We start from the raw sequence: 117,865 nt of genomic DNA on the forward strand, positions 1-117,865 counted from the left end.
TTCTGGGAATGCTGTTGAGGGAACACGCTACAGAGTCTACAACATGTTCCACAATATGACATGATAACAAGGGAAGAACGTTCTCAATGCAGCATTCAAAAAACGTTTTAAGCACATTGTCTTTTATGAATAACTTTCTGGGAACTAAAAAAAAACTTCCCACTGAGAACACGACTGGAACTTTGCAGAATTTCCTCAGAACATTTTTAAAACAAAAAAAATCTACCTAGAACTTCCCTGTACTGTGATATAATAGCAAAGGTGGAGCATTCTAGTTGCAAAGTTCTGAGGATGTTTTGGGGATGTTGTTGAGGGAACACATTACAGATCACTTGTCTATAAAGCATTCTAACAATGTTCTGTGATATCAGAGAAAGAACATTTCAAACCAACATTTACATTTTTTTCAGATGTGTAATATATTAAAAGCAGCACATTTAGAGAGTCTACAAAATATTCCCACAATGTTCCACAATGTTACATGATAACAAAAACAGAGCATTCTCAGTGCTACATACAATTTTGAGAACGTAAATGGTCTAACAATTAATGGTCCAAAATATCGCGAAACATTTTTATAATATCTTGAGTTTTCATATCTTAAAGAACATTCTGGGAATTAAAATGAAACTTTCCACTGAAAACATTGCTAGAACTTTGTAGAACTCCCTCAGAACGTTTTTGCAACAAAAAAGTTCTTGCTGGGATGTTCATGTGCAACAAAGGTGGAACATTCTGGCTGCAACATTAGGGATATTCTTCTACAAAATATTCTCACAATGTTCTATGATAACAAAGGAAGAACATCCTCACACCAATATTTAATTTTTTTTCCCTAGACATTATTGAGGCCTCAGATAACAGAATGTTTTTTATACAGTTTTAGAATGTTCTCCTAATTTAATATAATAAAGGCAGAACATTTAGAAAGTCTACAAAGCGTTCTCACAATGTTCCACGATGTTACATGATAACAAAGAAAGAACATTCTTAATGCAATATACAGTTTTGAGAACATAAACAGTCTAACAATGTTATCATGAAGCATTTTTAGAACATCTTAAATTATCATGCTTTTACGAAGAACATTTTGGGAACTAAAAGAAAACTTCTTGCTGAAAATATTAGTAGAACGCTGTCAGAACATTGTTTGAACAAAAATATTCTAGCTGGGATGTTCCTGTCCTGCAATATAATAATAAAAGTGAAACATTCTGGCTGCAATGTTCCGAGGATGTTTTAGGGATGTTGTTGAGGGAACACATTATAGAGTGTTCTTCCATAAAACATTCTCACAGTGTTCTATGATAACAGAGACAAAATGTTCTCGAACCAAAAAAAACCTTTCCAGATAATTGAGAGAAATGCTTTTTATCCAGAAAGTTTTGTAATTAAATATATTGATGGCAGAACATTTAGAGAGTCTGCAAAATGTTCCCACAATGTTACATGATAACAAAGAAAGAACAATTTCAACTCAACATACAGTTTTGAGAAAATTAAAGGTCAGACCAATTTTAAAGCATCTTTTGTTATCTTTCCTTGAAGAATAAATATCTGGAAACTAAGAAAATTTCCCCTTGAAAATATTGGTAGAACTTTCTCGGAATGTTATTTGAACAAAAAAATTCTAGCTGGGAACGACATCAGCACCATGAATGAACCTTTCCTAACTTGCATCAACATGAGATGCAGCTTTAATCCACTCACCAGACGCTTATTTAGTGATACACAGGAAATTTTAATTGGGGCCATTTCAGGGTTCTGTGACATTGTGTAAGCAAATATTTACACCTGTGTGTGTCCACGCACTTGTTGTGGCTCTCGTTTCATTATCTCAAGACAAACCTCATTAATAAAATGTGCCCAAAATACACAACGAGTACAATAGACACAAAGAGACGAGATGTGTGCACGAGAAACACTGAGGCGAGACGTAATCCACAACTCAAAGCCTCTGGAAACAGTATGGAAATATTCATCTACACGGGATCATTATGCAAAGGCAACAATAAACTGGTTCTGATGATAAACAGACTGTCATATCTCTATACCCGAGCCAGAGGGCAACACATTCTGTGACATCCATCTTCTTTAAGTAACGCTGCTCATAATGGCACTGCGCATGGTGGGAGCGAAACACACACAAACACACACACACCCAAGACAACGTACCATCGTAAACACACACAAGTTGGCAAGCACACAGTATTAATATTCTCGGTTGCTTCTCTCTTTCTCTGCCTGTCGCACACAGAGCAAAGGCTCTCCCAGTATTTAATACAACTGGGTAACGCCAGGGGCGAGGCAGAAGTCATAATCATGAGTGTGTTTAACAGCAGTGTGACAGGCGGATGCTGCTTCAGTGTAAGTAAAGAACATGTAAATAAGCAGGCTGAATTATTCAAGACCAGCTCGCACATGCCGGCTGCCCTCACCCGCCCACATCCAGGCGTGCTGGGATAATCTCTGGCAAAAAAAATTTTAAAAATGCTTTCTGTCAAGGGGCAAACGTTCCTAACTAAGACTGAGCTCACCGGGAATTTTATAATGTGTCAAATGTGGTTGACTCACATGACATGGTTGTAAATCAAGGATTTTCAGACGCACATGTGGCGTCCCTGAAGCTGTAATGAGGAGATGTGGTGGGATGACGGAGGAGCTCAGGGTTGGGTGTGCCCAGATGTGGAAGAAACTGATAAAATAAGCACTTAATTTAAGACAGTTGACATTTTCAGGCCAAGGGAATGGGTTAACATTGACATCAGAATGTTTGTACTTGAGCGGCATCTCTCAGGGACATATGTCAGTATGCAATGGGTTACATTATTCACATATGTATATATACTGTTGGACTTCTTCCTATATTTTGCTCATTGATCATAAGGCAGCCTTCAGGTAAAGGTCAATGGCTCCATACAGGTTGTTTCAATGATAATTCCAGTGCAGTTGGAGGGTTTTTCTGCTGCCACATCCATGTGATGGCTTTCTCACTGGCAGCCAAAGGTGCTGTAAGGAGAATGAATAATAAGCTGATAGTCTTCCCTGTAAATCTTACACCAAGTCCAGCTTTTAAATGTAAAATTCATTGTGTTTTGTTGTCTTATGAGAAATGGTTTTAATAAGCCAAAATGATCATTAAAGGGCGAAAGGCCAACTAACTTGTGTTGCTTCGTCGAAAATGGTGAAAAAAGTCCACTTCATGTTCCTCAGATCCAAAGAAGTTAAACTGTTAAATGGCTTTACAGAGAAAAACAATAAATCCTTGCATATGAAAAGCTGGACTAGAAGAAGTGTAATTTTACACACATGCAGTGTGTTAAATGCAGGTGAAAAGCTACTGGAAAGCACCGCTGATAAAAAGAGGAATGCTTGGACACGCGCTCTAAACCACAGATTTTAGTTAAATAGACAGATTTTTTGATCTGAGTCACATCTTCCTTAAGCAAAGCAAGAAATCTGTGGTTTGACGACTGTGTTCTTGGTTTCCTGTTTTCTGAGAATGTTGGCACAGCAAATATCAGCATCGTGGGCCAATAATAGAAGTAATTAAACTACTTTGCTGTTTTCTGTTTAGTTGCCTTTTTCATAGCTTTATTAGCAGTTATTAAATCATGTATTTATGCTGTATAGATCAGTTTAAAGTCATTAATAATGATGCCTGATTGTGAAAAATTCCTCTGATTGTTTATCCTTCAACATGACACTAGCCTTTAACTCTTATTTGACCCTCCAACTTACCACATATCCTCTTCAACAACATACAGACAGAATTTAGATCAACACCTTAACATTCATGACTGCTGACTTAATGGCTCATTAGTTTTTGTTAAACCCAGTGTTGAGGGTAACATATTACAAAGTGGAGCTGAGCGATTTGCAGAAAATGTCTGCTTTGCAATTTTTGACAGATGTTGCAATTTGTGAAACATGTGATGGAGCTTTACCACCTGAGATGCCATCGCAAGCTCGACTGTCACACAAGAGGAGACATGAATTTGTAGAATCATTTACAAAACAGTTTAAACCCTTGATCTGACATACTGCATAGCATACACCCTGAATTGCCGCTTTTGCATTTTTTGTAATGGCATTGTTTCATATTGTTCTTTGAGCACAATACTGAAATCACATTACTGATTCTAAACTCAGAAATCACATTAGAGTTACTAATCAGTTACAGCTTTTATTTTGAAACCTCTTCTGTCAATGCACTGTGAATCTCTCTGACATGCAACTTTTTTGCCATATTTTTCCGTTAACAACTCTTTGGGTTGGTTTTCTCCAAGTTTGCTTTTGACTTTTGGGGAACACTTTATCAAAGAGCATAATACAAAAGACCTTGTGTATGTCCGTGTTATCAGGATGGGGATTTGTGCTGATATCTGGGCATATATAAGGTTTATTGATATATTGTTCAGTAATAATAATATGGCCATGCATCTCGGGAGATGTTGCCCAAAAGTAATGCAACAAGTAGCGTAACAAGTTATTATTACAGGGAGAAAATAAGTAATGAATTGCTTTGTTTCCTTTTAAAATCTAATTCAATTCAAAAAAAACTTTATTTGTCCCCTGGGGGCAATTCAAGGCACGAAGAGCAATTGGACACAGAACAGTAGCAACAGCTGTACAGTAGTAGTAGCAGCCATGTGGTAGTTAAAATAGGATAAACAAAATTTAAAAATTAAACATGTGGAGATAAGAAACTGACTGTGCATGACTTTAGCAGCATAGTTAAATAAGGAATATAACTACCTTATGGTGTTTGTAACATCAGAAGAATAAACAGATGTATCTTAAATTACTAGCTAAATGGTCATCAGTCAATTAGTAAAGTTGTTAATTAGAGCTTATATACTCTCAGGTGGCACTCACAATTTGTTTTCTATTATCTTTTTTAGTTTTCTGTAAAGTTTTAGCCTCAAAAGCACTGAAAAGTGAAGAAATGACAGGCTGTTTCTCCCCTCCACAACTACAGATTTTCAAAGTGTGGCTGAAGTATTGGTGTATCTGAAAACTGCAAACACCTGGCCCTGTTTAAAATCCACCTTACATAAATTATAAGATGACAGGTTTCAAGAAGAGGATGAGCGCAGGCCTTCTGAGATCCCCGTCCAACTGGGAAATCATGGGAGCCGAAACTGTGGATAAGCACACAGGCAATTACAGCCTGACTAAACACACATCACATCATCAACCCGAGCCACTCAAAGTGAAAATATACCCTCATCCCTTGCTAACCTCGTTTGCCATCAACCACAGCACAACTGCTGTTTTCACACCCCGGAGCCAGCTGATTGGGCTGATCTCGCTGATTGAGCCTCATTTAAGAAACGTGGGAATGAGGCCTTTTTTTAAAATTATTATTATTTTTGCAAGATTGCACACACACAGTCATTTTTTTCTGTGTCCTATTACCACAATAAACATCTGCAATAACAAATGTCTGAGAAATTGCAGCTTAAACCTCAGGGGCACAGACACACACACTGTCAGCTGCAGCACTGCCTTATCTGAACCGCACCCAGCAGTTTAAACGTGCCTCTCTCTTGCACTGGTTGATGTGATTAGTCAAAACATGTTCAACAGTAATCGCCCCAGGGAATCATATAAATATGCCCGACAAGTTGGTCGGCTGCGCTGAAGGAGGAGGAGGAAGGAGGAGGAGGAGAAGAGGAGCAGCAGCAGGGCTCTTTGCTGACCACCAGCGGGAGCAACGCGAGAGGCAACGTGAACCACCGGGTTGGTTGATCTCATGGTTGTCGGGCATGTTTTGTTTCTTTTTAAATTTGAGGCTTTCTAGTAAAGGAGTTGGTGTTATTCTTGTTATCTTATTGCTTTTTTGAGATAAGGAAGTTGTACTGGGGGAAAAAAATGAGAAGAAAAGTGAGTCTGTAAATCACTGGTTTCATAATAATGACTCAATTTGTATCACTTCTGGTTTCGCTTCTTATATTAATCCAAGCAGACTGCATTTTGTTCCTCATTTTGTTTAGGAAGAGAGCAATTGCACAATCGAGCTTTGTTCACTGACATCATTCTTACTTTAGGCGACTTAGTTTGGCTTTTATATCTATTATATGTCTGTGTGGTTCTGCATAATCGTTTCTCTTTAATGAGGCCTACCATTGTGAGTCTATAAGTCAATGATTTCATAATAATGAATCCCATTGTGTCACTTTTGGTATTTTTTTGCTAGAAAAACCAAGAAGATTAAATGTTCTTCCTAATTTTGTTCAATTACCTAATCAGATTTAGGTTTGTTTACTGCTCTCTTAATTTAGGCCACAGATTTTGAGTTTTTCCACCATGATTACCTTGTAATTATTGATTTTTTTTGACTGATTTTATTTACTGTTTTTACTGATTTGTCTCATACTGATGGTCTTTTGAGTTTTGTATTGTTTTATGTACTCTATTTATTGCTTTGTAGTGGTTCACCTTCTCCATATCTGTCCAGGAACAACAGATGCAAATTAGCTGCTAGGTGACTCTGGTGCAATTACTTTTATTTGTGTGCTGTCCCTGCAAAATAAGCCAATAAACTAAAACTAAATAGCCATGGTGTGTCTGTGTGGTTCTGCAAAATCTTTATTTTTCACAATGCCTGCCATCTTTTAAAACTTATTTATACATGTGTCTGTGTTTGTTTTTCTATCTACTGTGCCGGAAAATGTCATCTACATGTGTGTTTCCAGTTACGAGCAGTAATTGTTGGTGTAGTTAATCATACTTGTTTCTGTATAACTAACTTGTGCGTTTCATACATTCCATATAACATCTGTGTAACAAAATAAAAACATTTTTTATTTAAAAAAATTCAGTTACTTCGCTCTGCAAAGATGACTGACTCAGATCTTTTCATTCCACAATAAAGAAAGATGTTTTTAATGTCTCTTCTCTGAGTTTTGTTGAGTTCTCTGAGCTTCACCTACGACACTACATGTATAGAGAAAAAAAAATGCATATAAAGAAGTGCTAATTATTTTTTCCCACCCAGATGAACCCTTTCACAATTTGAAATCACCTTGGAAAATGAACTGAGATGACACCTGGTCTGTCTGGATATGACATTAAACAAGAAAGCTGACAAATACATTTTATCAACAAGCACAGGATTTATAAATTAAAAATGGATTTTTATAGCCTATATGTGGGCTCTTTATTGATTTAGTGGTTAAAAAAAAAAAAAAGAAGCTCAAATCTGATCTCCGGCTTACCATTCCACATTCCACAAACCTATAAAATCTATTTTTCCCAATAAACATCATTTGTCTTTTTATCAGATATTCTATTCTGTTGCTTTTGACACAGAGATTTGGGTAAAAATGCAGGAGCCACTTAGACATTTCAGCTCTTATTGTGCTTTAGTGGAGGATACTACCAAACAATTTTAAAATAATCAAATTACCACAAAGTAAATGCCACACAGACTCCCTGGAGCCACCCCAAAGGCCCTGAGGCCACAGGGTAATCCGGCCCTGCCTTCAATGGCCATTCATTGCATTTTATGGGCTCAGCATAGGCTTTGCATAACATCACCTGCAAATTAACCAGTGGAATCAGCTGATAAATAAATATAATGGGGTAAAAAAGAAATCCTTTGGCAATTTAATGGAAGCAGGGATATAAAGTGGCTTTAAATAAAATGCTCAAATAAAGCACAAGTACCTCTGAATTGCACTAACAGTGAGCCATTTTTGTTTTTACTGCGGCTACAAGTGCTACTTATAGGATAATAGCCACAAGCACTTTATTAAAACACTGAAATGCTTTTTTTTTTTAGAGCAATATGGTGCAACAGCAGTGTAAATAGAGAAAAACATAAAATCTGCAAACTGACAAAGTACTGTACTAACTACAGTTTGCTAACATTAGCCCCAGAGCCGCAGCAATGCAGACACAGTTGATAAATTGTTAAAATGATCTAATATGACTGCAATAGTTTACACTGACAAGAACAGTTAAAGCAGGAGAAATAAAATTACAATTGTAGGTGTGTTATTAGGAAGTAGTGTTGTAGTGTTGAAGTAGATGGACTCAAGACAAGGAGAAAAGTATGTGAATTTTTGATTTCGGCGTAGACTGGGTGATCTGCCATGAGGTCACTGATAGGTTTCTAAACAGGGTTTGAAGTTCAGTGTGAAGCTCATCTTGACAGATCCTGACTTCTTCCAGCTCCCAGCTAATGCAAAAATGAGCAAAGAAGAAGAATGAATGAAGTCTTTCACTCAAAGTGGCCTCAATAATGCATCACTTTAGGCCTTAGTAGTATTTCAAAGGGTGAGTTATATGAAAATTCACCACCTGTGCAGTTTTCATGACTGGAAAAATTAGCTATAGAGACCAAAATGTTTTTTGCACCAGGCTGTTAACAAGTTTATTTCTGCCATAAAGTTGGACATTTTAACATAAGAGTCTACAAGGACTGACTTACTTTCGGAGTCAGCCTCAAGTGGTCATATGAGGAACTGCAGTTTTTAACACTTCAGCGGTGGCTGTATTTTCTAGCGCTTGCTTCATTTTGCCACTTGGTTTTTCCAAACTCACGCTGGATGTAAGTGCTATTGATCTCAATCCAGACTAATCATGTGCAGCACCTGAAAATGGACAAGACGAATGAATGGAGCTCAAAATAGAAGGACGAGGATTTGCTCTCATAAGCTGCTTGTCATCAGCAGCAGCAAAAACACCTCAATATATTTCCCTGAGCAAAAATGTTTCATTACTAATTAATTCATCTTTTTGTTTGTAAAACAAAACAAAAAATCACAAAGCACAGCATCCCAGTAAAACAGATATACTATACTATACTATATTTTTTAATTGCCCTCTTGGGACAAATAAAATTTTCTGAATCTGAATCTGAATACAACACAGTGTTCTTCTAAGCTTACCAAAAAAAATAGAAAAACTAATATTAGCTGCATGTTTCCAAGTTATTTTGCAATGGGATATGATTATGTATCAAAACCCCAAAGAATCAATTCTGCTCTCCTTTTGTGTTTTAAAAAATTATAATTTTGTTTGTTAGTATCCCAGTTTGCCAATTGTGCAACAGTCTGATACTGTCAAAATAGCTCACTGCTCTCAGTAATTTTGATTGGAAAAAATGTTTTTGGGAATCATAAAATACACTGTCTTTAAAGAAATTGCATTTCTGCATTGGATCAGATATAATATTTCTTAGATATGTTATTAGATTGGTTGCCAGAACAAAACTACATTTTTGGAGTGAATAATAAGTCAGCCCATTTTGAAAGTCCTACTTGAATTAAAAAATGCAAACAATGAACAAAAGTTGCACGAACAATATTGCCAAATCGAACTGAGCAAAATGTCTTTTATTACTTATGAATGAAATTTTTCATTCATAAAACAAAGTTTAAAAAAAAATACATAGAACAGCACCCCAGTAAAATGTGTGTACTAAAGCTGGATTTCAGCATTTGCAATTTCCAATTATCTATCTGTAAACTTATTGGGGACACATATTACATAATGGGTTATTTTAAAACTGAAGTTTAACCATATTGATTTGTTACTTTTTAGGCCGTGCATTATTATTTTGAAGCTTTGCACAACTGAGTGTTTCATATGATTGATTATTTTCTTACCAGTTACAGCGCTTAATTATTTCACATGCATATTCATATGTATAGGATTTGAGTAGCTTTTGCAACCCACATTTACAACCCACTCAACTGAGAGAAATTTTGGATATGTCAGCTGCATTGAGGCATATAAATGTGCCTCCTGACTGTCAAAAAAAACCAACAACATATCCACAGGAAAAATGGAAAAACTAGAGAAAGCTCAGTGTTTTTAACAACTCATCAGTAGTGGACCATTGATTAATGACATTTAATCTAGTTTAAGGATCACCTTTACAATAAAAACAAAGAAATAGGACTGTGTTGTTTTATTGTTTATTTGTTTTAACTTGGCAAAAATATAGCAGAAAACATCAAATGAATCAATCGACAGTTTAAAACCCAAATATTCAATTTGCTTTAACAGAATGCAAGAAAAAAGAGATCTATCTATCTATCTATCTATCTATCTATCTATCTATCTATCTATCTATCTATCTATCTATCTATCTATCTATCTATCTATCTATCTATCTATCTATCTATCATGAAACACTGAGACCTCAATAACATCTGGAAAACATTTTTTGAATGTTGATTTGAGAACATTCTTCCTTTGTTATTGTGGAACATTGCAGGCAGAATATTCCACCTTTGTTAATACATAACATTACAGGAACATTTTTTAAAAAATCATCTGAGGCCTTAATAACATTTTATAAACATATTTTAAATTGGTAGTTTGAGAACATTCTTTCTTTTTATTATGAAAACATTGTGAGAATGTTTTACAGGAGATGTTTACTCTGAATGTTGACATTAAAGCATTGCATTAGCTTTATAGGAACATTACTTGGAATTTTTTTCAGAATTTTTTTAAAAAATCTGAAAACATTTTATCAAAACTATCTATCTATCTATCTATCTATCTATCTATCTATCTATCTATCTATCTATCTATCTATCTATCTATCTATCTATGGATGCTGGAACGTTCTTCCTTTGTTTTCATGGAACACTGCAGGCAGAATATTCCACCTTTTTTCATATATAACATTGCATGAACCTTTTTAAAATAATCATCTGAGGCCTTGATAACATTTGAAAAACATGTTTTAAATTGTTAGTTTGAGAACATTCTTTCTTTGTTATCATGAAAACATTGTGAGAATTTTTTACAGATGTTGACATTAAAACATTACATTAACTTTATAGGAACATTACTGGGAATTTTTTTCTGATTTTTTTTTAAGAAATTTTCCTGAAAACACTTAATTAAAACTTTTTTCTATCTATCTATTTATCTATCTATGGCTGCTGGCTATTGGCTGGCGGCGGCTGACGTGGTCGTTACGTGTGAACCAACAAATTAAAGCGACTCTCCCTTTCGCTGTGTGTTGGTGGAGAGAGAGCGAGCGGGCAGAGCGAGCTAGAAAAGGTAGGCAGCGCGCTGCATCCTGGGTACATAGCTCCACTGTGATGCAGCGAGCCTGTTGTGTTGACTGGAAACCCGAGTAAAGTAAACGGGGGAGGGTCGGCTACCAGGGGGCAGCTCTCGGCGAGTTACAATGCGTCTTTCACGGTGCTGAACGGGTCCTCGGAGAACCATGAGCCAACTTCGCCGGTCGCCTCGAAGCGGAGCGAGTCACTCTTGAGCCCCGAGAACGTGTCGCTGTAGGCAGCGGGAGAAGAACATGAAGAAGCCGAGCGCCCTGCTCCCTGTTGTCGGCTTGACTGGGAAATGGTAGCGTGCTGTGGGAACCGCACTGGGAAGGATCATGGTCGAGAGGAGCAGCAAATTCTTGTTGATCGTCGTCGGATCCGTGTGTTTTATGCTGATTCTCTATCAGTACGTGGCCCCCGGGGTGATCAATTTCGGCTCTCCGCACGGTTATTTCACGGAAGAAGACGAGGGGGACATCTTCCCCACTCCGGACCCCCACTACGTGAAGAAATACTACTTCCCCGTCAGGGACCTGGAGAGGACGATCGATTTCCAAATTAAAGGCGAGGACGTGATCGTGTTTTTGCACATCCAGAAGACCGGGGGGACTACCTTCGGCCGGCACCTGGTCCAGAATGTCCGCCTGGAGGTCCCCTGCGACTGCAGACCGGGCCAGAAGAAGTGTACCTGCTACCGGCCGAACCGCAAGGAGACCTGGCTCTTCTCCCGGTTCTCCACCGGCTGGAGCTGCGGCTTGCACGCCGACTGGACCGAGCTCACCAACTGTGTGCCGGGGGTCCTCAACAAGAAGGAGAACAAGCAGAAAACCCTGAGGTAAAACTGAGAGATGTTTGCTTTATTCACTGTACATTGTACAGAAGTCCAACTGTGTGTTTAATGGTGTAACCTGTAGCCTAAAATCTGGACTCTGCACTAACTCTTTGCAATATTTTCCAAGAATATGTCTCACAAACTTTTAAACTAGATGCACTTTTAGCCAGCTCTATACAAAAAGTCACTATAAGGTCACTAAGTTCTTCCTTCAGATTAACACAAATAGTCTAAATTAACCATACTGAACATACAAATGTGTAAAATATCAACATATTCTGTCTACTTTTGCATGTCTTTGTCTTATTCCTCCAGAGGCCATCATAATAGGCCTAATGTAACGCTAAATTTACAAGCATTTCCTCGCATAAAAATATCAAAACTCCCACACGGAGCTGGTTTTTGGTCCATCTTCTGCCACAAAAATGTAATTGTCGCACCGCAGAAGAAGAAACACAACGCAGGCTATTATAATGGTGTTATAGCCTCATAACTGAATACCACAGACATGTTAAAATCCCCATAGACTCCTAATGGACGCAACTCTTAAATCCCACGTTTCTTTCTTCACTGCCTGGGATTGTGAGTGGTTTTAAATGAGGGGAAAAGAATGACAAGGATCGTGGGCATCATCCCAAAATAGTGGGTTGATAATAGATACCGAGAGACAAATGCTGATTGACATTTCAACGCAGCGCTGTCACTAATGCCACAGGAGCTCAGCGGTGCCTCTGACAATTGTTGATAGGTGCCAATATCAGGGTGGCCTCCCACTGAATCACATACTGGGAATTGGCTGAATTTACTCCAGGAGATTGTAATACACCCAGACAACACTTCCACTCTGTATTAATCCCTTGCGTTTGCCTGCGAGGTATTCCAGACATGATGCACGTTCTTAGTAAGTTATAACCCATTCCTTTCTCCTCGCCTCCCCATTGTTGTTGCCCATATATTGCCTCCCTCGCACAGACATATTGACGGCTGTATCAACTTCCATTTCACTGCACCCTTGTGGTTAAAGGGGTGTTGAATGTGTCTTTGTGTAGCCTAAGGTTGCTCGATATTTTATTTGGGCTTCGCGTGATAAATAGGACAAAGAGGGTTTTTGGAAATACGTGGAAATTGGTGTGTCTGGCGCAGTGGAGATGTCAGGCCGGCTGCTCTGCTTCCCATGGCTGCCTCAAACTGGGGGATCAGTGCTGCAGGCTGGGCAGGGCTGGGCCGGGCCACTATAAGAGGGGGGGAAAGAGGGGGAGACCCTGCGGGGGTTTGGCTCCGCTCTAATCCGGGTGATTATTACCGCTGGGACACACACACATACACACACACTGGCGCTGGTATTTGCTGCTGGCGTCAGTCCTGACTCCTGTGGTTTCCCCCGGTCAGAGGTGATAACGTGCTCGGCCATTCTGCATGGCGAGCTGAGATATCACAGTGGACGCAGGATAAACGGCCTTTCATCACTTTGTGAGCACTGTTTCAAAGCTTAAACTTGTGTGTGTGCATTTGTGCGATTGTGTGCACCTGAAGAGGCCACGGGAGCAGAAAGAGGCAGGAAGGCAGAGATGATGGGAGGTTTTAGGTGCATATGCATGACTGTGAGCGCAGCAACGAGACGATCTCTTGCCTCAGGTGTGATCCAGTATCCGATCGCTCCTGACAGGAGAAACGAGGAACTGTATTCTTAATAACACCCCGAAGAAAAACAACGCTGCTGCTTATTACAAACAGCAACACTTTAACAAGGATGAGAAGTAAATCGCTGCAATGAGGAGCTCGAAAAAGAAACTCTCTGCTTCCCTCTCTGTCATAGTTTGTTCTGTTTTCTCTTTCTGTCTAGTCGCCTCTTTTTCTCTGTGTGTGCTTTTGTCCTCTGTCCTTATTGTTTGGTCCTCTTGTGTCATTGTGCTAATGCTTGGAACATTTGTCTCGAGGGCAGTGGCAGTGTGGTTGAAGAGGCCGGCGAAAGTGTGATAAAAGATCATCTGTGAGAGATTTTCTTGGCGCAGTGTCGTTGCTGCATAGGTTCCAGATCAGCTGTGCATATTGTCAGCGTGGTGGAAGTAAACAGTGCGTGACATGCTACGTATCTGCTCACTTTCTGGAGGAAGTGGTTCAGAGCAGAGTCTGTGAGAAAGAGGAGGATGCTTATCCAGAAATGTTTGACCATGCAGCAGCAGCAGCAGTAGTCCTGGTGTTGAGATCCAGCATCTCTCTGTGCAGCTGTGTTCCCATCCGGCTGTCAAGTGGATTTTACACAAACGTTTCAAACGCTTGCAAAAATAAAATGTGAATTAGGACCATTTCCATCAGCTGGATTGCGGCACATAAATACGCCTCCTGACTGTCAAAAACACACATATCCACAGGGAGAAATAAAAAAAAATCAAGAAGAGATGAATATATTAAATAATTGATCAGTTGTGGATAAGTTACCAATGACAATTGGTGTATTTTATGCCCTAACTTGATGATGAAAACAAAGAAAAGGGCCTGTGTTGTTTTAAAAATTAAACTTGAAAGAAAAATACCAGAAAACAAGTCTCTGGACACCAGGTTGACACATTCATGTTACTTGTTTCATCCAACCAACAAACAAAAACCTTAAAATATTCAGCTTGCAGACACAAAATGCAAATTAATTAACAAATATTCTTATTTGAGAACTCGTGAGCTGTGTTTTTTTTTTTGGTAGAATAACTGATTTACATAATTAATCTATTATTAAATATCTTTCTTATTAATATTTTACCATTGTTTTATTGATTAACCGACAAATTCCTTATGCTTCTAATAGAAAACACAGTGTAACAGCTATTTAATCTCACCAGAGGCCATCTCACTTTTGATATTTGTGAGATTTTAAAAGCACTTTTGAATGTAAAAAACAAAATCCTCATTGAACTGTTTTGTATCGACACTAACATTTTTCAAGCCCAACTGTTATGGCTGGATTAGTTATTGATTCTGCACATGGGTCTATTGCACAGTTACTTTACAGTGTTTCTACTTCAAGGGAGCATAACAAAAAAATTCTTGAGACCTTGAAGAAATTGGATTGAATGTGGTGTTTTTTCCTTTTTTTTCATATTGAGTGCATCCTGAATTGTGAGAGAAAAACGCTGCAATGGATTATGCTCAGCTTGGTCTGGTGACAAATATGTCAGCTTTAGAGGAAGGAGCATTAAGAAGGAGGCAGGCAGCGGCGAGATGAGTATTTGGTAATAGGAGAGACAGGTCTGCCTTTGATCGGTGATTAGATGAGATCCAGATGAACAGTGGCATTGTGGGATAAGACAACTCGCGCATTCAACAGAGCGCCAGACTGGATTTGTCATTTCCCACCTCTTATATCAGTTTTAATGTTCTTCACTGATCCCATGGGAAACGCTAATACGCACACACGCACATATTAGTACACACACTAATGAGAGAGTGAAACAAACAGACTTTAATGCAAGGCCTAAGATATGGGGCTTCTAATTGGTTAAGGAGGTTCCTATCACTTTACTCAAATTAAAACCACACTTTCAGATGGGGGATACCATCTGTCCTGTGCAAGTGTGCACATCTCATCATGGTGTGTGTATCTGTTTTTAATCCTAGTGTGTCATAGAGCATCTTAGTAACCAAAGTGATGGGGCTAATTTTACTGCCTCTATCTCAGTCCTCTCTCAAATCACTGCCTGTGTGTTTCTCTCCCGCCTCCTCGTCATCCCCTCTGCTTTTTTTTTTGCCTCTAAAACACTTTCCCTCCCTCTCCTTCCATCCTTTTCCTCCCTCCATCCGTCCATGATGGTGTCACTCTCTAATCAAACAGCAGGCTTGCTTTCCGCTTGGTGGCTTTATGGCCGGGGGGGGGGGGACTCTTTCTCTCTCCCCCTGTCTCGCCCCCCTTTTTCTCACTTTTTCTCACTCTCCTCTTTTTCTTCCTCCTCTCCATCTCTGCCCCCTTGTCTTTCTTTCCCTCCTTTGCCATCTTTCTCTCCCCTCTTCTCCCTCCGAGCGTGACTACCGCATTAGAGGAAATGTCTTTTCATGGAAGATTTGCTGCAATTTCCAAAATGGCTGCTTTGCCTAATGGACAACTGCCTTGGTTCTAATGAATGATTACATGTATGGGTATGAAGGCGGGGGGTGAGGACGGCGAGGGCAAGGGGGGGTGGGGGTGGAGGCGATGAAGGCGATGAAGAGTAATATGAAGGAAGAGGATGGGGATGAATGTGGGACAAGAGAAGAGCTGTCAGGGAATGATTGCTAAGATAAAAGATGGAGGGGTGAAAATGTTTAGTTTCATTGGTGGGGAGGGGGCTAGTCAATTAGCACGGTTGTCAAGCAGTGGGCATTACTCTTCTTTCAATAGGTCTGTTTCAGATTCACAGCACAAATCACTGCACTCTAAGATGGCTCCGTGTGTGTGTGTGTGTGTGTGTGTGTGTGCGTGCGTGCGTGCGTGCGTGCGTGCGTGCGTGCGTGCGTGCGTGCGTGCGTGCGTGCGTGCGTGTGTGTGTTGCTTGAGAGCGGATGCGTATGCATGTGGTAGCCCAGCATGATGCCATCAGCCAGCCAGCACAACCCAGAATCCAGATGAACTCCAGGAAGCTGCAGAGGCTGCCCCGACTGATTGGCATATAGTGCAAATGTGTGTGTGTGTGTGTGTGTGTGTACATGCGTGCGCTCATGTCTATGCAAGTGCGTGCACGCAGACGTTCATGTGTAGTCGGGCAGGTCGGTGTTAATCCAATCAGATTAGCCGGGTTTAAGCGCTGGTGGCCAGGCGCTCCAAAGCCGGTTACGTCCGCTCATCCCGTGGCTGTGGCTGCTCTATGAGCTCACATTCCCAACAAACATTCCCACATCCCTGAAGCCAGTTATTCCCCTCTGGTTTATTGGGCTCAGACCAGCTTCTCTATTGGATAACAACTGGGTTTACCGCTGGTCACTTTATCCCTGCACCTGCCTAACTTCACCTGGATGTGAGGAGTGGACATACAGGCAGTGGCACATGACATGATGCATTTTTACTCTTATCTAGTGCTGAAAACATTAGTAGCCTAAATGACTTTTTCAAGGCCATAACATGAATCAATCACAATTTTTATGATCTAGTAACAACTATGTGTAATTCCGTGAAATGCCAAACACTGGAAGGAGTCTTATCCATCATTATAACAGATTTTAAATTTTTGCTTATTTTTGAACTGGTGAATATGGTTGTCAGTTGGAATTAGCAGCTTATAGATGTAATTTGGTCTCTGGTAATTAGTAGCAAGCATTTGCTTTCAAGTCTCCTTGTTACAGGTTGTGTACAAGTCAAGCAATCCAGAGTTGCTTCTTCTCACACTGATTTACTTTAATACTTTTCGGGGTTTGAATTGGTCACATAATCCATAAATTAGCAAGAACAAAGCAAAGATTTGATCAAATTTTGAGGAACATTTTTCAATCTTGAGTGTCCTGTGAGTCTGAAGATAGGTAACCACTGCTCTCAATTCATTCATAGAAGGAAAACAAGTAGTTTAATAAATAATGAGAGCCTTTAGTTTCAAGTTACATGGGGTTTCGCAATACAGTCCACAACAGGAAGTGTATTTTATCACTTAAGTTGTAGGTTTCGAAGTTTTCTTGTCTGTGAAGCAATTTCTGAAATTGCTTGCTCCATTAATAAAATAGATGCTTATCTATGGGTGTATCACTAACTCAAATTTTAGCTTTAAATTCACTCGTGATCACATGGCAGATAATGCAGTGGAGCAGCTGACTCTTTAGGTCCCATTCTGTGACACTTCACAATACAGTGAAAGGATGGCCGACTTACTCGAAATCTCACTCATAAAAGGGTGAGATATGGCCCCTATGTGTTTTCCTCTTCAGTAGCTTGAGGCAAGTGTTGACAGGTCACTCTCAGAAACACCGCCGCTTCCTCTCGACTACAGGAGTTCAACTCAGGTTCATCCTCCAGTCACCGTAATGTATAACCCAGGCTCAAAATTCAGAGTTTAGCTCATGAGAATATGCGGATACCTCTTGTTGGGCCCCTTTTGCTACACATTCGGGGCTTTAGTTTGACTCCGTGCAGACATTTTGCAGCAGACAGCAGTTTGGCTGTGGTTTACCGGTGATGTGAAATGGTCTGATAAAAACCAAACAGCATCATAGTTGGGACTTTTATACAGCAGAAGCAACATTAAACTGAAACTGTCCATAGTGCAAACCAGTGCGGTCAAGTCGAGATAAGCCTGTTGCCGGCATTGATTGGCCCCAGCTGTTTCCCCTCAGTGCACTGTAAAGACGGGACAAAAAGAGGGATCCACTTGACCGCTGATGATTGTCTCCATTGGTGGTCTGTGAAGGGTTATCGTTGCTCTGCCTGCAAGCCTTCATTATTGATTCGCTGCTGTGGATCGCAGAGGGTCCTTTCATTGATTGATAAAACCTGAATGACACTAACATAGGGCAGAGCCTCGCTGGGCCGATCAGGATTTATGCCCAACAGAAAGACTGGGCAGGGAGAGGAGAGAGAGAGTGGCAAAGAAAAGCAAGAGTGATGTTTCTTAATCATTACACAGCCTCTGTTACTCAGTGTGTCACTCTTTCTCTTCCACCCTCTGCTCCCAACTGTCATCTGTCAACCCCCACTGCCGCCACCAAAGTGATTCTGCGGCCCCGTGGACAAATAACCGTGCGGTGAATGATTAGCAGACATTTCTATGGCTGGTAATGAGGGGCGCTACGCTGCAGCAGCTCCGCCAACAGGATTACTGCCTATTGATTATCCCAACCTAGCATTAGCTTGGCTAGCTAAAAGCGACCGACTGATTAGTGGGCATTTCTATAGTGTTTAATGAGTGGTGCTGCGGAATGCTATGGTATGCTATCCATGAGAATGGGATTACAGTCTATTAATCAGACAAGAGGCTTGCTGAAGTCATTAGCAGGCCCCACGGCAAAGTCAGTGCATCTGTGGCTGTGGCTCTTCCTGGTTTCTAAATTGGGTTTGGCCTTGTCTCCGTCGTCTGGTCTCCTGCTACATATCGACCCTGAGTGTCTGTCTTTCTTTTAACACCCTCACCCCGTAATGCCCTGCTCTTTGATGGCACTCCTCATCTTTTTTTTTCCACCACCCCCCCATTCCTCCATCATTCTTCCTCCCTTCTTCTGAGATAGAGAAGGACAAAGAGAAAGACATCCTCGGGGACTGCTCTCTGCATCCATTAACAGGGTTGTCTTTTTCATGTCCCTGGATCTGACGAGTCCAGACAGGATGTGACCCGGGAGCTTCTCCTCATCTCGTAGCCTCGCCTCCTCTTGTTTATTTGTAAACAAACAAATAAATGCATCCATTTTCTGCATGCGTTGTGTTTATGAATAAATGAGTCTATTCATGAAGCCGCTGTGTGCGTCTGTGGGAAGCGTGTTTGGATGTGTGTGAGCGAGAGATGGCCAAAGGAGGCATGTGAACGGAGAAGAGAGGCTGACAAGCGTGTTAATTGAATTGTGGGAAAAATGCAAATCCCGTACTGCCTCTTTGAATTAGGAGGAGGAGTTTCAGCTGATTGGGACTGTCTCCTCTTTGGGCACACACAAACACACACACAGAGGGCTAACTTTTTACCAAATCCCAAAAAGAGAATGAACGGTATCGTTGTGTCTGTCTCCTTCCACGCTTCACCCTGTCTTTTCCACCCCATTATGCCTCCATTTTTCTGCCCATCATGGCATCCCAGGACCTCTTTTTGTTTATTGGCATGTGCAGCTGTGCATGTGAAAGTCCCACCAGAGGAACTAAAGTGCTGATGCCATTCATAGAAAGACGGAGTGGAGAGCGATTCCTCCTTCTGCTATCCTTGGTTTGTCTGCTTCGCTCTAGGGCAGAGCTGTAGATCAGCAGAGTTGCTCCTTCTTGAAACTGCACACGTTCTCTGAAAGAAAGTATGTGTGCGTCTGCGTGTCCTCTGCCTTCATTTGTGCATTCAGGCAGTGATTGCATGTGTCCCTCTGTGTGCCGTGTGACTACCATATTTTCGCGACCATAAGGCGCGCCGTATTAAAAGGCGCAGTCTCAGTTACAGGTGCTATTTCTGTATTTAACACATACATAAGGCGCACCGGATTATAGAGCGCGTGCAGGTAAAACATACCTGTACTAGCTTAAAACATGCATGCTAGCGTGTGTTTTAAAAAAGGCAGCGGAAGCAAAACTGAGTTCAGTTGTACTTTATTGAAGTATTTAGCAATGTTTTCACGTTGTTTTTTGATCAATCCTCATTCACAAATCCATCAAAGTCCTCATCTTCTGTATCCGAAATGAACAGCTGGGCTAGTTCTCCATGGAACACGCCAGGTTCCCGCTCGTCATTGTCAGAGTCAGTCTCGTTGCCGTGCGGCTCCTCATAAATGATGCCGGCTTTTGCGAGAGCTCGAACAACAGTGCAAGCAGACACGTTAGCCCAAGCATCCGCAATCTATTCACAAATTGTGGCGTAACTCGCCCGGCGCTGCCTCCCAGTCTTAGTAAAACTGTGTTCGCCATCTGTCATCCATCGCTCCCACACCGTTCGCAACTTCACTTTGAACGCCCTGTTTACACCGATGTCCAGCGGTTGGAGTTCCTTCGTCAAGCCTCCCGGAATGATAGCAAGCTCCGAGTTCATTTGCTGCACTTGGTTTTTCACAGCGGCTGTGAAAAGGGATGCACTTGGAGTCACAGATCAACAGGGACGGTGACGCGTAGAAAAAACCATCTGGTCTCTTTACGTACACCTCACTCAGCCACTCTTTCATTTTCTCCTCGTCCATCCAGCCCTTTTGATTGGCCCTAACGATGACTCCGCTCTGTCAGTCAAGTGGAGCGCTCATCAAAGTCACACAACAACATTTACAGATTTTGGAACTCGGTGCACACATAAGGCGCACCACATTATAAGGTGCTCCGTCCATTTTGGAGAAAATGTAAGACTTTTAAGTGCGCCTTATGGTCGCAAAAATACGGTATGTGGTCTGTGTGATCTGAGTTCACAAGACTGTACATCGATTTAATTTGTGTGTATGTGTGTTTAGTAAATCACAGATGAAATGTGTCACTGTTGCCTACATTGCTGTTCTGTTCTGCCTTTTATCATTTCTGAATGGTGTGAGGAAAACACACTTTTTGCTCTGACTAATATGATTATTTTCTGTAGTCCTGTGTTTCCAGGCCGTAATTAGAACAATCAAACATGTTTCACTCAAAAAGCTTTAGGTAAAATGGCAGGATTTGGACAACAAGCTCATTTTTTACCGTGCAAACTGTAGTTGGACAAAAACGTCTTTCCTCAAAGCCCACTTATTTTGTGGTGCTTTTAGCTGCACTTCACTTCTAAAGAACATTACCTTCAGAAGAAAGGTGAAGAAAAAGCTGTTAAGTCGACTTTCAGTTAATACATAGAAGAAGTGTAATTTTGTGTTTGAGTTGCTTCTATGGTTATTTAAAAAAAAAACAATCAGTTGCAGAAAAGTCAACCTACAAGTGAACTTTGGTAAGACGGTTGATTAAACAGACTGCTGTTATGTAACAGTTTTCCAATCTTATCATGACTTTCTACGGCAGCATTCTGTTTGCTGATAACAGTTGTCTTTTTATTAGACAACTTGAAAAATAAGAGCACATTTCCCAACAACACTACTGTCTTTCCAAATATAAATAAAGAGCCAAAGTCACGACATTGTATCTGGTTGGCCTTGCTCTGCTGGTTTTTGTAACTCAATGCCATGTCTCATTAAGTGTTCCTGTCACCGTGAGGTTTACTGCTCAAGGCAAATCGAGGTTTACCTGCTGTGATCTAAGGCTTATGAAAGGGTGTTGGGTTTTTTTGTTGCTGTATTTGTTTTCTATCCCTATTTAAACTGGGTTTTCCTGCATAGACTAATCATTTGCGCTATTACCTCAAGCATAAGACTTTTTTCGTTCATGAAAAGGTCAGAAATGGCAGGAAAATGCATAGATTCCTGCCAAATAGCGCATCAGAGACTCATTGCCTTCATTGTACGTTAACGGATCTTAATGTGGTATGTAGTCAACCCCCAAAGGCAAATTCTGAGTCAGAAATGTCCCTGTTAAACATATGCTGTGAACAGCGCAACATGCAGAACAGAGAGGTCCTCTATTAGTTGTTTAGTCATTTACATTACACATATCAGTTCCTGTTTCTGCTTCTAAAACTAAACCCTCAAAGTGGTTTTACTTCAGCTCTCTTTATGATAAGGAGCTGTCCTTCCTTGTGGGGAAAACCATCTTTAGCTGAGCGTAAATAGAACAGACTTCATCATGCGGAGAGCAGACTAAGCGGAGGTGTACGTTTCGTAGTCAGGGAATTAATTATACAGCCGGCTGAATATGCCACAGCTGTCAAATTACAATTACAATATAAAAATCTGTCATTCCTCACACATTCGAGCAACAGATCTGGTGGAGCAAGGGCTAAATACATGTCTCGCCTCACCTTGAACTACGGAGCCCCGGAAGGGACATGGAGAAGAAAAAAAAACAGGAAAACTCCCGAGAAACTTTCTCGGGATTCTTCCTGTTTTTTTTTTCCTCCATGTCCCTTCCGGGTCTCCGTATTGAACTGTTGTTGATGTGAGCTGAAGAGTTAAAAACTCGGACAGCCCTCTGCTGTAACGGCAGTAAAGAGCAATTGAGAGACCGAGGGAGTGTCATCGTGTTGAATAAAGGTCAGTGTTAAAGCTAATCCAGTTATACTATTCTTAGTGTCTCTTCACCTCTTTGTCTCTTGCTGCTCTGCCACCTCCTCTTCACCCCATTCGACTCTGTGGATCTGGGCCGCGAGTATTTAGGTTTCACCTTTCTTCCTCTGCACATTTATTTCCCCCAACCCCCTTTCACCTCTGCTTTCCCCTTCTTTCCCTTCCTCTCAGTTCACTTCTCTCTTTCGCTCTGTCAGAAAAAGTTTTCCTTCCTCGTTGTCCCCGCCACCACACTGTCATTTTGGGTCCCCAGCGCGTGTCAGCTTCCTCCAGAGAGAGGAAGTGATGTGTCAGGATATGCCTTTATCCGCCAGTGATCTGATCTGATGTGAGATTGAGATAAACATGGGAGGAGTGTAGTGTTCTCTCTCTCACCCAGGGGAACTGTACGGCGGAGAAGCCCTCATTTTTTCTGTCTGCGACTGCTTTTTTCCCCCTTAGGTTCATAGACAGAAAAATCTGGTGGTCTTGGAGTGATTGCCAAATTACAAAAGGAATTCTAGGGAGCCGCTCTTTCAAACCTGCTAAGCCCGTCAATTCCTGGAAAAAAATCGACTTTGATACCTAATACGAGAAGCCTAACAAGTAGTCTTGCAACTGCGAAATCACCAGTTTGATCCCTTATGATATGTAATATGCCTGCCGACAGCCTTGTGTTGTCTGTCAGAGTGTCTTTGAGAAAGACGCTAAACTTCCACCTGCAACTGGTTTTATACTTTCTGCTAGGCTGTCAGATAAATGCAAAAAACCTGCTGGATCATTTTCAGGAGCTCCTCCGCATGCAAAGTATGCTGTTGTGACATTCTCAGGCCTGGTGCATGAAAAGGATACAAAACATATCAATATTTCAGATTTTGCCTTGGGTTGTCCTAACAAGCGCATAGATTGGCTGTTTATAGTTTAATAGGCAGGGAGAAGTCAGTCCCATAGAGACGAGACTGTTTTCAGGAGTCAGTGTAGTGTCTCAAATCCAAAAAAGCCTCTGCGTTCTATAGTAGATACAGATAGGCGTGGCTAATACACATTCATCAACCACTCATAAATTTCAAATCAAGGCAAATATTTTTAGATAATTTGTCAACAAAGTCTGAACATCTATTTGAAGTTTATTTTCCATATTGAGTCAACAGTCAGCAATGAGACCATTCTCTGCTCAAGTCCTCTTGAACAATTCCCACCAACCGCAGCCTAAATGCTAATTTGGGGTAAAATCTCATGCTAATTGGAAGGAAAATCAAGCGTTAGATGGAGAAATCAAAGTTTTGGACAAGTAAAATATTTTAACATAATAATTGCACTAAATTAAAAGTAAGGGGATCAGCAAAGTTCACAAAGAGAATGGATGACTTGCACCAAATTATATGCTAATCCATCCAACAGTTGCAGACACATTTCTGTTGGAACCACAAATGTCAACCTCAGTGTGGTGTCGGAGAAAAAGTCCAGGGTTTTTCCTGGCTCAGAATGGGCCTGTAAGTGTGATTGATCCACATACAGTAAAGACACTGAGTCTGTCTTAGTTTATTGGACAGAAATCGATACATTGTTCTGTTTTGTTCCTATTTCAAAATCGGTCAGAAATACTTTATTGATGCCAGAGGGGAAATTGCTTATGTTCCAGTTGCTTTCAATCAAAGTCTTAGAATTATTAACAGAACAAAATATGTACAGGAACTTAAGTAGAAAAATGTGTCCTAAAAATATAAACATAAGTAGAAACTGTAGCAATATAAATGTAAAATGTGCATTTTCTGAGAAAAAAATCTAAGTGTACAGTGTAGTAAACAGTGTATTATTGCACAGAGGTAAGAAATGTTGCGTTAGTGCACAGATATTTTAATCAACAATGTTGAATATTTAGTGTTTTTGAGTAAATTAACATGTCAGTTGACAAAACTGGTTGCAAAATTGATTTGGAGGAAGGAACCTGAAGCTAGAGGTTCACCCTCTGGGACTATGAATGTTAGTAGTAAATTGTATTGTTATCCAATCAGTAGTTCTGCTGATATTTCAATAAATGTAAACATTTTAAAGTGCCTGTGATGCAAAAACAAGTCAGATGATCTCCGAAGTCGCAAACATCCAACGTCTATACAAAATGTAAACCACCTAATAACCGTCATAGAAACTCTAAGTAGTAACTGGCTGTGTTCCCAATATGAGTTTTGAAGTATCGCATGGGAAAAAGCAAATTAAAATGGTGACATTTGAAAAAACTTACCGCCTGAGATGTTTTTTTGAAAATGAGTTGACGCACACAGATGATTCACCTGACCAATCAGCTGTTTCTGCTCCTTTCATTATCTTTAGCCAATAATAGCTGATCTAATGGAGTAACAACAGCTTTCCTGATTCAAGCAATTCCTGAAGACTCTTTTTTCTCATACATGGCCAAAGTTTTGTTTGTTTCTTCCATTTCTTCATGTCTTTTAGCCTGTGGCCAACTACTGGTTTTGTTTCTGGCTGTTTCTCCTCTGTGTATTATAGCCATGCATAATGTAGCGTGTACCTCCAGCTTCTGACAACATTATCTAATCTAGTTTATCCACTCCAAAGCAGTTAATAGAAATAATTGATTACTTGCAACATTTCAAATGTATGCTTAAAATTCACTTGATAGTCATATGGATACACCGCTTTTACAGATAATATGTAAGTCTAGAGGTGGGCCTACAACTATCCAGGCTAAAACATGCTAACCATGGCCTTCACAAGCCTCACAAGGTATCAGATGGCGTAACTTAATATTAAAGTTTTCCAATATGCAGCTGCCGCAATCTGGCAACAACTAGTCACTTTTATTTTTTCTGATTAGAGAAATGAAAGCACGGAGTTGTTTTCTACTTTGCCCAGCAATTTGAAACCAAATGGAAGAAAAGCATCACGGCTGATGAACACATCACTTGGGAATACTTAGGAGTAGTTTGTCATGTGCTAATATAGTGGCAACGGCAGAAAGTAACAGCCCAATTAGAGCAGAGTATGTAAATTACATGCTTATGAGAGACGAGAGATATCCTGCTTCTACGAGGCGAGCGCTGGATTATGTGTGCTCCTCTCTCGTTGAGTCTTCTCCCAGTGGTGGAAGGAAAACATGATCCAAAATACGAGAGCCCAAATGCTGAGAAGACGTGTCTTTGGTGGATAAATTAGGAGGTAGCAGCTACTACACTGGCTATTAACAGTCCGAGATGCACTTAATTCATCCAGTCTTTGGTTGTTTTCTTGTCAAAATTAGTCTTGGCTGAGAATCGAATCTTGGACAGATCAAGCCAAAACAATGACTATCAAACAGCCTTCTGAGCAGCCGCTTGTCACACTGCTGCCAAATTTTCATATTTTCTGCTGGGGAAAACCAGGTAGCGAATGTTTCTCCACCACATATGAGCCGAGCACCACGAAGCTTTCACAGGTGAATGTGACATATTGTGAGGAAAATACGCCTCGACAGTGGTCTGTGAGTAAAATGTAAAATATATTTCAGTTTAATTTAACCAGAGAAATCAGTTCAGATCAGATCTTTGTGTGAACTAAAGAGGCAGCGAGGGATTGAAGAGAAAAGTGATGAAAATTAGGTGGCTAATATTTATAAAAAGCAACATATAAACAAGAGAAAAACACCAAGGTTGTAAGACTACGAGGCTAATTATTTGCAGAAGGCGAACGAAAACCAGAAAACAATGCCTGCAAAACAACAAGAAAACCACTCAAAGCAATTAAAGTGGAGTAGCAGTGTTTAGAGTATTGTTTTGAAAAATCCTCTCTAAGAAATCTATTATTTCTGAGTGTCCATAGCAATGAAGGAAAGAGAGCTGAGGTATTCGAGGCACATAAAGACCCCCGGGGAGTCCCTTAAGTCCAGGAAGATGTCACTCCACCATGACTTGGTTGCTTCCCGGTTGCGTGATGTTGGCCTTTTTTGCATTTTGAGCGCCACAATGTAAATACTCGGAGGCACTCATGCAAAAAGGCAGCCCCAATGCTCTCCCTTTCCGCCAGACACATTCTGCCTCCGTCTCTTTTTACAGACTTTTTATGGATGTTCGCTGTTTGACGTTTTCTCTTGTTGAATATACCCCCCTCCTGCGTGTTTTTTCTCTTCCTCCCTTCCTTCCTTTTTCTCCCCTTCGCTCTCGGCCCGTCTTTTGTCCGGCATCTCTTCACGCTTGACCAGCCTTGCTGTGACTCTTGACTTCAAAGAGCTACTTCATTCATCAGTCACTCATCAGGCAGAGAGGGCCATTCAGCGCTGCGCTAAAAGAGAGGGAGGGGACGAGGAGTGAGTGTATTAAAAAAAAAAGAAAAAGAGTGGGAACGAGTGTATGAAAAGAGGGCACGAGAGAGAAAGAGGATCTGCTCTTGACCGCGGGGGACCTCTGGAGTCACAAAAGCGAATTTAAAAAAAAGGGGGACACACTCCTGCACATCCACACAAGCCACACAGTCAACTCTTAAACACACCATCACTTGTTTTTTCTGTGCCTCATATATGATCCCTTCTTTCTTTTTCCGTCTATCTGTCCATTCTTTTCACTCGAGCCGGCAGTACAAAGGGGCGTCGGGGCCTGTTCCTTCCCGTAATCCCTCACTGCACCTGGATGTGTGCGTACCGGTGTGTCTGTTTTTTTTTTTTTTTTCAAATCTTTTCTGCACAGCCAATATTTCTAAATCTCACCTTCTGTATTTTCATTCCCTTTCCTGCTCACTGACATTCTCCCTCTTTTTTTTCCTCTTTCCCCCCAATTCCTCTGTATTTTGAGATGGCTGGCAAGCTAGTTTTCAGGTCAGTGGGAATTGCTATTGCCTCCCCTCTCAGCTGGAGTCTTGCTCACACTCAAACACACACACACCCAGATAAGCACACTTATTGTTCATCTTTTTGCGCGAGTGGTTTATATGGACATGTGGTTGTGTGGTCTTGTCTGCAGCGTCTGCCTTTCTTGTAAAAATGCATCTCTTCTAGGTGTGACAGGCTTCTCTTGATCCCTCTTTTATCTCTTCATCATTCCATCTTTTGTTTGTGTTTTTCCCCCAAGTAATAAGTCATAACTGAAAGTCTGTCACGCTCTTTGTTCTGCTCGCCTTGGTCTGTTTTTGTGGTTGTTCGCTTTCTTTATGAAGGAGACGAGGTTTCTCTTATGACTCACCTTGTTTGTGTGTGGGCACATATATATGTAACCTCTTACCCAAATTAACCTCTCTCTGCTCAACAATTGGGATTTGGATGTTTATTTCGAGATGAAAATCTGGCTTTATGTAAAAATGCTGTTTCATTTCCACAACTAAAGATGTTTATCTTCCAGAAGATAAAAGCATATGTTTACCTGGTTTCACTTAGCGCTGCAACAAGTGAGTGCTGAGTGATTATTTGCATTCTGCATTTATTTTGTATTAAGTCTAAAATACAGAAAGTCTTCAATCCTCAACCCAAAACACTTTAACTTCTTTCTTTCTATGACAACCAGTCCAGCAAATCATAGCTAATTTGCAAAAAATAGCTACACTGAGAGGTTAGAACTTGGAAAACGATTGGCAGTGTAGTATGTAATTCATTAATTGACTTCATGATTTACTCTGTACCAAGATATCATTTAGTATTAGTGGCAATTATTATAGTTTGGAATTGATTTCTCCTTGAATTTGCATTCTATGGGGCCAAAAAGAGGATATAAATGAGATGAGAGGCAAAAAACGCAGCCAACGCTAATGCCAAATTCCCACTTTGTCAGATACACCAGTACTAGGGCTGCACAATTAAGCTAATATTCACCATGATCATGATTTTGGCTTCTTACAGCTAAATGAATATAATCAACTGTGATATTGATGTTTAAAATGTGTGCTCTGCTCATTGAAAAGTCCACTAAGAAAAAACAACCCATGCAGATGAAATCATTTGGTTTCAGTTGGGTAAATGTGACATTAAAACACCTTATTTCACTGTTGTCAAAGTACTGTTTGGTCACTCGCCTGTCTGAGCTGCTGCGGTAAATGAGTGGCATCTATCGTAGCCTTCACGTTAGGCGTTTAGGGAACTTGTAGTGTCAGTTAATTAGCACATGCTTAGCAAATGAGGCATTCTATGCACACTTTTATGTACATTTTGCCTCTAGGAGATGCTCTGAATTCAGATGGCGACGAACCTTCTTTGAAGCCGTATTTGATGCAAAGATCTGTACATTAGTTAAAGGTAAAAGTTCAATAAAAATCCCAACACAGATCAAATATATTCATAATTATCATATTGTGCAAATCTAAACAGTACAAACTAATGCTAAAGCTCTATAATAAGCTCTACCTGTTATAAGCTTTATGGTGTTCAGTTTGTGTTGACACTGAAATCACCGAGTGTTAATGAAGTTCTTGCAGTATTTGAGCTGTATTTAGCGATGGTGATGTATTGGACTATATTTGAAGGCGTTTCTAATATTCTCTCACCCTTCCTGTGCAAACGGGGACTGACAAAACACAGATTTGTTGCTCAGAGCAACGTAGAACCCTGTTAAACTCATTCAGCTAATTAACCGCCTGAATGCGTCTTAGGAGCGTCAAAACTATTGACATGTTGTTTTCGCCACTGCATTTTAAGAAGTGCGGGAGCGACAGCAAAGAAGAGAAATTGCACCTGCCGAGGATCCATCACAAGCTGGCGTAGGAATCGACGCGTCTGCAAACCACAATGTTTGGATTTGGAGAGTCAAAAAACCATGTCCATGCGTGCAAAGTTCCACCGTGCACAAAACACACACACAAGCTGTCATGTGCCACTGCACACCAACGTCTACAAAAAGCTTCGAGAGAGCAGGTGTGGACACGTATGACTCACAGGTCTTAATAAAGCAGAGGAGGTGTGGAATAGTTAATGAAACACCTAGTCATTTGCTTGTTTTTGCTACTCCAATTACCAAAACACATGCATATCTGCATATGTGTATGCAGCTGCACATGCAGCGAAAGAAGCAGGTTGGCATGTTTTGATTGGTTGAAGTCAGTGTGTGAATTATGTGCATACGCTTGGTCGCATGTGGTGAGTCAGTCAAGTTCTTGTAGGTCTGCGAGCTGAGTAACGGACCAGCCATGACATGCCTGAACAAAACACACACTCACGCATACTTGCACGGACACATTAACACAACCACGGGAGAAGAAAAAAGGATATTAAGGTAGAAAGACGGAGAAAGAGCTTTAGAAAAGCGCCGCACACGAGGAAATTGGAAGGGCAGGATAATTGCGCTCAAGTAGGCATACTGAAATAAAAAGCTGGGAAGAAGGAGGAGACGAAGTGAACAGTTGGAGGTAAAGAGACGGTGTGAAAAGAGAGGAAAACGGGGCAAGAAGGTGAGGGAAAGTATCTCTTCGTTTCCCCCTCCTCCCATGATGGAATGTTAATCAGCGTAAAGAGGTCAACCCTTTTGGCGTTTCAGTGTGTGTGTGTGTGTGTGTGTGTGTGTGTGTGTGTGTGTGTGTGTGTGTGTGTGTGTGTGTGTGTGTGGGTGTGTGTGGGTGTGTGTGGGTGTGGTGGGGTGAAAAGGTCGGACATAGTGTTCTGGCCTTTTGGAGTCTTGTCTCAAGTGCTTGAAGTGAACAACTGCACACCGGGGTCCATTAAAATGTCCTTTACAACTTTCTTCACAACACACTCCCAGCCACAAAAACGTAGATAAACAGTTCTTTGATTCGTCATGTTAGTAGAATATCGCATTAAACATTCACTTCCAAGACATCAAGTATCTAGTTGTGGAGCGGACAAAAAGAAACCCATTGATCATGTTTTCATCTATAAAATATTAATCAGGTGCTTTCTTTTGTTTCCAAGCTCCCTTCCATCTGTCACTATTTAGTAAACGTGGCTGTCAGCCTGAGTAAGCACGGATTTATCGCTTTAAATCCAAACCTCTCAACAGCCATACCTGTCGGCTTTTTCCACACGTCTCCGGGATGCGTTGCCAGTTGGTTGGCTTTGGCAGGTGGGCACAGTGGGTTGTGGGTAAGTAAACAGCTAAAAGCATCAAAATGTGCCATCCATGGAGGAGGTTTAAAACATGTTGCGCGTTTCATATTTTCATTAAAGAAGTCTGTGTAGGATTATTTCAGGGCAGCGATAGCCTCAGGGTGAGAGAAAAGGCTTTTGCAGTATTGACAAAAACATCATAGTTTTTTTTCCCCCCTCATCTGAATTGTGCACTTTGCCATTTCGACCCAGCCTTTTCCACACTAAATTAAATTTCCACTGCCGAAAAATAATGCACAATGTATAAATAACAATGCATTTGTGAGATGGAGTTCTTTAGGATTTGCTTGGTGTGAATAAACAGAAGGATTTTCTCTGCCATATATCTCCTGCTGGTCAGTAGATTCTTCACAGCACCAAATTTAGTTGTATAGGAAACTATATGAAATAGTCTTTGCCTTGAAAAAAAGAAGAATACAACCTCAGGTGATTTGAAATAGCAGGAGTCAGTATTGAATTGCCTTTTCTTTATATGATTCATCCTGCAGACCCAATACATAGGCAGACTCCAGACTTGAAGGTTGAAATTATGAGAAAATATAAACTAAAGTTATCTTCCTAAGGTTGTCTGTCCAGTTCTGTATTAAACATGGTGGGAAGTGTTGAAGAAAAACAGCAACTTACTCAAAATGTATGACATAAAGTACCTATTGAAGCTGCAAGATCTAGTGTTTTGTTTTAGCAATGTATTCGCAAATCATCAGTTAATGCACACAACAGATGGGCAGAAAGTGACTGTAAAGCCTGTTGTTATGTTTCTATTGTAATGCAAAGTGGGTATTGGTGAGTTGAAACACTGGAAGTGGTTTTGCCAAATGCAAAAGAGCTACTTTGTGCTGTTTTATTTTGGAGGCTGTATTTACTCGGCTTAGTCTTCTCTCACAGACTTTTTCTTTTACACATTTCCCACTGATTGCAACATTTCTTGGGTCACTAGTCCAGTACAGAGCGCCAGTTTGCATCGCTCTGCTTAGCTGGGGTCATTTTTACAACTAAATCAGTCGAAGTAGCTTTTTCAAACTGAAAGTGCTTTTCAGTTTAGTGGGCCATATAAGAAATTGGGCCATGCAATTTCACTTGGGACTGAAACAATCAGACCAGGACCTTGTTGAGGGGGCATGCTCAGTACGTCTCGCTGCGCCTCTGAAGTGGGAATCGTTTGGAGTGAGCTTCAGATCTCACTGCCATCCATCTCCGAGCCGCGTGGATGAAACCGAAGCGCTTCCAGAAAATGTTCATGATGGTTCAATTAGCGCTTGAACGAACCGTATTGTACAAACCGAGAAATTGAATAAAATAGGATGAGTTAATTATTCAAAATCTCATTTCAAATAGTGGGCTAATCCTTTGTTGTACATTAAGACCACACCAGGCTACATTTTCTGAGGGGAGTGTGGTAATCAGTGCAATGATCCACATCTGCAGCAGATGCTAAAGCTTCATGTTTGTTTAGCTGCTAAGGAAGTCTTTTCCAGCTACAAATATCGACTAAAAAGGATCACAGGGGTCAAATCTGTTCCTCTCAGTCATTGAAAAGAACCACCCAGATTGTACACTGTAACTTCTCCCATTTTCAATCAGAAACATCCTATTATTACTTCAGAAATGCCTCACGAGTGTCTGTATTTTCTTGGTGTACGTGTAGAAAAACATCAATTGTAGTTTGCAGATCAGCTTTCTCCTTTCAACAACCAGTGAAATGAGGAATTATTACCAACATTTTGTTTCTCTTTGATTTTAGATAATCTGGTCAAGCTGTTGGCTTGTTTACAACAGTATTCAATCAATCACTCAATCAGACTTTGTCACCTTTCATACAGCTTAGTACAGCACAAGGTCTTCGCAGATGACTGATAATCTGATAATAAGACATTAAAGAAGGGAGTCAAATAAAGCAAGATTAAAAAGGAACTGATTGACTATTGTGTTGTATTGTTCTGTTGCTGTGTTCCCAGATTTGGACAATTATGAGTTCAGACCTCAACCTTTGGACGGCCGCTATGAAACAAATAGTTGAACTGTTCTTGATGAACTGTGACTCTGTCTGAAGTGATTCAAAGTACAAAATGTGCCTTGCTTTTAGGTTCTGCTGCTGTCTGATGCCGTAGGTATTTATACTCCTAAATAACTCAGAGGAAAGACTCTTACAAACAGCTGGAAGCGACAAACTCACATTCAGCTCTTCTCAGTGTGTTGCCAGAAAAGGAATGCATTAATCGTGTTTCATTAATCTTAGCTGTTTTCATAAAAAACATTAAATTTTTTTTTATCATCATTTCAGTTTGTAACAGATGTAAAACTGTTGAGTAAAATGAAACAGAACAGTGATTTTGGCACACATACTGTGTCCTTTGTGCTTTCTGTGATGTTTTTGCACCAATATTGGTCCTGAAATGAGGAGAAAGTCTTCCCCAAATCGCTTCACACAACTCATAGTCCTGTCACTTGCCTGTCTGTTAGCGTGACAGCAGGAAATTTCAACTTGTGCCATGTTGAAAGTGCTACAGGAGCGTTACCGGGTTTGACCTAGTAAGATTGCCGTTGCTACTTATATTGAAAAGTGAGCAGGGCGCTCACTCAGACATGAAGCCTGCACGTTCAACTGCCGTCAGATCAACGGAAAGGAGTGCATGTCTGAGAGTGGCTTTTGACTTCTGGGGGTTGCAACATGTCGTTCATTCCTCACTCTTGTATCCGCCAGTGTTTGCGCTTGAATTTTGAGCGTGTTAGCTTGATAGTAGCATTGCATTTTAATACGTTAATACATATGTATGACCATACACGCGTTAGCTCCGCCACATCTCCTTTTGATTAATTAAACTTTGAGGTGAAAGTGACTCCGCTGCACGCTCACCTACCGCTGAAAACACACCGTGTTGACTGCTGTCGATATGTAGAATGGGGATGTGGTCCCTGTGGAATAGCAGATGCTATCGCTACCTCCTTGTATCTCTCTCTCTCTATAGCAGTGTTTGTCAGTGTCTCTCCATTTCTTACCTGTGCTCACTCTGTCATCTCTTCATCTCGCTGTGTCCCTCTCTGCATCTCTCTTTCCAGCTATCCTTCTCCCTTCCATCAGATTGAAGTCGACAGCTGCCATCAGGCTTATTTCAGGCACTGGCACACACACACACACACACACACACACACACACACACACACAAACAAACACACATATACACATACACACATCCGCCTGCTCTATCGCTTCCCTTTTCACATTTTCTCTCCATTTGTCGTCATCTCTCGTAATTTCTCCGTCCTTCTGTTTGACTCCATCTGAACGTATCTGCTCATGAGTGTCCAACTTGGACAGCCCTCTGAAGCGTTGGCCTTCACCGGCAGAAGATCTGGAGGGAGACCAAAGCAATCCAGGATTCGCTCCTCTGCGGCTTCTTCCTGCTTTCTCCCTCCCCGCCGTCCCTACCTGTCCATCTGGTTGCCTACTCCAGGGAGGGGATTTCTCACAGTGTGTTTGTGTTTCTCCCCTGAGCGTCAGCCTCTTTGAGCACGCATCTCTCATTCATTTATAATGAGGTGTCAAGCCTTCCTGTCCTCATGGCTGTGCAAATTCCCTGCTTTTGGCATGCTGTCTCTGTCAGTTCCAACATGTCTGCACGTCTGCTTGTCCATCTCTCCCTCTCTCTTTTCCCAATTTAAACATCTGTCTACCTGTCTGTTTGCCGGACTACCTGTCACTCCTTTTGTCAAATAAATAGGTCATCCACCTATCAATTTGTCCTTCTGACTGGCCGTCCTTCCTTCCCGTCTCCCCGTCTCTCTGCCTCGCAGCTTTTCCCACTCCTCAGCGAGTCAGATTAATTCTTCTGCATCCCATAAATGAGCCAAGGAGTGGCATTTTGAACTATTGATTTCTGACTATGTGATTGTTTTGGGATTTTATGTGGTTGCCTAATGTTTACACAGTGTCACTGTTTTTCAGACAGGCTGTGCCACCTCTATGTCAGTGCAAACCATTATTTACCTTCTCTTGTTTTTTCCTCTTCTCTTTCATGGCGGTTCCATTCTTCCCCCTTTCCTCAACTCGGGCCTCTTCTGGAGCAGGTAAGCCCCTTTTTATCTGACCTCTTTTGTGTGTTTGTGTAAATCAGTTCAGTTGTCACAAGACTCCAAGTTGTGTGGCGTGGGCTTGTTAATCAAACAATTTGCTCTCCTCTTGCGGCTTTACACACACACACACACACACACACACACACACACACACACACACACACACACACACACACACACACACACACACACACAAATACAATGTCTTGTCCCCGAGCGACACACACGCCCACTTCGTTAGTCTCATATGTACTTGCAATCTCAGGTCACACACTCAAGCTCCATGTGTGTTGATTTACTGAACTAGTTAAATGTTAACTCGACTTTGAAGGGGCTGAAGGTCTTTGTTTGCGTTTGTTCTTCTACACAGTGTGTGTGTGTGTGTGTGTGTGTGTGTGTGTGTGTGTGTGTGTGTGTGTGTGTGTGTGTGTGTGTGTGTGTGTGTGTGTGTGTGTGTGTGTGTGTGTGTGTTATCCCCCTGTTGGAACATTTCGGCTATCCCAGATGGGATTGGCCTCTTCCTTCCTTCCATTCATGCAGCCTGTGGGACCAGTTTGTATTTGTGCGATTTCTTTATAAGTGTGAACATTGTGTAGTCCGTGCGTGCACGCTCGTGTGCATGTGTCTCATCACCTGCAGGATGCTGTTTTCCCTGAGCTGTCTGTTGTGATCTCTCTTGCCTCTGAAGCACCTCTTCTCTAATTTCCCATCATTCCGTATTCTCTCCATCCCTTCTTGTTCTGTGTTTTTCTTCCATTCCTCTCCCTCCAGTGCCTTATCTCTTCTTTGCAGCGAAGCCAAGACCAAAAACAGCACCTGTGCGAACTTGTGTGTGTGTGTGTGTGTGTGTGTGTGTGTATGTGTGTGTATATATAAATGTCTGTGTAATGCTTTGTGATGCACTCTGGTGTAGTCTGGGAAGGTGTTTCTCCACGTTCCACCGCCCACTTGTCTGCTTTGTCCAATTCATTTTTTTTATCTTCCATTTACTTTCATCCTCTCCTCCTGCCTTTCTCTGTATTTTTCTCTCTTTCTACCTCACCCCTCCTCTCTTTTCTCCCCTGGTTGTCGGTTTTACAATCTGTTGCAAATCCAGCTGAACACCCCGGTTCCCCCTGCACACCTAACTGTGTGTATATTCATCTGTGTGGAGACAGTGTGTGTTTCTCTGGTCACTGGTGCATCAGGCAGCCCTGCAGTGTTTTCTTTGTTTGGTCCACTAATGGTGAAACTGCCAAGCTCGCTTTTTCTTCCCCCTTCCTCCCCTTTTTTTTCTTTAACTCACCAGAAGGCCAACAAAAACAGCCAAAACAATCACTACCGCTATGCCAGCCAGAGTCTGTTGCTCCATTCCCCCCCGGCTGGCAACCAGACCACAGCCTCAGAGATATTTAATTGTCCCGGCATGTGGAGTTGGTAAAAGAACAGTCGGCGATGGTAGCAGTGGAGACTTGACAGTGGCTGGACTGTCTTCCACGGATATTTTATCAGAAGCTCTTCTTTTCTCCCAGTCCCGTTTTTCTTAAAAATTTTTTCCTTTTCCTCTCGCCTCGTTCTGTACCTACTGTACCCCTGTAGGGAGACAGAAGAAAGGATGACCCAGATAGGGGGGGAGAACGAATGAGGGAGGAACAGAGGGGGTGCCAAGGTAAAAAAAAAAAAAGGGGGGGGGGAGGAAAAAAGTGGAATTGAGAGAAAGGGAGAAGGAGGAGGAGGGATGGCAGTCGAGAAATTTACTGACGACACCTGCTTCATGTCAGCGCTCTGTAGAAACAGACGCATTCTTTCCTCTCCCTCGCCTCTCTCCTCAATCTGTTTTTTCTTCTGTGTTTTCCTCGTTTCTCTTTTTTTTTTTCCCTCCGCCTGTGAAGCGAAAGGACGAGGGAATAGGAGGGGACAGACAAGAACATGTCATGCAGGGAGGGAGCGAGGCAGCGTCCCATGTGTGCATGCTTGTGTGTGTCTGTGTGCGTGCGCGTGTGCACAAGCATGTCTGTGTTACTGTGTGTGTGTGTGTGTGTGTGTGTGAGTGTTTGAAGAGGGATTCTCAAACAGCATTATTAACTCATCTGGGTTTTGCATGAGTCGCCTCCCATTCTCAGACAATGCGTGCACACAAACACACATTCCAAACACACACACGCGCACAACACACTCAAAAAGCCGTGCATCCTGACAGCTCCCTAGGCTCCTATCCTGGAAAGGCGAGACAGGAGAGCAGCAGAGCATGCTGGGATAGTAGAAGACCCGGACGTTCATCTCTGAGCCCCCCAGCTCAGTTAATACTTAATGTCCCAGCAAACACACACACACACACACACACACACACACACACACACACACACACACACACACACACACTCTCTCTGAGACACAGGCAGTTGCAGTATGGGAAGCTGCAGAGTCATAAACACACATGTGCACACCCATACACAAAGACGCAATGTAGGCATGCTTACACACACACACACACACACACACACACACACACACACACTCACAGTATATAAAATATTCAGGAGTCCATGAAATAATGATGAACATTGATGGAATGAAACTTGCTAATTTAACTGGGACTGTCTCTTTCCTTTGTTAGAGAATGACGACACAGTGACTTGAGACTTGGATGCGCACTCAGTCACTCACACACACCTTCACAGAATTAATCGCAGCAGGAGAACAGAAGTGACAGCTTATGTGCACCACTGGGACAGTTTCCCAACCAAAGTGTGTTTTTTATTTTTTCCTTCCTCAACATCTGTCCCATTAAGCTTGAATCACACTGATCTTCTGTGTGCGGGCGCGCACGCTCTCGCTTAGTACATATCATAGTAGGAGCATTTGAATTTTACAGTGGCTTGATTGTAAGCACACATATGCATGGAGTGTGTAAGTAGGGCAGCTGTCCTGTTTCCTTCCGTGCAACAGCTTCAGCGGCCAGTGAAAAGTGCAGCAGTATTGCTATAAAGATTAATAATGCTGGCTGCCGTTTGTAGCATTGAGATAGAAGTTTGGTAATCAGTTAATTAAATCAGCTAATTAAATCAGTGTTTGGAGGCGAGCGTGTTTTTCACATTTTGCTTTTCTGAATGGTTGCAAACAGTGGGAGGGACGTAGAGGGGGAAAGCGCCGGCAACTAAGAGGGAATATGAGGGCCCATTGAAAGCTGGACATCTTGAACGATAAGGGCACAGGACGTAATGAGTCTGTGTCGGCGACAGCTAGTTTGTGTGTGCATGTGTCCCTGCACGTGTGTTTGTTGTAAGGAGTTCAAGTGTGTGTGTGGTCATGTGTGATTGTGTGTGAGTACATCCCCCCTCACTCACGCACATGTGCATATATTCAAAGAGCATTATTAGCTCATCTAGGTCTCTTTCTCTCTTGTGTGTTTTAACCTAAACAGTTTCCAACAGCAACAACCTCACATTCCCCAAGTGGCAAATCGTAAGTGTGTGCAGTGCACATTTTCCACTGATGTCAGCATTTGGACGGAGAATCACCTTATAGTGAAAGTTGTTACACCGAAAATGCTTTCCCCCTATAACTACCGGCATTAACGGCGTGTTATCCGGCGCTGATTGTGCTCTTTGCAGCGCTAAGCTGTCAGATAGCAGCGGAGGTGAAATAGAATGTTTCCTCTCATATTCATGAATTCCAATTTAGACAATTACTTGAGCAGCAAGACTTGAATTACAGTAAACTTCACATTTATGGCCATATTCAAAACATAGTTGAGAGCTTTGCAAAACAGTGAGGAAGGAAAAGCCATTAAGATTAATAGTATAATGAGATGAAACTGCTAGACATGAATTAAAAGCATGACTGCGGGAAAATAATATGCGAGAACAAAGCCAGAATCAAACCAAAAAAACTAAATAATGTGAAAGCCTGCCTGAGAAGCGTTTTAACAAGTGAATCCAGAGGTGGCTCTAATTTTCTCAGCCTAAGCTCCTCAGGCAGTGTGCTCAAAAGCCTCCAAGCCCAGACACCACATCTAGGCCCCAAGGCTTATTACTTGCTGCAGTGCCTTCAAACTACAGCGCATTAAAGCTAAGATAGCAGAATTTGTATCAGCATTACTCGGTGATTCTATCCGTCATGACTCAGGGCTGTTTGGAGTGGTAACCGGCTTGGACATAGCAGAGGAGGAGGGGTTCAAATTAAATTACGTGCAGCAGAAAGGCATTCGTTTGAGCATGTGCCTGATTGTGTATACATGACTGTTGCAGTTCATGAGCTCATGCACGTCGATCGCTTCTCATCCACTGTTGCTTCTAAAAGTGTGGGATCCCCTACCGCTCGGCAGATTGGCACTCCAGATCTCTGTTTGTGTCAACCTTTAATCTGTCCCCCCATCCCGCCTCGTAATCCCTCCCCTGCCGACCGGCGCTGACAGGTGGAGGTTGCACTGGGGTGTCCTTGACCTCCACTGCACGGTGGGGTCGGCATGGGACTGGATCAGACCGGATCAGACCCGACTCACTCTCCGGCTCTGTGTGTCTGGGAGCCAGAAAAAAGCTCCAGGTATCAGAAAGGCTTTTTGGGGGGGATTTTTATTTTTCCAGTGGCGAGAACAATGAATCTCACCACACCTTGTTTGATGTCCAAACATTTTCAGGTCTCAACTGAAGTATATTTTTCTGCAGGAATATGCTAACACTGTTAAAAAATACAAGCCGAGCTGAATTTCATCCCCTGCTCTGGTTAAAATGACAGCCTGCAGTGGGTTTTTATATTTACCCTGGCTAACATGCAATCCTATAAGAAAACAAAGATCTGATAGTTTGCAAGTCCTGTCGTGTTTTGTCAGGATTCTTTCCTGGCAGAGTCCTCTGTCTTCCTGTCAGTGTCACTCAATTGACAGTAAGCAGAATAATGTAATGCAGCAGTCATCTGAAAACACTGAGCCCAAGCGCAGTGAAATAACAGTAACACGGCAGCACAGGCAGAACTGAATTAAGACTTCATGTTTACCCTCACAGACCATCTCACCGAGACAAGTCTGTGGAAGCAGTTTTTCATCCTGTGTGAAAGTGAATGGCAGCTGACGGATTCTCATGGCACCGGATTTCTGTGGAGTTCTGTTCAGTGCGGCAGAGTTGGAGTCATTTTATGGATATTAGAAGTTCTGTGAGACTAAATTTCAATGACCTCTCAAACTCTTCTACTTCTGTTGGTGGTACTTTTGGGGTACAGGAAGGTCCATGTGGGTTCTGCCACATCAGAAGTGGCCAACCATATGAAGAATAGTGCCTGCCTTGATTTTCGCCCTTGAAATGTCAGAAACCAGGTCAATTTACGAGAGCGGAATTTAACTTCGAAAGCAGAGTTCACCTGTGAGAGCATGTACGCCCTCCAGCACTCGCAAAGCAGAAATGGTGCCAAGGAAAGTCTGTAAATCATACAGATTGTACTCAATTTAAATTGCTTACATGGAATCACACATATTATTAACAACATTAACATCAACATATGTGTGGTAAAAGTGCAGTCAGGTGGTCTGTTACAGTAGGAAATCAGCAGATGGTGTTGTGTTATGAAGTTGCAAAGCGTATCTTCAGCTCTCGAGTGTCTTCAGCATTTGTTTGGGCATCAGAATGGGAATCTCATTTTGCGTCAGACATACATTGGATGCTGCTGCCTTGGTGTTTCATATACAGACTGTGCAATGTGTATTTTTTTCTTTGCCAGTATTTTGTTCTAATATCTACCGTAATACATTTTTGCATTTATACATCCTGTGGATTTTGCAGATTCTTCCATCGGTGACATCTGAAGGGTTTACCATGCCCTGTGTTCCATTTCTCACTTGCAGCTGCCTGTACAAATCTCTTGAATTTGTGCAGGAGGACTTTAATCATGCAAGTGGCAGTTATTATCTGCACGTGTGACATGATATAAAACATGGCAAAATAAACACGCGAGCGAGTTTTATTCTGCTGGCGGCGTATGACATCGGCTTGACAATCTTGTTCCTTCTAAAGGTAGGGAAATGAGCCCAGATATTTTCATTCATGTTGACTGCGTTTAGATGCCAGCATAGTAATATAAAAGAGGGAACATGATGGTAAATGGATAAACACCAGTGTTACACTTCAGCTGAGCGCTTGGCAGGTCAGAGCAGATAAATCTGTTAGCCTGAGGTGTTCTACGTGTAGTCAGAGTCACTCATATTGTGTGGTTCCTGTGAGTCCTGGAAAAGATGATTTAAACAGATGTCCTGTTACCCGAGTGTATTTCAGGCACTGGTCATCTTCTCATAGAAATTTCCTGTTACTCTAGGGATCTGCCTAACATGAAATTTGATTAACATTTCCTGCCCCAAAGAATGACCAGCGAAGCACAGAAAGGAAGCGCTGACTTTGTTTCTTATGCATGTGGGAGTGTAGCTTCAGGGTGGGACGCAGCCAAAATAATAAACAACACAGAATTACAACATCTTGGACTTATCTGTCAATTAAATCAAACAGAAATGGCCACCACCCCCTCATCTCCTCGGCCCGGAGAGTCCGCTGGGGTATTTTCAGTTCAGTTAGACAGAAAAGGACAGTACACACAATGCACAAGAACAAAATGAATGTGATTAAACATTGGGTCACAGAGCTCCATTCTCTTTTTGTTTATCCGACAACAATGCGACACCACTGCTGCAGCACACCACCACCTTCTTCCTAATATATGTAATTATTAAACTACCGTAGTGTGGAATAGCTTGTTGTGGGTTTGCAACTAGAAATCATTTTCATTATTAATCTGCCAGTTATTTTCTCCAACAATTAATTTCTCTGGCTGGTATGAGAATGCGGAGGGGAAAAGTCCTTCACACATTACAAATCTCGATAGGCAAAGAAACAAAGCAAGTTCTTACCAAAGAACTTGGAAATGATTGGTATATGTGCTTTAAAAAGAGTTAAAAATCCTCAACTGTGACTCTGAAAAGCCATATATACAAAGCTAAGTCAGTGGAGTGCTTTCTCTGCATTGACTAACAAATTAATTGCCTAATAGGTTCAGCTGTAGTGTGTAGAACTGCTGATAAAGGTTTGTATTGGCTACATCAGTTTGTTTAGCTGTTACAAAGAATGACCCTTATTTTGCAGTTTCTATACACTAAACGTGAATGACCACATATAAAAAGGATGAATAAATCCAGCCCTGTCAAGCACAGAAGCGATCCAGTAAAGCATAAATGCCCGCACACATAATAAATGAGCAGACTGTCCTTCAGCTGGAAGGCTTGTGCTTGTATTCCCTGAGGAAAGCTTGCATTCACGTGACTGAGGTGTCCTTGTGCAAAGCACTTTCTGACCCTCGGGATACTTGTAGGTATCACACATCACGAAATATCTATCTCAAGGCCTTGGGCCATACCTGGCAGCCTCAGAGACAGACCCACCGTTACCCCTGGAGATCTGTGAATACCCTAATAATCACATAATGTATGCCGGTGGCTCAAAGGCTCTGGGCTGCATGATACTTTAGAGCTTTTTAAATGTCTCCTGCAGGGGTGATTAGTGATGTGGTCACCCAGCCTGAATTCTCAGACTAAATGTCTGCTGCTAGAGCCGAGGTGTCCTTGCAGCTTAGTGATCGATTCGTATTTGAGTTATGTTGCTCCCCATCTGAGTCCCCGCTGTCCTCTCAGCTGTACATTAATGAAGCAAAAGTACACGACAAAATTAATCTTCCAACAGCTATTTCTTAATTTCCTCTTGCCTGACTGTTTTTGCCTAAATGCTGTTCATTAACTTTTTTTCTAAGACGAAGGAAAGATCCAATTCATTCTGTTTTATTCAGTTTAAGTAGAGGCTTTTGCACATCTTGTTTTTAAATTTAGCCGCATATGAGCTGAGGTGGGAAATATTTAGACTGCAGTCAAACTGGGACACTCGTGTCTGTTACAGCCTCTTTGTCTCTGCCTTTACATTTATCATATTTGTCATTTGATTCTTACTGTGTCTCGATATTCTCTTTGTTCACGCTCACCCAGAAACTCACACCCTTTGGCCTCCTTTTAAAAACGTGACTTTGAGACTTCTGCTCCGTGTCAAAGTGGGGAAACCCTGTAAAATCCATTATGATCATCATCATCATCACCACCGAAGCCCCCTGGCGCCTGGAAGATGCTTTACATCACAGTCCCCAATCTATTTTTCCAGCTGGCCCTTTTCCCTACAGGCTAGTTCCAGTCTGATAGCTATGGATCTGTAGTCAATAGCATCCTGTAGTTTTGTATCTGTGGTCACTTCTTTTTCAACCCTGCGGTCACAGCGTCCACCACACGGAGCTCTCGCTATCACATGTGTTGACTGGAGGCTGAATCAGTTCCATCTGTGGGAGATTTTTTTGATGAGAAATCCATGTCTATGAGTTTTATCCTACCTCCACAGTGGCCACTGGTTGTAGCTAAACCCTATTCTGCATTAGAAATGACTAGATATGCAGTCAGTAGCATCTCTATTCAATTTTGCATTAAATTAAATCATTTAATCATGAATTTCCATGATTAAAAAGCATTCCTTTTGGTGATATTGTAGAAATTCTATTAGCTGAGTTCTGTTATTCAGAGTTCTGTACTCAAGCGTCAATTTATTTCGGCACAATGAATATTTATTCGAAAGTCTTTTAATGAAAACACCTTCAGTATTGGCAAAACAATCCCAGTTTCTATTCAGTAGCTGTTCTGGACTTGTTAACCAAATTACTTCATGTATTTTTGGACCGCTTCTGTTGTGTAAATTAATTTCCTCTTTTAGATGATAAAGTTTAATTCATTTTATTAACACATCACATGAAATTCATGAGTAGGCAGAATTTCTTTCCCACTTTTTTTATGATGAGTTCTCACCCGTCTTGGCTGAAAAGTTTTCACCTTGGAAGCAAATCAAAGCAACAAAAAAAAGAAGATCAAATGATACGCTCAAACGCTTCAAAACGACCAAATGCGCCTTGAGGTGACATTGTTTTGTCAACAGCTGTCTCCTCAACCTAAAATCATATTTCATTCCTGCAAGCGCCACAGCTTCAAGATTATACAGTTAGCTATGATGTGGTGCTGTTTGATATTTGACGCAAGTACAAGAGTTTTTGCTTCGTGTTACCAATCCTAAATGGCGCTTGTGTATCTGTCTTTAAGTTCTTAATGGATCTCTTGTATTTTCTTTCTTCTGCTGCCAAGTGCTGATTGAACATGGGAGCAGAGTGGAATGGAACAGATTAGAAACCTACAGTAGAATTCTAATTCTCCTCATCTAATGGCCTACAGTAGAGTCAGAGTAATGTGAAAAGGATTAATGCTGGGATGAATGCACGAGAGGAGGGAGAGAGCTTGAGATTACAATGAGAGCTTTGTTTCTCCAACTATCGAGCTGAGGTTTCTGCAAGGAGCCATTATTCTTGCTTTGATGCTGCTGTCTCAATGAAAAGTAGTTGGCGGCGATGCATTGTTTCAACAGCAAAGGGGGGATATCACTGCAGTGCTATTCAGCATAATTTAGCCTACCTTCCCCCGCTTCTTCTCCTTCCCAGCACACACACACACACCCCTAACTCACTCCCTGCCTGCTTCGTTGTGACTCTGTGCAATTACCTGTGGTGCTAAATCAGAGTTTGACAGCGGTGGCTAAATATGGAGCTTCATGCCCACCTTCACCTTATCAAACTTTCAGTGGTTTGCCAAGCAGAAACCACTCCAAAAGGGGGATGGAGGCCCCTGATAAACGTCCCGGTTACCCAGGACGACGGTTGTCGAGGGCACCGTTTGTCAGTTATATGGGCTGGTTGTCAAGGAGCAGATTGTCAGAGACCAAGGAAGTCGGGGACAATTAGAAGATGGGTGATTTATGACACATGATAAAAAAAAAAAAAAAAGGGAAGCCAGCCGCCGTGTTTGGTCGACGTGTCTGAGCACCGCAATCCCGAACCGTGCGTGCTTGTGCGGACGCATTGATATGTCAGAGTGTGACAGATATTCCTGGCTCGCCGCTTGCAACATCATTTCCCATCGCTCCTCTCAGCACAGATGTTCGCCTGTGCACGCCTGATCTGACACACACACACACACACACACACACACACACACACACACACACACACACACACACACACACACACACACACACACACATAGCGGGCAGCACTCCGCTCGCATCCCAGCTCCAGCTGTTCCAGCAGTTAGTGGGACATGGTAGATGCCTCTATTAGAGAGCCGCAAATCCCCGCAGAGATAGAGGGAAAAGAGATGGAGTGAGCGATGGATAAGGAATGAACAGAGAGGGATGAACAATGACCCTGGTGCTGCAGGGAGGGAGGGAGGGAGCCAGGGAGGGATTGTGCTCCGGCTCTGGCAAGTCTCACAGCAGACATTCTGGACATTTCTGGATCTAGCCTCAGAGATCTGGAAGAAGAGGGGGAGAGAGATGCAAGCAGCAGGGGCGTGTTTTTGAGGAGAGGTCTTGGAGCGGGCGATGAATGCTGGCGAAATGCTCCAGGAATGTCGGACGGGGCTTTTTTAGAGGCGGCCTGCTCAACGAGGGCAGATGTGGCCCCGGGGGGAAATCACAGGATCATCATTCCAACCACTGCTTACCTTTTTCTTTCCAACACAAACACTGAAAAAAACATCCACACACACACACATTCCAGTGGAACATTCTCGGCTGCACGACCGTCAACGGGGAGGAAAGTTTAAGGGGGAATTTAACCCCCAGCTGTGGAGGGGTGGTTACCTCCAACCTTTACAGATGGTTTTATTTACTTTTTACGAGGATTTATGTTTGTGAGTTTTGAAGCTCCTGCCAGCTGCTGGAGCAGACTGGAGGTTAAATGCTACAAAATAAAGCACATGGGTTGGTAGAATCCCTCCGCAACAGCACCATCTCTTCGGTACACGTTCTCAGCGCCGAGCCACGTCTGACCTCCACAGAAGTCTATGTTTCACTCCTCCAGTCCCTCCTTATCCCTCTGTGCCGTCACCACTCCCCTGAGGACAGGCTGCGAACCCGCGGGGTCGCTGTCCAAAGCATTGTGTAGGTAGATCGACCCCGCTGTCAGGCACGACGACACGGTGTAGGCTAGACGAGCAGACTTGTCCTGCAGGCTTTCTGGACCGATTAGTTTTCCCTGCGCGTCTCGAGGTCGATCTTTTTTTTCAGCAGTTAGTAATGTTTCCTGTTACACTAGGATGAACCAGTGTGGGTGGATTAACAGATAATAGGCAGTGGGAAGACATGGGAAAAAGACACGGTGAGCTTTCAGCATGGTGACCCAGTGTGGGAGGTTTGCAGGCAGGCTCTGATAAGGGCCAGACTGCTAACTGTTTCCTCCAGTTCCTACTGAATGCTAATCAGGAGGAGCAGAAGACAAGATTGGCTGGTTTTCTCTTATTTTCTGTATTGAGCGTCTGCCTCTTCCCTCCCTATCCATCTCTTGTCCTCTCATTCTGTTTTCCTCTCGTCTCTTTCCCTTTTTCTCCGTCGCAGACTGAGCTGTTACAAGGCTTTACAGATTTAGCATGAAAATTAGGGAAAGCACTTGGCTCTTCAGCGCGGACATGTTTCTGTGTGTGTTGAGTGCTCAGTTGACTCACCATATGGAAGAGCTTCATTTGCATAGTATATTGTTCCCCCGGCGCAAGGCCTCTTGTGAGTTTTAGCGCTAATATACTCTCTCCTAACCAGCGTGTGAGCATCTTAGCCGTGACCCCAACACACCGCTCGAGCCTCTTTCCTTGTTGCACCCCCTACCACAGCATCTGATCCCAAGGATTTGTTTGGGATTCTCTTGGATTCGCCCCTGATTCTCCCATTTTATCAGCGTACTCGTGTGCTCGTCTGTACGTGTTTCTTCTGGCTGGGCACATGAATATAATTACATAGCAGCCTCCACCCACACGGTCTTTGATATCTTCCAAGGAGACAAAATCTTGTATTGTTGGTTTGCTGAGGGTAGGATGTGCTGCCACACATTCACGCTGCACAGGCACACACTGATACTATTACTGTCACGTAGACATTCCATTGACTAATATCCGCTCCAAGGCACAGGACTTAGCCATTATGATTAAATGCCTATCCCTTCGTACAAAGCAGCCTTGAGCATGTTATGCTTTGTGTGCCAAATTGAAACGGAGTGGAAACCACACCTACACGGTTCAAAACCAGTCGGTTTGTTTTAGGGAGGGGCCACACGCTATGAAGTTTTAAAAAGTTTACTATTTTCCTTTATTTTTTTCCCAAAGAAAACTGGCCAACCTGGGAGTTTGTTTCAAACCTGACTGCTTGTGTTTCTTGGCGAGTCCTCCTCGCCAGGTTCCCAAAACTCAGTAGGTAGCTTGATTGGAGTGATATTGTTGTTAGTACCAACAGGAAAGAAGACTTAAAGACAACTATGAGAACTGGGGATTTATATTAAACTGTAAATATCCTCTTTACTTTGTTTTTAAGTGAGGCAAAATGTTCCTTCTTGGTCTTGGAGTTTAATTTACCTCCATTACATCACACAAACACGTTACACCCTTTTCCATTCCTCTCTGTTCACCTGGTCTTAAAAAAGCAAGTTTCATTTCTGTACAGAGGGTTATTCTGACCATTTAAGAGAGTATTTATGCACTTTATTTGCATTTTTTTTGCCTCTCTTGAGAGAGCACTCTAGCTTTGACCCCTTGGCCTATGTTTACTTTCATTCTAGAGGCTTACATAAACCCGTCAGCTGTGATGTATATATTTTTTCCATCAGCCTCTCACTTGTTATTTTTCCATTTCATTCGTCTTCCGTCCCAAAGCTCGGGCTCACTTTGCAACGGAAGAACAGCAGCCTTATGCCAGTTTACTTTCTATAAGGCAAACGAGCGGATTTCTTGCCAAACCAACCAGGTGGCATAAATTGTGAAAGGCGGAGTAGATACCCGATTGAGGCTGCCAGGCTGGAAATTAATTTAGCTCTGATTTATTGATGTTTTTAAAAATGCTTGACATTACAACATTTGCATTTTCTTGCTGCTTTTAATTTCTGACTATTTTTTTTCTGGGTGGGGTCTTCAGCTGAATGTCTAATGGTTCCTGACAACATGAGTTTTTCTTAAAACTGAAACACACACACCCTACTACATGTACCCTGTGTTGTTTTGAATGTCGTGGTGTTGATGCTTGGTAAGTTTCTATCCCGCTTGGTTGATGAGGAGCATTGCCAGGCCGACAGCTGCTCCAACTCCACATTCCCCCGCATGTGATCCGCGATTGGAAACTCGGGGGAGCGTCTGCCTGGAATGGACACACACATGCAGGGAAAAAGACACATGTACTCAGAGCCACACATGCACCAGCTTACAGTCGCATACACACACACACACGCACGCACACACACACACACACACACACACACACACACACACACACACACACACGCACACACACACACACACACACACATATGCAGGGTGAAAGAGCTGGAGAGGCTAGATGTCACAGGCCTTATAATAGAGGGATGCCCTCTTAAGCTGCTTCACACCAAAGCCCAGAAAATCAAACTGTCATATCAATGAGCAGCTCAGGCAACAAAAAAGAGAAAAAATCTCCCTTCTCCTCCTCACTTTTCTTTCTCAGACTCTCTTCTATCTGTCTCCCTCCCTTTTCCCATGCCTCTCTTGAAAAGCAGGTTTGAAGTTTTGTGGCGGACAGAGCAGGCTTTTCAATTATTTTCGGTGTCATTCGTAATGGTATAAGATGGGGGGAGAAGAAGGGAGAGATGAGAGAAAAAGGGAAGACAGAGCTGAGTGTAGAGGAGAACATGGGTGCTGGCAGAGCAGAGCTGTTTTGTGGCAGCCTAAATGGAGATCTAATTCAATTTTTGCTATGACCAAAGGTCAGGTTCCTTTACTAAAAGCCTGCTTGCATCAAATGCAAACACGGCTTCTGTTTTTAAAATCCCTTTCTTCGTCTCAGCCAGAGACAGGAACATCAAAAGGGCATGGACTTTCATCCCTCCCCTGTCTCTCATCTTCTTTTTCTAATTTCTGCTAAAAGGTTATTTGATAACAGCATTTCCGGGTCCTTTCTGCTGCCCCGCATGTTGGATTCTGTGCAGATTTTAAGACCTTCTGAATATCCGAATGCGCAGTCAACATGCACCCAACAGATGGTGCGTGGCTCTGCTGCTTTTCCTCTTCCTCTTTATTTTCATTTTTTTTTCCCTCTCCACTAGCCAGTAACAATTTGCCGCTCAGTGTATGTTAGCTGCACGTTGCTCTGCGTTTATTTGTTCTGCTCTCTTTCTCTCTTTGTCACAGATGTAGCCTGAAATCACGTCTGTCACACTGGCCTTAATCTCGGGGTTAGCAGCTGCCAGTTGATTGGGAGTGTGTGTGTGTGTGTGTGTGTGTGTGTGTGTGTGTGTGTGTGTGTGTGTGTGTGTGTGTGTGTGTGTGTGTGTGTGTGTGTGTGTGTGTGTGTGTGTGGAGTGCAGGCGTATTTGTGTACATTGTGTGATCTTGTGTGAAGAATCAAATAAGCAATTAAAATCCCCTCACTGCTCTGGTCACCTGGATGCATGAACGTTAGTTTAAAGCCACTGGTCAGTTGATAATCAGAGGTATGTTTTGATATTGTGCTGTATTCGTTATCTTCGTGTGTTATGAGAAGCGGCTATCTAATATTTGTATAACAAAAGTAAGGCTTCAGGCAGCATCCAGATTGCAGAGCCTGACTCTGGGCATCCGTATCTTCAAAGCTCAAACATTTTATCTTTTTTGTTTGAGGAGTATAAAAACCAAAGTTTAAAAGCGATAAGTTGTGGTTTTGTGGGTGAGATATGTGGCAGAATGTTTTGTGACTGTGACGAATAACATCCTGAAGTGCCCTCTGTTTGGGAACATCGCGGTCCCAACAAGACATAACCGCCGTAAAGCCACAGTTTGTTGGAAATGCATTTATTTTGAAATTAATCTGCACCATCGGCATATTGCTGCGATTCTCTGCCTCTTGAATATTCACATTTCAAGACATTACGCATTTTTAAGTGCTTAAAGAGCTAATCATCATTAAATCATATGTCGTGCATTAGAGAGTTAAGAAAGAAAATGAAATGGTCAAAGTTTACTGACATGGAGTTCATATTGATTGGTTCACATTGTCAACTCATGCATTGAGTAACACACACAAAAACATTCCACCTGGAAATATTCCAGTAGCAATTAATTTTTTTCTACATAGCTAACATTATTTTGTAAAGATGAAAAGGCAGCACTGCATACTTTCATAATTACTCCACCAAGGAACGTGGCAGAGTTATGTGACGATAGGCGTTGGTTTGTCCGTTTGTCTGTCTGTTTGCAACATTACTCAAAAACAGATTAATGGATTTGGATGAAATTTTCAGGGAAGGTCAGAAATGACACAAGGACCACCATTAGATTTTGGCCGTGATGCGGCTTACAGTCTGGATCCATGGATTTGTCAAAGATTTCTGAAAGCGGCATGGTGTCACTGTAAATTTGACAAGACGTGAACACTAGAAAAATGCTGCATTTATGACAAAGCCATATCGGGGAATGAACAGCCTTGGTGCAGTACTGCATTTTCGGAGTACTTTTCTAGCTCACTTTTCCAGCAAAAGCTTTCACTTTATTTCTTATACATTTGCAAAGAAACATTACAAAGCCTTGCTTGTTAAATTTCGAAAGCTTGTGCTGCATCCACAGTGCCTGCGGGAGATGAAAGCCTGAGTCCCATGTTTTCATAGCCCAGACTGTTAGATGAGCTTGACCTCTGAATGCACTGCAACTTCATCTCAGAGTGGATGTTTCCAATGTGGCTTCATTTATTCGGCAAAAGCAAGTAAATTAAATCATTCAAGACACGCAGTACTTGTGGTTATTTGGTCAAATTGCTCAATGCTATGCTAATTGCAACCTACTGCATCAATGCTATTGTTTAAAACTACTTATCCTCAGCATGGTAAAACTATTCTTAAAACAATAATGACATTTTGATTGTGTGGTTGGTCATAGCTGACTAATGTATGTTAAAAAAAACACTGCTAACATAACCTGGAAAACAAGCCAGAACTAGCACTACATCCTAGGCTGCAATACTTCACTATTTATGATCAGTAAATGGTTTGTAATGCACTTTCATGTAGTTAATGTAGTGCTAAATAGGGAGACTTTAAAGTCTTACAAATTAAGCGAATCAGATGCAATATGTGATCTTAAGAGGCGCTGGTATACAGACTATGTGGTCACCAGACAGGACTGAACTCGCTGTTCACTTTCTTACCAGGCTTTAAGCTGAGCTAAACTAACACTCTGGTAACTCTAACTCTACATTTACCGAGAGTGGTGTCATCTTCTCATTTAACTCTGAGCAAGAAAGTGAACACGGGTGCTCGTGTTTCCCCCAAACTGTTCCTATAGATTGGGTCTGGTTGCGTACACTGAAAGAGAGTAAATAAGGACAAAGGGAAGGAAAGAAGGAAGGATGCCACAGCCTCGCAGCTCGTTCGAGGCAAAGCTGGAGCTGTAAGCTTGAGTTACACCGCTAGACAATGGGCTTCTTTCACCCAAACTCACACACACTTAGGCACACACACACTCACACACACGACACAACACAGAGGCATTCTGTCTTGCAAACTGTTGTTGCTCCCGTTGCACAATATTTGGCTCTTATTATTTCATTATGCCCCCTTCTTCTTCTTCCTGCCCTCCTGCCGCTCCTCTCCAGCCATTTCTGGTTTTAATTTTCTTGGCTGCTTGTCTTTTTTGCCTGACTGATTGGAGACTCGGCATGTGTGTGTGTGTGTGTGTGTGTGTGTGTGTGTGTGTGTGTGTGTGTGTGTGTGTGTGTGTTATTTGCTTGCATTTGCCCTGTCACATGTATCAAGCCTGTAACGTATGATTGCGTATGGTAACAAAAGCTAATTTAAGCTGTGAAATCCTTCTGACATCGTGTCTCCAAGTTGTGGCCGCATAATGAGAGAGAGCAAGGGATGGGGGGGTGGCTAGGACACACAAACTCGGGAATGTCATCCTTATTCTATAATTCCCTGGAATTTTCTTTGCCATTTTCCCTCTCTGACTTACTCACGCCACTCCCCTCCCTCTAGGCAGTGCTCATTAGCCCCTTGGCCCTACTCTAAACAGGTGGAGCATGTTTGGCACAGCCCTTCGACATGCAGTCAGGCTTAATTGGGCTTGGAGGACCCCTTCCACCACGCCAGATACATACATCACTCATATCCACCACCTCCCTCGTCTCTCTTCACACTTTTCCCCTCCATTCTTAAAGAGCCAATTGTCCCCGTGTAATTCCCCAGGGTGAGGTTGTGGTTCCTGGGCTGGACTGCGTAAATCCAGCCCCAGGCCTGTCTCCGGGCCTGGCTGGCTCGCTGACTGACTGGCCTTCTCCTACCATTCTTCCCCCTCTCTGTCAAAAGATAATAACAACCACTACCCATACAAACTCTATTGATATGCAGACGTATCCCCCAAATGTCAGCGGAGCTGTTTTAGCCGTTGGCTCCTCCATCTCCTTGCTCCCATTTTCCCCCACCTCTCCACTACCTCTTTCTCGCTCCATCTCTGGCCCTTTCCCAGCTGAACTCCCCGTGTTTCGATGCGTCTTGGTTGCCTGAGATTTTTACATTTATTTATTTTTTTTGCAGGGATTTCTTTTCTTTCTTCTGTGCCTCTTGCTTTTACTTTTCAAGGATGCTGTGAGAGTTGTCCTCATGTGACTCTGCTGGCTTGTTTGTGCTGCATCCTCTGAGTTCTGAAGCATCACCATACCTATCTATGTCTGCATAATTACAGCCACATCAGCCTGTTTTGTTTTGTTTTTTTTTTCCACTTCTTTCCTGGGCAAACACTTGACACTACCTTGAAAGAGTGTTTCCCTTAAAAGAAAGAAAAATCTTGCTTCTGCCTCCTGTCTTTTACATGAGTGTACCATCCCAACCGCCGATAGAGCTTCAGCAATATCTCATTATCCTGTTTTCATACAAATAAATACCTCATTTTTTCACATACAGATGTAGCGCAAGAGCTAGAGAAACTCGAATGTGTTCTATCTGTGTGTGTGTGCGCGTGTTGCTGGGGTTGTACAGGGCAGGTGGGGAAGGTTTGAATGTTAACTGCCTTATCACTCCAATTTCACACTCTCGCCTCCAGTCACGCACACACACACAAATACAATGCACACTCGCAGAAACACCCTGTTGCCTCCAGTCTCGTATGTGGCGACTGATTAACGGGGAAACGGGGGGGTCACACACACACACACACACACACACGCACGCACGCACGCACGCACGCACGCACGCACGCACACACACACACGCACACACACACACACACACACACACACACACACACACACACACACACACACACACACAGAGCACAGAGCACAGAGCACACACAATGTTGCACACACTAATCCCAGCCAGAGGGGAGGTTTTTGTGCGTACCAGTGTGTTAATGAGTGTGCACGACTGCGTCTGTAATGGGGCCACCTGTCTACTCATTAGCCTCGTTACCCGGCCTTTTAATTGCCCCCAAACTCTGCATCACGTCTCCTCCTTCTTCTTCTCCTCTCCTTCCCCTTTTCTCATCATCGCTTTAAGGGGGAACTATTGGACATATCAATAGTCTGACATCACCGCGTACAGCAAGGATTATGTCATAACATGCCGGTGTGTGTTTGTGTGTGTGATGGGATTGGGTGGGGTTGTGCGAGTGCAGCATACCCATATGTCAGCTTATTAGCAAAGTGATTGCTTTGACCTCTGTATCAGGAGGCATATGAACATGACGCAGGGTGGAAAGGGGGATTTATATATGCGAACACACTTTATGCACCCGTGCACACGCAAGGATATCGGGTTGATTTGTGTTACCTTGAACAACCTTAAGCTCCTCCTCTCGCTTTCCTGCCCCCCTCTCCGCCTCCTGAATGGCTGCATGATCAGGAAAAAAGGTCTCTTATTACTGTGTTTTTATTACTACTGTACTCACACCGATAACCATTATTATTTGTTTCGTCTTCAGGAAGCTACGGCGGATAGTTTTATTGGATTCTTTTACAGCTTAGCATACATTTTTACTTTATTTGTTTTAGCGCAGGGTTTCTCAAAGCTGCTGAGAGTCCTTTTTTTTCCCCACAGTCTTTATGCTCACTTTGTGGTTCTTTTTTGTACCAAATTCAGTTAATAATCACTGCTTTATTAGTTTGGGACGCAGCTACAGCCTGGAGGAGGAATCTGCAGTTGTTTGTCATCATTTGTCTTAAAACCAGAGATAAAGTGAGATTTTTAGGGGTGGATTTTCTTCTCTGAATTCGAGCCAACCCACTCCGCTTCTTCAACTTTAACTGTGGTTTCGGTCACATGATAATGAGCATTAAATCCTGGAACTAATTGTGTCATATTTCACAGATTATGACTGGCTGAATGTGTGATTTTATATTTATATAACATACTGTCTGCTTTGCTTAAACAGGCAAATCGCAGCACTTTATCACATGGATGGGGAAAAGCAAAACGTCTCATGAAAAGTCGACTAACTTATTAGTTGATCAGCAGAAAATTGAGAAACTTTTTTGATTAATGTCACAGATCATAGCTTGTCGGGTAATATTAATAACACATCCAGAGATTCAAACAGAAAAGGTGCCTTTAAAGAAGCTCCAAGTGGGAAAATGTTTTCACTTAAAGGTATCAGTCAGCTGTCAAAGCAGGTGCAGATCATGTTTTTCCTGTTGGATCAAATAATCAACTCATCAACAAACCATTTCCGCTCCCAACGGTATCACCGAAGGTTAAAAAATGTACATCTACTGGCGATCCGTCTCGCATCGTCATGTTTTCCTACCGCATCACTGACGCATAGCTTAAAATTGTGAAAGCGTGAAAAATGACCTGCGATTACTTGTGCAACCCTCCTTGTCCCTCCACCCATCTCCCTCTCACCAAATCCATCTTATTTCCTCCCACCCTCTCTGGGTCTCTGTCAGACAGCTCTCTGGGCTGTTGCCAGTCAAGTTACATGAGAGAACAGGCGGGTGTACATTCCTGCCGAACATAGCTTTGCACTCAGGGGATTCCCTCCACTGTTTCTCTCCCTCTTTCTCTTTCTCTTCCCTCCTGCCCTCTCCTTTGTTTTGGTCCAATCCTGAACTGTAACGTCCACCCACAGGCTACACTTCCATCTTCTCCTTGTTTGCTGCCCTTCTTTGTCTTGTAATCACGGAAAGGATGCCTTTTTTGGTGCAGAAATGCAGTGAACCATGAGTTATTTCTCACTCACGGCATAAGCTAAAGTTTTCACACGCTCCTTTAGGTGTCGTCGCACGGCAACTCACATTTGCGTGGCCAACTTGCGCTTTTTTTTCCCTTTTTTGTAAAGAATTCCTAGCATGCAGGGAGAAGCTTGCTTTAATACTTTGTTAGTGACTGCAGGGGCTCTGAAACATTCTCAGTGTTGGATCAAAATTTACTGTCTCAGCATGACTTGAATGCAAGAAATCTTCCTGTAAACTGCAACCATAAGAAGACTCATTTTAAGGGTCTTCTATTAAAATCTAGACATGACAGAAAAACACTATTTTCTGGTAATTTGATGATAAAACAATCACGTAAGTTAGACAATAATCTGCAGACTGGATTATACAACTGCAATGATCTCTGTCATTATCAATTCCTCTTATTTGGTTAATTGTGTCATTAATCTTATGTCAAAAAACCCACAATTTTCCAGAAGCCAAGTCGACAACTCTTAATTGCTTATCTTGTCCAAACAAGCCACTTCCATAACTGAGAGAACTAAAAAAGCCTCGTGTTTGAAAAGCTGGAACCCGCTGATATTCAGTACATTGACTTAATAAATGACTAAATACTGCAATAATGTTGTCAGTTAATTTGATCTTTATTGTTCTGATCAGTTCATTTCACATCTTGATGTCAGCAATAATCAGCAATAATTCTGTTTATTTGTAAGAAGACTGTGAAAGAGACAGGATTGAAATGTTTTCATTATCAATTAATTTGGGGATTTTTTTTAACAATTCAATTAATCATATTAGTCACTGATTTACAGAAGTCTTCACTTTGCTTGTTTTATCAACTGCGCATCTAGTTTTTTTTTTCCCTCCATAGTGTCCCCCAGGGAGGTTTTAGCCAGGAATTGAGAATTTAGTTAATTGGGATATCACTTAATCCAATTTAGTGGACATTTTGTTCTTCAAATGGTCAGCAGTAGCTGAAAATGCACAGATTTCTATGAAATACAGTACCAGAATCGTTGCTTCTTCTTGTACATGGACTGATACTTACTGTGGTGTGCAGTTTTCCCCCTCCGGAGGTAAATTCTAGACTAGAACAACCCTGAAAATCTGCTCGCACCAGAATGCAGTTTACAGTGCAATAAAAATCAATGAATGTTTGGACTTTTTGCTTGAAAAATAACTTCAACCATGAGTCAGTATTTAGAATAATTTGCTTTAAATCAGCCTATTATTGAGCATTGATGGACTAAAGTGCGACCTTTTATTCAGTTCTTGCTAATGCCTGACCTTAATCATAATGAGACTGATGACTAATAGGGTTGATTAAATATTAAGGTGATGACAAATAGTCCACTAAAGCTGATGATTTGTTGTCTGTGTAGATTCTTAGTCATCCAGGTCAGAGTAATCCTAGGGGCTTCAGTAAGAAGCAACTGGACTTCTCTTTTGGGTTTTTGAAGACATTTCACCTCTCGTGAGGATTCATGTTAAAATGGTTGCGCTTTACTGAATTTTGTACTGATCTGTTGATTTTCTGTGTCATATCTTAATGTAGATCAAAAGTGTTTTGTTTTGGACGTTCGGTTGGACAAAACCAGCAATTTCAACATGACACGTTTGGCTCACAAGCTACCCTAACTGAATAAAAAGAAAATTACAGATTAATTGATAATGAAAATAATCATTAGCAGCAGCTCTCTGTGTGATTGTAGTTCATTCTGAACACTCGTCTTGGCCGGCGTATCCCAGTCGCATTTTCTTTGCCACATCAGCACATATCACGTTCCATCCAAAAGGTCTGCAAATCTGAGTCAGGATGTTTTGATATATAGAAAATGTGAACACTTTGAAAGGAAAATATTCAGAAACCATAACTTCTTGGCATAATCTGATTTCTCTTTGCTGAGAGAAAGTACAAAGAATTTCCGTTAAGTGTTCTCATATTTAACCGCACACTCTTGGACGTCTGTTTTCGCTCCGGCTTGCCCCCTCTGTGTCCCCGAACTACAACACTGTCGCCACTGTCTCCTGTTACTCCCCTTCCCTTTTTTTTTTACTCTGTTTTCTTTCCACCCTGTCTCTCGTACGTAATCTGTGTTTAAAGTCCAAATTACCGAGGCAGTCTGTCTGAGTCTCGAGGCTGTTATTGATCAGCTAACAAAGAGAGAGGTGATGGGAGGAAGAGTGAGTCGGGGCAGGCCGGGAAGAAGACGCCAAGAGAGCTTGTCTGAACCAAGAGGGTCTATTTCTGACTGTCTCAGTGCGTCATTATTGGCCAGAAGACACTCGGGACACATGGGATGAGATGATGGATGGCTAGCGGAGGAGGGGAGTGCAGGAGTCGGACAAAGGGCGAAGGGTGAAGTTTAATCTTAAGAGGTCACCTTTTCAAAGGCGCCGAGATGTAAACGGAGCATTTTCAGTGTGTCGCCTGAAGCCTGCGAGCTCCACACGAGTCTGTTTTCTGTCCGATGCATGTCCAACCTGACAGTAAATTATTTTAGGTCTGAGCGAGGGTTCGTCCAAATCATGACGCATCTTATTACAAAAAAAAAAAGCGGGGGGGAACGGGAAGGACTAAGTGGCAGTCGGCTGACATTCAAGTCCTGACATGTTGCTCCTAGCTCTCCCTTTTCTAACACACACACACGCACACGCACACACACTGACATGGTTGATATCATCTGCATTTGCAGCCAGCACATTCCAGGGGTCCATTCCTCTCTCAGCAGAGTGGAGACACATAGGCCAAAGCTACCAGGACTTTTCCCTGGAAGCTAATCTCCACACACAAAGATGCTGCACTCCCAGAATAGGTCTGGGTCTTGGTTAGCATCTGATTCTAATTCTCCTTGCTGACAGTGGTTTGCGTCAAATCCAGGTTTTGATTTATGTTATAGATTAGAATGCAAATCTGATGAAGACAAAGAAAACAAACCTCTTTTTTTAGCTGGAATTCTGCTCAGAAACTTGCATATTGATAACACACTGCTGGAAAGCCAAGTACAGTAGGTTCTGATCTGATACCAAGCATATAGTATAATATAACCCTTTGAACTTTATGCACTTTCTGGGCATTTTTTTTGCTCCTGTCACATTATTCACTGCACAGCCTGCACTTCAACCCAGCTCACCTGAAAAGTCACCAGATTTTGGCACTTGAGGTTTTTTTCCTTGTGATTGTTGGGCACAGCTGAGTCACTAATGGCTTTACAGTTGCACCAGTTAGCGCAGAATTTCACAGAATCTGGATAATGCAAACAGTTTTTCTTTGCCAAATGTTTAAATGAGACGTAAGAACGAAGCGAGTTTGTTGAAATATCACAATTTTAAGCTTACATTTGGTACACCACAGTTGAGTAGTTCAAGGACTACTTAATGGTTTTACAGTTTCTGGCTCTGATGAATGATATATAGAGAGTTTTTTAAAAAGATAACCTCTCTTTCAAACCTGTCGGTGGATTCTGGGATCAGAGGCTTAAGGCGTCTTGCCAAGAGTGACTTGAGTTCAACTAATATATTCAGGATCTATAAGGAGACAGATAATCAATATTTGTCCCCAATATGACCATTGTTCACAGTAAAAATAAAACCCTTAATGTTGGAATTAAAGGTAACACAAACTACAACACAGAACTTTGGTTCAATATTATTGTTTATTACTATTTTGCATTTGTTCAATTTTAAAAACTTTCAGTGTTTGTCCTTCATTCCCTGGTTATTGGATCTGATAATCAACCGGGCCAATAATTGATTGGTTCCTTTTAATCTATTGAATTGATGCTATTGATATTAGCTCTTAACCAGGTCTTTAGTCTATACTGTTTAAATATGATGTTTAAAGACGGCCTGATGCCTTTATGTAGCAATTTGCTACTATAATTTCATAAATAATTGCATCCTGTGCCCTCTGGGCAGCCATGCAAAAAAGAGTGGACTGCTCTCGTTGCACCACCCTCTGTTATAAAGGTCAGATAAAATGAATGAACGATGTTGGATTTTTTTCTAAAATCATGACTATGGTGAAGAAACTGCACAGCTGACCCACTACACAAGGTCTGGCTGCTCAGTGCTGGGATCAAGTATAATAAATTTGATTCTCAAATTCTTTCCCTCTTTCTAAATAACCAGCACTAACGCAAACCTCATGATGGATTGTTGGCACATCAGAGCGTCAAGCAGTGATTTATTAAGCAAGGCCAAGAAACACACATCTGACCTTAAATCTTACTTTTCTCCATGCCTCTTTGAATTTAATCAGTTTTGCCAAATGTGGTTTGAATCCTGGCACACTTTGCTGTCTGTGCATCTCTGCGTTTAAACTCAGGTGACAAACATGCCTCTCTCTCTCCTGCCTCTTTTTTTTTCTCCCACTCTTAAGTTGATTGAGTCCAGATTCCATTTTTAGAGGTGGGAAAGAGCCGTGTTGTTGAGGGGATCTGGTTTCGACAAACATCCGCGGACTAATAATAAATCATGGCTGCTCTACACAGCGGGGTGCTGTTGGCGTTAGCGTGTTTGTGCGTCTGGGTGTGTATACGAGTGTGCATACATGCGTAAATCGTGCAATCAGTTTAAACCTTCTATTTAAACAAGGCTTCTAAAATTCACCTTCTTTTTGTGACTAACAAACCTCCACTTGTGTTTCTCTCTCAATTAGCACAAAACATGTCAAATCGCACCAAACCCTGATTAATGATGCCCTTATTTTCTAACCATTTGCAAACTAAACCTAAACTCATGCAGAGAAATTATGTAAATTCCCCCATTCCTCGATTTGCAATGCACCCTTCAGGACATTACTCAACAGTTCTGGTTTGAGATTTTAACAAAACCAACTCCTAGAAGGGAGACGAGGATAAGAGGAGACAACAACAGAAAGGGGAACGATTTAAACAGAAGGGAAAGGGAGGTTAAAGAGAGAAGGTGGAGGTTGTAGAGGTGGTGATTTGCGACCCACAGGAAACCGCCTCATTTTCTCCAGGCTCTCGGAGACCATAACAGGCCCAGGCGCTGTGTGTTTCCTCTTGATAACACCCAGCCACCTCACATGTCCTCACACTTACACATTCACACTGCACAGTCTGACATGCATGGCTATTAGAAGGCAGATTTCTGTGTTAAAGATGCAGCTGTTTGTTCAGTTATCTTTTAAGTTTATTGGCATACCAAAAAATGAAGCGTTACAAGTATTCCCTGCGCATTTCTAGTCTTGACAAGGTGGGAAAAGGCTCACGAACATCTTATTCTCACTTATTGACAGCACACGGAAACGCAGATGTGCAGGGAGATGGTGAGAAACGAGGGCAAAAAGTCCTCAAAATGAGAACTAGACGAATGATTGATGCGTTTCCCTTTGTTCTTCTTGCTTTCTTTTGTTTTTGTCAGCCAGACAGCCAGTGCACGTACAACCTCCAGTTTTGGATTCAGTTTTAGCGATAGGGACAGAAAAGAAAGCAAGACTTAAAAAAGACAAAACTGTCCACAAGACAGTAGCTTCATCACACCTCTCCCTAACCGGCGCTCACTTTTTATCAGGCTGCTCCACACACTACCAATCTGATAGGATAAATCAATAAGACGATAACACCGATTAGTCGACGCCGCTGATAAATGCTATTCTGAGTGTTTTAGTGAGGGGTATTCTTCTATTTCTTGCAGATAACAGGATAAAAAAAAGAGATGCTGGGGGGTGGGGAGTTGTGGAAAAAATGCACGTAAGCGTAGTCTGCCAGAGGAGCCTTAAAGGTGCCGTTTCCAGACTCAGCCAGGAGGATGACGAGATTGAGCGCTTCGTCTTAGCTTTGAAGTTTGACAGGTGCGCATGTGCTTCAGCAATATCACCTGTGAGGAGGGTGGTGGGGAGAAAAAAACATATCTGCTGTAATGTTCTGTCACCTCGGAGGCAGGGCGTGTGTTTTGTGAAGTGTGTAAAAAGGGAGTGGACTTGGTGGTGAGTGAATAAATGTGTATGTGTGTGTGTGTGTGTGTGTGTGGGTTGAAACATCATTACCTTGGGATTTGAGTACACGGCCAGACATCATTAGGCTTTAAGGCGAGAAAGTCTCCACGGCACCAGTTTTGCCGTCTGCCTGACCCAGCAGACACGACAGGCAGACACGCCGTTTAAGATCATTTATTCGGGTTTGCATGTATGCCCTGCGCATGTGTGTGCGTGGGTTACTATGCATCCTGTGTGTGCATGTGCGTGTGTGTGTTTGTGTGCATGTTATTTATTTATTTTGCTTGGTAATATGCCTGAGCCTTCATTATAGCGGGAGCCATAACTTTGATAAATCACTTGGGCTTGGGGCCCTCGCTGCTTTCACAGTATTAGAAAACTAATTGAAATTCTCTTCTGCCCCCTCCTCTCTCTCTCTCTCTCTCTCTCTCTCTCTCTCTCTCTCTCTCTCTTTCTGTTTTCACCCTTTCCCTCATTCTCTCTTCTTCCCATCTCTGTAGCGAGGGCCAAACAGTGCCGTGTTTTTTCAGTAGAATGCAAGCCAAGAGGGGGAAAATGTCATCACTGATTTAATAGGCGTATTCTTACTCAGAAACACACAGCAGGCTCACACTCGCACACAAACACACACTGCACTCTGGGGAGTGTCAGGAATCCTGATAATGTCATCATAGGAATCTCCATAATGTACCCCCGGTCTCCTGCGGGCTCCGGTTTGACGCTGCCTCTCCTCTGTTTTTGATTAGATGGGGGGATGAGATTTTGGGTTTAGGTTGATAGGATTTGGGAGTTTAGAAACTTGTTTCTATGGCTGTGATCCCCCCCCTGTCACCGCGGATTGAGGGGGCTGTTTGGTTCGTTGCCTGGGATCTCCCAGCTGCCACTGGATTGAGGGTTTAGTCGTTTTATTGTCCGTGATCCTCCTGCTGCTACTTGATTTGTTTCATTCGTGGGGACCGCTCTCTCTGCGTGTGCCGCAGCTAAAAATCAGGGTGTGGTTGTTTTGTTGCGCAGGATCTCCCAGATCAATTTTGTTTTGGAGTTTGTTTTTACTGTCCAGAATCTCCACCTGCTGCTGCTGGATTTGGGGGTCCGGTGGTTTTATGAGGCTCCGTCCCTCAGCTGTTGCTAGATTTAGGGGTTTCATTGTTTTGTTGTCCAGGATCTCCCTGCTGCTGCTGGATTTCGGGCGGCGGCGGCGGTGGTGGGGGGGAGTTTAACCACTTTTTAATATCCAGACACTGCTACTGTTTGTGTGACACTCGGGGCTTTGTGTCCACCCAGCAGCCTTCTCTTTCTCTCGCCGGGTGAGCTTTGCAGTGTGAAGCCAAAGATTTAGCGATGAAAGCAGAGAGTCTGTGTGGATATATATGAGGTGGCTTGTGTGAAGCAGGCGATTTCGTGGAGTCCTGTCAGCACACAAAATTCTCTCTGCAAACATTCCTCTGACGTGATGTGAGCCCAGGAGAGGAGGGTGGCGTACGAGTGTGTGCGCTTTCAACCGTCGGCGTGCGTCTGTTGCCCAGACAAATCCATACCGTCGCTCTGAGGCAAAACTGCCGGCACATAGTCACACATGCACACATAGCTTGTGTGTGTGTGTGTGTGTGTGTGTGTGTGTGTGTGTGTGTGTGTGTGTGTGTGTGTGTGTGTGTGTGTGTGTGTGTGTGTGTGTGTGCGGTTAATGAGGATGTGTTGATTGATTAGACTGCAGTAATTAGCTGGAGTTTGAAAGCCTGGAAAGGTCTCTGCTCTGGTGGGAGTGTCCCCTCTGGAGAGACATTGAACTGTGCTATGCACCATTACATTACAGACACCCTCACACACACACACACACACACACACACACACACACACACACACACGCACACGCACACGCACACGCACACACACACACACACACACACACAAACATAGCAGAAACAGTCCCATCCAAATCTCAGATGCGGGATGAGTCATCTCTCCGAGGCAGACCCAATACTTGGTGCAAGTGTGAAGTAAGAGGAAGGATGTTTGGTGTGTGTGTGTGTGTGTGTGTGTGTGTGTGTGTGTGTGTGTGTGTGTGTGTGTGTGTGTGTGTGTGTGTGTGTGTGTGTGTGTGTGTTTCGGAGATATAAGGATGTTTGCAGCGTGGAGATGTGTGTTGCGGAGTGAGATGTGCTTGTGCCAGCAATTTCTTTTCCTGCACAGTGTGGCCCGAACACTGACCTGATCCTCTGCCTTACAAATCAACTCTCTCCCCCACCTCCTCCTCCTCCTCCTCCTCCTCCTCCTCCTCTTCCTCCCGCTCATTTGCAGTTTTACTTCCAGTCTGCTACCTAGATTCCTTCTGCGCACCACAGAGCTGCTTCTAGTAAATGCAAATAACATGGTACTAAGTATGACAACCTCAGTCTCCAGCTGAGTTATGAGGATGCAGAATGAGCTGCGTCATTAAACCATTGCAAACAGTGCCACCACATGGTCAACTCGAGAACTTACACATTGATTCAGTGGTGTTTTGTTAGCGCACTTTTTGCTCACTTTCTTCATCTATGCTGCACTACTTGATCTGTACAAGTCCTTCATTCATTCATTTCACGAGCTTGAGTCTTTTAAGTGCATTAGATTAAGAAATGTTACCCTTCCTATTATTGAATGATTGATCCTATGTCCCTTCCTATTTTCTGTGCAGTTAGTGCAAACATATTAATACAATTCTTGCTCCCCTCTTCTTCTTTTTTCCCCATACAGGAAGTTCTACTACATTACTCTGCTGAGGGACCCCGTGTCTCGCTACCTCAGCGAGTGGAGGCACGTGCAGCGGGGAGCCACGTGGAAAACCTCCCTGCACATGTGCGATGGACGAACCCCGACGCCCGAGGAGCTGCCCTCCTGCTACGAGGGGTCCGACTGGTCGGGCTGCACCCTGCAACAGTTCATGGACTGTCCCTACAACCTGGCCAACAACAGACAGGTACAGAGAAAAGCATCCGAATATGATGAAATCTAGCTGCAGTGTTGAATCAACAAAACAATAAACGCTGTGTAGTGTAACCTTCGGGAGGTGTTGCACGGTGTTGCACAGTCCCTTGACTTGAAGCCAGTGCAGTCACTGAGAGGGACGGAGCACACAAATCCACAGCCATTCACCTTTGTTTTCGTGCTTCCTTTGGCCGTTTGTGGAAAGAGGCTCTTTTACTGCACACACTCAAAGAGCAGCTGATTTCTGCCATCCATCACTGCTGCCAGGCTAACCTGCATCTTTCCAGGCGACCTGACTTCTCTCCTGTCTGCTTTATTTTGTTCACCGTAAAGATAATTGTCAGCCAGTCCCATGGAAAATACCAATACAGGGAATTCATATCTGCAGGAAAACAGATCAAGACTGAACGCAGTCGGTCTTGCATTGGAGTTAAAGGAGCTCTGTGCATTTTTTTTTATTTGATTCCCTACATCCAGAAAGAGAAAGGTACATGTACAAGGGGAGTTGCACATGTGTGAAAATACACTCTTTCTCTGTGTCTCACACACACACACACTGCTCGCACACAGTCGGGAGTTTGCCTGCTGGCCATAAACACCTCAAATTCACACCTTCTTTTCTCATGCTATCTCAGTCTCCCACCTCAACGTGTTGGCCGCCTTATCTCATCTCAGCCTGAGGGTGTTATTACTCAGGGTCCCATAACTTATAAATGTGGCACTAACACACAAACTTGTGGCATCCTGATGAACCCAGCGGGCTGAGGTTCACGCTCTTATGAATCCAAATCAGCCTGCAGTCCCTTTTCCTTTGCTGTAATTGGATTAGATGAAGTGATCTCAATTGATCTTTTTAGAGCAAATTCACTAAATTTGAAATTACTGCCTTTATGTCTGTGTAGCTTTGATCAAGGTTCTTAAATATACAGTTGTTAATGATGGGGAGACACTAAAGATAGTTATTAACAAGCAAAAAATGCAGGACTTCAGGATCAGGGCTGCACCTATTTGTTAATTTGTTTATTGTCATTTTGGCCATTTTGAATTAGTTTTTCTCTCTTGGTGAAGTGATTAATCATTAACAAAAGGACAAATGGTTATAATAACTTCCTAAAACACAACATACCATCTTAAATATTTTACATCTTTGTACTAACTGTTTTGCAATCTTCATTACTATTAATGTAAAGCACTTTGAGCTGCACTCCTGCATGGAAGAGGATAAACGAATAGTAATTGGTAACATATTAAAAATGTGAACCCATATTAAAGAAGGTGAATCCAAATTCCAGCTTCTCAAATGTCACATTTTGTGTTTTTCTTTTATCTTAATGATTAGGCATTTACTCAGATAAAACCAGTAACTGATGATTGGAAAACAAACTGTGAAAAATCACAGTTTTTTAAGATTTCGTTGACTAAAAAGTTAATTGATTCATAGAGAAAATGTTTGGAAGATGAATCGATAATGAAAATAATTGTTAGCTCCTATTTATGAGCAATCAGTTTTCCAAATAACGGTTCATTCATTTTCTGTGATTGTTTAGAGGATTCATCAAATCATTTCCGCACTATTCAGAGACAAATTCTGTTTGACGTAATTAAATGATTAAAACCTCCTTCACTACTTCTCCTCTGTCTGTAGGTTCGTATGTTAGCAGACCTGAGTCTGGTTGGCTGCTACAACATGTCCACGGTTCCAGAGAAGAAGAGAGCTCAGCTTCTCCTGGAGTCGGCCAAGAAGAACTTGCGAGACATGGCCTTCTTTGGTCTGACGGAGTACCAGAGGAAAACCCAGTTCCTCTTTGAGCGAACCTTCAGGTTGCGCTTCATCAGGCCTTTCATGCAGTACAACAGCACCAGAGCTGCAGGGGTGGACCTGGACAACGCCACGGTCAGTGCTACACCTTTAATTGATTCAGATCTTTGTGGAAACAGCAAAAATCCTCAGAAAAATTCCAGAGTAGAAGAAACAAATAAGAAAGTCAGTGGTGAAGTGTAGCTAAGCATATTCACTCAGATGCTGGACTAAAATTCCCACTTCAATGCATTTATTTGATATTTAGCTACTTTACATATTGAGAACTTGCATAAAGACACACAGCAGTCTACATGTCAGAGGTTAAACCAGGAACCCTGTCATGTCAAAAAGGAAAATAAAACAAATATTTAAAAATATTATCTGAGAATTGGGGGGAAAAAAGGGGAGACATAGAGAGTAAACACTCCAGTCTTATATTACTGTGAAATGAGTTGGGATGACTGTTGCTGTTTAAAAAAAACAGCAGCTTCTAACATGTTCTTCACACTTTGATTGGTCCAGTGTGGGAGTTCTTAAGCTCAATTCTTAGCAAAAAAAAAAAAAAAAGAAATATATCCTCCAGTACACAGCAGACTGGTGGTTTATACATCAAACCCACTTTGGTGGAGAGAAAATAAAATATGCACAACTGACAGACACTGTGGGGGAAAAAAAAGGTAGACCGACGATTTATTATCACAAGAAAGAGGAACTGTCACTTTATGAAAATTTGGAGTCTGACAGGTGGGTAAGTCTGCGTTTAAAATTAGCATTGAATTCAAATCTTTCTGAGAGTTCTGTGTGAAATTTGTGAATATTATTTAATTACTTTTTCTTATAAAGAAAGTCAGATAATTACATAAACAGGTTTTGAGAAGATTATTTACCAAAGACTTTCCCGCAAAGCTCCTGAAAGCCACTCGTACCCTCGAAAGATCCCAGCGAGTCATTTTTGATTGAAACCGGTCTCCAAATAGTTTGACGGCTGTTCTCTGATGGATGAAGTCTTTGTGTTGACGACTTGAGCTGAGCGCCGTCTTCCTGGCTTTGTGCCGGTGTCCCCCCATGCTGCTGATCAAACATCTCTAATTTTCATCAGTGCAGCATGTCGCTTCCCTCTGTTGTCGCACACGTTGCTCGCAAATGATATCCAGCGCTCCATCGCAGATTTCAAAGGGATTCTCTTAATTAAACACATTTCCCCCCTCCATGTTGAATTGCGACTCAGCAGAAGATAGATGCCAGTGAAGGCAGCTGCGTTGCACAAGCGAACATCAAACACGTTTCTGTTGTCTCCACACTGCCAGCACACGCTTTTTTCTCTTTCAGCTCCCTCTCTCTGTAGAAGGCCCTATAAAGCATTTGTTCAAATGCCGTGTCGAAGATGTTTTCACAGCTGGAACATTAATAGCTGGAACTGGAAGCTTACTGGCAGAATTTTAGTTGCACCACACTGAGGAACCTATAGGCGCTTTTCACTGCAGGCGCGAATGTAATCGACAAGTTCAGCCGTCTGTTGCCGCTGCAGCGGGATCCAACAGCTTTGATCGCGACACCAACTCTGAATGCGATGACAAATAGCAGTTACAAAACTCTAGTTTGATAAGGGCATAGTTAGAACTAAGGAGGGTTTGTTATGTTAGTGGTGAATTTTATTTAGTTAATGGCAACCTTAGAGACGAGTGGACTGCTAGGACAAAGTTTATGATATCGGCATTTGCCACTTTCGCGTTTTCAGGGCCACCCATGAATTTCCAACCTCCGAGTAGGTACTTTTATCTTCCCAGAAAACTGTCCTCAATAAGGCTCTACACCCTAAAGCAGCATCTAAGTTCCAGCAGTGGAAAACGACTTATTGAAATAAATTAAATTCTTGCGCAATAGTTCCTGGTGCCGAACAAGTTCCAGCTCTGGAGATGGAACTTTCTGATCCTTCAGGAACCACTGAAGGAATCCAGGAATCCAGTTTCTGGCTCTGATAAATGGTGTCATTTTGGCGACCAGTCATGGGTCAGTCATGATATATAGCTTGCTAATCTGGTTTCCTGAGTTTAGGTCCTTTTTGCTCTTTAGATCGTGGAACTTTTTGGTTTCTTGTTGGTCCTGAATGCCAAAAATGTCCCTCCTCCAGGAGTTGTAGTAGTTTCAAAGGTTGGTTGCTTTTATTTCTTTAATCAAAAGGATCTCTGGATACGACTGTAATCACTACTGGGACAAGGAATTCACATTATTTGGTGCATAATAATGTTATAAACAAATTTAGGCTTTGATGTCAATACCCCAACCACAAGAGCGAGACAAAATGGGGTTAAGAGAAGGAACTGAGATGGAAGAACAAAGGAAATTTTGTCTATAATGTCTTTTTTTGCTTAATCTTTATAGTTATTCAGATGCATTTGAAAAAGTTCATTTGGTTCCACACATCCTGGAACTGTTCAGTTGAAAAGACAATAATCTTCTCTTCATTCTCACCTTTCTTTTTCACGATTGTTCCTCCTCTGGTTTCCGTTTTCCTTCCTGTTCTCCCCCTCTTCTTCTGCTCTCTTCTCTTCCTGTGATTCATCTTAAGAAATCCTAAACGTCTCTTCTGGTCCCTCCTCAACAGGTCCAGCGCATAGAGGAGCTGAATGAACTGGACATGGAGCTGTACGACTACGCCAGGGACCTGTTCCAGCAGCGCTACCAGTACACCAGGCAGCAGGAGAGGCGGCAGCAGCGCATCAAGAACCACATGCAGCAGAACCACCTGGGCGTCAGCCTGTGGCCCTCCCGCAGCCGGCAGAGCCTGGTGTCGACGCTGGAGGACGGCGAGGGGGAGAGGGAGGAGCGGGAAGAGGGCGAGGAGGGAGGCAGAACGGAGGAGGCGGGCAGCAGGCTTCCCACTGAGGACTACATGAACCAGATCATCAACCGCTGGTAGCAGCAGAATGAGAACAAACAGACACGCATATGTAATGTGAAATACATGCACATATACACAACAACACGCGCACACTTACATTCACAGAAAGTGGCTCCTGCTTCAAAGACCCAAATGACTGACAAACAGACTTTATCAGAGAGTCGGGCTGCGAGAATCAGAGTCCAAGTGGGTTGCTATGGAAACCTGAGCTTGGTCGATTGCATCAGCTCACATTATTGAGGTTTGCCCAGTTGTTATTAGCGCCTGCTTGCCCTTTCCCTCCCGCCGCGTTTCTTTGTCTCTCCCATCATCATTACTGACTGAGCAGAGGAGAGATATTTTTAAAAGTTGCTGACAACCGAGTATCTCAACAACCTCTCCCGCCTCCGCTGCGCCTCCTGTATCCCTCTCGTTCTCTGTGGCCTGATATGGAGCATGAGAGAACAAAACCAAGTCTGTGAATTCCCACTAATCCTCGCAAAAAAGTAAAAAAAACAAGACTAGTCTACTTCCTGGATGCTCCGATTTCAAAGGAACTGGGAAAGCTATGAAAGTATGCTGATGGCTGGGCTGAACAAAGAAAATGGTGGGAGTACATTAAAAGACTGTACTACAAAGAAAGAAAGCGAGAAGAAGATGGACTCAGTTGTGTAATAAAAGCTTTCTGCTTAAAAAAAAAAAAAATCAGCCATTTCACCCATGAACACGCTTTGGTCATGAGATAGTGACAGTCTCATTTTAGGATGTTTTCATTTGTATTTTCCTTTTATGTTTTATGCTTTTTTAAAAGCAGAATTGTAATAACACTGAGACCAATATTGCTGCCTAAAGAAAAGTGATTCCTTTATTTCTTTATTTTTATTTGTTTTATAAGTCAAAGCTAATGGATTGGAATGAGTACAATGGACCATAGCCATTACTGAAGCCTTGCTTCGTGGGGGAGAAAAGTGGCCTGTTTTTCTGTTAAAGGTTTCCAAAGCTCCTGTCGCTTAACAAGTTCATTATTTCTTCTTTTCTCTCCTTATTTTAGGGGTGGGGGTTCAGTCCTGCAGAGAATGACAGCCAATTACAGAGCCGAATCTCACATAGGTGCGAAGAAATCAAAGGCAAGGAGAGGAGGGAGACGAATGACTCTGCTGTAGGTTGTTGCCAGGAACTGTGCTGCGTGAGCGGCAAGCGCTTTGGAAGCCTTAACGCAGACAAATGCTTGAGATGGGAGCTGTGGAACTACTGGTCACCATGGCAATGTGGGCTCTTAATGTAGTGGGTGGCATTTTTAGTTTCTCGATTTGTTTTTTTTCTTTTTCCTTTCTGGCTGTGTTGTAAAAAGCGGCAGTCTCAAACAAGCCTCCGTCCCACCTGCTGCAAGGGCTCGCACGCCACTGGTGACCCGTAGTTCATTAGGCTGAGCTATATTTTAGTCGGTTTTTACCCTGAAGAACGGACAGGGCGAGGTAGCAGTGCCTCTATGTACTGGGATCATAGTCAACATAATTATTGCCAGATATTACGTCTGCATTATACTACAGTAATTTCTCTGACTACTCGTGAGTCCGTGTGTGTGTGTGTGTGTGTGTGTGTGTGTGTGTGTGAGAGTGTGTTTCTGTGTGTGTGTAAATAGTATGTACAGTATGCCTTTAATTGGCGTATGTGTATGCCTTTGTAAATAGTGTGCCTGACTGACAGAGGATGTCTGCTGAGTTTTGTGAATGACTGGTTTCATGACCAAGTATCTTGCCATTTTGTTTTTGTTTGTTTTGGGGTTTTTTGGTGGTGGAGGGCAGCGCAACAAAGTCCCTCCAACAGCATGTCACAGCAGCCTGACCAACAAAGTGATGCAAGCCAATAATACTCCCCCTGTCCTGTCCCGTCCTTAACCCCCTTTCTTTCTCCCTTTTCTTGTCTCCTTCCCATGAAGTGGTATCAAGATTGTGTCACTAGAGTTATCTAAAATTGTAATTTACATTGAACAAAATCCACCTTTATGACATATTTTCCTCTAAGTCAGGTTGGCAGGCTCCATGTTTTTTTATTCGATCATGACCTTAATACTCTGTACATTAGTTTGAGTTTCAGCCATGTAGCACTCCCCACGCAAACCTTAGAAGGAAATCTAAACTTTACTTTTTTATCCAGCAGCTGGTCGCATCTTTAAAGGCGTTTCCCTGATCTCATAGGGCTAAGCTGTTTGCACGGGGCCAAGCCAAAGTATTTCCCCAGACTGTGCTGGATGCTGGCACTGCTTGGGCAGCTGACTTATCGTACGGTTCACAAAAGATGTGATTTAAACGCTGCTTCAGCCCCAGGTGAACAATTTGATATCCATTATAGAAAGTAAAATGTTGAGGTATCACAAAATACAATGTTTAGTTTTTTTTAAAAATATATATTTGTGTAGGGAAAACTGTTAAAATAAATCATATTCTGGGACAGAATGGGCCTTTGAGGGGTGACTATGAATTACAGTAAGTATGATCGGTCTTTGTACAGTACAGTATGGGCAGTTAGTCTTATTTAACAGAAATCGGTGTAAATTCCTGTCATTTCTGACCATTTTGATGAACAAAGATGTCTATAATGCCTGACGAAATGGACCCCCTTTTAACAAAACTGGTTATAAATTATGGATATTTTTTTAAAAATTCTTAATTCTTTTTATTTTGGTGTTTATGATTTTGTTCTGGCCCTGTTTAAAATCTCTTTTTGCAGGAAAAGGACTAATGTACAGAGTGAAAAGGTCTAAGACGGGGCTGAAATGGCAGCAGTTGAAGTCAATTGATGTCAATCCACTTTAAATCCATGACAGCTAAAATAGAACTTTCAGCTTACGATTGTTTTATTTTGTGTGGTTTTTTTTTTAAAATCACTACTCAGCAACTGCAAGTGGACTTCACATTGATTTCAGTAGAATCTTTCAGTCATATGATCGATTAAATTCATAAGCTTGAGGTTATGAAATAGAGGTGTGAAAGTAAGCTACATCTGCTCATTGTCAGATACATTCAAGCAAGATTTAACTTTCATCCTGTTTTAGGTGATGACGGTTCTTTTAGCTGACTATAGAAGCTATTTTCAAATTTTAAAAGCTCATTTTAATTGGATGCAATAAGGGATTTAGAAGGGATCGATGCTGGATTCTAGTTGGATAAAATCCCCCAACCGTCATCTACAAGCAAAGAGCAATAAGAGGAGAAAACCAATGAGCAAGTGGAGAAAAGAATGTAAAAGTGCGAAGGGAAGAAACTGAATGTAGTCCAGGTTTAGTGTCATCAGTCAGAGGATGTGTTGCAGTCAACCTGCTGCCTTTGTATTTAGATAATAACACAATGCATCTTGTTGTTAACAATAGATTTATTTAACTCTCAAAGAAGGGGACAATTTAGCTGCCCGCCATTTTCTTGTTAGATTTCAGCTAATCACCCCGGATCCTCCTGTCGTCCTGTGTCTGTCTATTTGATCAGCTCCTTTTTAAATCAGGGATGATTCATGAATGGAAGGAGAGAAGAACAAGGGGGGATGATGAAAGGCGTTGGGACACATCCAGAGTCAATATGCTTCTTTTTTTGTGTAGCCTTCAAAGTAATGCAATAGGGACAGAGAAATGGATATGGAAAGAGTGATCTCTCCTTTTTTCATATCAACTTCCCCGTCATTGTGTTCTCGAAACTGGAGACTTGAAAACACACTGCAGCTCCAGGCGTTTTGCCCACGACTTCTTTTTCAGAGTCAGCCTTGCATTAGTCCGTGTTTTGGGCTCCAAACCAATATCTGGCTCTGCATTAGCAGTTGAAGAAGGAATAAAGAACCAATTACCTACTTTGAGACTGTTTTATTTTCAGTGTTCCAGTCTTGAGTGACCGTCAAGTTCAAATAATCCCCGAACCTGAACAGTGTGTGAAAGAAAAAGTCAATCCTTTCACTGAAATGATTCCAGAAATTGATGCTGTAAAGCTATACTCAAATATTTTATGTCTCATCACTATGTATATCTGATGTCTTAACAGCGTTTCCTTTGTGACAATGAAGCAACCCAGGTGTCGCTACCATCATCATCCTATTTTTTTATTTTATTTTTTTTAAAAGATGTGTTAAAGAGAGTGTGATAGAGACTTGTTTTTTGAATTGGTGTGCAGTCTGTCTCTGGCTCTTTCTGTATGCATCTCTCTGGGTTTGTTTCTTATGATTGCAAAAATGAATCATCAAGCCACCAATTAAAATATTTCATTTTTACAGACCTGACTGTGTTGTGGTTGTCACTGCATATCATTTGTGATGTGTCCCGCTCTGTCACTGCATTATCAGGCGAGCTCTAGTGGAGAAATATCCCCCCCTTTGACTTTACATCCGAGGTACTGAACATGAAACAGCAGCCACATATTCGTTTAAGACACACTCGGTGGTTTTTTGACAACTTGTGTGGGAGCTTTGCCCTCCAGGTTTCTCCACTTCCATTCACAGGCCAATCTGTAACTAGAGGACATTTCTACCACTCGCCTACACTAACCACAGGACCGTGACCCCATAAAGCAGCCTGTTCCCCTCCTAATGACAGCCTCAGTACTGTCAACCATGATCTACAGCCTAATTCTATCTGCACACACTCGGGGCCTGCCTTAGCACTCTTCCATGCACACAAATATGCTGCTTTCCCCCGCTGTGGCAGGTAGGCGTTTTGGCGAGCGAGCGGACAGCGACTGAGGGCCGACATAAATATCATTCCCTGTCCTTGGACGAGCATGCAAACGAGAGGGAGCAGAGCACGGGCCTTCACCCCCATCTCATCAACACACCGCCGAGCTTCAACTCTAACCTCTGCGGGCAGGGTGGAAAAATAATTTGCCTGGACAGTAGCGGGGCAGAAACAGTTGGCTGGAGGGAGATCAAAGCGAGCGACAAAAGCGAGAGTGTAAGAGAGACGAGGACTCAGAGAGGGTCTTTATGTAGGACAGGGGGAAAGAGAGGATGCTTTTTTGTGTCCGACATGTGAACAGAGAATGAGGAGGGAAATGGGCGAAGCAGGAGAGAAAAGGGAAAAACTGTGCAGCCTCTCTGGCAGCTGCTAAATGGTGTATTAGACTGAACGCAGTCTTTAATCCTCCCCGTAGTTCTGGGTCGCTGTCATTTCAAGTGCAGCTGGACTAAACAAACAATAATGGCTCGGCTACTGCAGAGGGCTGGGCAGCCTTTGTCAGGGCTGACCGTGTGCATGTGAGTGAGAGAAAGTGCTCAATCGCCGCTGCTGCAGTGGGAATCCAGCTCTGAGTGATTGTATGGGCTCTGGCTGCCGTCCATCATTAGGAGGTCAAACTGGCTGCAGCTCCTCATTGCTGGTCCCAGGCTTGTTTCATGCAAACAAAGAAGCTCTGGCATTATTATTGCTTATTTTCAGCGTGGAATTCTGCAGATAAGTTCATACTGAGTGCCTCCCTTGCATACATCAGAGCCAGGCCATTGTAGTTCTGGAGGACTGCCCTGTTGGCGTTGCCACCGGTCACGATGGAGTTTGGTCTTTTGTCTCTAGTTGAGTCGTTTCCAGCGGTGGCACGGCTTAGACCTTCATCGTCAAATATACAATGCGGATAACTCTCCATGCACAAACAATTTGCAGAGTTTCAATACCCTGTTTTGTCAGAAAGCAAATGCAGAAAGAGCTGTGAGAGAGTGCAGGCCAGTGTGGGAGTGCACAGTTTTCCTTCAGCAATAAAATAAATATGATTAGATTGGACATCTGGGGCTGTTATCTGACCTTCCACTCCGGTTCTGGTTAATCTCCCAGGTCAACAGCAAATCATCTCTCGTGATATTACAGGATTGAACAGAAGAATCCAGTGCTCTGCTGACTTCCACCAGTGGGAGTCCGATCTGAGGAAACGCACAATCCTATTAGGGGCCTAAAATGTGTGTTTTTTATGTTTGCGTATGTGAGTGCAGCTGCTGGCCCGGAGCTCATAAAAGAACTGATCTGCTGCAAACTTATTAACCCCAACATAAAAAAGTCTGATAAATGATGATGTTGGAGGAAATGGAGCAGGATGCAAACCCTGGGTCAGGGCCAGACATGAATCTCGGGCTGTTAGAGGGGTGATATATTTTTATACATGTGACGTGACACATGCGCACACGAGAGGACATAAAAATGAAAATCATAAAGGTTACAAAGAAGTGACTTGTCCTAATCAAAAAAATTGTGTTTATTAATGTGCATAACTGTTGAAAGCACCAAGGTAAACAAGTCTGCCCTTCTCTCCAGCTGTAGTTAAGGCTGGAGCTCAGACCAGCCCAGTGTTTGGTGGCTGTAATGTGGTGAATTAGCTTCATGTAAGAGACCCCGGCTGACCCCCATTATACAGTCAGGGACACATTTAATTAGCAGCAACTCACGTGAAACGACAAAATGTATTAATATTAATGGAAGTTTAATTGAGGTCGTTTTGGTCCCCCGTCGAGGCTTTCAACCTCTAAAATGGCTGACGTGTGATAGTGTGAGGAGAGGGAGCCCACAGACCGGGTTCGCCATTTCGTATGTGACCCCGGAGAAGATGACAACCATCTCCCATAATTCATCTGAAGATGTCACCTTCTTGACAGATGAACAGGCCCTGTGGGCAGCGTGTGTGAGCCAGGCTGGGCTCAGCCACACTTGTGGGGACCGTCTAGCGAGGACGTTTCGGCCCGTCCACATAAGGATAAGGCTGGTTTTTGTCAGACCGTGTGCGTGTGAGCATCTACATGTGTGAGGTGTCGGCATGTGCACGTCAAAGTGAAGGTCAAATCCAACAGGATAATTAATGTTGCTGCTTTTTATATAATGTTAAATCAAACCCTGGAACTGCTCCCTCTGGAGGATCAGCTGTCCAATTTAATTTAGGCTGCGGAGCGAGTAAATGAAAAAGCAAGACCATGTCTCTGCACCCTGGGACACTGTCTCCGTACCTTTCATCTTCTTTTTTATCGAGACCACACAACAGGCAGACAGGGAGTCTGGAACATTTTACCAATCTGCCCCAAAGGGACAGTCTATCCAACAGATATAACACAAACTCAAGGTAAAGATTTACAAAACGTTCCCAGGTGTTCCTTGCAAAATAAAGGGGATTTTAGTTCCTCTACTTTTTCATTACCGCCTAACAAATTTTTTGAACCAAAGGGGCAGGTTGGCTCATTCTGAATGCAGGATTTATTTCCCGTGGCTGTCACACTGTGCATACAGCAGACCTCATTTCCTTGAGTTGCTTTTCAAATTAATATGTGCAGTCCCAAATATATGGAACAATAATATAAATGCTGCTTGAAATATCTTATTAAAATCTTAACATATGAGAATAAGTTGTTGTTGTTCCGGCACACAGCATCGCTACAACAGAGCTGCAGTCATGAAACAACCAAGTACACAGTATACTGGAGCTGATAATGGGCAGATGGAGAATGGGGTCATAGACTAGAAAACACAAGTCAGCAACGAGTCTGTCCACCATTTACATCATCTGTGATGCACGGAGTTAATAAGGTTGCTGATGCTGCTTGTGAAATATTGTCCCACTCTTTCTGAAGGGCTTGGAGAAGTTGGTGGGCATTTTTTTGGACAGGATCTCATTGTCAGACACGTCCATCCAGGGCTGTCTGAAACAATTTCTTAGACGACAAATGGTGCAGTTGTGGACATTTAAGTGCCTAAATATGGACCAAACTGACATGTCAGCATCCAGCATGCTAGTAATCAATTCCCATCTTTCTCTTGTCTCTGTGGCATCATGTCATTTAAATAAAGCTACATTTTAAGCTGCTTTTTTCATAGTCACTGCTCAAAGGAATGCGTTTGTATTGCTCATACTGTCTGATTATTGTCTTTATAGCCACATCTGACTAAGGTGTAGTTTTATTTAATGGTCAAGAATTTGTTACCTATTAATCTGCTCAAAATGTTTTATGTATCATCGGTTCAATTTAATCCATGACAATAGAAATGAAGTTTTTAACTTTCCTCTAAACAGAAATGAAGATTATTTGCAAGCTGCAATTATATTTTTGTTCAGTGGATCACTATACCACTGTATATACATGTAATTACTGTCCTGCTCTCTGTAGGCTCATAACTTCAAATGTTACATGACACTAATACATTATGTAAGTTTTAGCAAATCTAAAGATATGACTTCAGAACATACTAGTATATATGTGCAGTGCATAGAGTGCATTGTGAGCTCTTTGCTTATTTGTGGCATGACTTTGGTGTCTTTTCATTCACTTAAATCTCCATTTTCACACTCCTGTCACTTTAAAAAAAATGAATATAGTGCAAACACTTTCAATTTTACCTGAAAACAATAAAAGTGGTAATTTAAACCGGCTAAAAATATCAAATAAATTACCTTTCTTTAGTTTGGAAGGCAGGGGTTGGGCTGTTAAGTTACTAGTTTTTTAGGTTCCATTTACCCACTCTTCAGTTTTTAATTATCTCTCTGTGATATATGCTATTTTATACTCAAGTCACATTGCAGTACTGCTGAATAGTTTAATGCTCAGAAGCGCTCTGTAATTTTGAACAGGCAGCATTTTCGGTTACCTAATCCCGCTGTCAGGACCCACCTACTCTCAGCGGATCATGGATGCAGGAAGCTGCGGAGCCGGCTTCGGTGAGAATAAATCAGTCATTCTTACGTTATTGAGCCATATGTGAATGTATTCAAGAGTGTTTATTATTGATTTATACAGACTATGGCATTAGGTATCTGTGAGTGAACAGAAACGGGTGAAATCGAGCAGTTTTTCTTTTGTGCAGGAGGAGTTAGCTAGCTCCTGTGCCTTTTAGCTAGCATCAGTTGTCATGTAGCGTTAGCTCGCTATAGGTTTCTCACTCTGGATGTAAATTCAACGGACATTAAAGCCGTTTAAACCAATAAAGTCTTCAGATATAATGAGGATAATACAGTTTGCAGTTAGCTCACGGTTAGAGCTAATGTGACAGCTCTGAGGATCGTCGTTGAAACGGTCCGGATGTCCAAACTCTGCGCTCATTGGATGGAGGAGCCACGCTGAACTTTCCCATTGGACAGAGTTCACGGAGGCTTTTGTTTACTTGCCAAAATCTCCACAGGTGCAGAATATCTTATTCAGTTGTGAAATACCTGAAGTAATGTGCAGAATTATGATAGGAAAATGTCCAAGATTCTGATATCGTGACTAAGGTTTCTTTCTTTTTCTCCACCATTTTTTTCTGCTCTTGTTCAGACCTTGTGTCTTCCTTAATAGTCCAAAATTTGTCTAAACATAAAACAAAATAATGGTTGTTGTGTCCAGAGGAGTTGTTAGGGTCCTAAAACATTGGGGTGGTCTGAGCCAAGGCCAGAAATCTTAGATTTTGACCATAGTACAATACTATGTTAAGTTTAATGTGAGACAGTGCTTTATACAAAGTGATGCCATCTTACTTTCTTTCTCTGCTTTGCCAATAATCCACATTAATATCACAGTCTGTGCAGGATAACTGGACCAGTGGCTCTGAAAGCGTGCGCCTTAGAATGTGTCTTAAATGTGGTGATTTACTCAGCTATAATCATATGAAAAGATGTGTCTTGTGTCTGAAATATTTGAGAGGGACGTAGCCAGATTAGGGCTCTGTGCTATGAAGCCTGTTGTTTACTACAACCACAATTACGCTACGCATTCATACAAAGCTGTTCATTAACTGGTTAAGGAATCTCTGCGTTTCTGAACCTGGTGTTGAACACGTTCACATATAAGTGGCAGAGTTGGCAACAGATGAGCTACTGCAAACATGGAAAAGGTCCCGAGCTGCATATTTCTCGTAAAAAGAACAAACTGTAATCCTCAACCAATTTGAGGAATTTTTAATATAATACAGGCTAAAAGCATCACAGGGGCTGGATCCAAATTCAGGAGGAAAACCTGGCAAAAAAAAAAGGATTTACTTTAATTATCATCATGCATCTCAAGATTGTATAGTGTAATTACAGATGTAGTCCATTCATGCTACTCACAAAAAAGACAAATTGCTTACAGGGTAAATAATTAAATAATAAAATAAATGAAAGCATAAAAAATATTTTTGTTATGATGTTGAGGATGAATTCAGTAATCTCACATCCACTTCTTATGGTGTGTAGGACAATTTTAGGCTCACTCTTTTAGCCGCACCCTTTGAAGTGTTAAAAGGTTTTAGAGCAAGTAGAGAACAAATATTAAAACATAATTGAACTGGTAAATAAAATACCTGCAAATCTTATAAGGTAAACAAGTAGGCTATAAGGCTTTCATGTTTAATTAGTTTTTGTTTGAGGCTTATGCGAGCAAAGGCATATAGAACAGTGAAATGGAATGAAATGAAGTTACTAAGTTGCTCCGGAGAAGGTTACGTGTTCAGCATAAGTTACCATGGTGATGTAAGAAGTGAACAACCATTATAGTCCTGAAAACTTACCTCTAAACCCAAGTCCTGCTTCATAGTGCGGACCTCAGGGTTGCCAATTTTAGCTACCACCTAGAGTGATATTGGTGTATGTTATAGATTATTAATACTCATTGTAGCTTTTAATAATAATTGTGTTTAATAGTAAAGAAGATGACCAACCTTTTTAATAGTCCAGTAGAAGAGATGAAGGTGTTGGTAAGGGGAAAAGTTCACCCATAAAGCCCTATAGCACAATACCCCACATAATATTAATCAGGCCAAATTTCATGCTGATGTTGCTGACAGCAAATTGTGTCCATGTTTAGCCAAATAACTTACAGCAACAAACAATAACTCTTCCTCCACCTCCTTTAACCTCATTGGCTTCACCCTTTGTATTTAAAAAAAAACTTCTTATATCCATGACTTTCAAGTATGTGTTAGTCATTTAAGTGAAGTGTGAAGTAGATATGTTTCTTGAATGACAGAGAAAAAGAGAGATTCAGGGCTTTTATAAAACATCTGGGCCCATTTACCTTGCCTTCTGTGTATACACCTCGTTGCCTTTCATTTTAAAGTGCTGCCTAAAAACTAAACTCACAAAGGTGTCACAAACTTTACCAAGTTACATTGCTGTTGAGACAATATTTCCTTATAATTAGTAGGAAATTAGGAACCTGTAAACATATCATATTTGTAATCACCAAAACCAGCTAACTCAGAGTGGAACTCAGGTTCTTGCAGGTTCCTGGGCAGGTGCCAGCTTTTCTCAGTTGGAAATCCAACCTTGTGTAGATTCAGCTTAGATGAATTGTCCTTTTTAATTTATAATTTACATCCTAGGGAATATTACAAGTGTGTCGAGTGATCAGCGATTACCAGATGTGGCCTCCTGCTTACGTTTGTTCTGTCTGTGAAAACCTGCTAAATATGCAAATATGCACATTCATTCGTACACCTAAAGGAGAGGATTTGGCACCTCTCCCTGTGTAAAGACTTCAAAATGGTGTGAGAGTTGTTTAGCAAATTAACAGTATCCTACTGTTTTTGGCAAGTTGGTCATGTTTGGTCGCACTGCTGAAAGCAATATTGAATTGTTAATAGAGATATTTCCTGCTACAGGAACATTGTGAAGCAATTAAAGGTCTCCCACTAAAATTTATAATGTGACTCCAAAATCCAAATAGACAAAAATTTCAGAACTTAATTTTGTTTTCTATTAATTTAATTTGATATCAGGCCATGATACCAGCTTCATATGATCCAATAGAAAGCTGATGAAGCTCTGCTATCTGCATGCTGTAACTGAATACTAGATCTCATGGTGTGGTCAGAACTACACTATACATTGTGGTCACAATATACAGAGTGGCACAAGACTTCACTAAAGACAGGGATATATAATACATGTACACATTCATTAAAATGAAAATGGTACGCCAAGTTTGAAACAACCCTCATTTTTGTCTTCGGTAATAAGTTCCCCAGGCGCTTTTAGAATAGCAGAAATGTTTTGGCTCGCTAACAAAACTGTTCTTCCAAATCTTGTTTAGCACACTAACTCTCAGCATACTTAAATGTAATGGCCCCACAGGAAAAGAGCACTCCCAGAGAGAGTAATTTGTCTTCTGTGATGTTATAGTGTAATATAAATATAATATTATCTGTGAAACTGTGTGAATCAATGACGTGATGACGGTTGCTGAATGTATTTTATCATAGAATGACTCTGGTGAGTTGATGGTTGATGAATGCACACTTCAAACCTGGAGTTCACATCACAATATAGTAATAACATAATTTTAATTAGAATTATATAATAAGATAAAAGCATTAAAGCTGTTTTAAATGAGGAAAAAATAGAGTGGGGATCCCTCCTTTGTTGCTTTTTCTGCATTTTCTTTCATTTTTTTTCCCCTGTTGATTTGTTGTTTGTTTACTTTCTGGAGCTTTATCTTATCTGAATCAAGGGTTTAAAGATAGAAAGTCTTTAACACTGTAGAGATTGTAAAGCCTCTTGAGGGCAAAATGGTAATATTACGCCACGTAAACAAAACTGACTATACTTGACAAAACGTAACATCGCTTTTGTACATAGACTGACTGATCAGATCCCTGTGTTCCCCCAGTGTGCTTTAGTTGCAGTCACATTTGTATTTTAGATGCTTTTTGGTGCCATCAAAAAAAAACAACAACAGGGAAGATGTTACTTTCTCTTCTCTTGCTGTGTAGGTTTCATTTGTAATTCTTCATCTAACTCCCCACCTCATGCCTCCCTCCTCTGTTTCCTCAGGTGTAGGCTTGAGGATGTGGCTTTGGTGGATCCTGCTGCTCTCGCTGCTCTCTGCAACGTCTGCGGGTGCCGACTCAAAGGCCGTCACCACCACTCTTACAACCAAATGGACCGATACTCCCCTGCTTCTGGAGGCCAGGTATGACACCGCGCCGCTTAACAGTTGCAGCGTTTTCGCCGCTGACTTTAAATTTCTGAAACAGATAATAGATAAGTCAGTGTCCTGAGGGGCATTATTCTAAGACTGTCCTCTAAGTGAGTTTAAACTTCTGTCTATCTGATGTGTCCTTGAGCAAGATGCTGAATGCGTAATGACCCCAGATGCTGTACTGTTTGCTGTAGCTGACACTGTTCTATGACTTTGGCAAACAAAATTAAAAAAAAAAAACTTTTTTGCACACAGTGTGTATTGTATAAACTTTCACAGCTTTTGAAACTGCCACCTTCGTATTCTTTTTTTCTCCCCTCAGTGAGTTCCTTGCAGAGGAGAGCCAGGAGAAGTTCTGGGACTTTGTAGAGGCCAATCAAAACATAGAAGGAGAGCACGACGGTAAAGTAAAACTGCTTTCGGACTCTCAAGACCAGATTTCACTTTTAGTCTCTGTGCTGTAGGCAGCTGAATTTATGATGTGTTTGCAGCATCTTGGCTGTAATTGCAGCGTCAGTGTTTTAGCCCAGCACTTGTGCAAGCAATAACACGATAGAATGGAACTGCAAACTGCACTCTTGTTCACTTAGTTTGTGCCTCTACGTGTGTTAACACAGCAGTTAGACTTAGAATTTAAGAGGTGATGCTTAAGATTTGAGAAGAGTAGTTAAACTGTCAAATGATCACAGTGTTGACATGCTGCTTGTGTGTGTGTGTGTGTGTGTGTGTGTGTGTGTGTGTGTGTGTGTGTGTGTGTGTGTGTGTGTGTGTGTGTGTGTGTGTGTGTGTGTGTGTGTGTGTGTGTGTGTGTGTTGTCCTCAACAGACACAGATCAGGCCTACTATGAGCTGATAGTGAAGAGAGCCAGTGCCTTGCTCAGCTCCGTCCAGTTAAACATGCTGAAGTTTGCCCTCTCTCTGAGAGCCTACTCTGCAACAGTCCACTCCTTCCAGCAGGTAACAGCAGGATGGCTTGTTTTTGAAGGCTTGTACATGCCTGTTATTTGGATCGTGTAGATAATTCTGCCGTCGTATTGTATTTTTAGATCGCTTCCACTGAACCTCCTCCTAAAGGCTGCTCAGCTTTTTTCAGTGTCCATGGAGAGAAGACGTGTGATGCAGAAAGTTTAGCAACACTTCTGAAAACAGCACAAGAAAGGTAAACAAAGACACGTACAAGAAAAGCACAGGAAGAATAATGATATTTCATGGCCGATATCACTGTGTCTCTTGCAGGCCGAAGCCATACCTTTTCAAAGGTGATCATAAATACTCAGGATCAAATCCAGATGCTCCTGTCGTCATTCTCTATGCTGAGTTTGGGAAACCGGATTTCCAGAGGCTTCACCAAGTCGTTTTATCTAAAGTCCACGAAGGCTCAGTGACTTATGTGCTCCGCCATTACCTGGCTGTAGGTATTTCACACACAGGAGCAGTGTTGCTTTGGTTTCATACGATGTAATGATAAGATTATAGCAAAAACAGTGTGACTTTAAGTGTTATCCTTAAATTAGATGTTTTCAATGTCAAGAAAAGTCCTTGGAAGTAGTTGGTTGTCAGGTTTAATCTCAAAAAAGATTGAAAAGTGAAGCAACTTTTAGGACAAGTTGTGAAAAATGAGCAAATACTGTCATCTCACTCCAACACTCCTGAGGCACTGAGACCAATTTACTCCAGCAGAAATACGTGTTTGTCCAAGATGGAAGACAGTAGTTGTGTTGAGCGGCTCCCATATGTGAACATGAGGACAGATGATGAGAGCACTTGTCTTTTCAGTCGACTTAAAGAACTTCTGCTGTTTAAGTGGGCTTCTCATTTACACCTGGGATGAAGTGTGTCTCCAGTTTCTCATTCCAAGTTGAAGTTTGATTGCTTCTCCCCTCACATGCCGCTTTTTCTCCTCTCCTTCTGATTATGCTAAATTATTCTCACCATCTGTCTGTTAGGCATGAGGTCCTGGGCTCTAGAAAGGCGGTAACACTTGACTCTTAGTTTTTGCTTCATAGCTTCAGGGCCAGTCAGGGGACTGTTAGTGTCTTCTGTACTTAGCAACCAACAGCTGTTTGTATGCACTTGAAAGTTGTCACTGTAGCTAGCAAGCATATGTGTTTGTAATACAGGTGAGATTGATTTTTTTTTATGCAAGTGAGATGAATACAAGGAAGTTAATCGAGCATTTTACAACAACAGAAACACTGTTAAATTTGTCATCAGTGCAGCTGGAAAAAAATAAATTGGACAGCTTGATTGCTGTTAAACTGACTTAACCAGTGTCTGTGCCTTTGAATGCATTTGCACAAGTGTTTAAGCCTTTTTTGAATACATCCTCAGTGGCGTGCCAAGGCACATCAAGGGATGTGACACACTTGTGATAGGGATGAGGACGACTTTTCCCTCCCGTCTTTTTTTTTTTTTTTTTTTAAACACTGTTTTCCTCCTTTTCCTCCAGAACTCAAGTGGAAAGAAAGTATTTCTGTCTGGATACGGAGTGGAGCTGGCCATCAAAAGCCAGGAGTACAAGGCGAAAGACGACACACAAGTCCAAGGTGTCCACACTCACGGGAATACACGCTGTCAATACACACATGCCCACGACGATGTAATCCCAGAGAAGTACTGATGTGAATATCGAGGTAATTGATTGTGGTTTCAGGGGCGGAGGTGAATGCGACAGTGATCGGGGAGAATGATCCAGTGGACGAGGTCCAGGGATTCCTTTTTGGCAAACTCAAGTAAGTGACGCTGCGTCAGGCCACGATAAAAATTCAAAGCTTGGATTAGCTCCAGGAATTCTGCAGTGCTCACCCTAGCCAGGCTTTGTTCGTCTCTTTCTGTTTCCTCCACACTTTATACCCTCACAGCCAATGACCATATCTCTGCTAAACTAACCTGAAAATAACCAGATCAATCAGTGAATCCAACCATTCTCTCTTAATTAGCAAATGAGTCAGTTAGCAGATGCATTTACTCCCTCTGTGTCTGCCTTTCTCCTCACCAGGACCCTCTACCCAGAGCTGAAAGAACAGCTAAAGGAGTTGAGGAAGCATTTAGTAGAAAGCACCAATGAGATGGCACCTCTGAAAGTCTGGCAAATGCAAGGTGGGCCTCCTTCCAAATCATGTTCTCCTCTTTCAGCATTCAGCAAATTTTTCAGTTTTTCTGCTGTTTCCTACTGAATCATTGGATTTGTCAATACAAGCAGGCCGTGTGAGGAAGTGTCTGTTTACGGTTTTACATCTGTTCTCAATAATTGTACAGTAAACTGAAACAAACACACCAAAACTGGCGGAGTCAACATCGCGACAGGCCAAAATATAACTGTGAGGTCCTCTCATCTTACAGCTAACACCTATGGACATTATTTCTGTCACTTAGATTTTCAAGGAATCAATTTTATGATCCTGTAAATATGCCCGCCGGAGTTCTACGTCTGTTAAGTTTCATAGATATGGCTGACAAAGGATAATTATCTAATGGTAAAAATCCCAGGTCTCCATCAAAATGAAATCAATTGTTCCCTGACCCAGAGAGGCCTTTATGTCCTTACAGTTTGTCAGAAATCTGGCCACACAATATGCTTCTGAAATACCTTACTTTGTCAATGACAAGAAGCAAAAACCTCCACGTGAAGTAAAAATTTTGCTGTACTTCACTACTGATTTAAATGTAACAATAGTGAGTGAAACTTAAGGAGTTCTTTCACAACTGTTTGGTTTTGTTCAAATGAAATCTGAGTGTTTGACAGCTTAATTGGTTAATTTAAGTTGAAATAGAAGCTGTAAATCAAACTCCAAACAACTGGACCGAGACCTAAAAAGAATCCCACTTTCAAGCAGACCAATCATAGTATTTAAGATACTATTTTTTTTAAATTATATCTGTGATCTGCTCATTTGGAGCTGTTAAGAAAGCAGCCTTAAAAGCAATCTTTATGAGCAGCAGGCACATTTATTTAAGATAATGTGTGAAACGTGGCAATTTATTTGGCGTCACCACATGACTGCGGGGATTTTCTCCAACAAGTAAGAAAGTGAAAATGAGTTGAGATATCAGTGTATTCTTTTTTTAAATGTGTTTTAGGATTTCCTCTGAAGAAAATGTAGCTCCCAGAACATAGTCTTTTTTTTTTTTTTTTTTAATCTCTTTAACACTCTTTTAAAATTCTGGCTGTATTAATTTTTATCATCAAGTAAATAAATGTATAAAGCACCTTAAGAACTGCATAAATTGCTGCCAGTTAATACTATTTTATTTCCCTATGTGGGTTCATATAGCCCTGATGTTGCATGTTGGTTGTCATTGAAACCGTTCACTTAATAAGGTTTCTGTCCGTCTCCGTCACTTCACTTTTACTCCTCTTGGCGTATTTGTAAAAAAATATCATTATGAATGCATATCTCACCCAAATGCAGCAGCGCTTCCTTTTTCCGTGGTCGTCTCCGGGATAAAATTACCGAACAGCATGTGTGAAAGCACTCTAAAACTGCACTTCAGGTCTTTTGTTGTATTTAAATTCCCTTTTATGATGCAGGGTTTTAAACATCTACCACACTCGCTTCATCACACTTGACAGATGGAAAGCTTTTGAAAGTTAACTAATCCCAGTGGGGGAATTCTTCAACCATTTCCCAGATGCACTGCTGATGAGTTATTTTTCACTAGTTTGATTTATTCAAGTCGCACTTTAATCATAAATACATGTAAAGAAATTAATGTCAGATTCTGTTGCTCAAACAGTGGCATTGTTCCGTGACTGCATCAAACTAGCAGCGGAAAATTTATCTGTAGAGATCTTTGATCGATGCCTGTGGTCGATCAGCGTCCTCATGATACATTTGAGCCATAATATCCTAAAGATATGAAATCATTGTCTGCAGCAACATAAAAGCGGTATTGATCAGGATTACATCATGTATTGATTATGTATTCAAACTAACTCTCATAGGCTGTAATTGCTCACCGCACACAAACTACTAGTTTTCTATTTTTTTTTTTTTTTGCTTGTTAACGTGTATTTTTTAAAACACTCCCGGGCATTAAAAAAACCCTTTCTGTCACCAGGTGCGGTCAGGATGAGAGCATGCAGCTGCTTTGATTGTGCTGAATAAAGGATGTGAGGGGATGAGGGGGTTGAGCTCAACTGTCAGACTGTCGTGCAGGCGTCTGTCTTTATCTTCTAACCCGCTGGGGCTCATTAGCTCAGCCTGTTTACAAAGAGAGGGAGACCTCTAGGGGCTAATAATCACACAGGCTACAACACCATTACAGAGATGCTCACTGCATTGAAATAATCTTCGCCAGACCATTGCTTTCCTTTCAAGCCACGGCTCTATATGCTCTTAAATCTTTTCTACAGTTATTAACTAAAGAATATTTTTATCTGAATGTATGCAGATGTAAATGTATATTCAAGTCTACATTCTTATTTGTGCATTAAGCTTTAAGATATTTTGAATTAAGGCTTCAGATGTGGAGACAAGCATGATAATAATGTCTTATTCAGATTCTGTTTTTATCATTGTAGTGGCATCTTTGGATATCATAGATATTGTGATTGTGATTTTAGGGAGAATAGTAACATTTGCGTTTCTTTTTTCAGCCTGTACAAAAGATTTACATTCCTTTACATACGAGGATATAACTTACAGGCCCAGAGCATCTCTGTAGAATCGTACTGTTTTGTCTAAAATGGTTTGTTGTGGCACATTTGCCCTTTTTCTGTAGTAAAACTGTAGTTCCTGAAATCTGGATTATGCACTTGTCCATATAACAATTGTGAAAATATTAATCGTTCAGCCCTGCTTTCAGCCACAAAGATATTTTAGATGTGCATTCATGGATTTTTCTCAAGTGCCACCAGCAGATTGACATTTTTCATTCTGAATAAAACAACTCACTAACTACAGACATTTATGTTCCCCTTAAGATTAATTGTCATAAATTAAGTGACCTTGAGTCTTTTGAAATGTGTTTGTCCAGGTTTTTGGTACAACTTGCAAAAATAAATGACACTGACATCAGTGTTGTCCTGTTTTACATTGCTATTAGCAGGCCAAGATAGTGTGCATGCTGTATTTGTTAAACATCACCGTATTCACTCTGACACTGTAAAGCTAATAACACTGCAGTGCCTATTTGGAGCAGAATCACAGAGCGATCAGGCAACAGTAGACTCTTATGTTGCCACATCAAAGTTAACCATCATTGCAGTACCAGTTGGCTGTTCAAGCACCTCCTGTTCTTTATTTCTTTTTAAACTTTAAGCTTCAGAAATTTGAACTGCCTTTTTATTTTTTATTCCGAGTAGAAACTGACAAATGCTCACGCTGCTTTGATTTTTGTTGATACTTTCTTTTCGTGTTGCTGTTTTGTTGTATCCTCCTGTGTGCTCGCTGTTCTCCTCACTCCTTTTGTCCACTCATCTCTTTCCCCTGTTTTTGCCCTCTTTGCCTGCCTACCCATCCACCCACTTTTTCTTTTATAGATCTGAGCTTCCAGACAGCAGCTCGCATTCTTGCTGCTCCCGCTGTTGATGCCCTCAATGTTATGAAAGACCTCAGTCAGAACTTCCCCACCAAAGCCAGGTACACAAGAAACACACACACAGGAGCAGCAGCTACAATAAGAAGGTTTGGGTTGGTATAGATATCGACCAGTCTGCGGTTTTACAGTTCAGTTTGCTCTTTTCCCTCTCAGGTCCATCACTAAAACAGTGGTCAACTCTGAGATCCGCCGAGAGATCGGCGAGAACCAAAAGGTACGTGTTTGTTCGTCCATTCACCTTTTATTTCTTCATCTATCAACACTTATCATCCCTTCTTACTGTCTTCCTTTCTAAGACCATGGAATCAGAGTAGCATTGAATTATGAATTATTATATGGTGTTATTCTATGTGTTCCATATTGCTATTAAAAACTATAAAAAGTAAAAAATCAACAGCCCTTTAATCGAGGCAGATCTCTGCTTTCCCTGAGCTCGGTTCTACAGGAGGTTTCTTACTTACAGAGAGGAGTTTCTTTGCTCCAATTGGAATGAAAAGGAAACTTTAGATTTGTTGGGTTTCTCTATATTTTGCTATAAAAATTAAACTGAACTGAATCAAATCAACATTTAGTGCCTGTGGCCTTTAAGGTTCTTACTAAGAATGTTATTCCCTCATAACGGATCTCAAGTAGATTGTTTTTATTTTTAAAAACAGTCAGGTAGTTTTCTAGAATATCAAGGCATTGCAGTGTCAAGGAAACGTTACTCAAACAGGCATAAAAATAACATTTTGTGAGGTCTACGTTCTTCCCGACTTACACACACCTGGTGCTCTGGTGTGTGTGATTGGTGATCATTAATGTGGATGTAGGATTGACTACAGCGCCCATGTTTATCATGACGAAGGCACATGTCAGCCATTACATGTGTGATGAAACAATGATGTCGCTTTTTGCAACTGTGGAGGTTTACAGCATGAAGGAATAAGATATATTAGGCTTTGATTTCTAGGGCTGAATTCAAGCTAGCATGTAATTCCTTTAAATTCATTCAACACGATGTAATCCTCCCACTCCACCCACAAGCGATGCCCATCTGTCGGTGGTCAGAGAGAAAGTCTTAATGTCTTCTAGCATATTTCCCCCTGTGGCGTCTTACAACAGGTTACGTTGGGACTCTTATACTGTCTGAGACAATGCCAGCTGGCTGCATGGAAATCTCACTTTTTTCTCAGTGATCTTATCAGGTCTGAGGATGGTGAGAAGCAAGACAAGGTTATACAGTTCCTCCACTTGTTTCTGGTGCTTTAAATGCATTAAGGCGGCAGCAGGTGAGCCCTGAGATTTATAGCGGTCATGGAGTAAGTCAGTTACTTTTTACGAAGTAGGAAAGCAGCCGTATCTTTGTTTGGATTTTCGATTGAGGTAATCTAATTATTACAGCTTTGCTCGCCAGTGTGCACCTCCATTGTTATTAGAGAGATTGTTTAGTGTCCAATAGGGCATCAATGGGTCATGTCATTTAAAGAGCGCCCTCTGGTGAGCAATAAAACAATTTAAAATGGTGTTAAACACGTTGTTATAGCTTTATTATCATCCCATTAGATGAGTGTTGTTGCCTTGTTTGAACAGAAAGTTGAATTTCTAATGAAAAGTGACAACTCTATTGACTACAGAGGAAGAAAAATGTAGTTAGCATAATCAGTTCGCTGTTATCCTGTCAATGCAAATCTGGTGGATTGTTGCAGAAAAAAAACAAATTCTTAGTGCTACTGTAGATTTCTTGCATTTTACAAAAGCAGGCTGTGAATAACAACCTTATTAGAATTACCTTTTCATAAGATTAATTACTCTAATTATAGATGTTCGCTTACAAGACGGCAGCTTCACTTGGGAAAACTTTCTTTTTTTATCACCGCTGCTTGACATCTTCATCTGCTGTCGTTCCTCAGCCTCTGCTTGGACGTTTCCTTTCCTGCTGACTGTGTCGCCTAGTGGTCAGGAATAATTCAGGTTTAGCTGTTTACCAATCTAATCCAATAAAGGAGAAGAGTAAAGAAAAACAGATAGCATTATTGCATACAGCCGCAACCATCGCCTCTTAGCCGCTTAGCTTCAGTCTGCAGGGAAATATCTCAAAATGAGAACTGCACTCGCTGTTTCTCCTTTTGTTCCTCTCACCTTTTATTATGTGATAGATTGTAAACAACATCTGACTCGAAAAGCATTCGGTTTTGACAATGTGTTTGGCTTTGCCTTCACTAATGGAATAGGTAATCACCCCTTTTTCTTGTCGATGTTTTCTCACCCTCCCTCCCTGCCTCCTCAGCCTTCTCCTGAAGCTGTGCTCACATTATCTTGGTGTGCAGACAGGAGTTTGGGTGGGTGGTGGGGGTGAGCAGACAAACGTCCTAATTACTGAATCGGTGATTCATTCAGCAGGCGCACTGAGTCCTGCAGCGAGAAATGATTATTTATCGAAGTAGTTTGGACACGTGCACTTCTTTTTCTCTCCCTCGCACACACACAGTTTAAGCGGGATGAACAATATTTGTGTTAATCATGTCTTGTTGTAATTGCGGTGTCTGGAGTATGATTAATCTGATGTCTTTGTCTTTCTGTAATGAGATTTGACTGCGCCAGAACGACTTTGAGCTTTCCTTTTGCCTGTGCAGACACACAAACACATATAGCCTCTCGCAGACACGCACACAATCACACACCCTTTCTCTAATAATTAGATTTGTTTAGTGTGGGGTTTGATTGCTCTAAACAGACTGACTTTGAACAGAGCTGTCAGAGCTTGTTTGGAGCTGTCAGCAGGCCTTGTTACAGCTTTGTGTTGACTGTTGCCTCTAGTTTTACAGTGTAATTGACTACGGGATGGCCGACTTTGAGGCTACGAGCCGCACCGTGTGGCAATCTGCTCAGCTGGCATCTAACGGGGAGATTTAGGGTTTGATGTGAGCAGGATATTTAGTCATGTTGACGTTTCTCTGTTAATAGTTTTTCAAAGGAACTCTGGGGTTGCAGCCTGGGGATTCAGCCCTGTTCATCAATGGGCTACATATAGATCTGGACACTCAAGACATCTTCAGGTACACACACACACTCATACATTGATATATAGCTGATCATATTAAAGTCCCATTAAGCTGTACATTCATGCACAGAAATGCACTTGTAATGTTTTATTTTTTTGCAGTCTGCAGTATGTTATCATTCAGTCAAGAGCTGCAACCATTCATTGATTACTTGATTAGTTAATCACAGAAAAATGCACTTAATCAGCTAATTTGATAATCAACTGCCCATCAAGTCAAGTCATTTTTCAAACAAAGGTGCCAATTAATTCATAGTTTGAACATTGTAGTAGACTGAATATATTTGGGTTTGGGACTGTTGTTGCTTTGTTTTTGGGTTTTTTTGACAAATCAAGTCATTCTGAGATGTCCAATGGCTTCTAGGAAATTTTGATGCACATTTTTGTAGTATTTTCTGATATGTTATAGACCTAACATGTAATTGGCTTACTGAGAAATGTCCAAAATATGTTGAAATTACTATCCGATGTGTCAGATAGCCAAAAATTCTTGCATTTCAGACCATGAACTCGGAAAATTTTATGCAGTTTTGCTCCAGTAAATATAAAGTGATTATCATTTGTGTTCTTGGTTCATGTCACGTTGATCAACCAATTGATTAATCAGCTGCAAATCTGCTGGAATTATTGTGTAATTAGCTAAATTGTAACTAATTAATAATGCATTAGTGTCAATTTAGTGATGCATTATTCATTTAAATCAGATGTTTTATTTGGATTTGGAAGGGCTTTTTAATTGAATTTGAGCCCCTGCTGTTCAGTGTTCAAAATAGCCTAGACAAATAATTAAAATAATGAAAGATGTGACCCCAAAAAAATGATTGCTTCTGTTTTGACAGATTGAAATATGAGAACTGATTTCTTTTCTGCCAAAACAAATATAAAGAAGATAATGGGATTGTTGTTATGGTCTCTACCAAACAAGCACGCTGTCTTTATTTCTGGAGAAAATGATTAACAATGCTTCATTCATAATGATATTTTTCATACTTTAGCTTAATGAAAAGATTGTAGCTCCTTTGATCTGGATATTCCATTTGAACATATTGTGATTTATTTAATATTTCATTCAGCTGTTCAGCCCTAAAAGGTACACATCACTCACGTTACATTTACGATCCATCTTTATATAGAAACACACGTATCTATGTTACTAGTTGCACTAACTCCACCTTGGTCCTGTATTTCCTGCAGTGTGTTTGAGGTGCTGCGGAGTGAAGCGAGAGTGATGGAGGGTCTGCGTTCTCTGCTAATCGAGACGCCGTATATTCACGATATCCTGAAGCTCAACGTCCAGCCCTCTGACTCCGACTACGCCGTCGACATCCGCAACGCTGCCATCAGTGTAAGGAACACATTCATACTAGCAAAGCCATAAAAATGTTGCAGCACATGAGAGACTCTCCCAAAAAAATGCAGTATGTTGTTTGTGTACGATTTTTATTCTGCAGCAAACTACAATCAGGTTTCTGTCTGAACACATTTGGAGGCATTTCAAACCCTCCTGCCTGGGTTTCAGACACAGGATTTCTCGTTGGCCCCTGTCTGCTTCTCTTTATACTCCCTTTCAACTGTTTCCTCTTCAATTGCTTCTCTTTCTTTTAGTGGATTAACAACTTGGAGACGGACCACAGGTACAGCTCGTGGCCCTACAACGTGCAGGAGCTGCTCAGGCCGACTTTCCCAGGAGTCATCAGGCAGATCCGCAAGAACTTTCACAATCTGGTAAGATGGCTGCTGATTAATCAACCCCTTGTGAATTCAGATTGATCTGAATGTTTGCGAAAAATGCTTAACGTGCATCTGTTACAGGTGATTATCCTGGATCCAACTCAGGAGAACGCTGCCGAACTGCTGAGCGTCGCAGAGATGTTTTACGCTAACAATATTCCCCTCAGGTGGGTGTCTTAAGGGAAGGGGTGCACCGTAAACTTTCAAAGTGATTCTGCGCATGTTAGACTTCACATGTATTTTTCAGTGACTTTATTATTTATTGTTCAGAATTTTAATATACCACATTCCACAAGCTAAACAAGTATATATTTAAAAAAGATGCAGCAGTGCAGTTGGAGTCAGTTGGGATGTTAAGTTAAAATCCATTTTAATTTGGGTGTTTTGTCAAGCAGGTTTGTTTGCATGTGGCGTCTCGGGATGGTCAGTCTGCTTGAATACTGATGAAGCAGGCAGCACACACTCTGCATTTTAACAGTTATTTCAGAAACTTACTTGGTCTCTGTGTTTTAGGATCGGGCTGGTGTTTGTGGTGTCAGATGAAGACGACATAGACGGCATGCAGGATGCGGGTGTGGCACTGGTTCGAGCCTACAACTACATCAGCGATGAGGTGGACAGTCAGAGTGCATTTGAAGCCGTCATCTCGGTGAGTTTATTTTTGACAAATGCTGCAATCAGGAGTTGACTAATAGCATTGGGACTATGGATACGTTTGCAGTCTAATGAAACAAATCACCTTTATGCTCTTGTTTTTCTACCCATCCCTTCTTCTTCTTCTCTCTAGATGTTTAACCGTGTGCCAATCGGTGGACAGCTGAGTGTTGGGGAGGTCGTCAAAGTGCTGGAGAAGAGGTTTCCTTACGTGGAGGTCAGCAGCGTTCTTGGGGCCGACTCCAGCTACGACAGCAACAGGAAGGTGAGTCGGGCAGGATGTGCTGTCACTTGGCTGGATGCTAATATACACTGCTCAAAAAGTTTAAGGTAGCTTGTGAATCATTGATATGCTTCATTAATTTATTGAGAACAAAATGATGTAAGAATGGACAATGGAAATTCACAATCACTTGCGCTTCCCAACTGGACAGATAGATATCGCAGAAGTTTAGTTGAATTATTGTTATATTGTGTGTGTGTGTGTGTGTGTGTGTGTGTGTGTGTGTGTGTGTGTGTGTGTGTGTGTGTGTGTGTGTGTGTGTGTGTGTGTGTGTGTGTGTGTGTGTGTGTGTGTGTGGGTGTGTGTGGGTGTGTGTGGGTGTGGGTGTGTGTGTTCCCTTTTTTTTTTTGAGCGGTGTATTTTGTTGATGTTTGCAGTCAAAATGAACATTTTAGCCTTTACTGATACAATGAAAGTATATACATGGCCATTTTAAAATTAGTAAAGATGCAGAAGCTAGAAGGATGTAGAATAAAGAGAAACGACAGAAGAATAATTAAGGCAATCTGAAATTGGAAAATAAGTCATTAAAAATAATAAAGGAACAAGGGAATCTCTATTCTCCATTCCTATATCTGTACAGATGGTTAGCTTAGCTTAGCATAAAGACTGGAAGCGGGAGGAAAAAGCTAGCATGGTGCTGTCTAGGGGTAAAAATAATATTCAGCAGAGTTAAGAAGCAAAAAACAGACAGCGGTAGACAAGATGTTTCCCTCATTTCCAGTTGTTATGCTAAGATAAGCTAATCACCGTCTGGCTTCATTGCAGTGGTACTCTGCAAATAAATGTTTTTTCTCAGATCATTCTCTTTCAAGTGAGAGCAAAAAGTAATAAATGCTAACCTAGAGATCTGAATGAAGGGCAACAGTGAGCAAGAAAAGTGTCAAACAGTCATAAAACTGACCCTAGGAATTGTCAGTAGACCCATGTTAACTCTTTGAAAGTTTAGAAGGTCAAAGAACACCAGAAAAGCCATTTGGTCCTAGCGGGGGTTTTGAATAATATTTTTCTTTGACCTACTGGAGACTTTAGAACATGTATTATGTCTTTCATATTTCTGTGCTTCTGTTAGAAGTTTTTTAGCTGCATTTGAGACAAGTTGCCTCAAAGTTTTTTAGAGTTTGAGAACATCAGAGAGACTAAAGGTTAAGGCGCATTACGCACAGCCTGATACATGCATGCGTTTTATTGACCTCTCTCAGGGCACAGTTTTGTCATTCTTGCTTTCGTAATTATAATCACTTTCTAATTTTGTTGTGGTTATAAAAAGAACTGCCTTTCTGATGTGCAACAACTAACCATGTGTTCATTATTTCCACCTCCTCTTTCAGGAAGGACGGGCGTACTATGAGCAGACAGGAGTGGGACCTCTGCCTGTGGTCATGTACAATGGAATACCTTACCAGCGGGAACAGCTGGACCCGGATGAACTGGAAACCGTCACCATGCAAAAGATCCTGGAGACCACATCCTTCTACCAGAGAGCCGTCTACCTGGTCAGTTACAACACAAACACACACGCACAGTTTAATATATAGCCAGTAATGATGCGTATTTGAACACTTTAAATTCATCGACACATGTTCATACTGTATGTGTTTACTCTGCACAAAATGCTGTCATGCAGTCAGTTCAGATGTTCTCTTATCTACATGAAGTCTGTAAAGAAAATGAAATGAGCTTCCTCATAATTCCATCAACAAAGTGTAAATATGTTCCAATTTTAGCAATAAAAACAGGTTTAACCTCATCAAAAAGATAATTGTTGTCACCAATAATTAATTTCTGTCTTTACAGATGCAGCTTTAAGTTGAGACCTTGCAAATGCAGACCTTAGAGCAGTTAACAAGCATTTATTTGTGTTTTTTTTCTGCTCCAGAATATAATGTGATCAAAACACATCTACTCAAAATTAAAAGATAAAGAGAGGAGCTTTAGATAATTTCTTTCTTTTAAGTCGAGCTATTGAAAAAAGTTAATTTGAACACTGTCTAGGACTGCAGTCATAAAATAAATTCTCTTTAAGGCAGGATCTTTGTGAGCGAGCCATCTGTCATTTTCCCCGTTTTAATGTCATCCCAGCACTCAGAGGAGCCAAATGTTTTCTTTCAAAGGATTGCGAAGGCATTTAAGCACAGTAAGCAACGTTCAGTTCGGTTGCTATACCAGTTTCTACGGTTCGACATAGTGTTAGTCATCACACATGTTCTCCTTTTTAATGTTTAATCCAAACTTGTTGAAGGAAAACTTTCAGATGATGCACAAGGATCAGCAACTGCAGTGGAAAAAAGCCATTAACACTCCAGAAGGGTTTTCTTAACTGCGACTATAAGCATTGCAAGCTTGCAGAGAAGGAGCTCCTGCATCACTGTCAGCTCTGCAGTAACAGTGAAGAATGTCTGACTTACTCCTTTAACATCCTGAATATTTGCTCATGTGGCTCGCAGGGTGAACTGGCCACTGATCACGACGTCGTGGATTTTATCATGAACCAACCCAATGTTGTTCCTCGCATCAACCCCAGAGTTCTGTCAACCAGCAGAACCTACCTGGACCTGTCTGATACCAGTGAGTACACTTCAGGGATGTAAAGAAATATGAATACATTTACTGAAAATACACTTACAGTCCATAGTATCAGAAATGTTGTTTTTAATTCAATATTTAGACAATTTATGAGTTTAGTCCACAGAAACTTCTCAGCATGTTTCACTCGACTAGCATTGCAGCATTAAGACTAACTTGTTGTTCAGGAGTTAGAACATTTTGGGGACTTAATAGATCTGCATAGGAGGCAGCAGTGTCACATCTAAGGCATTTTAAAGCAGGATGGGACTATTTAAATGGGAGAAAAACATACAAATCTGAAATTGTAATACACAGACATGAATCCTTAGGGATTTAATCAACAGTTGAAGAGGAGCTTTTTGAACAGCTTTGTTTTCATTTGACAGTTTTAAAGTTTTACAAATGCAGTTTCATTGGATTTAATTGCAAGTCTCTTATTATTTGTTTAATTCATGTAAATGATTCTAAAAAGAAACACTGCCATATATTTCACTGACAACAGAGAGCTTTTTAAAAACATTTTTGTGTTCAGTGATATTAGATTTGCAAAATACAGCATCCGAAATTAATAGAAATATATTTTTTTTAAAAATATTTCATGTATGAGATGCCATCTGTATTGTCTATTTATAAATGTATGAGTAAGTGTATCAGTAAAAATAGCAAATGGGCTGAAATTTTCATGATCTTTCTCTGCTCTAGGCCCAACCCCAGTATATAAACATATAAATCTAAATAGATATATTTGTGATTTCAGCTTGCAGATAGTTGCTTTGTGCTACACACAGTCGCAAAAAATGTCATCTTTCTATCATCTTTTTTTATTGTCTTTTTCCTCTATTTGCAGACAACCACTTTATTGATGATTATGCTCGCTTCTCCACCCTCGACACAAAGGAGAAGAGCACCGCCGTGGCCAACAGCATGAACTATATGACTAAGAAAGGTAAAGTTCGTGTAACAGCTGCTCATAAAAGAAACAAACACGAAAAAGAACACCGTGTTTGTGGAGTTTTTCTGTTGTTATCCTCAAGCCTAAACTCTCTCCTCGTCTATCATCCTTCTGTCCTCTCCTCCTCCACTTCCTCCTCTTATTCATGTGTTTTTTAAAATTTCCCTGCCACAGGGATGACCACCACCAACCGGCATGGTAATCACCCTTTTACTCCGCATTATTCCCTCTCCTCCTCACTTGCTCTTTTTTTTCTGTTTTGTGTTAACTACGTTTCTGGCAGTGTCTTGGATGTGTTTGTGAATCCACCACCACTCCTCCATCTGTGTTGTATTTCTCTAAATGACACAATTATGCATGTGATGATTGTGTGTTCGGGTCTAAGTATAAGTACTGAAAATGTATTTATGTAACTGCTCACTACACTCTAACATTGTTTCTTCCGTTGTTTTGCGAGGGAGAGCATGACAGTTCATTGTGTGCCATTTTTGTAGCTGCATGAAAACGAGATGCTGGAAGCGACAGAAAGTTTGAGCAGTCTGAAAGATTTAGAGCAACAAATTGAGTTGTGTTTTTGTTTTTTTTACAGCCCTGAATGCTACCCATGTAGAATTGCGTAATTTACTAAACTTACCTTCATTTAAGACAAAGTGACTCGTCATTTTTACTTCATAAGTTAACCTGTTTTGCACTGCCTCAGTACTGTATATTAACCAGCAGTTTTTCTTCTTCTGTGGTTGTCAGATGATGGCTACATCCGTCCTGTGACTTTCTGGGTAGTCGGAGACTTTGACAAGCCCTCGGGGCGCCAGCTCCTGTATGATGCCATCAGACACATGGTACAATATGCTTTATTTACCATCTTATCGTCTAAATTGTCCAATAAATTCTGCTGGAATCAGTTTTTAATTTTTTTTACCAAGTACTTTTATCCAAATTAGTGATTCTAAGCAAGCTGTTCGAGAGAAAGTTCTATAAAAGAATAGTTTGACATTTTGGAAAATATGCATATTAGATTTCTTCGGAGAATCAGGATTATATGAAAAGGTTCCGCTGTAAATGTGAAACCACGAGATTGTTTGCGTAGCTTAGAGCAGAAATGGGGAAACAGCTGGCCCCACTTTGTGCAAAGGTAACACAATCTGCCTTTAAGGTTCACTATTTAACATGAGCCAAAAAATGCTCCTACACCTGAAATCCTGTAAAACCACAGCTTGACGTTTTTACTCACTCAGTTTTCACTGTTAGAAAACAAACTAAGTGTTGCACAGTAAGCGTTAGAGGTGCTGGTAGGTTGTAGTTTTCCTCTTTTTAGTCTTTATACAAAATTAAACTGACCTGAGTGGTGAACTACGAAGCTATTCTCACATAGTCAGGCTTTCTTTGTGTAGGCTGACTCTACAAAACATAAAACAACTTCAGCAGAGATAATATGTATCACAACTGTTGTTACTAACTTTCTTTGATGCATCATTTGACAATTCTTCTGCACAAAATGTACGTGCCAGTAGCATACTGCATACTTCAATAAAAAGAGGAACAGACTGTTAAAATGAAATCTATTGAGAAAATAAAAATTTTATAACAGTAGAACACATTGGTACTGCAAATAATGCAAATGGAAGAATGCTGGCAGAACCTGTTATTCAGTCCAGCTAATATATTTATTTATGTCTCACATGACAGCTGCACATTAGAGCTCTGAAACTTTCATTGATTTAAACATGATGCTCGAGAAGTGCATCTGACACTGTCCCATAATGAAAGATATGTGGAAATTGCTTTAGTTTTTGATTAGATCAAAGTGAAATGAATGTCACTGATTGGATGTTCTCTGTGATAAATCCAAATAGACTAATCCATTTTCTATTAGCTGCGTTACCAGCAGTGTAAAATGGGACTTGGCAGCAAAACGGGACCAAGTATAAAGACATATTTATAGATTTTCTGCATGACCAACTGAATACATGGAGGTCCCCGAGGCAATCCAGTGCATACAGTTTATTTCCTGGAACTGTCCTGCTTCGTTCAGTGGGATTACTAACGTGCAGCTCAACAGGTTTGCAGATATATTGTATTTCTTCAGTAGAGAATCTGTAAGGCTCAATGAGAATCACCCAAAAAAGAACTGGTGAAAGGGAAATTAGTCTTAGAGCAGATTTAAATCCCAAACTCTGAACATATTCTCCTCCAGGGCAGGTTAGCTGAGCGGCTTAAGTTCTCACGGTGATCTAGCGGGTTAAAAGAGAGCCACCTTTGTGACATTAGAAACTCTGGCTTTAGGCTCCACATGGCATGTTAACACACAAATCTCACTTCATAGTTCAGCCCTCTGCTGCTGGCTGCAATGCAGAATTATTAGTGTGCAAATACATGGAATTATATCAGCCTTCTTGTATACCTTGAAGGAGAAAGTGCGAAAATACAGAACTGTTCCTTTAAGCTTTTGCTTAATTTAGAGCTTTTCTAATGTAACACAAAGCACTAGAATATAGTTAAAGGCATTAATCATACAGTTTTTATCACTTTCTACTGTGATATCAATTTCAACCTGTATTTCCAAGTCTTCACATCTCCAAAACTGTGGTTTAAACAGCGTAGGTGCACAGTAGCTACAATGGCAGAATATCGAAAGCCACAGAAGCCCAGTATGTCACTAACTCTCACCTGCCCCGCTGCAGAAAACCAGCAACAACGTCCGCCTAGGGATGATAAACAACCCATCTGATGATCTGTCGGCCGAGACGAGCCGCGTTGCCAGAGCGGTCTGGGCCGCCATGCAGACACAATCTGCCAACAACGCCAAAAACTTCATCACCAAGCTGGCGAAGGAAGACACCGCTGCAGCGCTGGAGAGGGGCGTCGACATCGGAGAGTTCGCTGTCGGGGTGAGGAGGGTTAGAGACAGGGTGATGGTTCAGAAAGATAACGTTTGATTGTTGGAACACTTTGCCCCTGTCAGCCAGGCGTATGACTGAGCTATTTGTGACTTACCCGCCCTCATTTTCTAGTCCTAATTTGTGCTTTTTATCAGCCACCTACATATTATCTCTTTTTCCTTCAGGGTATGGATTTGTCATTGTTCAAAAGTGCGTATGAGGGTCCCAAATTTGACTTCCTGCTCTCCCACGCTGCCTACTGCAGAGATGTGCTCAAACTGAAGAAAGGACAGAGAGCAGTTATCAGCAATGGAAGAGTGAGTCACAGCCTTCTTTCTTATTGTTTATATAACTTTAAAGCGGCGCTAGAATATGGATCCATCATTGGCAAATAAGTTACCGCAGCAGCTGAGTCAATATTTCTGCTTCTTCTTTACAGATCATAGGTCTACTGGAGGCGGAGGAGGTGTTTAACCAGGACGACTTCCTGCTTTTGGAGAACATCATCCTGAAAACGTCCGGAGAGCGCATCAAAAGCAAAGTCCAGCAGTTTGGAATCGAGGAGGACAGGTATTTTCTACTATGTCAGGCTCCTCCAGATGAACTTTTGCAGAGTGTGTTGAGTTTAACGCAGCGTTTCTCTCAGGGCCAGTGACCTCGTGATGAAGGTGGACGCCCTGCTCTCCTCTCAGCCCAAAGGAGAAGCTCGGGTAGAATACGGCTTCGCAGATGACCGCTACAGGTAAAGTTGTAATACTTGCACATAATTTAGATGAGCAGACCCTTTTTTATTCCGTGGGGGGACTCAGCGGAGTGAATGTTTAGAAGTCAGCATCCCTCCGGGGGGATTGTACAAGGCATCTACCTGTATTTTATTCATTTGCGTTTTTAGTTATTTGAAATATTGGAGGGAAGAGTTAGTTTTTCTGTCTTTTACCTGTTACGATTAAATACACAATGAATTATTTAAATCAGTTTGTCCTCAACAGACAGCAAGGAAATGTTAAAAACTGTTCTTTACTTGACTTTAACATTAATTTGCTGTTTTTTTGGCAGTGCTGTGAAGATCCGCCCTAAAGAGGGAGACGTGTACTTTGATGTTGTTGCCGTGGTGGATCCGGTAACCAGGGATGCTCAGAAACTAGCTCCTCTCCTCTCAGTAGGTTTTCTGGTCATCCGTCTTTTTCAAGTCCATTTGTTTGACCTTGTCCCCGTAATATTTCTAACCTGTCTGTTTGTCCTCTCTAACATCTCCACCTGTCCGCAGGTCCTGAAGCAGCTGGTAAACGTCAACTTACGGGTCTTCATGAATTGTCAGTCTAAACTGTCAGAAATACCTCTCAAGAGGTGAGGATATTGTTTCTGAGCTGAATGTTGAAAATATACATCCTAGTTACACCAGTATACCTTGGCCTTTCTGGTTTCTCTCACTTCACCCTCCAAGTTCAAGTTTTTTCTTTTACTTTTTAAGTATCGAATCAGTTAAATGTCATAAAATGCAGTACAATTATTGAAAAAATACTGCATTTGACATAGTTAGAATTTTAAGTCAAGCCACTGTTATTTATAAAGCACATATTAAACAGCAGACATTGATCTAAAGTGCTTTCAATAGAGAAATAAGATTAACATCACAGATTTAACAAGTAAATAAAAATATGAAGAAACAACAAATTATATATTATACATATTTACTGGGCATATTGAGATAATATGAATATACTTGACTAACTTAAATTTTAAGGTAAAGACCCTTCTATGTTGTATATTATAGAAATATGCCTGACTAATTTAAATATTAATGTAAAAACCCTACAGATGTTTTTATTATACCATATTACTGAACATGTTAAGTTGTTAACTTCAGTTGCCATTTTGTCCAGATTGTATTCTATGGTTACTGGTCATTATTCTGACTCCAGGAAATCAAATTCAAGCTTAAAAGACTTTATCTATAAAATAAAGGTGCCAATTTTGCAGTTTTATTGTCTTTACTTTCATTTTACTTAACATTTTTCTGTTTACTCTGAGCATGTTGGCCTTGCTTGTATTAAGCTACAGAAAAATCAGGTCCTTTCCAGGCACAAAATGTAATTTTTGTAACATTTTCTGTTATATTATAAAAATTACTGTCTTCTTTAGCAAATAATAATTAAGCAATGAAACGGTTTGAGTATTTTTTAAAGGAAAAGTCTAAATTCTCAGTTGATTCTTACAAGTGATTTTGTTTTGGTTACTGAATATCTTTGGATTGTGGACTAAAGACATTTGAGGACATCTTCTTGGCTTTGCAATAAAAAAAATCATTTTCTATTCCAAGAAACTAATCAATTAATCAAGAAAATAATAAACAAATTAACGAAAAGTGACAAAAATCATCAGTTGCTGTTTTCGTTATCTTAGATGCAGTTTGCTCTTAAATCGTAGCGATGGATCAGTACATATGCAGTATATTTATATCATTTTTTTTCTCATACATAGCTGCTAATTTCCTCCGTTTTCTCAAGGTTTTACCTGCATCACACAACTGTGATATTGTGTCATTTGGCAAAAGCTACTGAGTGAACCTGCAGTTGAGATTTTTACATCAAACAAATTTTCAAGGTCAGGACAGGATACATCATCCGGACTCCTCCACCTATTAAGAACATCCGACTGCTCTCTGCTTGTGTATCTAATGATCCCGCTGTGCTGTCTGTCCAGTTTTTACCGTTACGTTCTGGAGCCGGAGGTGGTGTTTCAGGCCGACGGTAGTTTCTCTCCCGGCCCCATGGCCAAGTTCCTGGACATGCCTCAGGCGCCGCTCTTCACCCTGAACCTCAACACTCCCGAGAGCTGGATGGTGGAGTCGGTGCACACCCGCTACGATCTGGACAACATCTATCTGGAGGAGGTACAGTTATATGTCTGCATGTCTTCAATCAGGATCAGTAGTAGTGAATTATTTAAGTGTTTGTTTTTTTTAGTTTGCAGTTTCAAGCAGTAAACTTTGAAGTCCCTAAAGTCTGAAGATATCAGAATGTTTTAATTGGAGCTTATTTCTGCTTAAACACTGTTTTCACATGCAATTATGGGGGATGCTCTTGTGTTTTTTGATTTCTCCCTTATCCTTCGTTTAGATTATATGAATTTTCCTTTGCAATATATTAAATTGAGTTATACTGAAGATACACTTTTTACTTAAAGAAGAAGTTGTACCAATCTGACTCTATTATATCTTACTTTTTTGACATTTTGAAGGGTGATTGCTGCAGATTTACTCTTAAGTCAAGTCGATGCTTTAAAGAAACCATGAATAACCCAGAAGTCTTTACAAGCTTCAACCTGCCCTCTGCAGTCCGATAGTTTTTTACAATCCCTAATGAGACTGTGTGTCGATATTGATTGTTAAGCTTTGTTTTATTTATTTGTAGTCGCCTATGTTTTGTTTTATCTAAGGCTCCAACTTGTCAAGAAGTGTTCATCTCTCTTTGAATTTTGTCTTGAGATTTCTTCCATTTTTGCTTAGATAGTGAGGATTTCTGAGCGTTTTTTTCTCCTTCAGCAAGTATTGGAGCCATTTTTAGCTCCTGGACACTGATAATTAGCTGCACAAAATGACATTTTACTCTGATTGCCTTCTGTGATTGCAGGTGGAGAATATTGTAGCAGCAGAATACGAGTTGGAACATCTTTTGTTGGAGGGACACTGCTTTGACGTCAGTTCAGGTCAGCCGCCACGTGGCCTCCAGTTCACCCTCGGAACTGAATCCGAGCCGGTCATTGTGGACACTATTGTCATGGCAAATTTGGTGAGTTGCCACTTCGAAGTATCAGAATGCTATACTACAGGTAGTTGTTGCACTACGAACAACTTTTTTTTTTTTAAGGCTTTAACGCTTGATAAACAGCTTATTCTTTACTTTTTTGGATTCTATCTTTATACACTGATCTCCTTTGCTCTGTGTTTTAGGGTTACTTCCAGCTCAAGGCCAACCCAGGCGCCTGGATCCTGAAGCTGAGAAAAGGACGCTCTGAAGAAATCTACAAGATTTACAGGTGAGAATGTGGAGAACTCCCTATATTCTTCCACAGAGATGAAACGTCTCACTTCTATTCAAATTCAATCTCCTGAATCTGCAGAAACTCTACCTTCTAACGCTTTTATTATCCTTACGTCCTTCTGTTGCAGCCACGATGGCACAGACTCTCCGGCGGACTCGGATGACGTCGTCGTCGTGCTGAACAATTTCAAGAGCAGAATCATTAAAGTCAAGGTCAGTTCACCTGTGTTGAAACGACGACTGTCTGGCACTAAAGCGTGAAAACATTGTCAGGAAACTGCTGCTCAGCACAGAGAAGCAGTTTAAATTTTTGTCCTCAAATAAATCCAGATTGGAGAGTGAGTGAGCAGAATATCCAGACTGCTCAGTCTCTCAGCTTTCTCATAAATTTTAACGAGTGGAACAGACTTTGTTGAGCCTTTTTCCACTTGTGCTGAATATATATATATATATATATACTCTGTATATAAATTACATGGATAAAATCATACATTTAACTGGGACATTTCCATATCATGGTTGTGGCCACATGCTGGCACATTTTTTAACATTTCGGAACTACATTCAGACTCAGTCTCTGTCAACTCTGTTATTTTTATTTCTCATGTAGAATAACTGTTGATGGTCACTTTGGCTGCAGAATATAGTTCTAAACGTGGCTCGATTAAACAGACAGGAATGAGGGAATGAAAAATCATTGAAGAGGCAAATACGTGCTTTGGTCACATTGTACAGTCCGTTTGTTGCTCAATTTTCCCATATGAAAATCACTTTTTTTTAATACAATATATTGTCCTAAAATTATTTTTGGCAGCAATTAAAATCATACTTTGTTAAAAACAAACAAAAAAATGTGCAGTTTTAACAGTAATGCCTCTCAAAGTGACCACTAGATGTCCCCAAAGTCAAGTTTTCAAATCCTGCATGTATAAATTTTATTACATGTCTAACTAGTACATAAACAAATCAGGCCTTGACGCTTATCAGCTGTTATAGATTCATATCAGTTGATCAACTGTATGTCCCAGCATGTGGTTTAAATTCTCTATGGGCTGTGTTTAACCCTCTAAACACCACAGTCTGGACATAACGCTATGAGTCATTTAAAAAGAAATATCCAAAATTGAATTTCCTTCATTTATTATACAAAAATTGTTTTGTTTTTTTGTTTTTTTAAAAAAAAAAAAAAAAAAAACTGGAATCAACAGGTGCAATATGTTACCAAGTACCCACAAATGTTACCAAAAAGTACCTGAATTTTTGTCTTGTGACTGTTGATCACAGCTGAGATGCTAATGACTTCACAGTTGCATCAAGAAGTGATGAATTTTTAGTTTTTTACGAAATCAATTTAGAGCAAAGAGTTTATTTTTGGCAAGTTTTTCAATGAGACAGATAGAGTTTAGTGATTTCAATGAAATATCACAGTTTTAAGCTTAGATCTGGATCATTTTCCAAACAGAATAACACATCTCAGACGACAAGTACAATCTGATGATTCTTGCTGTGATAACTTGTGTAGTTTTAGCAATTTTTCTAAAGAGTAACTTGCCTTTCAAACCTGTCAGCTTGTTTTCAGGTTCAGAGGGTTCATTTCTTCATAGTTTTTAACAACATGTTGACATGCTAAGATTTCAGTAAACAGGGGGTTAATTCTGGAGGTAAATTGGACATTTGCATTTGGACAACTTTCTTAACTTCTTCTGTTTCTTGTCCGTTTTATTTATGTATTTACTTCAGTTAAAGAGATTTGTTGCTTCTGAATGTGAACCAGGTTAATTAATGATATTATGTGTGTCGTTCAGGTCCAAAAGAAGCCAGACAAATTCAACGAGGAGCTGCTGAGTGACGGGACGGAGGAGAATGACACCGGCTTCTGGAAGTCTCTGACCAGGTACAGCTTAGAGAGACATTTTTATTTACTGATTTTCTAATGAATGAAGCGGAAACAGTAAGTAGATTGATTGATGGACCGAAAATGTAAATTTAAATCATTCAGTAAGGAAAAACTGTCAGACACTCCCTGGTTCCTGTTCCAGTTATAGGAATAACAAAACACTTTCTATAGTCAAAGATGGCTTTTGGTTTAAAAATTGGTTTTAATCTAATCGGTTTTATTTTGACATCCAGAGGTTTCACTGGTGGAGCGAAGACGGAGGAGCCAAAGCAGGAGAAAGACGATGTGATCAACATCTTCTCTGTGGCCTCTGGGCATCTGTATGAACGTTTCCTTAGGTGAGTGTCAAAGATGTGACAGAGGATTCATATCAACCAAAATCCTCAAAATCAAGTCTCTGCTTCTTATATGTACAATTGATTTTTGTTCCTTTTATCTCTCAGCTCCATTGCCACCGATCTTATTCTTTTATTCTCTCCCCCTCTCAGGATTATGATGCTGTCAGTTCTGAAGAACACCAAAACTCCCGTTAAGTTCTGGTTCCTCAAGAACTACCTGTCCCCTACTTTCAAGGTAGGATTTTACTTCAAAAATCAGCCGGTTTCTCATCATTGATGTGGAGATTTTCTCTGACGGCTGCAGGTTTTTCTCTGTCCGGCACCGATGTGAACTTCAAACGGGAGTTGTGGAGATCAAGGTGCAGCAGGGATGAGATTTTTACTGATAAATGAGTAGAGCTCAGTGCTGCTCAGGCCCTCATAGTTCATCACTTCTGTTATCTGGCTGTTTTTGCTTTCTGCTTTTAGTTGTTAATCCTCATTATCCTGCAGGTCTCGCTGTGTATCAGTGTTTCCTAAAAATAATTTATATGAGAGACACAGGCGGCTCCAGAAGGTTGAGAAACTCCAAATTCATTACAGGTTTTAAAAGATTTTTTTTTATTACAGCAAATTACAAAAAAAAGGAAAAAGATTGGATTAGTAATATCTGCTGTAATTTCATTTACAGCTTTTATGTAGATGTATTTAATGTAGCAGAGGCACGAGAGTTATTTAGAGAAGCCAGGAGCGTTACTTTAGGTTTTTCATCCTATGTTACTGTCATTTTCTGATTTATGACTTCTGTATTTACATTTTTTTAGCTTTTATTTCATTTTACATATTTTTTTCTGTATGTTAAGATCTGATGTTGGATTAATCCTGTTCTTTTTTGGGGTTTCTTTTCTTTTCTTTAGCTGTTTGGGGTAGCTTTAGTAATATTTCTGCTGCAGATTGTGGAAGTTTTAAAGTTTCACTTTTCATAAAACTGAAAAACACTAATCAGTAGTTTAATGCTACATCTGTTTTGCACATGCACTCATACAGATTGTGTTAGTGGCTAAGCATCAGAAATTGTTGTTAAACTGAGTGTAATTTGATCAGCTGTAGGTGAACACTTTAGTTTGGTTCCCACCTCCTTCGATCAACGTGTCAATGTTTTCTTCCTTTCGTGTTTTTTATCCAATCGCCTTGTTATACATTTATTCTGTACAGTGTTGTTGATCGCCTCTTTTTGTAAAGTGTAAGTCAGGATGTGAAAACCACCCTGACCCGCTTGTTTTGTTTCAGGAGTTCATCCCCCACATGGCGAAGGAATACGGTTTCCAGTACGAGCTGGTCCAGTATAAGTGGCCTCGCTGGCTGCACCAACAGACCGAGAAGCAGAGGATCATCTGGGGTTACAAGATCCTCTTCCTGGACGTGCTGTTCCCTCTGGCTGTCGACAAGATACTGTTCGTGGATGCTGACCAGGTTCGCTCATACGCCGCTGTGCAAACACTGTTATCGTCCTGCCACTGGATAAATATTTGTTCTTTCAGCATTCATCTCTTTTGCTGATGATTCAAAGGAAACTAGAAGAAACTGCGCACATCAAACAAACTGTGTTAGATACGACTCTACTGTGAAGCCCTGAAAAGTTTGGCAGTAACTCAAGTGTTATGGAAACTTGAGCTCCGTCCAGCTCCGTGTGATTTTAGTCCATAGCTGCGTCACATTTTAGGACTTTCTGTTGTGTTGTGATGCTCATGTAAACCTGAGTCAGGTTGAACTATTGTTTTGATAACGGAATAATCATTTAAGCCAAGAATTCACTCTCAAATGTGAATACTTTTCTCTATGACAGTAGATGTATTATTTTTCGACAGCTTGAACTCTAAAATAACATATTTTTCACTTTTTTGTGTCATTTTCTCATCAAACTCCTCAGAGAATAATCGTTAGTAGCTGCCCTAAAGTGATCTTCATGTATTGTTGACACCTGATCGTTCTCTGCTTCAGATTGTTCGCACAGACCTGAAGGATCTGCGTGACTTTGACCTGGAGGGAGCTCCATACGGTTACACCCCGTTCTGCGAGAGCCGGAGGGAGATGGATGGCTATCGCTTCTGGAAGTCCGGATACTGGGCGAGCCACCTGGCCGGACGCAAATATCACATCAGGTACAAACTGACAGCTCAGCTGCAGGTCAACAATCAGATGTCAACAGCAATATCACCGAAAAACACACAGAGAGTTGCTTTTACTTCACTTTCCAATTTATTTTTTATGCTTTCTTGTATATTTCATGTGTACAATCATTTATCTTGTGCAGTGCCCTGTATGTAGTCGACCTGAGGAGGTTCAGGAAAATCGCTGCAGGAGACCGACTCAGAGGACAGTACCAGGGGCTCAGCCAAGACCCCAACAGCCTCTCCAACCTCGACCAGGTCTGTGACGGACTCTACTCTGGATACCAGCATTTTAATGTGTCTCTGAGATCTGACCCTCAGGACTAACAGGTTTCTTTGTGTAGGTTAATTTAATGCTAGTGGTCATAGTTTTATAGTCAAACAGCAGCTTTTTATTGCATTATTATCAAATATATCGTGATTGCTTTCACATCTCAGATTCTCTAATGTCCTTGAACACAACGAATCTCTGTGCCCAATTCTTGTGTCTAGATTATGACTCAACCTTTAGAGCATGAGTTTGCCAATTATCTGGTAAACTCATGCTATAAATAGAAAGCTTTGACCTCATGTCACTCCTTAAGTTAAGCTCTGGGTGTGCTTCTTCTCTCACGTGTATCTTTATTCTTGTTTTTCAGGATCTTCCCAACAACATGATCCACCAGGTGCCCATAAAGTCTCTGCCTCAGGAGTGGTTGTGGTGTGAGACTTGGTGTGACGACAGCTCCAAGAAGAGCGCCAAGACGATAGATCTGGTAACAACGCTTACATTTTCACAAATCTGGATCGCCCTGTTAAGTTTGGCGGTGTTGCGTAGTGGACTGATGGGTTTTCTAAAGATTGCAATGCCTCCTAACAGCCACTAGAGGGCTGATAGACTCTCTGTCGGGAAATAATATACGGATGAGTTTCTTTTTGAATAAATTTTGTCATTCATGTTGTAGTAACCAAAAGCCTCAGATAGATAATGCAATAAAGTGTTGAGATTGGGGTGAGTGGTGTTTATTAGGTGACAATATTTGTCACAGCAGAGTAAGGCTTATTATGAAGATCTAAAAAAAGATTATTGCCACTAAACTCTTATAGATCTGTTGTGTTCACACTGATTTTCCTGGACAAAAAGCCACTGATTAATTACAAACAGCAAGTGAGCTGTCTGTGTTCTAGTTTGTTGGGTTTTTTTTGTATTCACTCAGAATTTGTGAATTTGTGTCAGTCAAGTTTTATCCACTGCATGGCTGTTTACAAACTGTCAGCTGTCACTTTACCCGCTGAAAAGAAAACATTTGACGGCAGATTTGAAAGGCATTATATCAGTATGGTTGCGAGACAGTGGCACGGCATCACTGTAACTATGACAACAAGTGAACGCTACGTCAGCTGCCTGCTGTAGATCACATGATTGCGATCCTACAACAAATCCATTGCTGCAGAAATCATACAACGACTGAACAGCCTTGGCGGAGTACTGTGCTCTCTAACTGCTTTTCTTGTCACTGGTTGACACAACATCACTTCTGTTCCTTTTTTTTCAGTTTTACAGGTTTGAGGCTTTAACAATTTGACGATTAGCCTTTACAGAGTTTGAAATGTGTTTGAAATATGTGGTTCGCAAGCCATTGTCCAATCACTAGATGGATTTTCGTTATTTTTACGGAGCACTGGTGGCCATCTTGAAAAAATGGCCGCCATATTGCAATTTTTTTTTTTTTTGGCCGCTTGCACTTTTATCTAAAAATTTGAGCTACTAGGAACACTCCTGCCAAATTTCATGTTTATATCACAATTTGCACTATGGCTTTTGAGCAAAACGACGTAACAGAGGCCCGTTCAAAAATTCTCTCATCTTGAAAAATGGCCGCCAAATTGAATTTTTTTTCATCACTTTTTTTTGAAAAGGTGACCTATAAGGAACATTCATGCCAAATTTCATGCTTATATCACAATTTGCATGATGATTTGCCTAATCTGCTCCACTAAAATGTCAAGTCTTTAACCCTCCTGTTGTTTTCATTTATGGGCACCCAAAAAAATATTGTTTCTTTGAAAAAAATCCAAAAATTCAGCAAAAAAAATTCCCCAAATTTCTGGAAACTTCCAAACCTTCAGGAAGAAAATTCCAATAATTCCTTAAAAGTTTCCCTTAAAGTTTTATTTTAAAAAAAATCCCCCAAATTTGGCAAGAAAATTCTTGTAAATATTTTCAAAAAATTAGTAAAAATCTTCAAAAAAAATCCTAAAAAAATTTAAAGTGACTACATATATATTAGTAAAACTTCTAATATTTTCTGTAAGAACATTCACAAAAAAATCAACCAAAATCCAGCGAATTTTGCTGGATTTTGGTTGATTTTTTTTGTGAATGTTCTTAAGAAACATTTTTAACATTTCTTTTTTTCCACCAAAAAATGTTCTAAGATTTCCCAAAAATGTTAAAAATGTGGACATCGGAAGTTTCACTGTGAAAATAATTTTTTTTCCCCACATTTTCAAACTTTACAACGGGTCAGTTTTGACCCGCAGGACGACATGAGGGTTAAATTTGCTCCTTTTGTGGAATATGTGAAAAAAGACCCACCAAAACCAGGCGATGTGATCCTGTTAGGAAGTGGAATAATAGCCGACCTTTCTTCTCATTTTCCCTGACATCAGTGCAACAACCCCATGACCAAGGAGCCCAAGCTGCAGGCCGCGGTGAGGATCGTGGCCGAGTGGACCGACTACGACCAGGAGATTAAACGTCTGCAGACCAGAGTCCAGGCGGGAGCGAACCAGACGTCGAAGCAGCCGGGAACAGGTACTCCACTCTCACTGCAGCTGATCCCACACACACAACCTGCATCCGTCACTCTGACTGACGTTTGTCTCCCGTCTGTCAGATGTTCACACAGAGTTGTGATGATCCTCTGGTGGCTGCGACGAGGCACTGAGCTGGACTCTGTTTAAAGAGTCAGCTTCATGAAGAGGCTCCTCTCACGCCTCGGGGACTGCTGACTAAACGACCACAAACCAGCGCTAAGTGATTGAAACAACGCTCTGTTTTTGTTCTTTTTATAGGTTCTTGTGGATCGAAGCGGTGAGAATGTATTTTGTGAAGCGAATCATGATTTTGAATTCTATTTTTATGTTTCCCCCCCCCCCTCCCCATGCTGTAATTAATGTCAGTCTGTTATTTTGCACTGATTGGGATTCTGGTTGTGGCTGTGGTTGAAGCACAAAAGGGAGAAGAGACATCTGACTGCTGGTTAACTTTGGTGTCTGTCTCCTTCACATCTGGTGGTGAGAAAGATTTCCTGCTGACTCACAGGGGTGAAAAGCTGTTAGGCGAAGGTGCAACTTCATATCGATCACAGATAATTTGCCAGACTTTTAGTGACCAAACAAGACTTTAAGGGAAAATGCATCGATTGGGTAAAGAGTGGTGATGCTCAACTAGTGTTTGATATAAAAATTAACATAAAATCAGCAGCCTTGATTGAATCCTCAGTTTATTGACTCTCAGGTAAAGACGTCTGAAGCAGAAGAGAGAGGTTGAGTTTGTTGTACTGTAAGAGAAGAGCAGCTGTGACATTGGCTGGAAAAAAAAATAAAAGATTTTGTGTTTCTTGGTAACATCTATGGATTTGTTGTTCCTGTTTTGGCTGTCAGATTTTTTTTTCTTCTTTTAAATCAACAATAATGAGGCGTTCCAGTGTGCTGTCACAATTTCAGGTACTTTCTTAGAAAATTGGTTCCCCCTGTGGGTGTTAAAAAGATTTAAAAATCCTGTGAGTCTGCTGCTGCTCCTTCTTACTGTAAGTTTACTAAGTAATGTGATTTATACATGGAGATGAAGTTGATGTATTCTGCTACTAGCCTCTATTAAATTACTAAAAAATAACAATATGGTTGTGTTTTTTGGTGCCTCTGTTTGGATGGAAGTGTCGGAGCATTTGATTGCCTCTGGGGATTATGGAGGTCTCTGGTCCTGTTTTTTTTTTTTTTTTAAGGATCTGAAATAATAATAACTGATGTGTATTATTTGTCAGTACTCCTACAATTGTTGGTATATGCCAGTTGTGTCGCTCCTCTTTTGTACATTACAGATGCCGTAAAGACTAAATCCTTGTTATAGCTCCTCCTGAAAGCCTGCTCTCTCCTTAAGATACGTTTAGAATTGAAGACTTCTGAATCTGGCACCCAATTTCAAAGCATCTGTTGACAAAATACCCATTTTTGAACACCAGTCATATCCTGTTGGACTACTGGTTAAGATTCAGACTTCAGTTGAAGTCCAGCTTAATAGATTTGTTGCATGTCTCTTCTCACATTTACCAGTAGTTGTTTTCAAATACAAAATGCTTAAAGGTCGTTCCAGAATTGGAGGACATTTTACATCCCACCCAACAAATTTCAAATAATCCATGTGCAAAATACTAAAACATGCAGTTGTGTAAATTTACTTGTCCTGAGACCAAATCTAAAAAAAAAAAAAAAAAAAAAACTAGGAGAAAAGGTTTGAAAATATTTTTAAAAATACCAAATCAGTCTGGAGTTCACCCTAAAATACCATTTTCTCTTGTCCCACCCCCCAGATGACCAAAGTGAATCTCAAAACAGTTAAAATGAAATTTAATACTTTTGTTTTGGTACTGTTTTTTTTTTTGTTGATGTCTCTTGTAAGTGTGGGAAAAAATTTTTAATCAACATAGTATTTTAAAAAGTAATTATTATGGATAGAACATGATTCCCACCGTCCGTGTATATTTTGGCAATTTGATTTTCCGTTCTGAAACGGGTATTGAAAAACAAAAAACGAGTGGCTATTTGATTTTCGTTTTAAAATACAAAAAGTAAAATTGAAATACAAGGCGTTTTTCCTTTTCATGATCAAAAAGGGATATACGAAATTTTAAAAATGCTTTGATTTTCATTTTATATTTAGAATAACAAAAAAGTAAAATCAGTAAGAGACAGAAACGAAAAAAGGTCAGTTTTTTTCATTTTCTGAGATCGGAAGTGGTCATCAGCAAGTGTGGAGCCAAACAGAGTACGGTGCATAGACTGTACATAATTTTTTTTCGTGAGTTTTCATGGTCAGAATGAGAGATCAGGTGGCCGATCTTAAAATAAATCAATATTGATTTTTTTATAGAGCGTTAAAGTTTTGCGAAGCCAGGGGGCGGGACTACTTGATTGACAGTCTGGTCTGGAATGATTGACAGGTCCTATGGAGGAGGAAGCAGAGACTCTGCTCTCCTGGTTTGGATTAATTCTGATATAATAGCTGTTGGTTTATTTATCGGTGCAGCAGCAGAACATTTTCCACAGACAGTTTTCCTGCCCGTTGGCTTGTGTTAACCAGTTTTCTGCCTTCGGGCTGATCCTACCAGCAGACACTGAAAGGACTGATAGTTTGGTAAGTTAATGTTTATTTTCGTATTGGTGCCGCTTTTAATGCACTTTATATGCAGCTTTAGTGTCAGATATAATGTGTGCCATGCACTCCAGATGTTGGTGGAGTTTATTTCTGTGTGTGTTGACCAGAGAAGAGAGCATCCGGTAAATATTAGTTTTAATGTTAGCGATGCTAACCGAGTAGCCTGATTAAAGCTTACGTAGCATTAAGCTAACGATGTTTGTGTTGTGTTTTATGTAAACAGCTGAAGTGTGTTGTGTTACTGTAATGTGGTACATTTAGTTAATAAAACTGTCAGTGGAGACGCTGGTTCACATTAATGTAATATTTAGAAAACCTAAATGTGATTAAAACTGTGAGGTTAAGGTTCTGTGTTGTCAGTAGTCCTGAATATCTGCTGAGCAATTAAATGTTCATCAGTGATTAATCTTTAGTGTGAAACTTTTTTTATATTTTTTTTTAAAAATGTAGGTCATTTTAAGGTAAGACATTAAAAGATGATTTTCTTTGGTAAATGAATTTAAGGTTTAATTGACAGAAATCTTTCAGTCGATGTTGTGGTTCTTTCAATTTGAAATATCTCGATTTAAATAATGCAGCTCAGTCAGTTACATTTTATATTATTAAGAATTCTTGTTCAGTTTAACACTAGATGATGTATCAGTTCATTGAGTATTTCAGAGCCAGTTTTTTCTTTTCAATTATCTGTATTTAAAGTGATATTATTCAAATATAATTGCATTGAAACAGCAGCCACATAAGAAACGACCAAATATACAATGGAAGTGCAGCTATTTTAACATAAAAGAAAGATCTATCAGAAGATGGTGAAAGTGCAGCTAAAGTTAAGTTAGCGAAACAACGGATAAGCAATGTTTCCTTTTACTTCCAGAAAAATGAAAGCCTCATATTTGCTATTTATTAAAAAATCACTAAAAGCAACACTTCCACCAAGTTTGTTTTAGTTTGTTGGTATTTATCGGTGGAGTGGCAGCACATTTTCCACAGACAGTTTTACTGTCCGTTGTCTTGTTTTAATCAGTTTTCAGTTCAGTAATTCAGTCCTTCAGCTGATTAGACCAACAGACACTGAAGGACTCCGACAGCTGGTCAGTAATAAATGATAATTTACTGATCGGTGCCGGATTTAATGAACTTTATTCAACTTCAGAGTCAGATATAATGTGAGCAGTGAACCCCAGGAGTTCGTGGAGTTCATTTGTGTGTGTTGACCAGAGAAGAGAGTTAGCATCCAGTGAATATTAGCTTTAATGTGAATTAGCGATGCTAACTGTGCTAGCTGACCAGTCCTGATTAGCAGCGAAATGTAGCATAAAGCTAACAATGTTTGTGTTGTTTCCTGTCAACAGCTCAAGTGTGTTGTGTTCCTGTAATGTGGTTCATTAAGTTCATAAAACTGTGGCTGGTTGACATTAATGTAACGTTCAGGAAACTTAAATGTGATCAAAACAGTAACGTTAATGTTCTAGTTGTCAGTAATCAGCTTTAATTTGACACTAAAACAGACTGATAGTTTTAAATGACATCAGTTTCATTAATTTGTTGAAAATTGTCTCATTTGTTGTTGTGATGTTGCTGCTGATTGTTTAAAAGCAGATGATACGTGGTGAAGATACGTTTAGTTCTAGTATCAGAAGTACAAGAAGGAAAATGGAAGTTTAGTTCTGCTACATCAAAGATTTCAGGATTAAAATGACTAAATGAATCTTTATGCCTCAAACTTTATTTTTACAATAAAGAAATAATGAAATAATCACAGATAATAAAAATATAAATAGCAGAGAAAACCTGAGAGAATAATTACCTGAAAAGTCTGTGAAGGAAAAGCAGCTTTTTTATCCTGAAAGATCAGAATCAGCTCCAACATCTGCATCTGACAGCATCAAGTCAACCATAAAGAAAAGAAAACAGAAAATGACTTCTTTCTGATCACATCTGTTCTGCTGCTCACAGTCTGCTGCTGCTCACATTCTTCACATTTATAGTCCACTTTTAAAAGTTCAGCAGACAGGTGCTCTGTTTTGGAGTGTGACAATGTCGACGGTGATGTGGAGAGTGAAGTTTCCGTTTCACCCACAGCGTGCTTTAGGGCAGCCAGGTCAGACTTGATGTTTGAAATACTGACCGACAGCTCAGATTTAACTGTCTGTAGTTCCGTTTTGATGGATGTTAAACTTTCACTCAAAGCCGACAGGAGCTGAGTCTTTAAAATAACCGTCGTCTCGTTACAGAGTGAAAGCAGCAGTTCCTCCTTAAGGTCAGAGATTGCAGCATCTGAGGGCCTCTTCAAAAGAAGATGTAGTTGATGAAGGCATTCTGGAGCAGGACCAGAAAGACCACGACCAAGCAGCCTTGAGATCTTAGGCAGCGTCTCCCTCAGGTGGGTGTCAACGGTGTTCACGGTCAGGTCTGTGGTAATCCTGTCAAAAAACAAAACAGAAAAAAATCTAGATTATAAATCAACATGTAACCAAAGCACTCTGTGTATAATGCCATAGTATAGCATGTCGTCCAAAAAACGTCACAGTATAGCCTTTAGTCCACAGCTGTCAGTAGGTGAGGAGCAACACAAAAACAGTCCAAGCGCTGGTTTCCAGAGGGTTAGACGAGTATTTATTTGAAAGAGTAAGTTTACAACAACACAACATGTGAGGGGGTTAAAAGCAAATGGGTGTTAGTAAAATAAAAATAAACAGAACTAAACGTGAACTTCATGTTGACATTGATGGGCATTCCAACCAGGAACAAAGTAAAAGATAATCAATACGAAAAAAACTCTTCCTGTTCACCTCTTACAACCCAAAAACACACCGCAGTAGCACCCTAAACTAAAATTACCAATGGGTTTCCTGTTTTCCTGTCTGAACAAGTCAAAGGTCCCTCTCTATCTCCCTACACATCCACCAACCACTGGAACACATCTCCAAAGTTCTGCTGGGCCAGCTCAGCTTCCCCTCAGAAGAAGTGCCGCCACCTGCCAGATGAAGGAGCCTTTTGAGAGGCAGCTGGCATCGTGATTGGACTTTACTTTGGTCTGTTCCAATCCAGCTTCAGTTCCAGAGACGGCAGGCGGGACGAGTCAACGGAGGCCTGGTGGACGAAGGCATGCAGCTGAGTACAATCCAGAAAACAACAGAGGAGGAGTGCAGTGGCCTAGTGGCAAAACAAACAGAGTAGCATGGTATGTCTCTTAGAAAACATCATAGTATAGCCTTTGGTATGAAAAAACGGCATCATATACATCGTATATTGTACAAATAATAAGTCAAAGGAAAGAGACATACATTGTAGAATTGTAGTAATTGTGGGCTGACTGATTTACTGATTATCAGTATTTTATTATTTACTGATTTACGGTAATAAATAAATTTAAGAATGGCGCTACTTTGGCTCTGAACCTTTATCTACCTGTGGTCGCTCTGTCTTCTGGAGTGATTTGATTGGTTATACGTCACGAATAAAACTCCTTTAACTTAACATCTGTAAACAAAACAAAAACGTATCAACCAAGTTTCCTGTTAGAGTTTGTGTTCTTCTAAGTTTTACCCAAGATTTTAAATACTTTCATTTCATCAGCCTTAAAAAGCCACAAAACACCCCTCTATACTTGACCACACTTAGTACAGTCCGGTTCCCCCTTCTACAAATCTGCTTGGAATCGTCCACTTCCTGTTTGTCAAAGTGGCCTTCTACCTGGACAGGTTTTGTTGGAGCTCATGCAACAAACATTTGGGGTAACTGCACTTTAATATGGATGGATGACACTGAATTAGAGTCTGTTTTAATGAGACTGAGTTAAGATGTGTAGCTCTGTCATTAAATAGGAAATTATTTCTCAGAATTCACAGAGAAAAGTCTGAAATGTTTGCTAGGTTAGCATCTCACATGTTCTTTGGCTCAGCTAAAGCTA

General features: G+C 41.1%; 2 protein-coding genes across 3 annotated transcripts; both read left to right on the forward strand.

Moving 5' to 3' along the window:
* Nucleotides 1–11,007: 11,007 nt before the first annotated feature.
* On the forward strand, nt 11,008–72,846 carry hs6st1a (heparan sulfate 6-O-sulfotransferase 1a). Its single transcript, XM_023274941.3, has 4 exons — nt 11,008–11,874; nt 63,674–63,896; nt 65,550–65,798; nt 68,311–72,846. The coding sequence occupies exons 1-4, from the start codon at nt 11,375–11,377 to the stop codon at nt 68,623–68,625; spliced, it is 1,287 nt and encodes a 428-aa protein (XP_023130709.1). The 5' UTR covers nt 11,008–11,374; the 3' UTR covers nt 68,626–72,846.
* A 4,263-nt stretch (nt 72,847–77,109) lies between these two features.
* Nucleotides 77,110–112,419, forward strand: uggt1 (UDP-glucose glycoprotein glucosyltransferase 1). Of its 2 annotated transcripts, XM_023274938.3 has the most exons (41): nt 77,110–77,240; nt 81,309–81,447; nt 81,779–81,858; nt 82,282–82,412; nt 82,502–82,614; nt 82,692–82,866; nt 83,905–84,001; nt 84,109–84,187; nt 84,454–84,554; nt 87,940–88,039; nt 88,152–88,212; nt 90,945–91,036; nt 92,236–92,386; nt 92,647–92,766; nt 92,854–92,939; nt 93,286–93,421; nt 93,560–93,691; nt 95,041–95,205; nt 96,157–96,277; nt 97,125–97,223; nt 97,404–97,427; nt 97,974–98,068; nt 99,911–100,117; nt 100,294–100,425; nt 100,548–100,678; nt 100,755–100,850; nt 101,165–101,267; nt 101,376–101,455; nt 102,812–103,001; nt 103,741–103,899; nt 104,061–104,146; nt 104,280–104,364; nt 105,957–106,045; nt 106,282–106,386; nt 106,537–106,621; nt 107,656–107,838; nt 108,367–108,527; nt 108,680–108,794; nt 109,175–109,291; nt 111,189–111,333; nt 111,416–112,419. In XM_023274938.3, the coding sequence occupies exons 1-41, from the start codon at nt 77,210–77,212 to the stop codon at nt 111,433–111,435; spliced, it is 4,617 nt and encodes a 1,538-aa protein (XP_023130706.2). In that variant the 5' UTR covers nt 77,110–77,209; the 3' UTR covers nt 111,436–112,419. The 2 variants fall into 2 exon arrangements, with proteins under 2 accessions (XP_023130706.2, XP_023130707.2); XM_023274939.3 differs by lacking the exon at nt 97,404–97,427.
* The last annotated feature ends 5,446 nt before the right edge of the window (nt 112,420–117,865 follow it).

The sequence above is a fragment of the Amphiprion ocellaris genome, chromosome 20 (genome assembly GCF_022539595.1).
Source record: "Amphiprion ocellaris isolate individual 3 ecotype Okinawa chromosome 20, ASM2253959v1, whole genome shotgun sequence".
In the NCBI taxonomy this organism is placed as follows: domain Eukaryota; kingdom Metazoa; phylum Chordata; class Actinopteri; family Pomacentridae; genus Amphiprion; species Amphiprion ocellaris.

What these genes read in the sequence shown, in the direction of transcription:
- uggt1 (XM_023274938.3), top strand. Translation starts at nt 77,210, where the DNA reads ATGGATGCAGGAAGCTGCGGAGCCGGCTTCG. An exon ending in CATAGAAGGAGAGCACGACG is followed by an intron (nt 81,859 to 82,281) that starts GTAAAGTAAAAC and finishes TGTCCTCAACAG; the next exon opens with ACACAGATCAGGCCTACTAT. An exon ending in CTATTGTCATGGCAAATTTG is followed by an intron (nt 103,900 to 104,060) that starts GTGAGTTGCCAC and finishes TCTGTGTTTTAG; the next exon opens with GGTTACTTCCAGCTCAAGGC.
- hs6st1a (XM_023274941.3), top strand. Translation starts at nt 11,375, where the DNA reads ATGGTCGAGAGGAGCAGCAAATTCTTGTTGATCGTCGTCGGATCCGTG. An exon ending in ACCTGGCCAACAACAGACAG is followed by an intron (nt 63,897 to 65,549) that starts GTACAGAGAAAA and finishes CTCTGTCTGTAG; the next exon opens with GTTCGTATGTTAGCAGACCT. An exon ending in TGGACCTGGACAACGCCACG is followed by an intron (nt 65,799 to 68,310) that starts GTCAGTGCTACA and finishes CCTCCTCAACAG; the next exon opens with GTCCAGCGCATAGAGGAGCT.